Raw genomic sequence first — 125,958 nt, 5'->3', positions numbered from 1 at the left:
TGCCAGCTTTATCTTCAAAGAGTTTTGTTGTGTGGTTTATTAACTCCAGGCCGTCTGTGGGGGTGCGTTTGTGGTACGGGGACAGAACACTTAGAGAAGGTTATAAAGCACTGTGAAGTGGTATATATGTCTAAGTGCTATTGCTACTTAGCACAATTCTAGAAATGTTCCTTGTAATTCCAGTCAATGACACCCACATTCTTCCTGTTTCATGAATTAAATCACATGTAACATGTCATTAGGATTGTTACTGAGACAACTAATTGATTTCCAGTATACCTACTTTTCAACTACACCATTGCAATCAAAACTGAACCAGAATTCAGGGCACGCTGATCATTTAGTAGTAAGGAATTCTTCAAACAATGTTATATGTGTTCATTAAAAAAAAGCTGAGATACAAGCATTTTATTTATTTCATTTTATTTTAAAGGTTTTGTTTACCATATTACTGTGTTCCGGATGATTAATTAAAGCCATCTTTAATATTAAATCTTAAAAACAACAGTAATTTTAATGACGACAATAAAACAGAATTATTGTAACTTGAGTCCACCCACTCTGCTACTATCGGTAGTCATCCTCATCTTCTCTTTCCTATTTCCCCAGCATTTTAGACTTTTCAGGACCGCTGGGTTTGCACATGATGTATCCAAAATACGATAATTTGAACCTGGTCATTGGTACAACAAGTAGGAATTTGGGTTGATTTGATCCGTGATTTGCCATTGGTTTGCTTTCTTGCCTCTCCGTGGCATTTTTCAAGAGTTTTTTCCAACACCAAAATTCAGAAGCATCCATATTGTTTCTGTTCAGTCTCTTCGGAGTCCAGCTTTCACTTCCACACTGAGAACATTGTTGTCTACTACTCTATTCTGGTCTTTGTAGGTATCGATGTTACTGGCAATGTGTGAAAAGCTGGCTGTCAGAGTTCCAAGTAACACATCTCATTTAATGAGAACTCAGAGGCAGGCAAATTCCTCAAAGAACATTTTATTGGGACATATCCAATTGGCATGTTCCTGGTGAAAAACTGGCTGTAAGTGCTCCCCGGTTTTTCACCCAATTAAAGGTAAAACTTTGTCACTTCCCACCCAGAGTCTCCAGTCACATGGTCCAATCAGCATACAGTCCAGTTGCCAGATGACCTCAGTCTCCACCATCTGAACATCTGTAGCCACAGTTCACCCAACTTCTGTTCTGCCCCAGCTACGGACCCCAAAGAACGCAGGACACACAAAGTCCGTACAAACCTTCGTTTACTAATTAAGGACTATGAATGAGTTTGTCTTGGTAGTTTTTCGAACACATGTACAGTTTAAATCAGTCTTTTCTGAACAAGGGCTCTTAATTGAACTTCATTAACAGCTGACAAGAATCCAAAGAATAATAACTCAATTCTGAAGCACAGTATTTCAGATAACCATAAGGTTACTGTGGTTGGCAGAATGCCCAGAAGCAATTTGCAGAAAAACTGACAAGAATGAGCAAGAGCCGATCAGACGTTTCTGGAATCAACAGGCAAAGGAATATGAATGAAGTTGTTTCCTGCAAATTGCCTCAGTCATCGTCCATCCTTAAATAGGCTAGGGGAGTGGCCAAATAAGCCCCAAGCCTTACTCTCAAGGAGACCTCCTCCTGAGGAGCCACTCCTGCATTTTAACAGCTCTGCGCGCTCGTGCATCGAGAAGAAGCTCCTCCTCTTCTTTCTCTTCACTTATGGGAGCTTCTGGAGGTTCTGAAGGCCCTGGCTGAATCCCCGCCTCTGGCACCACATCTTCTCCAGTCTCCTCATTGTCTGACTTGAGCGCCAGCTGCACAGGCTGCTGGCGCAGCACCACACCAGCCTCCTCGCTGTCTGAATCAGCTACTAACTGCACAGGCCGCTGACGGGCCACAACAACTTCAGGGCTAACACTGGCATTGTACAGAATGCCTAGAAAATCTATAGAATGTGTGACATTTTTGGGCAAAGAGTGAAATGGCTGTGTTATTTTAATATGCTATATCAATGGCTCTCAACTTGTGGTCCATGGACCCCTGAGGAGTCCACAAAAGCTTGAAGAAATGTTATGATTTAAATTTTGAGTTATGTCTTGGGAGTCCGTGGCCCTGGTCCATGGCCACAAAAGGTATTTAAAGGTGAAGAAAAAATTGAGAACCACTATGCTATATTCTTCCCTAGGAATTGTATACAATATCTAGACACTATGGAGAATGACAAGAACTACTCTGTTTCCCCCCAAAATAAGACATCCCCTGATAATAAGCCCAATCGGGCTTTTGAGCGCATGCGCTAAAATAAGCCCCCCTGAAAATAAGCCCTCCCCAAAAATATTTAAACGCATGCACAGCCAGTACCCGCCATTTCCTCTGGTTAGTGTTAGGGAGACAGAGCTGGAAATCAGGTAAGACAGCAAGAGGAACCCCATCTTGCTCCACATGCCCCAAAGTAATAAGACTCAGGGCCGAAAATAAGGCCAAGCCCAAGGGGTTCAAAAAATATAAGACAGGGTCTTATTTTCGGGGAAACAGAATTTAGGCAAAGTATGAAAAAGTAATGAAAAGGGTTAGGGTTAGGTTGAGGGTTAACCTTAATAATGCTGTACTTTAATGTACTGTAATGCTCTACTTTATTTTGCATTTTTCTTTTGTTTTCATATAAGTCTTTTCAATAGCAATAGCACTTAGATTTATATACCGCTTTACAGTGCTTTACAGCCCTCTCTAAGTGGTTTACAGAGTCAGCTTGTTGCCCCCAACAATCTGGGTCCTCATTTTACCCACCTCGGAAGGATGGAAGGCTGAGTCAACCTTGAGCTTGGTGAGATTTGGAACTGCCAAATTGCAGGCAGCTGGCAGTCAGCAGAAGTAGCCTGCAGTACTGCATTCTAACCACTGCGCCACCATGGTTCATATACAGGGTTAGGGTTAGAGTTAATCGTAACCCTAATCTTAATCCTAACCCTAATCCTTTATTGGAAAGACCGATGTGATAATGAAAGAAGAAATGCAAAATAAAGTACAGGACTTTCTTACTGGAAAAAAAAAGAGAGAAAACACCAAGTATTGACCTACCTGTTGCAACAAGGAAGGCTACAATGGCATTTTAGTGGGAATGTTGAATACTTTGCCGGTTTGCCTTTTGGCCTAGGCATAAAACGCCTAGATAATGTATGAAATATTAAGGGTTTAATACTTTGATGTCCTATTTTTGGCGTTCTGTATATTTCCTAGGCCAGTCATGGCTAACCTTTTTGCCATCACGTGCCAAAAGCGGGGGGAGAGCAGGGGTGTCGCATGTGCATGTGCCAACATATATAATTCAGTGCACCCCGCCCCACTGTGCATGTGTATGCGACCTCCCGCACTCTCTCTGCTATTGGCACGCGATGGCACAGTGGGACCGGAAGGTCAGTTTTTCACCCTCCTCAGGCTCCAGAGCCTTTCTAGGAGCCTGGGGAGGGCAAAAACAGCCTTCCCCAACCCCCCGGAGGCCCTCCAGAGGCCGGAAACGGCCCATTTCCCGACTTCAGGTGGGCCCGGAAGGCCCGAAAATCAGTTGGGCTGCATGCACATGTGCGCTGAAGCTGAGCTAGGGCAACACTTGCGTGCCCACAGATATGGCTCTGTGTGCCACCTGTAGCACGCGTGCCATATGTTTGCCATCACGGTCCTAGGCATTCTATACAATGCCTAATTTTACACATTTATGGTAACATTGACATATCAATTTAATCAGAGTAGAGCTGGAAGGGACTGTGGAGGTCTTCCAACTCAAGCAGAAGACCCTATACCATGTCAGAGAAGTGACTTTCCAGTCTCTTCTTAAAAACCTCCAATGATGAAGTACCCACAACTTCTGAAGGCAACTTCTGTTCCACTGGTTAATTGTCCTCACTGTTAGGAAGCTTCTTAATTCCAGGTTGTTTCTCTCCTTGATTAATTTCCATTCATTGCTTCTCGTCCTGCCTTCAGGTGCTTTGGAGAATAAATTGACCCTCTCCTCTTTGTGGCAGCCTCTCAAATACTGGAATATTGCTATCATATCACCCCTTTCTTTTCTTTAGACTAGCCATACCCAATTCCTGCAACTGTTGTTCGTATGTTTTAGTCTCCAGGCCCTTAATCAACTTAGTTGCTCTTTGCACTTTTTCCAAAGACTCAACATTTTTTTTTGTAATGTGGTAACCAAAGCTGGATGCAGTATATCACAGTATCTGAATATCCTTTCCATGGCCTTGGTTGCTACCCTATTAAAATACTTCCTTGCAGCAGTTTCCTTTACTGATGACAGTGGATTTAAATCATCTACCTTTTTAATATCAACACTTTCCTAATCTTTATTACAGGCTTAGAGTCAGAGAACATAATGTGCATCAATTATGTTTATCAGATAAATAAATTCATATGCCTATAATCTATGGATATAATTAAAAGTAAACATAGAATACAATAACACAGCAGTAGTAATCCAAACATTAGTGGTGATAACCAAGATAATTATAACTGAGATGAACAGAATAATAAAACTCAGCAACCTAAAAAGATACACCAGACTCCAGGCCAGAAAGAAGAAACAACAAATAAGTTTCCAAATATATATTTAAATTCATTTTTTAAAAAGAAAGATAAAAACTCACAATCCAAAAAGATCTTGACAGATTTGAACAATGTTTCCTATGCAACAACATGAAATTTAATGTGGAGAAAAACAAGGTTTTACACCTGGGCAGGAAAAACCAAAGTTACAAATACAGATGAGGTGAAACCTGGCTCAAAAAGAGTATGAGAGAGACCTTGGACTCCTAGTAGACGATCGCTTAAACATGAGCCAGCCAAAAAAGCTAATACACTCCTTGGTTGTATAAACAGAGGCATAGAATCAAAATCACGTGAAGTATTACCACTGCTTTATAAAGCCTTAGTAAGGCCACACTTGGAATACTGCATGGCCACGAATATCGCAACTAGGGATGGCATGATATGCCATGCGCTTAAAAATAAATATGTTCCATTATAAATTTAAGTTTTAATCTAAGGTTAAAAGCAGTGGTGAAATTCAATTTTTTTTACTACTGGTTCTGTGGGCATGGCTTGGTGGGCATGGTGTGACTTGGTGGGCATGGCTTGATGGGCGTGGCAGGGGAAGGATACTGCAAAATCTCCATTCCCACCCCACTCCAGGAGAAGGATATTGCAAAATCCCTATTCCCTCCAGTGGTGGGTTTCAAAAATTTTTACTACCGGTTCTGTGGGTGTGGCTTGGTGGGCGTGGCATGGCTTGGTGGGCGTGGCTTGGTGGGCATGGCAGGGGAAGGATACTGTAAAATCTCCATTCCCACCCCACTCCAGGGGAAGGTTACTGCAAAATCCCCATTTCCTCCCGATCAGCTGGGACTTGGTAGACAGAGAATAAATGGGGGCAGGGCCAGTCAGAATTTTTACTACCGGTTCTCCAAACTACTCAAACTTTCTGCTACCGGTTCTCCAGAACTAGTTAGAACCTGCTGAAACCCACCTCTGATTCCCTCCCCACTCTGGGGCCAGCCAGAGGTGGCATTTGCTGGTTCTCTGAACTACTCAAAATTTCCGCTATCGGTTCTTCGAACTACTCAAAATTTCCGCTACCGGTTCTTCGAACTACTCAAAATTTCCGCTACCAGTTCTCCAGAACCTATCAGAACCTGCTGGATTTCACCCCTGGTTAAAAGCTAACTCTCTTCTTTTTGTAATCTCTTCTATAATCATCAAAACCATGAATCATAAAGTCATTAGAAAAAAAATGCAAAAAAAGTCTATAGGAGATTTCAGGCAACGCACTGATAATGTGTGTGTTCTTTGATCGGAGGTTTAGACACCTTGACAATTTCCATCACCAACCATTCCTCCATTGTGCGTAGTGCTGAATGTTTCAATCTTTCTGCACACAGTAATGTTGTTACTAGTTGTCATGTACAAAAACTGCGATGAAAACCTTAGAAAAAGCTATCTGGGTTGGTGGGAATGATGATAGATGATCTAATGAACAGAGGCACTGGATTACCTAATTCAACGAGGTTGAGAAACCAGCTTAGTTTTAATGATGTATTGTAAAGAATTATGCTGCTTGCTGATTATATCAGCTGATTATATCAGTAGCGGAAGTTCTCTATGTAAACAAAGATCCTTTATCACGCTATGAATGTCAATCACTCATTGATGTAATAATAGAGGTGTCATCCTCACTATGAATAGTTACTGGCATTGACAGAATGTCACACTGAAATGAAAGCCTCATATTTTTTGGTTTCTGAACATAAAATAAGTCTTAGCTGAATTGAGCCACTCTGGATAGAACTTTAGGTATATCCGTAATTTCTATTTCTACATGCTTTGTTATGGAATTGTAGTGTCACTTGGACCACAGGTCGAATACAAAATGTTATAGGCCAGTGATGGCGAACCTTTTTGGTGTCGAGTGCCCCAAAATACAATGCGAACACCCCCGGTGCATGCTCCCCACCCCACTCGCCCATTTTTGGCTTCCAGGTTGGTGCAGAAGGCCTTCCAGGCCCAAAACAGGGAGAGGGGAGCGCGTGCACCACCGGATCGCAAATGCGAGCGGGTGCACCTCTTCTGTGCATGCGCAGGGTCAAAAACAGGACGTCATGACATCTGGGCAGGTGGGTGGAGCCTCCCGCCACTGGCCTTGCCGGATCGCGCGAGCCGGATAGATCCAGCTGGATTTCACAGCTGGCACGCACACGTTCAAACCCCCAAATGCAATGCAAGCACCCACCATGAATGCACTCCCCACACAGATGCGCGTGCGTGTCCCCTGCATGCACCCTGCCCCCCATGCATGTGCGGCAGAGACTCGAAGACCAGCTGGCCGACGGGAGGCATGCGCATGTGCATGGTGGAGCTTGGCTGCGGCGACGGCTGGCGTGCCCGCAGAGAAGGCTGTGTGTGCCACCGGTGACACTTGTGCCATAGGTCTGCCATCATGGGTATAGGCTCTCCTGCTTGAGCAGGAAGCTAGAAGACCTTCTAGGTCCCTTCCATCTCTACTCTGATTGATTGATTGAGATCCTATGAAAATTGGAGCAAAAGCAGATGAATGAAAAATAATGTTGGAATGCTGATGAGATGATTTTAATGGCATTCTTGGGAACAATGGTTGGGAATGAAAAATCAGGTTGATCATTCCATTGAACCAGGAGTTAAAGCCAGGAACATAGTTGGCATCCCGGAAGATCCAACCAAGTTAGTTTTGGTGAAGATATTGGTTCAGGAATGCATTAGGATGGGGACAAAGTGTCTCTGGGGGCGACGGGTGTGCTTATCTGCAGTGAGCCATTAAAGGAAGAGGTTGAGATGTTTCTCAGGGGTTTGGAATGTTTATGGGTCAGGGAATTGTGCAGCAGGTGTCCAAATGAAGTCAGAGACACCAACACAAACTTGTAGTTTTATATAAACATATTTAAGATCTACGTTTACAGCAGACAATGTGGTCAGGAACATCATGAGGTAAATCTTAATAGCACACAGAGCACACCAAAGAAAAAGGCAGAGAAAAAAGGGAACCTCCCTCTTTACAGTCACAGTAACCAATCATTGCGTAGCTTGCCTCACGCAGGAGCCAGCCCTCTCCAATCAATCAAGGACAACTGTGTGTCCTGGCCCATTGGCCACTTTACTGTTCCAGCTACTAAATTTAATATCCTAACACAGGGGTGAAATGCTCCCGGTTCGGACCAGATCGCCCGATCCGGTAGCGATGGCGGCGGGTGGTTCGGAGAACCGGTAGCAAAACTCCCTGGAACCCTCTCTTATGCCCAGCTGAGCCACGTGATCATCAAAAGCTTGTTTTTTTTACTTTTAAAAGCATTTTTTCTACAACCTAGAAAAAATGCTTTTAAAAGTTAAAAATAAAAGCCTCTGATGATCACGCGGATCAGCTGGGATCGTCAGAGCCTTTTAAAAGCATTTTTTAAATAACTTCTTTGGCCGAAGAGGTTGTAGAAAAAATGCTTTTAAAAGTAAAATAAAAAATAAAAAATTTGGCCATCCCCACCCAGTCACATTACCCCCCCCACCAAGCCACGCCCACAGAACCGGTAGTAACAAATTTTACATTTTACCACTGTCATAACATTATGGAATTATGGAATATAGGGTGATGATATATATATATATATATAGCAAAAGAAAGACCATAGGTTAAGCTAAAAAAATAAAATAAATAAAGATGGGATTTAGACAGAAAAGTGAAGAGGAGCTGAGGGGGTAAAAGCTGAATGAGGAACAGAAATGAAAAAACAAGAGAGTGAAAGTATAGAAAAAGTCTGTAGAATCACGTAACATGTTTTAGCAGCTCAGATTAAAAAAAAATCCCAGAAGCGGCGTTTGTGTTAACGGTTACCTGTCAACTTAAATTGTATCAATCTTAGCTTTCTTCTGCTAAGTGTGCTGTGCAAAACGGTCATTTTGCTTGAGGTATAAGGAATTAGCCCAGTCTTGGGAGAAAAAAAAAAGATTAATTCAGTAATCTAGTTAAGTGTGGTATGTGAATGGAGCAATGCTAATGAATTCTCCAGCCACAGCAGCCTGAAAAACATTTGGAGATTTAATTGGTATGGTTTAAGGTGAAGACAGCTTATCTTTATTTGCTTGTGGTTGGTATTTGTTAGTCAATGGAAATCATGTAGACAATTTCTGAAATGGATGTCAATAAGTCCAGTGGTGGATTGTTCCCGGTTCTGTCCGGTTCTATAGAACTGGTAGTAAAACTGGCGGGAGGCTCCGCCCACCTGCCATGACATCATCATGGGTCATGTGTACAGAAGCGCGTGTGCGCCCACTGCGAACCGGTAGTAAAGGTAAGTAGAACCCACCGGTGGGTTCTACTTAACTTTACTACCGGTTCGCAGAAGGGCTGTGCGCTTCTGCACAGATGACCCATGGTTACGTCGTGGCAGGTGAGAGGAGCCTCCCACCGGTTTTACTACCGGTTCTATAGAACCGGAGAGAACCAGGGCAACCTACCCCTGAATAAATCTCATCTTATTCCACTCCCCACCCTCCAAAATTCTAAAACAGTGTTTCTCAACCTTGGCAACTTTAAGATATGTGGACTTCAACTCCCAGAATTCTCCAGCCAGCTTGCTGGCTGGGGAATTGTGGGAGTTGAAGAACACACACGTTATTCAAACTCATGGGTTGAGAAACACTGTTCTAAGATATTAATCAGCATCCAATCTTCTTAAGGTTGTGAGGAGGTGTGAAAAGGGAACAGTTTTACCGCTCTAATTTAAAATCTGTGCTCCTGATTTTTTACATAATTATTTACTTCCTACATGTCTAAGTAACTATTAAAAATTTGTCCCCTAGAGAAAAGAGAGGAGAGGAGAAGAAGAATTATTGTAAAACAAGGGAGATGAAATGGTAGAAAGGCAACCCCGAGCATGTTCAGATTTATTAGGATGAAGAACGAATTAATATGAAAGTTAAGAGGGAATATATTTGATTAACAATGGTTAAGATAAGATAATTAATTGAAATAATGCTAAGAAACTAGGATTTGAGGGTGGATGGTGATGCTGTTTATATAATAAGCATAGAAGTATTAAGATAAGATAAAAAAGTGTGAAAAAAGAATATTTTGGCAAAAATGGTAACTATGTAAAATGAAATTGGATATGACAAGTTATATAAGATATGATATGGTCATATACTCAATACTCTGTTCATAAAAAATGTGTGTTGTGTGAAAGAAAAAAGAATCAATAAAACTTGATTTAAAAAAAAAAATCTGTCCCCTGGTATCAGATCTTTTCCAAGGCTCTAAGGTTGCCTATCCCTTTCATAAGGTAATAAAACACAATTCTGATCTACCTTGCTGGCTGACATAAGGTCTCTGGTCCAAACGTATACACACATGCATTCACAAACACACACACTTACACAGACATATTTTTAGCAGGTGGTAACAGGGAATACATATAGTCAAAGCTATGGTTTTTTTTCCAGTAGTGAGGTGTGGCTATGAAATAGAATAGAATAGAATTCTTTATTGGCCAATGTGATTGGACACACAAGGAATTTCTTTTTGGTGCATAAGCTCCCAGTGTACACATTTGCGAACTGGTAGGGAAGGTAAGTGAATTCCACCTCTGGTCTGGATGATTGAGTTTTCATTGACATGCTGCAATGCATTCTGGGGAGAAGAAACCCCTGCAGTTGGTGCGGCAAGACTCTCTGCCTAACTAATTTTGTTTTATTTTGACTGATGAAGTTAGTTGGATGAGTAACACAACGTCTCAGGTTAACACACTTTGGTCCAGTTGCCATGACTATTTGCGCATTACTATTACTATTAGTCTTCTCATCATTCCTATCACCCATCTCCTCCCACGTATCACTGCATGACTGTAACTTTGTTGCTTATATCCTTACGATTTATATTTATTGTTTCCTAGTATGATTTGATTGCTTATTTGTACCCTATGACTATCATTAAGTGTTGTACCTTATGATTCGTGATGAATGTATCTTGTCTTTTTATGCACACTGAGAGCTTATGCACCAAAGACAAATTCCTTGTGTGTCCAATCACACTTGGCCAATAAAGAATTCTATTCTATTCTATTCTATTCTATTCTATTCTATTCTATTCTATTCTATTCTATTCTATTCTATTCTATTCTATTCTATTCTATTCTATTCTATTCTATTCTATTCTATTCTATGATTTAAACTTTTTTAGATTTATTTTTGAAAAACTTTTCCCCCATTTTTGTGTAGATTTTTTGTTTTAAACATTAAAAAATATTTCTTATCAGGGCAATTTAAATAGGTGCCCTATTATTATATAATTATTTCTATGATGCTGTGAAAACATCAAGTGCATCAAATTAACATAGAAGTAGCTCTTATCAGGTTGGATGTCATAAAAGGCACTGAGTCATCTTTTTAATGCTATACTTTGTTGAAATAAACCTCGCTCAGAAATAACAAAGGAAGTACACAACTTAATGAAAGAATTTCTCACAGGTATACTCTATACAAACACACCTCCAGAGACAAACCACAGGTATCTGCTATCTAAAATATGCTAACCAGCAAATCTGGATACTTTAGATAGTTTCTCACAATGCGAGGAATTAGATTTAGGGAACAGATGCAAACTTCACAAGGGAAAAAGATGGCTTCCACGCCTGACACCAGCAAGCTTTTAGATTGATGTGCATTTTAAAAAGTGGAAGGAGTTTCGACCTTTGCTAGACAGCTCATTTATAATTTCCTTTTTTTGAAATTGGGTACTTGCTGAATTCTGTCATAATAGCAATAGCTATTAGACTTATATACCGCTTCACAGTGCTTTACAGCCCTCTCTATGCGGTTTACAGAGTCAACATATGACCCCTAACAATTTGTGTCCTCATTTTACCCACCTCGGAAGGATGGAAGGCTGAGTCAACCTTGAGCCTGGTGAGATTTGAACTGCCAAATTGCAGGTAGCCAGCAGTCAGTAGAATTAGCCTGCAGTACTGCATTCTAACCACTGCACCACCATGGCTCATATAATGCTGATCTTCCTTCTTTATCAGCCGGAAGATAGATAGATGATAGATAGATAGATAGATAGATAGATAGATAGATAGATAGATAGATAGATAGATATAGATAGGAAAGAGAGACACACACACACAGAGAGAGGCAGAGACAGAGAGACAGAGAGAGAGACTGTCCATGTATGATATGCCATATGCTAAATAAATACATCTATTATAATTTAAGCTTTCCTTCCATTGAATACTAAAAACCAGATCTCTGAGATTCTTGTTCCTTACGTTAACTGTTTTGAGCCCAAAATACAAGGAAGAAAGATTGATGACTAGAACAGTTGGTCAGTCTGCTTATTTGGATGCCTCAGACCAGTGTTTTTCAACCTTGAAAATGTGTGGATTTCAAGATGGTGTTTCTAGTACCATCTTTTCTAGAAGTGGACAATTGTTCATCAGGAATCTCATCATAATAAGGCAACAGCTCTGCTATTTTGTAAACAAAATCTATGGGCTTAGGCACTTTATAGACAAACTGTACACCCATGTCCTGTTATGTCATCCTTCTTTCCACATACAGGTATTCCTCGATTTACGACCACAGCTGAAATGTTGGTCTCCATTGTGGTCATAAGTTGAGTACCTGTATAAGATCTGCAAAACTAAGGACAAATTCCCTATAGAAACCAGCAAAGCCCAGATAAGTTAGTTTTAAGGTTGTCTGCCTCTATAGCTAGAATGTGTTTAAAAGATGTTATGGAAGAGGAACAGGTTTTACCAGAGAAAACTGACACTGATTGGAAAGTAGATTAAAAAAGTGACAGGTTTTAAGAATGACATGGAAAAAGATATTTACTCACTTACTTTACTTTATTTGATTTATATACCGCCCTACTCCCGAAGGACTCAGGGCGGTGAACAGCCAAACAGTAAAAATACATAGATACAAAATTTAAAAACAAAGTAAAATCGAATTAAACAATTTGGCCCAGACAGATTAAAATGCCCCAATCATTTAAAAACCAATTAAAATTTGCATAATTAAAAAGAGGGAAAAGATTAGGCCAGGCCCGCCTGCTGGAATAAAAAGGTTTTAAGAGTGCGGCGGAAGGTGCGCAGATCCAGGATACTCCGTATCTCTGGAGGGAGCTCGTTCCAGATAGTAGGTGCCCCCACAGAGAAGGCTCTCCCCCTGGGGGCCGCCAGTTGACATTGTTTGGCCGATGGCACCCGGAGGAGCCCCTCTCTATGAGAGCGTACTGGCCAGTGGGAGGCTATTGGTGGTAGTAGGCGGTCCCGTAGATAACCAGGTCTTAAGCCATGGAGCGCTCTAAAGGTGGTAACCAAAACCTTGAAGCGCACCTGGAAGACCACCGGGAGCCAGTGCAGCTCGCGCAGGAGAGGTGTTACATGGGAATGCCATGTCGCTCCCATTACCACCTGCGCGGCCGCACTCTGTGCCAGTTGGAGGCTCCGGGTGCTCCTCAAGGGGAGCCCTATGTAGAGAGCGTTACAATAGTCCAGGCGGGAAGTGACAAGGGCATGAGTGACCATGCGTAGGGAGTCCTGATCCAGAAAGGGACGCAAAGATACAACACTGAACATTCAAAAAGAAGCTGGCTGATGTCTTAAAAATTAAATGGGACATACGAATAAAAACAACAACAGACTGACCCAGCTAATCTTATACTGGATAGAGAAAAGATGTTTGTTAAAGCTTTGAAGAATTTTGTGAGGAAGGACAAGCCAAGGGACAAAAAGAAAAAGTGAAAAGAAACCAAGTTTTAGGACATTATTTGAACAAATAAAGATTGTTTTGTTTGGAGAGAAGAAATTGGCGAGTACAACTGATGGCTAACTTTGCAAAATGGGTCTGTACAATGTGATTATGTGCTATCAGGGTTTCCTTCTGAAGGGATATTACCCAACCCAATAATTTTCATAGATGGATATGTTCTTTTAAATGGTTAAGAAATTAATAATTGGACAAAGGAGATGGGTATGCAAGTTTTTATATCTCAAAACAATTTGATCCTACCAGCTTGGAATGAGATGCATCTTTACGCAATTTAACGCTTTAAAGAGCTCGCCTGGTTTTTCTGTTTGAACAAAAGATCCACCTCCAAGGGTTATATTTAGAGGATTATTTAGTAATTTGGATTGCATCCATACTAGTTTAAAGTGCCTCCTCCTCCTTTTCCTACTCTTACATTGGATAATAATATATGCAGTGCTAGCTCTTTACATATACAGGTAATCCTTGACTTACAACCATCCTTTTAGTGACAGTTCAGATTTATTATTGCTTCTTTCACTTATGGAAAAAATCTTGAGTGTTCAGTTTCTTTCTTTTCTATACCTTGGAAGGGGTCTAGATGCAACATTAACAATAACAGCCATATTTCCTAGCCATTTAAATGGAGAAATGAGGTTATCTTTTCACTTTGCTTTCATTTATTATTGTTGTAGAACCTCTAACTTGTATGATAAAATCGAATCCCTTAAAAGATTGTGAAATTCACAGTGTTAGTCACGTCATCAGGGTCTTTCCTGACAATACTTTTTAAAAATTCCAATCTGGAAGATGTAATTCCTACTCAAACTCCTTCTATGAGAAAGATGGGCGGTTAAGAAGTTTGATATATAAATCAGTTTGACATATATCAAGAGAACTGTTTATTTATTTACATACATACACATACATATACACATACACACATACAGACCTTATATGTACATGTAAGGTGTGTGTATATATATACACACACACATCTTACATGTATATATAACACATCTTACATGTTCTGGGTACCTACGAGACCGTGTTTTGCCACCAATAGCCTCTCACCGACCAGTTCGTTCTCACAGGGAGGGACTACTCAGGTACCGTCAGTCAAATTATGCCAACTGGAGACTCCCAGGGGGAGGGCCTTCTCCGTGGGGGCTCCAACCCTTTGGAATGAACTGCCCCCTGAGATACGAAATATCCCTGATGTCCATGCTTTCCGCCATGCCCTCAAGACCCTGATGTTCCAACAGGCGGGGCTAAACATATGAACATGTGAATGATTTTTTAAAATGTTATCTAATTCTGCGTTTTATTTAATTGGCCAAACTAAGTAATAATTTTAATTAACAATTTTATGATGTTTGTGTGTCTATATTTTTCTTGGCTGTACACTGCCTTGAGTCCTACGGGAGAAAGGCGGTATAGAAATATAATTAATAATAATAATAATAATAATAATAATAATAATAAGTACAAATACATACCTTATAAGTACCTTACTTGTATAAATCAGTGGTAAAATCCAATTTTTTTTACTACCGGTTCTGTGGGCGTGGCTTGGTGGCCATGGTGTGGCTTGGGCATGGCTTGGTGGGCATGGCAGGGGAAGGATATTGCAAAATCTCCATTCCCACCCCACTCCAGTGGAAGAATACTGCAAAATCCCCATTCTCTCCCCACTCCTGGGGGAAGGATATTGCAAAATCTTCCCACCCGACTCTGGGGCCAGTCAGAAGTGGTATTTGCCGGTTCTCCAAACTACTCAAAATTTCCGCTACCAGTTCTCCAGAACCTGTCAGAAATTTGCAAAAAGGAATTTGATTATTACCTATGGGGGATAGTTCAGTAAATTTAGGAGCAGGAGGTTGGACAAGAAGTCTTCAAAGGTCTTTTCCAAATTATAACCACCTACAATTCTTGAATTTCTTCTCATGATGTTTTCACCTGGGAGCATTTGTGTGTCATGTCGCATGTGTGACTGTTTCAGTTGGGTGTTGGAACACTCAACCGAACCCAACACCCAACCGAATGGATGATATAGATTGATGAGGTAACACAATGCTTCACACAGATCTATTATTGCCACAGCTCTTTTGGCAACCTACTTTTCTCTTTATTTTACATCTAATTAATGAAGCATCTCCTTCCTACATCATCAGTGTGAGACTATCAGGAAAAAGGATAAAAAGAATGAAAATAACAGACAACCACAACACCTGCTTACAAAAGTATTTTTGGCCTGGATTTTGAACTCACAATGGAGAGAATTTTATCTGGGAGAGATAATTGTGCTTGTGCTCAGAACGTTTTTGCATCAGGGCTCTCCGTCATCTCAAGCAACAGGTAACACTTTCCATCAAACCTATAAAAGGTAACCAACACCTGCATAACCAAACCATCATTCCTCTCCCTTCCCACATTTTCCCGCTCCACCTCAATTTAAATCCTGCTCTAGCTACTCAAGATATCTGATAAAGTCAGTGACAGCCTTGAAAGTCTGTACTTTTTAATTGCATTTGTTGGTCAGAAAAAGTGCTATCTGATGCCTGATTCTTTTACAGACAAGAAAGTATGACCAAGTCTTTAAATGCCACTTAATATTTGAGATAACCTTGATTGTGGAAAATGAGGCTGTGGATCTATTTATGGCATATTTTCAGGTTTATGTGACTTAGCAAATCTACACTCTGAAGAATGTAGGCAGCTTCTTCAGCTAAAGAGTCGTGGTGGCGCAGTGGTTAGAGTGCAGTACTGCAGGCTACTTCTGCTGTCTGCTGGCTACCTGCAATTTGGCAGTTCAAATCCCACCAGGCTCAAGGTTGACTCAGCCTTCCATCCTTCCGAGGTGGGTAAAATGAGGACCCAGATTGTTGGGGGCAAATATGCTGACTCTAAACCGCTTAGAGAGGTCTGAAAAGTCTAAGTGTTATTGCTATTGCTAAATCTGGAGATATATTTCATCAGGATCTCATCAACATTCTGGATCCTATTCAAGCACAGGACATATCTGAAAAACATGGTTGGTTAGATGAAAAACTAATCCTCTTTGCACAAGTAGAAACTGTCCATACACTTAGAAATACTACATTTTGGTTTTGGTTATCACCTTTAAAGCACTCCATGGCTTAGGACCTGGTTATCTACGGGACCGCCTGCTACCACCAATAGCCTCCCACCGGCCAGTACGCTCCCATAGAGAGGGGCTCCTCCGGGTGCCGTCGGCCAAACAATGTCGACTGGCAGCCCCTAGGGGGAGAGCCTTCTCTGTGGGGGCACCTACGATCTGGAACGAGCTCCCCCCGGAGATACGGAGGATCCCGGATCTACGCACCTTCCGTCGCGAACTCAAGACTTTCTTATTTCATCAAGCTGGCCTGGCCTAAATCTTTTCCCCTTTTAAATGTAATTTTTAATTTGTTTTTAAATTATTGGGTATTTTAAATTTGTCTCAGCCAAATTATTTAATTCGTTTTTATTCTATTTTAAATTTTTGTATTTCTGTGTTTTATTCTGTGGCTGTTCACCGCCCTGAGTCCTTTGGGAGTAGGGCGGTATATAAATCCAATAAAAACAAAAAACAAAACAAACAAAACATGCAGAATATCCTGAACATGCCCACAGAAAGAAAACAAGTAAAAAGGAGAAATCAAGCAGAGACAATAAACAGAAGTAAAAAAAAGAAGAAGAAGAAATGAAGAAGAAACAAATAAAGAAAAAAAAAACAGCAGGGTTAGCAGGAATCAACACTAGGATTAATATCAGATTGACAATTAAGCAGTAAATAATACCCCAATCAAGGAACTATAAACTCAGGCAACTAAATAGTAAACAACAAGGAAGTACCAAGAAGAAAAAAATATTCCCACCAACACTGAGAGGGCAACCCATTTAAATAAATAGAATACAAACCCCTTCTCCCTTCTAGCATTGATGATGTTACCTACTTGGATAATGAAACATCTGCAAGAAAACCATCACGCGCAGAGAGCACTAAGAACCCTACAAAAAAAAAGAAAAGAAATTGTCCTACTAGTAGCACTGCCAGTTCCCATGGTTCAAAGAAACCAGATCAAGTATATTTCACTTAAATATAGTTTTCTTTTATTGAATCAAATTTCCTTTGATCTTATAATCACATGCTTCCTGTGGCATGGGAACTTATAATGCTGAAGCTGTTTTGTGTATCATTATGTGATGCGATATGAAATTGCTTGATACCAAAGGAATTGTAGGAAGTAATGAAGATGACCTTGAAGGAGACATGCGGGAATCTTTACCCAGGCAAAAAGCTAAAACACTTTTCAAGCTCAGAAGGAGATAACATTCAAAAGTGGCCTTGGTAGACCCATCTCTAATTCTCCAAACTATGAGAAAGAGGAGGAGGTTAAGTATCAATTAATCAACAAAATCCATGGAGAAATGAACAGTATTACATTTAGTCTTAGAGATTTGAGCACTATTATCCTTAATGTCTTAAAATTAAATTTAGCTTTAAGAAACAATATCAAATAAAAGACAAGTAAAAATGCATGTAGAGATATATATGTATATATTTGCACCAATGAACCGAAAATGTATTGAATGTATCACTATATGTTATAATAAAAATCAAATTAAAAAAAAATAAAATAAAAGAGAAGACCATCTCCAGGATGGACAGTCAAAAAAAAAAAAAAAAAGAGAAAGAGGAGGAGGTACTTGCAAGATTCTCTAATGATAAAAAAGGTCAAGATTTCCCTTGTCCAGTTGTATCTGACACTCATCTTGGTTTCCTAGCTGAGGGAGCCATAGTTGTCTGAAGATACTTCAATAGACATGCGGCCAGCATGACTATACACCTGAGGTGCACAGAATGCTCAACTTTCCCATTAAAGTGGTACCTATTTATCTACTTGCATGCTTTCGAACTGCTAGGTTGCCAGGAGCTGGGACAAGAATGGGAGCTCACCTGGTGATGTGGTGCTTGGGTCTCAAACTGTCAATCTTTGTGTTGACAAACCCATCATCTAAGCTGCTAGGCCACTATGCCCCACTCGGTTATAATAGCCAGTCTCAATAAAAGTAGTTTCAGCCATCTTCTGGAGTTGATTTCCTGGTCTGGTCTGATGTAGGAGATGGCTAGGCTGAGCCTTGAGCATCATCAGTCATGAGTCCCTGTGTGCCCACAAGAGATCTAAGATTAGCCCACCATGAATTCCTTTCTTAATTCCTGCTTCCTTTGACCATTAGTAGGTCAGATTCTTATAGAAAACTTTAGCTTGCAAACTCATTTGAATTGCCTGAATCTCCTGATTTCCCTGATGCATGACATCTCCCTAGTGAGGTTGATGGTTCTCAACTCATCCCATTCTTTCATACTTGAAGACCACAAATCCACTGCTCACACAGTGGTCTTTAGCCAAGAGGGATTGCCCACCTAGCTGCCATTTTGGTCCATTTGCTGATCAGATGGCGTGACTGTTCTGGGCTGGATAAATGTAGCATGTAGATACAAACTGTATCTGGCATGTAGAATCATGTTGCCAAAGTCTCTTCCCTTCAATTATGCAAATAAAGGACATCAATCATGCTCGTCGATAATCATATTCTATTATAATAGGTTTGGAGGCAAGCCATTCCTATCATAATTGAATATGGTGTAAGAAGGGTTGTTTACATTTTTAAGGTAGAGAGTATAAAAGGCTGAAAAACAGAGTCCTCCTCTCTCAGGAAGACAAAATCTACTGGGGAAAAGAGATCCAGCTTAGCCAGCTTGAGGTAGACCAAGAGTGATTAAAAAAAAAAGGCAAAAAAAAAAATATGGAGGAAGTTGGAAAATGGTTGCTTGCTTTGTTCCTGACTGCAGTAATGTTGTATTTCCTGAAACAACTGTGGTCCCGCAGAAATTATCCTCCTGGGCCCTTTCCACTTCCTTTCATTGGAGTCGCATGGCAGACGGGAATCCGAGTAACTCCGACACTCTTAATCAAGGTACTATCTCCAAACCTGTGATTTAAATCATGATGTTATTGAGCAAAGAGAATATTATTTTCCTGCCAGGTCACTAACATTTTCTGGAAGGTAGTGAGGGAAATTGGCTTAGCAGAAATGTCTCCTATTTCATTCTTTAGATACTGAGCCAATATGATCAAAATTGCTCTGTATCTTTTCAAAATGATTTAATCATGATTATCTTCCCACTGGTATATAATGACTCTTCTGCTCCTCTACCTGTCTAGTAATAATCACTAATTTTTTTTTAATAGAACAACAAAACGACTGGCAGTATATTTTGCTATGATTAACATGTATATTCAAATGGAAGTAAGTTGTGTGTAAACATGTGTAAACTTATCTTGTTCAATTTTATCCTGCCATTTTGATTTTATAGTTGAATAATTTCACATGTTGGTTTTCTGTTTTTCTGTTGGTTAGATAGGCAGAGTTATTTGATTGAGATTGGTGTCCATATAAGTCCGGAAGAATAATAGTAAGATTAATAATCTATCATCTCTCAATAAATGAATGAATGAATGAATGAATGAATGAATGAATGAATGAATGAATGAAATACTATTAAAGTATTAAAGGAAAGATTGCACTATATAAGGTTGTGCTTTTTACACGATTTACTAATCCTTTAACCATAATTAGAACATAATTAGAACTGGATGTGCGGGCAGCAAACTGGTGGCAATCTACAGAATATTTCACCACTGCCTTAAGTTGTGGACCAAAGCAAAGATTCTTTCTGAAGGAACTGATTTTTTAGTTTTCTTTAGTTCTTTATTATGTACAAGAAATAAGTAGATAAAAATCAAATAGAGAATACAAAATACAAGTCGATAAATAGCAAGTCTGAAATTTCATGATACTAATATATCCAGATTCCTTATCAGAAGTGTATAGCATTTTTACACCCTTTTGCTAGTGAAAAGGCAGTATCCCTGTTGGATTTTAAACAAAAATATATTTGGTTAACATTATTCAAATGTTTAAAACCAGAAATAGTAAACAATTCTACCAATTCTATTCATTATACAGTGTTAAAATATAAGATTTAAAAGCAAATTTGGGGTATGACACAATTCCATGCTTAATATTATGAAGGTTTTCATCCAAACTTAAATTCTGAGTAGGATTTACTTTTTAAATTCAAAGTTAGAATTAATAGAATAACAGAGTTGGAAGGGACCTTGGAGGTCTTCTAGTCCAACCCTCTGCTCAGGTACGAAAGCCTATACCATTTCAGACAAATGGTTGTCCAATCTCACCTTAAAAACTTCCATTGTTGGAGCATTTACAACTTCTGGAGGCAAGTCGTTCCACTGATTAATTGCTCTGTCAGGATAGTTCTCATTAATTGTGTAGGTTGCTTGTCTCCTTCGTTAGTTTCCATCAAGTTATGTCGACATTGGGGCACATACCTTCAATTTGGTTAGCTCTTTTTCTAAAAAGGGAATCCGAGGTCTTTTCCAATAAAAGGAATGTAAAATTCTTGCTTACTTTAACATATGCAGTGATAAGTCAACCTATTGGCAAAATTTAATAAAAAACATTTCAGATTGCAATCGGATGACATCATCAGGCTAGGAACATCAACAGTGCAGGGAAGGTGTAATTTGCTGGTTGTTTATCAGGGCATTGTTTCTTCCCTGATGGTTTATCTGGTGCTATTTACTGCAAGTAAACATTCAGGCATAAGGAAACAATAGGGTGCCATTATAGATAGTCTCGATTACATTCATTTAGTGGCTGTTCAATAGCTGATTGGCTGACGGCTATTTGTCCCATGCAGCCAAAGGCCCAGTCAAACAGTGTTTGGGCGAATGGGCAAGTCAGTAGTGAAATGTAAAATTGGTTACTACCGGTTTTGTGGGTGTGGCTTGGTGGTGGTGGGAGTAATGTGACTGGGTGGGCATGGCCAACTTTTTTTTTTTTAAAGCATTTTTTCTACAATCTTCTCGGCCGAAGAGGTTGTAGAAAAAAAAATGCTTTTAAAAGCCTCTGACGATCAGGCAACTCAGCTGAGATCGTCAGAGGCTTTTAAAAGAATTTTTTTTCTACAAACTCCTCAGCTGAAGAGATTGTAGGAAAAAATGCTTTTAAAAGTAAAAAAAAAAAAGCCTCTGATGATCGCGCTGCTCAGCTGGGCATGGGAGGGGGGCACACAGGGATTTTTGCTATCGGTTCTCCGAACCACCCGCCACCATCGCTACCAGATCAGGCGATCTGGTCTGAACCGGGAGCATTTCATCCCTGGCAGGGATGAAGGGTGAGAGGCCTTCAGGGTCCATTGGCTGTGGAGAATGGCCGGGGAGGGCCAGCGGAGGAGGAAAGCTGGCTGTAAATAGGCTGAGGTGGATGCCTGGGAGCGAAGGGTCCGTGCCTAAGCATCCTAGACAGGAGTGAAATGCTGTGAAGTCTGCTACCGGTTCGCTTTGCTACTGGTTCGCTTTGCGTATGCATGTGTGGTGCGCACCAAACGGCGCTCTGCATTCATGCACACCACAGGTGCTACTGCACAGCACTTAAAAAGGAGGATTAAGAAGCCTTTTCTGAGACTTCAAAGGTAAGTAGAACAGTGAGGGGGGGGGAACAGCTGTGCTGCACGATTTAGATTCGCTAGAAAGCAGAATTTCCTGCTTTCTAGCAAATATAAACCACACAGCACAGCTGATCCTCAGAAATACCGGTTCAGCTGAACCAGTAGCATTTTTTTTACTACCGGTTCACCCGAACCGGTAGCATTTCACCCCTGGTCCTAGACCAACTTCCTGGACTCGCCAGTCAGAATTCTTTAACTAACAGGGTCCATAACCTACCATCCTTGATCAGTTAGGACAGGCCGATGTAATAGAGAAAACACAGTTCCGTGGGTAACCTGGCCCCCTGCTATGAAGGCATTTTGCCCACGTCTGATCAGATTCTGCAGTTCTGGAAAAGACTTCATTTGTACCGTAATTTGTAATCGGCAACCAAGACTGAATGTAATATGTTCATTTTCTGTTTGGATTCAAACGGCAGCTGGCTAAGCGATATGGAAACATCTACACAATATGGTCGGGGCACATGGCGATAGTGGTCTTCTCTGGATTTCAGGCAGTCAAAGAAGCCCTCATTCAAACGGAAGACTTTGCTGAGCGACAGATGACTCCTTTTTTTAAAGAGGCCTTTAAAAACAAGGGTAGGTTTTCATTTATTTTTATTTATTTATAATTTAATTTATATACCGCCCTTCTCCCGAAGGACTCGGGGCGGTGTACAGCCAATTAAAAACACAAGATACAAACAACAGTTTAAAATAGTTAAAAGTATTAAACAATTTCAGCCCAAATTTAAAACCCAAAATTAAAAACACCCAATTTAAAATCATTTCCATAGATAGCCCTGCCTGACGGAACAGCAAGGTCTAACCTCATGAAGGTTAAGGGGTAATTTTTTTCTGGAAAAATTCAGAATTCTACTCTCTCCTCTGTTTTTCTCTGCCTCTGTTCAATATAACGCATGAGATTCAAATAGAATGCATGAGATTTTAGAACAGATCCAGTCTTGTACCATTGGAATAGGCAGAAGCTGATTTGGCATCATTGGTCCTTTTTTTTTTTTTGTGCTGGAAAAAAAGGGGATCTCCAAGATGGCCAAGTAGAATTTGCATGAGAACACACTTCATCTAAAGCCAAGGGAATTCTGGGAGTTGAACTTCACAAGTCTTGAAGTTGCCAAGGTTGCAGACCCCAGATCTAAGCTGCCTAACGATATTTTGGTGATAGTTTTTATGAGCATAGTTCCTCACTGATTTCTGATGGCTTCAGGTATTATATTTTCAAACGGTCCAAACTGGAAGCAACAAAGACGGTTTGGATTAATTACGATGCGAAAACTTGGACTCGGGAAGAAAGGCATGGAGAATCGAATAGAAGAGGAGGCTCATCGCTTGGTTAAAATCTTTGCGCGTGCAAAAGGTATGTTGTCTACAATCTCTATATGTCTCGGAATGATATGTCTAGTGTTTCATTAATACAGAATAACAGAGTTGGAAGGGACCTTAGAGGTGTTCTAGTCCAACCCCCTGCTCAAGCAGGAGAACCTATGCCACTCCAGACAAGTGGCTGTCCAGTGTCTTCTTAAAAGCCTTATGTTGTGGCTCCGTTACCTGAGCCTGTATTATCGGCAGGAGAGGACTCCGAGAGTGAAGGAGAGGAGTTGGCAAGGCCTCCCTCTCCAGGACCCTCCTCTCTGGCAATGCCTTCGGTGTCCGCTGAAGGTCAAGAGATAGGCCCGGGGCCAAGCATGTCCACGCAGCCACAGGTGGACAGTAATGAGGAAGATGAGTCTTGGCTGGATCCTCAGCAGCGTCGCAGAGATAAGTGCGCACAACAGAAGAAGAGGCGTGCCAGGGATTAGGCCACCACACCCCACAGGTTATAAAAGAGGGTGTGGTGGCCAGTTCAGCTCTGTGACAAGCAAAAAACGGATATCGGATGACCTTCTTTGTATTTACTGGACTTTGTTGATTATTATGTATTGGCTTTGTTCCTGGACGAAGGGAGAAACTCCTCCCTCGTGAGTAAAGAATACCTGGCAGCCAGCCACTGGGTTGCTGCCAATTCTGATACCAGATAAAACTGTTGTCAGCTGAATTCTTTAGCTGTTGCCTGTCTGTGGGGGTGCGTGTGTGAGACGGGGACAGAACACCTTAAAGTTTTGGAGCACCCACAACTTTTGAAGGGAAGCTGTTCCACAGATTAATTGTTCTCACTGTCAGGAAATTTCTCCTTAGTTATAGGTTAGTTTCCATCCATTGCCACGGTGGCACAGTGGTTAGAGTGCCGTACTGCAGGCTACCTCTGTTGACTGCCGGCTGCCTGCAATTTGGCAGTTCAAATCTCACCAGGCTCAAGGTTGACTCAGCCTTCCATCCTCCCAAGGTGGGTAAAATGAGGACCCAGATTATTGGGGGCAATAAGTTGACTCTGTAAAACCGCTTAGAGAGGTCTGTAAAACACTGTAAAGCCGTATGTAAGTCTAAGTACTATTGCTATTGCTATTCTTGTCCTGTCTTCAGGTGCCTTGCAGAGTAAGTTGATCCCCTACAATGAAAAGAAAGCTCTGGAAAGAATGCAGAGAAGAGCAACCAGGATGATTAAGGGACTGGAGGCTAAAACATATGAAGAACGGTTACAGGAACTGGGCCTGGCTAGTCTAGTGAAGAGAAGGACCAGGGGAGACATGATAGCAACCTTTCAATATTTGAGGGGCTGCCACAGAGAGGAGGGGGTCAAGCTATTTTCCAAAGCACTCGAAGGCCAGACAAGGAATAATGGATGGAAACGGATCAAGGAGAGATTCCAGCTAGAAATAAGGAGAATTTTTTCTGACAGTGAGAACAATCAACCCATGGAACAGAAGTTGCCTTCAGAAGTTGTGGGAGCTTCATCACTGGAAGCTTTCAAGAAGAAACTGGACTGCCTTCTGTCAGAAATGGTGTAGGGTCTCCTGCTTGGGGTGGGGTTGGTGACCTACAAAGGTCCCTTCCAACTCTTGTTTGTTTGTTTGTTTGTTTGTTTGTTTGTTTGTTTATTTATTTATTTATTTATTTATTTATTTAATTCAATTTGTATACCGCCCTTCTCCTGGTGGATTTGTTAATTTGTTAATGTTAGGCCCTCTTCTTTGTGGCATCCCCTTAGATATTGAAACACTGCTATCATGTCACCCCTTGTCCTTCTTTTCATTAGGCTGGACATAACCAATCCTCGCAACTATTCTTCATATATTTTAACCTCCAGTCCCTTAATCATCTTTGTTACTCTTCTTTGCATTCTTTCTAGAGTCTCAACATCTTTTTTTTTATATGGAGATTTTATATCAAGGCTTTTATATCAGGGTTAATCGTTTTCATGTTCCCACTGACCACATGAACTGTGTCCCAGCTGAATGCAAGGCCTATAACAGGGAATCTCTTATATTCTATCAGAGCAAGACAGAGTCAACAAATTCACTGTAACAGTCCCTATTTTGATAGCCTAACTGCCCAAGAGTTTCTGTCCCATGGCCCATTTCTTCTACCCTTTTGGTGAGAGAGGCTTTTGCAGGGCCCACTACTACTAGCCAAATGTATAAAAATAAATGTTGGTTGATGGATTCTCAACTACAGGTAGTCCTTGACTTACCACTGGCAAATATTCAGTTATAATAGCACTGAAAAAGTGACATACAGATGCCCTAATTAAATCATGAGTCTTGAATCAACCTTCAGAAGAAATCCATTATTTATTAGGAGCTTCATGTCAGCACGTCCCCAAGTGAAGCCAGCTCTGACCCTATGTAATTTACGTTCCAATTATGACTGTTTCCCCCCGTCCCCCAGGGTGTGTCACCAATCACATTTGCCAACGGAGCAATTTTGCAGGTTGTAGAGGTCACTCCCCTCTGGGTTGCTGTAGGTAACCCTGGGATACAGCCTTGAGGGAGATAAGTGTGAAATGTGCATCTGACTTTGTCTGCTGTGCCATTTCGCTGGCTTCCTATCCCCCCTGGCCTATGACAACTTGAGAGCAGGCCAGGGATGCTTTGCGAGTTGACATTTTCACACTTAAAACTGTCACAACCTCTCCGTGGTCACATGATCGAAATTTGGGTGTTTGGCAACCGGCACACATTTATGGTGGTTGCAGTGTCCCAGGGTCATGTGATCTTCCTTTGCGACCTTCCCAGCCTGGCTTCTGACAAGCAAAGTCAATGGTGAAGGCTGGATTCACTTAATGAATGCATGGTTCAACTTCACAACTGCAGTGATTGCCTTAGCAACTGTGGCAAAACCGGGCGTGAGTCACTTAACAACTGCCTTGCTTAGCAACGAGAATTCTGATCACCACTGTGTACAATTGTGTGCATGTACTATCTGTACCTCCTGCCTTTTGTCCTGAAATTCCACTAACGATATAAATAGTTAAAAGTATAATAGCATCAGTCTGATGGTGATTTTTTTTTAAATTATTATTTCCAGAACAGCCACTGGATCCTTCGTTGCCTGTCACTACTGCAATCTCCAATTTGATATGCATTATGGTTTTTGGGTATAGATTTTCTGCCAAAGATGAAAAATTCCAGAAAATGTTAAGAAACTTGAATTACTATATGAAATTTGGAGGCAGCTTTGTTTACCTGGTGAGTTGTCTTCTTTCAGTTTACTGAGTCAGACAAGTCTTCTAGAGACCCTGACTCCATCTTCCATCATCTTGCTGATCATTTTGAGATTCATTTATCAATGTAAGCAAACGAGACAAGAATTTAAAACAGAGTTTTAGCAGCAGAGGGAAACTCATAATCATGTTATTATGAGTTATAGAATAACTCATAACAACTCTGTTTTCTATTCTATTCTATTCTATTCTATTCTATTCTATTCTATTCTATTCTATTCTATTCTATTCTATTCTATTCTATTCTATTCTATTCTATTCTATTCAGTCTCCATTGGCTGACCTGTTACCATGTCTATTCCAGTTCATGAACCCTTATACACTGACATCACTGTCAGGAAATTTCTCTTTAGTTCTAGGTTGGTTCTCTCATTGATTCGTTTCCACCCGTTGCTTCTTGTCCTGCCTTCTGGTGCTTTAGAGAATAGCTTGACTCTTTTTCTTTGTGGCAGCCCTTTAGATCTTGGAGCACAGAAGTGCATCATTCGATTCTGCCTGCTGGCATCCAGAAGCAGTTTACCAAATATATACAAACTACATTGCCTGGAGAATTATGAATCATTCAGATAATATTATCAAAGTGCTAAACTCAAATAATTGGCTGATGACATCATTGTGATAGGATTTTTTTTGTGTGTGTGCAATTTTTCCGTTAGCTGTATGAGTTGTTTCCACGAGTGATGAAATACCTTCCAGGATATCATCAGAGAGTGTTCCGTGCTTTAAATGAGGTCACCTTGTTTGCCAAAGAAGAGGTAGAGAAGCACAGGGAACTCCAATCACTGCACGACCCACAAGACTTCATTGATTACTACCTTCTTCAGATGGAGAAAGTAAGTGTCTTCCTGGAAAGAAATTTTTGTGGGTCTCCAGAACTCAAAATGGCACCCTACTTTGCTAAGGCTAACATACTGAGCCATCTTGCTGTATTGTTCGCATGTGCAGCTACTCTCTGGCTTATAACAGTTTGCTTAGTGACCATTCGAAGTTACAGTAACACTGGAAAAAAAGTGATTTATGATCATTTTTCACCCTTCAACTGTTGCAACATTCCCATGGTCACATGATTAAAATTCAGATGCTTGGCAACTGACTCGTATTTATGACGGTTGAAGTGTCCTGGGGCCATGCGACTTTCTGATAAGCAAAATAAATGGGGAAAGTAGTTCATGTCACTAACTTAACAACTGCTAGTGATTCACTTAACAGCTGTGGCAAGAAGGTCATACAACAGGGCAAAACTCACTTAACCACTGTCTCACTTAGAAACATAAATTTGGGGCTCAACCGTGGTCGTAAGTCGAGGCAGGAAAAAAAAAAAGCAAGGCACAGAGCTCACAACCAACAACCCTGTTGCTAAAATTTACCTCTGGGAACAGCTGACTGGGGGTATTCCAGGAGGCCGATCCACCTGCCAATCAGCTTTTTTCTTATTTTCCTCCCCAAAAACGAAGGTGCATCTTATACTCCGAAAAATACTGTAGTTACAACAATTTGTTTAGTGACCACTGGAAATTACGACGGCACTGAAAAAAATGTCTTATGATCTTTTTTTCACATATACAACCATTGCAGCATTCCCTTGGTCACATGATCAAAATTCAAACAACTGATTCATATTTATGACGGTTGCAATGCAGTGTCCTGGGGTCACGTGATCAACTTTTGGGAACCTCTCACAAGCGAAGCCAATGGGGAAGTCGGATTCGCTTTACAACCGTGTTACTCATTTAACAACAGCAAAGTCAATGAAGGGGAGCCGAATTCGCTCAATGAGTGCGGGATCCCCTTAACAAGTACAGCGGTTTGATTAGCGACTGTGACAAAAAACAACAACAGGGTTTTTAAAGTCGGGTTTTGACTTAATTTACAACCTGTCTTGCTTATCGACAGAAATGCTGGTCCCAATTGTGGTTGTAAGTTGAGGACTGGCTGTGAAAAGAGGTCTTATACACAAGGAGGACCTTCCTCCAACACAGCGGTAAATGATGAATTGGGATTGTTAAGTTGATTTCATATTTTCTATTATCTACAACAGACCAAAGGAGACCCTGAGTCTGCTTATGATGAAGAGAACCTAGCTCAGTGCATTGTTGATTTTTTTATCGCAGGCACAGAAACCACGGCCACCACCTTACAATGGGCACTGCTACTCATGGTGGCTTACCCGGAGATCCAAGGTGAGACTCCTATGTTACACGGGCACGAAACGCCTCTCTTGATCCTGATTTTATTTTATTTTATTTTATTTTATTTTATTTTATTTTATTTTATTTTATTTTATTTTATTTTATTTTATTTTATTTTATTTTATTTTATTTTATTTTATTTTATTTTATTTTATTTTATTTTTGATTTATATGCTGCCCTTCTCCGGAGACTCAGGGCAGCTTACAATGCGTTTGATCTGTCCCCGTCTACACACACACACAAACACAGCCAGCCGAGGGTTAAGAAAGTACTTGGCACGCACACAGGTCGTTATCTCAAACTTGGCAACAATATAAGCACCGTCTGCCAAGAGCTTTACTGCAACAGATAACATAAAATTACATACGCATTGCAAATAGTCCAGCAAAACAATATCCCTTCGGCAGCTTCAGACGTTGTTCAAGTGACTAGCCAGAGTTAGTTTTTGTTCGTCACAGAGTTTTACCAGCCACCACCCTCTCTTATATAGTCTCTGGGGTGTGGTCCAGTGATTCAGTTCTAATCCCTAGCACGCCTCCTTAACTGCTGCAACCGTTTATCACGCCTTCGTTGGCGTGCATCCAGGAACGACGGCTCTCCTTCCTCGCTTTCATCAGAGACACCTGGCTCCTGACTAATCTCCTCTCCCTTGGCCGGCACCTGAGACAGTGCCAGAGGGGAGGGGCCTGGAGAGGGAGGCCTGGCTGACTCCTCTCCCTCATGTTCGGAGCCTTCTTCCTCCGATGAGATAGGCTCAGAGGGCGGGGCCACAACAGCGTTAAGCAGTAGCCTTCATACTTTTGTATATTTTATACAAAGTCAGTTTATTGCCCCCACAAACCGGGTCTTCATTTTACCTACCTTAGAAAGGATGGAAAGGCTGAGTCAACCTTGAGCCTGGTGAGAACTGAACTCGCAGTAATTGCAGGCAGCTGGAAACTATATACTACCTTTAACAGTAGCATTAGTCTGCTGCGCCACTCAGGCTCATTTTAGCGATGGATCCCAAGATTTCCTGCTTGAACGCATGAGGAATAATGGCTCATCTCTAAGAAGCAATAGGAAATTCAACCCCCCACAAACAATGCTATTTAATGGAACTGAAGGCAAAGTGTCTCAAAATAGTAAACTTAATTCAATGGCTTTGATATACGTTTGACGTGAATATATGTATTTCCTCCTGGTTTTGTGACCCTCCTCAGTCAAATTTTTCTCTTGTTCTCATAACAATTGGGCCACCCCATCTGAGCTGTCCAACTCCAACTCCTTTTTTTTTTTTCAAATAAAGTTTTTTTATTTTTTAAGACAGACAAACATTTAATACATCAATCCTCTCTTCCCTGTGACATCTCAGTGTTATCTTCTAGGCTTCTTTTCCATCTTCCATAAGTTTCTTCTATCTTCATCTTTAGTTCATTTCTAAATTCAATATTACAATCATCCTTTGTACATAATTATAGTATCAATCATTTGTATCTCTTTTCCAACCAACTATAAAAATAGTTCCATGTTTTAAAATATTCTGATTCCTCCTTGTCTTTAATCATCAAAGTTAATCTATTCATTTCTGCACAGTCTAAATTTTTTTTTATTACTTCTTCTTCCAAAGGTACTTTCTCTGATTTCCAATTTTGAGCATACACAATTCTTGCAGCTGTTATTACATGTATAATCAAATATGCATTTTCCTTACTATTTTTTTCTGGAAAGATACTCCAAATCCTTATAGGATGGTCTTCGCTGTACTCTTTGCTGCCATCTATTGGTTGTCTGGATTTTGCTTACCAAATATGGTAGCCAGCAGGGATGAGTTCTACTTACCTTTACTACCGGTTCGCAACGGGGCCGCGCACGCGTGCTCGCTTCACTCATGCGCACGCTCTTCTGCACAAGCGCAGAAGCGTTTTGATGATGTCAGGGTCAGTGGGCGGAGCCTCCTGCCAGTTTTACTACCGGTTCTATAAAACCAGTGCGAACCGGGGGCAACCAGCTACCAGTGGTGAAATCCAAATTTTTTTACTACCTGTTCTGTGGGCGTGGCTTGGTGGGCATGGTGTGGCTTGGTGGGCATGGCAGGGGAAGGATACTGCAAAATCTCCATTCCGACCCCTCTCCAGGGGAAGGATACTGCAAAATCCCCATTCCCTCCCCACTCCTGGGGGAAGGATATTGCAAACTCTCCATTCCCACCCCACTCTGGGGCCAGCCAGAGGTGACATTTGCCGGTTCTCTGAACTACTCAAAATTTCCACTACCAGTTCTCCAGAACCTGCTGGATTTCACCCCTGATGGCAGCCCTTCATAAGAGTAAACAGACAAAACATGATCCTAGAACTTCAGGTTCATCCAGCTCATGTGTCATGTGACTATGCTTTGTGATTATTATTTTTTTTTGCTGGTTTCCAATGCTTTTTGCAAAAAAACATCCATTTGGGGGAAAGGGATTTGGGAATTGAAGTCCATCTGTCTACAAACTCCCCAGGGATAGTCTCAAAGATGCTTTTTCAAAAGGCATCTAGACTTTCTTTGTTCTTTCTTGAAGATGTTTCGCTTCTCATCCAAGAAGCTTCTTCATCCAAGAAGAAGCCTCTTGGATGAGAAATGAAACATCTTCAAGGAAAAACTAAGACAGTTCAATTGCCTTTTGAAAAAAAACACCTTTGGATCAAGAGCCTTGGTAGTACAGTGGTCTAAGGCACCCTGTTATTAAGCTGGTTATTAAGACCAGCTGCCTGCAATTACTGCAGGTTCGAATCTCGCCAAGGCTCAAGGTTGACTCAGCCTTCCATCCTTTCTAAGGTAGGTAAATTGAGGACCCAGTTTGTGGGGGCAATAAGCTGACTTTGTATAAATATACCAAAGGATGAAGGCTATTGCTGAGCACATTGTAAGCCGCCCTGAGTCTCCGGAGAAGGGCGGCATATAAATCAAATTAAAAAACAACAACAACTATGACCTGGATGATTGAGAATCTCCATAGACATTCCCCAGGGGGAGATCCATCACTTTACGCTTTGTCATCACAACTCAGTTCTTACTCAGGTTCTTTGTGAATTATGTCCCATGTTCTTCACTGGCTGCGTCAATTGTAATGGAGTATCTGAGATAATTTAAGAAGAGATTGGACAACTAATTTGTCTGAAATGGTATAGAGCCTCCTGCTTGAGTAGTGGGTTGGACTAGAAGACCTCCAAGGCCCCTTTCAATAAGGTCCCTTATAACTCTGTTATAATTTTCCTTTTCTATTATGGTCTTCAGAGAAAGTCCGCAAGGAAATAGAAGATACGTTGGATCCCACCCATTCAATCTGCTATCAAGATCGGGTGAAACTCCCATATACCTATGCTGTGATTCATGAGGTTATGCGTTTGAAATATGTGTTAATTGCTGGTGTCCCCAGGCAAAGTGCCAAAGACGTGAATCTCTATGGATATCACATTCCAAAGGTAAGGACGTTGATACAAGAACAATTAACATACCAGAAGACGCTTCCTTTAGTAAGGAATTTAGTGCAATGGACATGTTGAAATCCTTATTCTTTTTTTTAAAACTGAAAGTCAAGAAATTCATGCATTCAATGCAAGTAATAATTCCATTTCTGGGAAACGTAAGACAAAAATTGGGCCTCTTTTTTTCAGTAACTTGAAAAAAAGTTTATTGCAGTTTAAGCAGCACAATTTTTCAATGATATACTCTGACATTTTAGTGATCAAGATGAACCAAAACCTGCTTCTATATTTGGTGAAAGCAGCATTAGATTCATTTCACTTGGTTATTGACTTTTTTTTTAAAATTTGATTTATATGCCGCCCTTCTCCGGAGACTCAGGGCGGCTTACAATGCGCTAAGCAATAGCCTTCATCCTTTTGTATATTTATAATCAACCTTAGGTTTGAATGCTGCCTGGATTTCTTTGGACAAATCACCAGGAGACTGAGAATTCTAGTCCCACCTTAAGCATAGAAGCTGCCTGAGTGGCTTTGGGCAAATCACCAGGAGACTGAGAATTCTAGTCCCACCTTAAGCATAGAAGCTGCCTGAGTGGCTTTGGGCAAATCACCAGGAGACTGAGAATTCTAGTCCCACCTTAAGCATAGAAGCTGCTTGAGTGGCTTTGGGCCAATCAGCAGGAGACTGTGAATTTTAGTCCCAACCTTAGGTTTGAATGCTGCCTGGGTTTCTTTGGACAAATCACCAGGAGACTGTGAATTCTAGTCCCACCTTAGGCATGAAAGCTGCCTAGACGACTTTGGGCCAATCACCAGGAGACTGCGAATTCTAGTCCCACTTTAGGCACGAAAGCTGGATGATGACTTTGGGCCAATCACCAGGTGACTGGGAGTTCTAGTCTCACCTTAGGCATCAAGGTCAGCTAGGTAACTTTGAGACAGTTTCTCAAGTCAACCCACCTCACAGGAAAAATAGGAGAAAGAAGGAGTATTATATATGTTGACACCCTTGAGTTATATATATATATATATATATATATATACATATATATATATATATATATATATATATATATATATATATGTATATGTATATGTATATGTATATGTATATGTATATGTATATGTATATGTATATGTATATGTATATATGTATATAAAAATAAAGATGGGATGAAAACAAACAAACAGACAAACAAACAAACAAACAAACAGCCTCTAGAAACTTCATCAACAGAATATTGAAATGCATTTCTTCCTCCTTCAGGGTACTTTGGTTGTTACAGATCTGAATTCAGTCCTTTATGATCCCAAGAGATGGGAGACTCCTGAAAAATTCAACCCACACCATTTTTTGGACAAGGATGGGCATTTTATATCAAGGGAAGATTTTTTGGCATTTGGAGCAGGTAAATCTGAAACACATCTTTCCTGAATTATTTAAAATACATTCCTCTGGGAATTTATGGGTGAATGGCCATTTTCTTATGATTCATCCACCAAGTGTTGTGCTGAGATAACAGTGATTAGGAGAGGCTGCATAAGACCTTAACCATGGCTGGTGACACTCCTTCACCCAAGTCCCTATGGAAATGCTTTCCTCCTGATCTTCAGACCAACCTGTTTGATTTCTCCAGTTTTGCCCATAATTTTAAATATTGTACAGGTAGTCCTAGACTTGTGGACACATAAGAGCTCCAGTTTTCCATTGCAAAGCAAGACAATTGTTAGGCAAGTTATGCCCCATTTTATGATCTGATTCTGTAATTGGAAACACGACGTTGAAACTCTATTGGTGGACATTCTGAGGTTGCCCATCAGTGGTGGGTTTCAATTTTTTTTACTACCGGTTCTGTGGGTGTGGCTTGATGGGCATGGCATGGCATGGTGGGCGTGGCAGGGGAAGGATACTGTAAAATCTCCATTCCCTCCCCAATCCAGGGGAAGGTTACTGCAAAATCCCCATTTCCTCCCGATCAGCTGGGACTCAGGTGGTATTTACTGATTCTCCAAACTACTCAAAATTTCTGCTACCGGTTCTCTAGAACTGGTCAGAACCTGCTGAAACCCACCTCTGTTGCCCATCACTGATACGTCTTGTCTTCTGTGCTTGTCAGATGATGATAGATATCAAGGTAAACCACAGGAGTGATATGCTTTACTTGTCTAGTTTAAACATCTGGTTTAATGAAAAGAAGGACTAGGGATGACATGATAGCAGCATTCCAATACTTGAGGGGCTGCCACAAAGAGGAGGGCGAATAGCTGTCAATCACTTCTAACCCCTTCTCCTTTCCTTATCTTTGCACTGCAGGGCCTCGAGTGTGCCTGGGTGAGCAAATGGCCAGGATGGAGCTCTTCCTTTTCGTGACCATCCTGCTGAGGTCCTTTAAGTTTCAGCTGCCGGAAGGAGTCAAAGAACTCAGTCTAGAGCCCGTTGTGGGATTATCGCTGCACCCTCATCCTTACAAACTTTGTGCTGTTCCTCACTGTCGGACTCCGTAAAATCGAGATGACTGCTGTAAAACTTGCTTGTTGGTTTTTACCTTTAGACCGAAATTCTACCCTGAGCACATTGCTTGGATTTTTGCTCGTCCTAGAGGTTTCTTAGAAGGTTAAGAAATATTGCTATTTCTTACCATTTCTTTTTATTTCCATGCTGTTCTTTCTCTTGAAAGCGATGAGAGTGGCATACAAACCACGGTAGTACAATCTGCTGTAAAAACCATTACAGTTAAACTGTAACTATATTAGTGCAAAACTGTACAGGACAAACAAAACAAGGAATAGAACAATGGAATTTCTGTGATTTAGTAAAAGGGCCATTGGTCCTACTACTGGGCCATTGTTGCTCTGCTAGTGCACAGGTGAAAACAATGTTTTGAGTAATGTTTAAAACAAGATACCGGTAGACATTTGTGAGTTTTGCCTCATTTTTTCGACCGTTCTTGCCACGGTTGTTAAGTGAAATTCTGCAGTTGTTAAGTGAGTACGATGGTTGTGGAGCGAATCTGGCTTCCCCGTTGACTTTGCTTGTCAGAAGGTTGCAAAAGGGGATCACATGACCCAGAGACCAGTGGTGGTATTCAGCCGGTTCTATCCTGTTTTGGCGAACTGGTAGCGGCGGCTGCGGGTGGCTCCGCCCAGCTATCCGGATGTAATCACGTCCCATTTATCCATGTTTTTGATGCTCTGCGCATGCACATTTGCGAACCGGTAGCGAAGGTAAGTGAATATCACCCCTGCTGGAGACACCGCAAACGTCATAAATTATTTGTCAAGCGTCCAAATTTTGATCATGTGACCATGAGGATGCTGCAATGGTTGTAAGCGTGAAAAACGGACATCCATCACTTTTTTTCAGCGCCATTGCAACTTCAAATGGTCATTAAATGAACGGTTGTAAGTCGAAGATTAGTTGTATTCCTGGAGAACACTTGCCTTCATCCAGAAGAGAAATCCATAACCGTGGCTTGGTGATTAATTAAGACCTTCTCTTGACCCTCTGCTGCAAAGGATACCTACTGATGGACCATGAACATGGCTTCCTTGGTTGTTCTTAGTACACGAGTTGGTGGAACTGGAGAGGCAGATATTTAACACACAATTGGTGCCTGATACAGTAATGAAGTCTCGTATTCTGATAAAGGTGGAAGATTAAAATCAGGGAGCTGTGATCTTCCAAACATGGGTGAGGCATTAAGCAGAAAAGCTCATTCAGCAACATTCCTCTCTCTCTCTCTCTCATAAAGTTGGAGGAAAACTTAGAGGACATTTGATACAAGCCTCTTCTCAAGGCAGGTTTGACTAAAACATCTCTGGTAGATGATATTCAGCCTCTCTTTGAAGAACACCTACTGAAGGAGAATTTGGCACTTCATGCGGCAGCCTCTCCCACTGGCTGGCATCTCAAACCATCCGTAAATTTATCACCGGTGTATTTATTTAATGTACGTATATGGCTGCCCAGCTCAACAAGTGACTCTGGGCAGTGAACACAATATTAATAAATAAAACAATAACTAAAATGAAAGCTTGAGGAAAAAGCTGAGAAATACAACTGCCATTAATGAAGTTGGACGTTTGTTCTCCAAACTTGTGGGTTGGTTTCCAAGCTAGGTAACATCTTCAGCGGAGTTTAGGGGATGTCAGTTTGTGTGTTTTTCTGCTTACGGAGGCTTTATATGGTCAGTAGGTCTATCATTAAGCAATACAACCAGGAGATGGGCACCCAGCGCACACTTGGGACCCCAGATCTGGCCACAGAAATGAATCTTTGGGGCCTTGGGAAAAGGAACAGAGTCTGGGTCAACCTAATCTATGGTGGGAGTGTTCTGTTCCCCAGGCATCTGGCTCCACTGGGAACTGGCAGATAAACTCTAGCAAACAGGTTTTCACCCAGATTATATTTATTTCGGGAATCCTTAAACACATAGATTTACAATCATGGTGAGTCAAGGTGAGGTTCATCCAAATATTTCATAATCTATTTTTTAGTATATTCTAGTATATAGTATATTCATAATCCATTTCGTAGTATAGTAGTTCTGTCCCCCTGTTCAGAAAGCATGTTTCTCTCTTCTGAGGTAATTCAAAAAATGGCCAAGTCTTTGTTCTAAACCCACAGAATGCCTCAGTGGCCAATCAGACACACAGATATGGTCATATGTCATGGACTACATTTCCCATAATGCAATCTCTCTCTACATCTCCCACAATGCAATCTCTTTTTAAATTTTGTATATATGTATTTTATTGTTGGCTGTTCACCGCCCTGAGTCCTTCGGGAGTAGGGCGGTATATAAATCAAATAAAAGTAAAGTAAAGTAAAGTAACTCACCACAACTCACTATCTGTAACAGCACAGGGAGAATTTTCCAGAAGGCAGGTGCTACAACAGAAAAGTTCTTCCTGATGTCCAGCTTACATCTTCTTCCTTATGTTATTAGTTCTGGTCCTGCCCAGGAGAGAAGGGGAGATGTTAAGTGAGTTTTGCCCCATTTTACAACCTTTCTTCCCACAGTTGTTAAGTAAATCACTGCAATTGTTCAGTTAGTAACATGGCCATTACGCGAGTCTGGCTTCCTCTTGACTTTGTCAGAAGGTCACAAAAGGTGATCACATGACCCCTTGACACTGCAACCGTCATAGATGTGAGTCAGTTGCCAGGGGTCCGAATTTTGATCACATGACCATGGGGATTTCCCCCCCCTCCCCAGTGCCGTTGTAACTTTGAACAGTCACTCAACAACTGGTTGTAAATTGAGGACTACCCGTTTTGAAGACTGCAATACTTTTAAAACAACTCCAGCATTTATATTCATAATCTCTCTTTTTTTTTTTTTAAATGATTTATATGCCGCCCTTCTCCGGAGACTCAGGGCGGCTTACAATGTGTTAAGCAATAGCCTTCATACTTTTGTATATTTATACAAAGTCATCTTATTGCCCCCATAATCTGGGTCCTCATTTTACCTACTTTAGAAAGGATGGAAGGCTGAGTCAACCTTGAGCCTGGTGAGATTTGAACTTGCAATAATTGCAGGCAGCAGATGTAAGTGGATGTTATTTAGTCTGCTGAGCCACCAGAGCTCCTGATTTCTTTGGTTAGCCTTCAGGTTTTAATTCTGAAACTTTCATGGTGCTTAACATCTTTACAATTCAACATACAACAATTAACATTTCTAAACTGTTTATGTTTTGCAACACAACACTTAGACTTTTTCTATGTTTACCATGTCTCATATAAATGTATCAAATATATATGTATTTGAATGATAATTGCATTAGACAATGGGCTGATTCTGATTCCGGGGTTTTTACTATTTAATTATTTTAGATTTCTAATAGGTTTTAATTAGGATTTTATTCTGTTGTTGTTTGTTTTTTAATCTTCTGTTCGCCGCCCTGAGTCCTTCGGGGGAAGGGCGGCATATAAATATATGTAAATAAATAAATAAATTACATAGAACTGTAACTATTTACTGTTAAAATATATTGTACTTTCTCCCCCTTTGTTGTTTTTGACTTCACTTAAAAAAAGAGATGTACTTTTCAGGTTTTTTTCTTTTCTTTGAAAAATTTATGGATTTGTACTTTTGGGGATTTTTTTTTCATTTCTTTTTCAATGCTATGTTGCTGAGTTGTCAAATTCCAAATGCTAAGTATATATTTCAAAAGGATGTTATCGTCTGAAAATGTTAATTTTTGAATGCAAAGTCACATTTAATAGTCTACTAACTTTCTCCTAAAGTAAGTAAAGGGCATTGTTAAGACATGTGTTTTAAAGTAGTATTATCCTTATTTAATCTCCAACAAAATGCTGTTTAAGCAGTCCTGTTCTGTACAGGCCTAATGGAGTCCAATAAATTCTAAATATTATTTTTTGTGGTATAACCCCTACTTTATGGTCCATTGGTACTGCTGGGTACAGAAATAAAAACAGTCCCAGATTTTCTAGGTGCCTCTAATTCTTTTCCCCCACTCATTTCATAGCATCTGTATATCAAACTGATTTATTAATAACAAGTATCTATAGAAGCTATAAGAAAGGGTTAACCTATCCTCTAAAGCTCCTGAAGGCAGAACAAGAAATAATGGATGGAAACTAATCAAGGAGAAAAGCAACTTAGAACTAAGGAGAAATTTCCTAACAGTTAGAATAATTTATCAGTGGAACTGCTTTCCTTCAGATGCTGTGGATACTCCAACACTGGAGATTTTTAAGAAGAGCCTGGACAACCATTTGTCTGAAATAGTACAGGGTCTCCTGTCTAAGCAGGGGGTTGGACTAGAAGACCTCCAAGGTCCCTCCCAACTTTGACATTCTGTTAACAGAAGCGTCATCCTCATTATCTGTCCTATGAATTGACAGAAGAACACCCTGAAGTGAAAGTCCTCAGATCTTGGAATGTCTGAACATAAAATCAATCTTAGCTGTGAGTAGCATACAGCTTTGATCACACGTCTGGGCTTAAAAGGTAAGCAGAACTAGATCCAGTGGTAAAATTCAATTTTTTTTTACTACCGGTTCTGTGGGCGTGGCTTGGTGGGCACGGCAGGGGAAGGATACTGCAAAATCTCCATTCCCACCCTATTCCAGGGGAAGGATACTGCAAAATCCCCATTTCCTCCTGATCAGCTGGGACTTGGGAGGCAGAGAATAGATGGGGGTGGGGCCAGTCAGAATTTTTACTACTGGTTTTCCAGAACTGGTCAGAACCTGCTGAAACCCACCTCTGTCCCAAAGGTGCTTTTTCAGCCAAGTTCAGAGAGCACCAAGGCCCCTTCATTTCAATCCTGAACAACCAATATCCCCCTTTATTTAATAATATTAAATATGTACTTATATGTTAGGGTGTGGCAGTGGTGAAATCCAATTTTTTTACTACCAGTTCTGTGGGCGTGGCTTGGTGGGCGTGGCAGGGGAAGGATACTGCAAAATCTCCATTCCCACCCCACTCCAGGGGAAGGATACTGCAAAATCCTCATTCCCTCCCCACTCTGGGGCCAGCCAGAGATTGCATTTGCCAGTTCTCCAAACTACTCAAAATTTCCGCTACCGGTTCTCCAGAACCTGTCAGAACCTGCTGGATTTCACCCCTGACTAGATCCATCATCATTTGGATGAGATCATGTGTAAAAGTGGAAAGTTTAAAACCTATTGCAGCTGACCATTTTTTGTTTTTTTTAAGGAAAACTAGAATGATGTCTCTGTGGATGAAACCTTTTTGCTATTTTTGATCCCAAGATTAGAGGTGATATTCAGCCGGTTTGGACCAGTTCACCCGAACCGGTAGTGGAAAGCGCGGGTGGCTCCGCCCACCTGCCCCGGCTCTATGCCATCCTATTTAGGCACGTGTTTGAGGCTGGGCACATGCACGGAAGGCCGGGTGTATGCGTGGATGTGCGCGCTCACATTTGCGAACCGGTAGGGAAAGTAAGTGAATACCATCCCTGCCCAAGACATTTTGAGGCTTAACTCTGGTAAGGACCATATCTACTTCATGGATAACTGCATTCCAGGAGTTAAATACCATTTTTCTCAACCTTGGAAACTTTAAAAAGTGTGGACTTCAACTTCCAGAATTACCCAACCTCTGGGAATTGAAGTCTATGCATCTTAAACAGGGGTGAAACGCTCCCGGTTCGGACCGGATCGCCAGATCCGGTAGCGATGGCGGGTGGTGGTTCGGAGAACCGGTAGCAAAAATCCCTGCCCCCCCATGCCCTGCTGAGCCGCGCGATCATCAGAGGCTTTTTTTTTAACTTTTAAAAGCATTTTTCTACAACCTTTTCGGTGGAAAAAATGCTTTTAAAAGTAAAAAAAAAAGCATCTGATGATCGTGCGGCTCAGCTGGGATCGTCAGAGGCTTTTAAAAGCATTTTTTTCCTGCAACCTCTTAAGGTTGTAGAAAAAAATGCTTTTAAATGTTAAAAAAAGAAAAGTTGGCCACGCTCACCCAGCCATATTACCAACCCCCCCGCCCCCACCAAGCCATGCCCACAGAAACGGTAGTAATAAATTTTAGATTTCACCCCTGGTAAGTACCACTTCTGACTGGCCCCGCCCTCTCTATTCTCTGCCTCCCGAGTCCCAGCTGATCGGGAGGGAATGGGGATTTTGCAATATACTTCCCCTGCCACACCCACCAAGCCATGCCACACCCACCAAGCCACACCCACAGAACCGGTAGTAAAAAAATTTAAAACCCACCACTGAGAGGGAGAGATAGAAGAGAGGGAAAAGGAGAGGAAGAAAAGGGAGGGGAAAGAGGAGTAGGAGAGAGGGTTAGAAAGGGAGGAAGAAGAGAGGAGTGGGGGAAGGGAAGGGGAAGTAGGAAAGAGAAGAAGAGGAAGAACAAAGAAAGTAGAAAGAGATGGAGGAAGGAAGAGAAGGGGAGGAGAAGAGGAAAAGTTGTGGTAAAATAAAGGAGGGTAAATGGTAAAAGAGCAGCCCCGAACAACTAAAAATGAAAGTTAAAAGATAAGATGAATGGAAAATGATGGATAAAAAGATTGTACACTCAAATATGTTTATGAGAAATAAAAATAAAAACTTTTTTTGGGAAAAAAAAGTTGCCAAACTTGAGGAAAACGGTATTAATCCAATGGAACAATTGTAAAACACGGGGAGCCAGTTTTTCTTTTCACTGATTGTGTCTTGGAAATCCTTCTCTCATTGATGGGAAACCTTAAGCCAAAGCTAGCACCTGGCTTCAGGTTCAGAACAAATCCCTTCTATATATCAAAAAATATTTGTTGAGGGCAGCCAAGTGTTGCTGGCGAATGTTTTAAGAAGATGATTACTTTCCCTGTAGATGCCATTGTACATTCCCCTTGAGGTGGCTCAGTGGCTAAGACTCTGAGCTTGTCGATCAGAAAGGTTGAATCCCTAGTATAGGTCTCCTGCGTGAGCAGGGGGTTGGACTAGATGACCTCCAAGGTCCCTTCCAACTCTGTTACTGTTACTTTCTCTTCTTGGATCCCTGCATAAATGGTATGTGCTGCTAGAGGGCAGTGTTACTCCACACATTTATTTAAAGAAGCAGCTATTTTTCCAGACAATCCATTATTATGACATACAGTAATCCCGAGCAACTAGCTGAACTAGTCCCAGTGCAAAGGAAAAAGGAGAAGCTGACACCAACAAAAATTGCTATTTTTTTTTATATCTAAGAAGAAATAATACAGTGGGCCCTGATTGGGTTAACGAAATAACGCTTTTCACAGTGTTATGAGTAAAGATTGTCTACCCATGGGCTGCAGAAGTGACAAGGACAATGTTCTGAGGACCAGCAAAAAAAAAAAAAAAAAAAAAAAAAAGTTAGCAAGACGCATTTGTGTCATTGTAAGGTACAAATGGGGAAAATCCTTTAGGTGGAATGAGAATGAACCTTAAAATCAATCAATCAGATTAGAGCTGGAAGGGACTTTGGAGGTCTTCCAGTCCAACCCCCTATACCGTTTCAGACAGATGGCTGTCCAGTCTCTTCTTAAAGACCTCCAGTGATGAAACACCCACAATGTCTGAATGCAAGCTGTTCCACTGGTTAATTGTTAGGAAATTTCTCTCCAATTCTAGGTTGCTTCTCTCCTTGGTTAGTTTCCATCCATTGTTCCTTGTCCTGCCTTCCTGTGCTTTGGAAAATAAATTGACCCCCTCCTCTTTGTGGCAGCCTCTCAAATACTGGAATACTGCTATCATGTCCTCCCTAGACCTTCTTTTCTCTAGACTAAAGTAAAGGTAAAGGTTCCCCTTGCACACATGTGCTAGTTGTTCCCGACTCTAGGGGGCGGTGCTCATCTCCGTTTCAAAGCCGAAGAGCCAGCGCTGTTTGAAAACGTCTCCGTGGTCATGTGGCCAGCACGACTCAATACCAAAGGTGCACGGAACGCTGTTACCTTCCCACCAAAGGTGGTCCCTATTTTTCTACTTGCATTTTTTACGTACTTTCGAACTGTTCGGTTGGCAGAAGCTGGGACGAGTCATGGGAGCTCACCCTGTTACGCGGCACTAGGGATTCGAACTGCTGAACTGCCGACCTTTCGATCGACAAGCTCAGCATCTTAGCCACTGAGCCACGGCGTCCCTTTCTCTAGACTAGCCAAACCCAAATCCGCCAACCATTCTTCATATATTTTAGTCTCCAGGCCTTTAATCCTCTTAGTTGCTCTTCTCTGCACTTTTTCCAAAGTCTCAACATCTGTTTTGTAATGTGGTGACCAAAACTGGATGCAGTATTCCAGGTGTGGTCTTACTTAAGGATTTTTAAAGCGGTACTAATACCTATGTGATTTTGATTCTATGCCTCTGTTTATACAACCAAGGATTGTATCAGCTTTTTTGTATTAGCTTTTTTTGGCTGTTGCTGCATGTTGTTGCTGCATCCTTCTGGCTAATGTTTAAGTGATTTAAATATACAAGTTGTATCTCAAGAGGTAAAACTGATTGCTTATCCACGCTCATGATCCACAAGCTTTACTCCTCCTTCAGGTCAGTCAAATCTAGCTGCAAGTCCAGTAGATGGCAATGAAGAGATAGCAGAAAATTCTGTTTTTTCCAATTTCATCTGGTGGCTGACTGGTCCCTGCCGAGAATGGGGTTTGTCCACTAGAAGGTGATAATACTTTCCAAATTCTAGAGGTGAAGCATATTCTAAAGCATGAATAGGCACGTCTAGTCATAGGAGTCATTTGAACAATAATGATTTTAGGAGCATTCCTAATTCTTCTTGGAGGATTTTAATCTGTTTTAAAAGGGCTAAATTCTCCAATTCCTCAAGATCTTCATCTTGTCAGAGTTCAGTCTTTCAATTCTTCATCTTGTCAGGAATCAAACACGCAATCGAACTTTATCCCAAAGGTGCTTTTTCAAAAGGCAGCTGGGCTTTTCTTTGTTTTTCCTTGAAGCCGTTTCGCTTCTCATCCAAGAAGCTTCTTCAGTTTTGACTGAAGAAACTCCTTGGATGAATCAGAACTGAAGAAGCTTCTTGGATGAGAAGCAAAACGGCTTTTCAAGGAAGAAAGTCCAGTTGTCTTTTGAAAAAGCATCTTTGGGACTATCATGACATGGATGATTGAGAATCTCCACAGACCCGTGATGGCGGACCTATGGCACAAGGAGCCGTATCGGTGGTCACGTGAGCGTTGCCCTAACTCAGCTGCAGCACACATGTGTGCGCTGGCCAGCTGATTTTTGGGCCTTCTGGGCCCACCAGAAGTCAGCAAACAGACCATTTCCGGCCTCTGGAGGGGGGGGGGAGATGGATGTCAGCGTCTCAGTGCTGACATAGAAAAGGGAGGATGAAGCCTGAACTTTTGCCTGCTAAATCCTTTTGAAGTTTCGGTCTCCTTGGAGATGAAGAGGGGAGGGAACTGACAGGAAAAGGAATCAGGAGAGTGACTTGGAAGATAGCCAATGAGAAGCAGAGAATTGGGGATCGGAAAGGGAGGGATTGGGGGGCAAAGGTCAGTACTGACCGCACAGAGTCATAATCCGGTTGCTGTACTCGAATAAAGAGAAAATTTCCTTAAAGATTGGCAGTTTGGAAGTTCGTTTATTCTGAGATAGCATCGAAGCTTGACAACGGACACTGTTTTTGCCCTTCCCAGGCTCCAAGAAAGCCTCTGGAGCCTGGGGAGGGCAAAAAATGGGCCTACCATGCTCACCATTCCGTCGTGTGCCAAAAGTGGGGGGAGTGCAGGGGGGTCACGTGGACATGCACGGGGTGCATTGAATTATGGATGTGGGCACATGTGCATGCGACTCCTCCCCCGCCCCCCCGCTTTTGGCACGTGACGGCAAAAAGGTTGCCATAGACAATCAAAGTTTATGGATTATCAACCATTTTTTTTTAAAAAAAATTTTTTTGATTTATATACCGCCCTTCTCTGGAGACTCAGGGCAGTTTACAATGCATTAAGCAATAGCCTTCATACTTTTGTATATTTTATACAAAGTCATTTTATTGCCCCCATAATCTGGGTTCTCATTTTACCTACCTTAGAAAGGATGGAAGGCTGAGTCAACCTTGAGCCTGGTGAGATTTGAACTGTGATGTGAAAGAATGTTGTAGGAAATTGGGGAGTATGGACACGAACAGGAACCAGAGATTCCAAACCGAGCCATCTACCTGTCTTTGCTGTCCCTGGAAAGGAATTTACAGTGGTACCTGAGGCACTGGGTTAACAGATTTAACAGATTAACAGAGTTGGAAGGGACCTTGTAGGTCATCTAGACCAACCTCCCACCCAAGCAGGAGACCTTACACCATTTCTGACAGATGGCAGTCCAGCCTCTTCTGGAAAGCTTCCAGTAATGAAGCTCCCACAACTTCTGAAGACAAGCTGTTCCATTGGTTGATTGTTCTCATTGTCTGAAAATTTCTCCTTATTTCCAGGTTGAGTCTCTCCTTGGTCAGTTTCCATCCATTATTCCTTATCTGTCCTTCAGGTGCTTTGGAAAATAGCTTGATCCACTCCTCTCTGTGGCAGCCCCTCAAATACTGGAATACTGCTATCATGTCTCCCCTGGTCCTTCTCTTCTCTTCACTAGATTAGCCAGGCCCAGTTCCTGCAACCATTCTTTGTATGTTCAGAACCTGATTAGACTACTGTCATGGGGTGGGAGGGGGAGGGTTTTGAACATTGGGGATTGCTTTCCATATATGCTTTTCGTGCGGTTTTTCTTGCCTTGGTTATGCTGCACTCAGCACCTCTAGTAAAAGTACCTTTTCTCTAACACCTATGGAGTCAAGAGTCGTTCCTTCCTAGGGAGCAGGCTGTGGCCAGTCTGACAGTCTCCAAACATAAATTCAGACCATGATGTGATGGAATGGGTGAGGGATGCATGAACAGTTAAATGGGAGAAAAGGTTCAGAAAATGTTGTAGGAAGTTAGCACCCACCCCTTTCCTAGAAGAATGAAATATTTTAGGAAATATTAAAAAGGCAGAATATTATGTTTCCCTGGATGAGAAATGGAGAAGCATGTTTTAAAAGACGAAGCAGCTCCCATCTTCCTGCCCCCACCCTTTGTCAATGGGCCAGAGGCAGAAACTCAATCTTTGTCAATGGACCATCATCTGCAACGCAATAGGACCCATCTAGCAACAGAAACTAACACAATAGGACCCATCTAGCAACAGAAACTCACCACATGGCACCTGGGAAGATTACATCAGCCAGCAAGGCTAGCTAAGACCCCCACCCCCTGGGAGTCTGACAACCAATCAGGATACTCTTTCTGGGCCCCAGGAAGTTCAAAGCCAGAGAGAGCATAAAAACCCGAGGATTTACTGTATCTGCCCCCTTTCTGTTCAGGAACTCAAGCCATGTGATCCTGTCCACCATTAAACCATCTTTCCAAGCAGTCTCTATGTTTCCAGTGTCTTTTTCCCCACTTGGAGTTGAACCCAGAAGGATATTTCTTCCTATAAAGTAACTCAATTTGGAGAAATAAGGACACTTAAAATAATCCCACCTTGATTCCGTTTGGTACGAGCTGTAGTGGAGAAGATTTCAAGGTTCAGCTATTATACCCAACCACAATAACGAGCATTCCTGAAACACCTGTTGATTTTGTTTCCTGGCCTTGCCTACGTTGAAGACCTGACACATCACAGCTTTTCCCAATTCAAATGTTATGGAAGGAAAGCCTTTGAGGAGCACCCCTCACACAGATCTTCCAAAAATATAGCCAACTGTTTAGTAAAGATAGATGAACTGATCCATAGATCTAATGTCCTCTGCTTTAACCATGGAAATTTTGGCAATAGGATAGGATCTGAGTTGTTTATAATTAAGCAGAAGGTCTTGGGTCATCAGCTCAGTGGAGAGGTTGACTCACTGAGCAGCTGCTCAACAGGTCCATGTTAGGGATTTTTAAGATGTGGATGTAACATGCTCCCCTTGAGGAGCACCCGGAGGCTCCAACTGGTGCAGAATGCGGCCACGCGGGGGATTATGGGAGCGAGGGGGCGCTCCCATGTGATGCCTCTCCTGTGTGAGCTGCATTGGCTTCCGGTGGTCTTCCGGGTGCGCTTCAAGGTATTGGTCACCACCTTTAAAGCACTCCATGGCATAGGACCTGGATATTTGCAGGACTGCCTTCTGCCGCCGATAGCCTCCCACCGACCAGTATGCTCCCACAGAGAGGGACTCCTCAGGGTGCCGTCAGCCAGGCAGTGTCGACTGGCGACCCCCAGGGGGAGGGCCATCTCTGTGGCAGCACCTGCCCTCTGGAACAACCTGCCCCCGGAGATCCGTATGACACCAGATCTCCGGGCTTTTCGCCGTGCCCTAAAAACCTTTCTTTTTCACCAAGCAGGGCTGGCGTAAACCCATCCCCCCCACTTTTTGAGATGTTAGATTTTTAATTGTCTATGGGTTTTAGTCGGGGTTTTAAAGTTAGGCCAAAGTTGTGTAATTCTTTTAACAAATTTTAAATTTTGTATTGGGATGTTTTTATTTTGGCTGTGCACCACCCTGAGTCCAGTAGGAGAAGAGCGGTATACAAATTTAATAAAATAAATAAAATTAAAAAAAATGCTAGCGCTTGAATGTCATAGAATGTCACATAGGAGCAGTTTCTTGATTGGGGTATTGTTTATTTGATTGTTGGTCTGAAGTTGACCTTGGAGTTAATCTATGTTGATGTGAGTGTTGATTGCTGGTGAAGAGGTGCTGGAGTCTTTTTCTCTTTCTCTTTCTACTTCTTCTTCCTCTTCCTCTTCCTCTTCCTCTTCCTCTTCCTCTTCCTCTCCTTCTCCTTCTCCTTCTCCTTCTCCTCCTCCTCCTCCTCCTCCTCCTCCTCCTCCTCCTCCTCCTCCTTCTGCCATATCCGTCATTGGATGTTGGCGATCATGTTGGCAATCCTATTTTCATCACATGAAAAAGTGCTGCTGAGTTTTGTCCCTTAGGTTTTGAAGCCATGATGTTCTTCTTCTGCCTGGACCTCCTTTGCCTTCAATCTTTCCCTGGAGGATTAAGGGAAGGAGGCTGTATTTTTCTGGATGTCACATCACATGTCCAAAATATTCTAACTTTCGCTTTTTAACGGCTTTGATGATTTCCCTTTGCTTTCCCAGGCGGCTTATCACCTCCTCATTTCTGATTTTGTCAACCCAGCTTATACGTAACAGCCGTCTGTAAATCCACATTTCAAATGCTTCTAGTTTCTTCAAGTGGTTTTCTGTCAGAGACCAACCCTCCACTCCGTAGAGCAGGATAGAAAAGATGTAACATCTGACAAGCCTGATTTCCAGTCTTAAGCTTATGTCGTGACTGCAGACGACTTTTTTCATTTTGAAAATTTCATTTTCATTTTTCTCTTTTGGGCTGCTTGATAGTCTCTTTTGCATCGTCTATAGAGATTGTCAATGACTACGTGTCTATTGATGGCTGATTTGTCAGAGGGCCAGGCTTCTAGAAATTCCCTGGCATTTTTTTGACTTGGCCTGGTCTAGGAGAAAAAGTGCAACATCAGATGATGTGGAGAGACCTGGCTCAAATAATCTCCAAGAGTTGGATACGACTGAATGGATAGCATCATCACATCTTCATTAATAAGCTTTTCCATGGCTAGAGATTGGGCAGGATTTCAAGAAGTTTTGCAAGGGTTCTTCTAGAGCTATTCTGTCAGTGCCCTATTGAACTCTTTAGTGAAGTAAATATAATCCTTCCTTAGTATCTCCTCCAGCCAAAATTAGCTCCATGAAATATAGGACAATAGCAGCTTAAATGACAAGAGAGGCAATTAGAAGGCAAATAGAGGAGAATTGTTGTGAAATGGATGACTTGCCCCAAGCTATTTTAAGACTTAGGCTGTGGCAATACATGCGGCCTCTTGATGTCCTTGGTGCTCTCTGAGTTTGGTTGTTTTCTTGCAGATGTTGTCATTACCCAACTAGGCAACATCAACAGTGTCAATGCTCCCTGTTTATATAATTAGGCTTGCCCTGTAAGTTTGGTAGTTCTTTGATTAGGGAATTGTTTTCTTCTGTGATTGTTTGTCTGGTGGTAATACCTGCTTATCTGGGTATTGGTTGCTGTCTTTTTGTTTCCTTATTAGCTTTTTAATTGTTTCTTTTGAATAGTATATAAATGTAGTTTATATGTATGTGCCTGTCGATGGCTAATTTGTCTGAGTTCCAAGGGTTCAGGAATTCCCTAGCATTTTTGGTTTTAGCTTGGTCTATGATCCTCATAGTTTCCCAGTTGAAACTGTGGTTGAGCCTGTCCAATTGTTGTGAGATTAAGGATGTTTCAACCTATCTTCTGCCTCTAGTTGGTGTTCATAGAGACGCTCTGCCAGTCTTCTTCCCCACATAGTGGTTGTTATAATACTTACACTTTATGTTGAAGATGACTCCTGTTTTTCCTCACTTGGGCTATTGGGACTTTTGGTCAGGGGTGAAATGCTCCCAGTTCGGACTGGATCGCCTGATCTGGTAGCGATGGCAGCGGATGGTTCGGAGAACCGATAGCAAAAATCCCTGCTCCCCCCCATGCCCAGCTGAGTTGTGCAATTATCAGAGGCTGTTTTTTATTTTTAAAAGCATTTTTTCTACAACCTCTTCGGCTGAAAAAATGCTTTTAAAAGTAAAACAAAAAGCCTCTGATGATCGTGCGGCTCAGCTGGGATCGTCAGAGGCTTTTAAAATCATTTTTTTCTGCAACCTCTTCGGCCGAAGAGATTGTAGAAAAAATGCTTTTAAAAGTAAAAAAAAAAAAAAGTTGGCCATGCCCACCCATGAGTCTTTGGCCATGAGTCTTTTTCAAATAAAGGCTGTTAATTAACTTTCTTAACAGCCTACAAGAATCCAAAGGATAAATAATCGTAATCTTACTATGGTTGGCAGAAAGCCCAGAAGCAATTTGCAGGAAACTGATAAGAGAACTAAGATCAGGACGCGAAGGAGAGTGAACGAAGTTGTTCCCTGCAAATTGCCTCAGTCATTGTCCTTCCTTAAATAGGCTAGGGGAGTGGCCAATTAGCCCCAAGCCTTACTCTCGAGAAGACCTCCTCCTGAGGAGCCACTCCTGCCCTTTGGCAGCTCTGCACGCCCGTGCATCGAGAAGAGGCTCCTCCTCTTCTTCCTCTCCACTTATGGGAGCTTCTGGAGGTTCTGAAGGCCCTGGCTGAATCCCCGCCTCTGGCACCACACCTTCTCCAGCCTCCTCATTGCCTGATTTGAGTGCCAGCTGCACAGGCTGCTGGTGCAGCACCACACCAGCCTCCTCGCTGTCAGAATCAGCTACTAGCTGCACAGGCCACTGACGGGCCACAACACTTAGCCACCGTGTTACTAACTGAACACCTGTGGCAATTCACCTAACAACTATAGTAAGCCAGGTTGTAAGATGAAACAAAACTCAGTTAACAACTGTCTTACTTAAGAATACAAATGTTGGGCTCAATTGTGGTCATAAGTCGAGGACTCCCTGTAATTTGGAACCAAGCTTCTTAGATATTGCTTCAGAATTGCCTGCTGCAGTTGAAAGAATCTTGAATACATAAAATTGCGGTGGCCCTTTGGCAGCCAGCAGAGATAGCTGAAGTCAGATGAGGAGGAGGTGGAGGGAGATCCTAGGCCAGCTTTGGAGCCTTTGGAAGGTTCTGATAAGGAAACAGCATCAGAGACCGAGGCTGAGCTGGGGCCTTCCATTTTCTCTCAGGTGGAGAGGCAGCTGTCTTCAGGACTTCAGGGAGGAACAGATGAGGCCCATCCTAGATGCATGTATGCGTAGAGAGGAAAAGAGAGGAGAGCACAGGAAAGCAATAAGCCGGCTCTCAGGGAGAGGCAGATGCAGACGATAGACAGCCCCTCCCTGGCTGGGAAATAATATATAGGAAATAATAATAATAGGAGGGGTTTAGGGAGTGGCCAGTTGTCACAGACAACCATTCGTTTCTAGCAGTGGTGAAATTTGTTACTAACGGTTCTGTGGGCGTGGCCTGGTGGTGGTGGGTAATGTGACTGGGTGGGTATGGCCAACTTTTTTTTTTTACTTTTTTAAAGCATTTTTTTTACAACCTATTCGGGCGAATAGGTTGTAAAAAAATGCTTTTAAAAGGTTAAAAAAGGCTCTGACGATTGCGCGGCACAGCTGTGATCGTCAGATAAATCTTTTTTATCTTTTAAAAGCAGGAAGTAATGACACCTGGGCGAGTGGGCGGAGCCTCATACCGCCATTGCTACCGGTTCTCCGAACCACCTGTCACAATCACTACCGGATCGCTTGATCCGGTCCGAACCGGGAGCATTTCACCCCTGGTTTCTAGTATACAGCAAGATTTCTTGGATAAACCCAGGTTTGTTGGGACTAATTACATTTGATTTTTTGGTTTATCCCTGTGAATAAAAGACTGTTACTGCCCTGTTATAAAAAGGGGTTGTTTTACTTGCGAGTAAATTATCTTTATCTTTTATCTTTATCTTTTATTTGATTTGTATACCGCCCTACTCCCGAAGGACTCAGGGCGGTGAACAGCCAACAATAAAATACATACATACAAAATTTAAAAACAGAAATAAAATCGAATTAAATAGTTTGGCCCAGACAGATTAAAACCCCAATCAATTTAAAACAGATTTAAACATTGAGGATTAAAAGATATTAAAAATATTAAAATATTAAAATTGTTTAAAAAGAGGGAGAAAGTTAGGCCAGGCGTGGCGGAAGGTGCGCAGATCCGGGATTCTCCGTATCTCCGGGGGGAGCTCGTTCCAGGTAGTAGGTGCCCCCACAGAGAAGGCTCTCCCCCTGAGGGCCGCCAGTCGACATTGTTTGGCCGATAGCACCCGGAGGAGCCCCTCTCTATGAGAGCGTACCGGCCGGTGGGAGGCTATTGGTGGTAGTAGGCGGTCCTGCAAGTACCCAGGTCCTGAGCCATGGAGCGCTTTAAAAGTGGTAACCAAAACCTTGAAGCGCACCCAGTAGACCACTGGGAGCCAGTGCAGCTCGCGCAGGAGGGGTGTTACATGGGAGCGCCATGTCGCTCCCATTACCACCCGCGCAGCTGCACTCTGCGCCAGTTGGAGCCTCCAGATGCTCCTCACTACTTGCGAAGGCTGGGTCAGAATAAAAATGGTACTTTATGTGTTCTGTAAGAGAACACTTCAGAATGTGGAGGTGCAGATGATTCGGCATAGTTTTGTGGTTGGAGAGAACGATGACACGGTGGGTTTCACATTTTATTACTACCGGTTTGCTGCGCGCGTGCACTCTCACTTCAGTCATGCACCTGCCTTTCACGCATGTGCCCAGTCTTCTGTGCATGCGCTTTGTTCATGCCTGGCCTTTCGTGCATGCGCTTTGCTCACGCATGGGCCTTCCGCACATGCGGCCGGCCTCAAAAATGTGCCTAAATAGGACTGCATAGAGCTGGGCCGGGTGGGCGGGTGAGTGGCCACCCACTGTTTCTGCTACCGGTTCACCTGAACCGGTCCGAACCGGCTGATTATCCTCTCTGAACAGTGACTTGCCCTTCCTGATGTGAAATGGGATGCAGAGCAAGCTAGAGCTTCGGATAAATGCTCACACCTTTTGTGAGGGGGGGGGATTCCAAACAATGACATGTGCTTGGGACTTGATTTAGACCTATAGGTAGTCCTTGACTTATGACCACAATAGAGCCCCAAATCTCTGTTGTTAAGTGAGACATTTGTTCAGCGAGTTTTTCCCCATTTTACGACCTTTCTTACCACAGTTGTTAAGTGAATCACTGCATTGGATAAATTAGTAACCTGGATTCCCTGTTGGCTTGTGAGAAGATGGCCAAAGGAGATCAGACATGACCTTGGGACACAGCAACGGTCATAAGTATGAACCAGTTGCCAAGCATCTGAATTCTGATCATGTGACCATGGGGGGGGGGGATGTTGCAAAGATTGTAAGTGTGAAAAAAAGCCATAAATCACATTTTTTAGTGCTGTTGTAACTTTGAACGGACACTAAATGAACTGTTGTAAGTTGAGGTCTACCTGTATCTCAACATGGAGCTTAACTATGACCTCCCAAGGGACAACTTAAGATTGTCCAAAGGTATAATTATCTTTACAGGAAAGGAGGTGCAGGTTATGCTACTTGTGTTTAACTATAAATGATTTCCTCGCTATCAAGCCTAATCTAGGTGTTCAGGTGATCATCACTACACACAAGATAATACTTTGAGGAGTCAGCAGGGCAATTACCACCCACTCTTTTCCATTGCATCATCAAGATAAACTTATTGGCGATCCATATGAATGATCACTAAGGCCCAAATGACCCTCTCTGCTGTTGAGTCAGAATGACTAGTCAAGATATTGTTCAGCAAAATACTTCCGGTCACACTGGACCTCAAGGTAAGGCCAAAGGGTGGCATGGAGAGGTGAAAAACCACATTGAACAAGTGCCAGGAGAAGGAATCTCCTTTGGCAATCTGACTGGCATTTGCCCGCAGCACTTCATCCAGAGACGATCAGAAGAGGCGAGCGCAATAACCTGGACTTTTGTGTCTTCTACTCCCCTGTTCTCCAGTTTGTGGGAGGGACTATATACATTCCAAATTGCTTATCTTGGTACATCAGGATTATATTGTCCAACAGGGAGGCAACCTGCTCCTCCATTCCCAAACAGAATTGAGACAAACATCTACCTGCTCCTCTCATAATTAGGCCTACTTCTAAGGCAGTGGCCCCCAACCTTTTTGGGCATCGGGGACCGGTTCCATGGAGAGAGTTTTTTCTGGGGACCAGAGGGGGCGTGATGGTTTTGCCTGCTGCCTGCGTCCCACGGATGGGACTTTGCTTGTTTTCATGGCCCACTTTCTGGCATGCTGCAGACCGGTGCCAGTCCATGGACCAAGGGTTGGGGACACCTGTTCTAAGGGGTCTCAGAATTGTGCAAGCACCATTCTTTGAAGGATGTCTGTCTGTCTGTCTGTCTGTCTGTCTGTCTGTCTGTCCGCCTGGCCTGGCCTGGCTGGCTGGCTGGCTGGCTGACAGCAGGCTGGCTGGCTGGCTGGCTGGCTGGCTGGCTGGCAGGAAGGAAGGAAGGAAGGAAGGAAGGAAGGAAGGAAGGAAGGAAGGAAGGAAGGAATGTTTTGCTGTCCGGTTTTATTTTTCAAGGGAACAGAGCATGAGGTGTGTGCCTGGAAGGTCTTGGATATGCAAATCTGTTTAATCTGGCCACAAGAGAACTTGAAACTGAGTTTTCTTTCCCAGTAACATCCTAATTAGGATATCTATTGCAGATGCAGTTCAGTCTTTGAGATGCTTTTGTGTGCATCCCCTTTAACATTTTCGGCCAGCAGAGTGCTGCAGGAGGTTGGGGAGGCTGAAAATGGGCCACGGGTGGGGGCCACACAAGCCCCCCCCACAGCCCATTTTCAGCCAGCAGGGTGCTACAGGAGGTGTCTCTCTCCCCCGCCCCCGCCAGCCCGCAAAGGAGAACTACAATGCTGACCTGTCCCCCAAAGAAATCCAGTTTGACACCTGTTTTAGATCATAAATACGATCTGGAACGAGCTCCCTCCGGAGATACGGAGGATCCCGGATCTGCGCACCTTCCGTCGCGCGCTTAAGACTTTTTTATTTCATCAAGCTGGCCTGGCCTAAATCTTCTCCCCTTTTTAAATGCAAATTTTAATTTGTTTTTAAATTATGGGGTATTTTAAATTTGTTCAGCCAAATTATTTAATTTGTTTTTATTCTATTTTAAATTTTTGTATTTATGTGTTTTATCTTGTGGCTGTTCACTGCCCTGAGTCCTTCGGGAGTAGGGCGGTATAGAAATTTAAATAAATAAATAAATAAATAAATAAATAAATAAATAAATAATAAATACCAAATTCGACCTGCGGATTTTACTTGCCTTCCATATTAGACCTGACCTTCCAGCTCCTTCAATTAGGTGAGCAATGCATGCTTGCATCAACCACATCTCTCTAGGCGCACGTGAGTGGTGTGGGTAAAAATTAAATTGTTTGAACCTTAATGGTTTTAATACCTGGCAGCTGACCTTGCAAGTTTGCTTATTAGTCTAATGATGCGAGTGATTTTGCACTTTCATTTAAAAGGGAGTCCGTGGGCTGACTGAAAGAACTGGAAAAGTTTGTGAGGCCGGAGAGAGAGAAGGTTCAGCGCGTCTCCATGTAAAGTTGACAAGTCCGGACAAAGAAAAAGAGGAAAAAGGAGAATGTCTATAACAGAGCTCTTGTCGGTCGCCATTCTCCTGAGCCTTTTGATGCTCTACCTCCTGAGGCAATTCTGGTTTCGCAGTCATTATCCTTCGGGATGGCTTCCATTGCCTGCCACCGGAAGCTTATGGCAAGCTGGCGTCAGGCTTTATCAAGAGACGCTGTCTAAGGTAACCCATCTGAATTCATTGCTAAATTAAATCTGTTGCGTTCGCTGAGGATTTGGGGGCGAGAACCGTGAATCGTTTTCCATCGAAAGGTAATGTTGGTTAAAGTGATCTGGGTCATCCTCGGGCATCTTGATGTAAACCCCGGGAAGGAATTCCATAAAGACGTCTTGAAGCTCAATCTTCAGAGAAGGAAGAGAGACGGACAGAGATGCCATCAAACCTGATCTCAGAATTGTTCTTTCAGTTGTACTGGAAAAGCCAGATGTAGACGTAGGTGTCTATTTCATTGAGGGCCGCATCAGGGTTGTGTCTGACCTCGGGGGGGGGGGAGTGGGTGTGGCCACGGTGGGCGTGGCCAGCTGAACGTCACTCGTGTCGAGGGCACCTGTGGTGGCCAGAGCAAAAATGGCCTCCCAAGTTCCATTTTTGCTTGAAGAGGCACTGTGGGCCTCTGCTGTTTCCAGGGCAGCCCTGCAGGCCAGATCTAAGGACCCCACAGCCCGGATCCAGCTCCCAGGCCTTGAGTTTGACACCCCTGGCTTAGAACCTCTTAGAAGAATGTCTCAAAATTCAGATCCCCCTATTTCTTACAGGTTTATTCTAATTTCATATACGGAAATCTTCAGAAATGAAGGCCTCCTGTATCAAATCGTTTGACCCTCCTTAATTACAATATCCATTTACACCTCCTGTTTAAGAAGGGGTTTTCTCCATCCAGTCACAGAGTTCTTAGGCCTTTTGATGGCCTTCTTGTCAAGATCCGTTCTCACCCAGGTTTATTCTCTGTTAGCATCTGGCAAAAAAAAAAGAGAGAAAAAGCCTCTACAGCTTCTTAGAGCTTAGAAACTCACCATGTCTAAATTTGGCATTGTCAATGGGAATCTTTGAGCAGATATTTTCTGATCCTGCTTCTCTACTGTTAAGGAGCAGAGGTGGGTTTCAGCAGGTTCTGACCAGTTCGGAGAAATACCACCTCTGACTGGCCTTGCCCTCATCTATTCTCTGCCTCCTGAGTCCCAGCTGATTGGGAGGAAATGGGGATTTTGCAGTAACTTTCCCCTGGATTGGGGAGGGAATGGGAGATTTTACAGTATCCTTCCCCTGCCATGCCCACCAAGCCATACCCACAGAACCGGTAGTAAATTTTTTTGAAATCCGCCATTGTTAAGGAGGCAGGGAGAATGGTGCTGGGGCAGGGATAACGAGGAGAAGATATGGATCTGACATACAGTACATTAACTTCTTCCTACTGAGAATTTCCACCCCTAAACGATGGAGTTGGAAAGCTTGATGCCATTTGGCCGCATTGCTTAGTGACAACAATCCTGACAGTCCCCATTGCTATTGTTAAGCAAAGATCATTGGGTCGTTAAGTGAGGACCTCACATTGCTTTTGTTAAGCCAAGATTATGGCTCATTAAGTGAGGATGTCACATGACCGTAATTTATGACTTCCTGACAGCTTCCCACAAGCAAAGTCAATGAGGAAGCCAGCAGGAAGTTGTAAGTCCTAGGTCCATGATGGCGAACCTATGGCACGCGTGCCACAGGTGGCACGTGGAGCCATATTAGTGGTCACACCAGCTCAGCTCTGGGGCGCATGTGCGCACCGGCCAGCTGATTTTTGGGCCTTCTGGGCCCACCAAAAGTAGGGAAACAGGCTGTTTCCTGCCTCTGGAGGGCCTGGGGGCGGGGTGGGGAGACTCCTAGAGAGGCTCCTAGAGACTCCTAGAGAGGCTCCTAGAGACTCCTAGAGAAGTTCTGGAGGCTGGGGACAGCAAAAAATGTCACTTCCTGTCCCACCGAGAGTTGGGAAATGGGCTCTTTCAGTCTCCGTAGGGCCTCCAAGGGAGTGGGAAAGGCTGTTTTCACTCTTCCCAGATACACAGAGAGGATCTGGAACCAGGTAAGAAAGAAAAACAGGCCTACCAGGCCATCATGTGCCAGGAGTGGGGGGGAGGGGGAGGGGGTTGCGCACGCATGCGCGTGGGCACATGCGCGTGTGACCCTCCCCCCCTCTCCTGGCACGCGATGGCAAAAAAGTTAGCTATCACTGTCCTAGGTGATTCCCAAGCAGGCCAAGAGGATGCACGAGTGCTATGGAGTAAGAATGGAGGAGGAGGAGATACTGCAGCAAATGCACCTGGGCAGGGGAAGAGGTGATAATGTAAGGTATAATTATCTTTACAGGAAGTTCCCTGGGAACACATACTCCATAGCAAGGCTCCTCAGGAGAAAAACTGGTGGGAGCGACGGGAAAATCAGGAGATTCAGGCAGCTCAAATGTGTATAAAGATGGATTGCAAGCTTAAGCTCTCTACAAGAATCTGACCAACTGGCCATTAAGGGAAATGAGTGGGAGATAATAGCAATAGCAATATCACTTAGACTTATATACCACTTCACAGTGCTTTACAGCCCTCTCTAAGTAGTTTACAGAGTCAGCCTCTTGCACCCAGCAATCTGGGTCTTCATTTTACCAACCTCAGAAGGATTGGAAGGCTGAGTCAACCTCGAGCCTGGTGAGATTCAAACTGCCAAATTGCTGGCAGTCGGCAATCAGCAGAAGTTGCCAAATCCAAGTTGCAAAAACAAGGACAACATGTATTGCACATTTATAATTACATTTACGCAGCCATTACGTTTTTAATTGCTATTGTTATCTTGGACAAACACAGCCTTATTTTCACACCGACGTTGTAACAGAGGCTTAGTTGCAAAAGATGGGCACAGCCAGGGTTAGCCTTTGAGTTTCAAGGAAGAACCGAAATTTGAGTCTCCTCCGCTCCTAATCTAGTCTGAGATTCTAGTGCTAGCTCATTTCCAGGTGGGATACTCCAGATTCCCACTAGATGGCAGCCAAGAGATACATAAAACTCTTTTGGTCCTCCAGATGTTTGTGGCTCAGATGTTATTAGGTGTTAAACGAAAACATTTTATGTCATCTGGGATAGAGAAGGTTTTTTGATTGCAAGACATTTGGAACTGGATAGAGTCTGGGAAGGAGACGACTTTGGGACAAATATTTTATCAGGTATACTTCAAGTAGGGTCCAACTCAATTATTTCTTCATAGAACATAAATTCGGGAACAATCATGGCTTATATTCTACTATCTGAAGAGACTGTAGACCCATGATGGCGAATTTATGGCACGCATGCCACAGGTGGCATGTGCAGCCATATCTCTGGGCACGTGAGCATTGCCCTAGCTCAGCTCCAGTGCACATATGCACCTGACCAGCTGATTTTTGGGCCTTCCGGGCCCACCGGACATTGGGAAAGAAGCCATTTCTGGCCTCCAGAGGGCCTCCAGGGGGGGAAGGCTGTTTTCACTCTCCCCAGGCTCCTAGAAAGCCTCTGGAGCCTGAGGAGGGTGAAAAACGGGCCTACTGGGCCCACCGGTAATGTTTTTGCCATCCCGTGCCAAAAGTGGGGGGAGCACAGGGGGGGTGCATGCGTGTGTGTGCATACGTGTGGGGGTATTGAAGTATGCATGTGACCCCCATGCTCCCCTGGCTTTTGGCACGTGACGGCAAAAAGGTTAGCCATCACTGCTGTAGACTAACACATAACAAGAGGTGGTATTCAGCCGGTTCGGATCGGTTCACCCAAACCAGTAGCGGAAATTGCAGGTGGGCCCATCCTGGCTCTACGCCATTTTATTTAGGCACGTTTTTCTGGCTGGGTGCATGCGTGAAAGGCGCGCATGCCAGCAAAGTGCATGCACGGAAGGCCGGGCGCATGTGTGGCGGGGCGCGTGCACTCACATTTGCAAACCAATAGGGAAAGTAAGTGAATACCACTCTTGCACATAACTGACCAGGTAAAAGAGAAAACATACTCAGCCTAAAACAATTTGAAATCAGTGGTGGGTTGCCCCCAGTTCAAACCGGTTTGCAAGAGCTGGTACTAAAACCGGTGGGAGGCTCCACCCACCGCCCAGATGTCGTCATCAGTGATCTGTGTATGCGATCCCGTTACGAACCGGTAGTAAAGATAAGTAGAACCCACCCCTGTTTGAAATGTATTCTAAAAAGGAAGGTGCTGAGCTGTGAACCATCAAGAGTCAATTAAAATTTCTGAATAAATAAATACATTTTTTAAATTTGATTTATATACCGCCCTTCTCCGGAGACTCAGGGAGGCTTACAATGCGTTAAGCAATAGCCTTCATCCTTTTGTATATTTATACAAAGTCAGCTTATTGCCCCCACAAACTGGGTTCTCATTTTACCTACCTTAGAAAGGATGGAAGGCTGAGTCAACCTTGAGCCTGGTGAGATTTGAACTTGCCTGATCATCAGAGGCTTTTAAAAGATTATTTTTTACAACCTCTTTGGCCGAAGAGGTTGTTGAAAAAATGTTTTTAAAAGAAAAAACAGCCTCTACTGATCAGGCAACTCAGCTGGGATCATCAGAGGCTTTTAAAAGAAAAAAGAAATCCTCTGCCGATCAGGCAATTCAGCTGGGATCGTCAGAGGCTTTTAAAAGCATTTTTTAAAACAGCCTCTTTGGCCGAAGAGGTTGTAGAAAAAATGGTTTTAAAAGTAAATAAATAAATAAATTTAGCCACGCCCACCAAGTCACATTAACTCCCCCCCACCAAGCCACGCCCACAGAACCGGTAGTAACAAATTTTAGATTTCACCACTGTCCCAAAGATGCTTTTTTTCAAGAGGCAACGGGACTGTCTAGTTTTTCTTTGAAGACGTTTCACTGCGCATCCAAGAAGCTTTTTGTCATATAGCTTAAGATAAGAGCCCAGAAGCTGTTGCATCACAAGACAACTTACTGGTTGTCATTTCAGGGAACTGATTTCACATTCTTAGCCCACCCCCCTAAAAAGGTTTTCAACATCTCGTTGTGCAATATGCCTTAGAGAATAACGATGCATCATAATATTAAATCTGTCCATGTCTTCCCCAAGGTGAAGCAACTTGACTTTTTTTTGGTTTTTCTTTGAAGATGTTTTGCTTCTCATTCAAGAAGCTTCTTCAGCTTCTTCAGTGCTAAGATTGATGGTGTTACCTAATTTTGGTAATGAAAGATCTGCAAACAAACAAACAAACAAAACAAAACAAAAAAACAAACAAACAAAAAAAAAAACCAACCAAGCTCAGAGAGCACCAAGGACTCCTCATTTCAACTCTGAGCTACAAATATTCTCCTTTGCTGGTATTGGGAATACTTTAATTTGATTCCTTCCAAAGTCAGGGGATGCTAAATCATACTGTTGGCTAAATGTTACGCTGCTGTGAATAGGAACTCAAGACCGAGCTGAGTTGAGTTGTTCCAAGCATGAAGTTTGTCAAGTGGAGAAATAAAAGCAGCTTGTTGAAAGGTAGTGTGGGAAGAAATATCCATCGGGTTCAGTTCCAAGCCGAGAGAAAGGCACTGGAGAGAAAATGGAGGCTGGAGGCTGATTGGAAAGAAGGTCCATTTATTGATGAACAGAACCATATGTTTGTGGTTCTGGTGCAGATGAGAAAATGGGATTGAGAGTGGTGTGGTATTTATTCCTTCTCTCGGCCTTTGCACTTGAGCTTCCTGTTCCTGTGCAAGAACATGTATTCTATTGGCTCTTGTCAAACTCCCATGGGGCCATGTAGGGGTATGTAGGGGTCATAGCTGGCTCTATAGGCAAAGTACAAAATCCTAGGTATTTGTCTGCACTAAGTTTGGTTGAAGTTTCTCAGGGTGATGGGCAATTCCTATTGTGGCTTAATGGCTTTTTCCTGTGTTGGACCTTGAGTGAGAGCTAATCCTATCACTCTGCTTTTGTTCAGACTTTGCTGCAGGGAGTTTCAAAATATCCTGTCTTGAATGGATTTCTGCCTACAGTATTTGCTTCGCCTCTGAATAGAGCTATCTAGTTTTCAATAAGCTGTTTATCCCTTAAGTGCTGACATCTGCTGTGGACTATTAAGGAAAGTGGAGGTTGCTTTCTGCCTCCAAGAGCACGTTTCTCCATTTCTCCTTTAGGGAAATATAATATTCTGCCTTTTTAAATATTCCTCAAAAGATTTCATTCTTTTAGGAGGGGGTGGTGTGGCTTCCCATATAGGAAAACAATGCCATATTTTGCTATGGGACTCAAGCCAATCAATGCTTCTCTTGCACTAGATGATAGCTTTCTATGATCAATACTGTTGGGCCTATTTAGCTTAAACAAGGGAATATTAAAAGGAGATTGGAGTGCAATTTTTACATACTCGAAGGGCCATCATAGGGTTGAAGGTGTGGATTTATAACCCATAGCTCCTAGGGTTGGAGAAGAGGAAGCCACATGACTCTTTCATGTTCCAGCTTGGTCCTTCTTCTCTTCACCATCTGAAAGTTACATAAACCTGAATGTTGGAACTGGAGATGTTCTGTTTGTGCACCTGAGCATTTGTGAGAGTCGTCCGAGCAACAATCGATGAACTTGTCACAGTCACTCATGCCCTAGTCCCTTCCCGTCTTGAATATTGCAACACGCTCTACATGGGGCTGCCCTTGAAGAACATCTGGAAGCTCCAGTGGGTGCAAAATGCAGCAGCCCGCATGGATTTGTGCAGACTTCGGGGTGCACATGTACTACCTCTCCTGCAGGAGCTTCATTGGCTGCCAATTTGCTTCTGGGTGCAATTCAAGGTGCTGGTTGTCACCCTTAAAGCCCTTCATGGCTTGGGATTAGGTTATCTGAGGTACCGTCTCTTGCCGGTCACATCTACCCGACCCATGAGAGCGGGGAGGCAGGGAATGCTGCGGGCCCCATCCCTGAGGGAGATACAGCTGGTGGGACCCAGAAGAAGGGCCTTCTCCATGGTGGCTCCCTCTCTCTGGAACATCATTCCCCCAGGGATTAGAACGGCCCCCACTCTAATTCTCTTCCGGAAGGCGCTGAAGACCTGGTTCTGCCAGTGGGCCTGGGGAATCCAGACCGCAATGGAGCCCATTAAATGGCTCGTGTGATCTGCTGTTGCCGAGGCGGGGGGGTGGAGGGGTGGGGGGTGTGAGGGGTGATTTTTATTATATTATACTATATTAATTTATTTTATTCTTTTTATTAGTTTTATTGTTTTAAATGTGGTTTTATATTCTGTAAGCCACCTTGAGTTGCCACGGGCAAATAGGCGGCAATATAAATTCAATAAATAAATAAACAAACAAACTTCTGAAGGTTTATGCAGATCTGTGGACTTCAACTCCCTGAATTCCCTAGCCAACGATGGCTGGCTGAAGAATTCTGGGAGTTGAAGCCCACACATCTTAAATCTGCTGAGGTTGTGAAATACTGGTATAGAGATAGGCACCTAGCTACCCACATCTTCCCTGCAGCAGAGTGAAAGTGTGGATGGATTCCAGGGATGAAAGGCGTAAAATTAATGTTGTTTATCTCTTTGTCTAAGAGAGAATGCAAAATAAAACCTTTCATGTGATCTACAATTCTGTTGCCTCCTTGTGAGTAATAGGTCATAAGATGCCTTTGAGTTTGCACTCCTATTAGTGAAACAGGGGTAAGAACAAAATATTCGGTAGGAGAAGGAAGATTAATCATGTGTGTTCTTGAAACTGCCTTCAAGAACCTGTCGCAGCAATTAAAATATTTGGTGCTCATATGATATCTATCGGTAGGTTGAAAAAGAGTCAACTAAGTAAATTAACTTGCTGAATTTGCTATATGGAAGGAACATGGGAAAACCTTTCTTGCCTTTTTGACATTCTGGAAAGAGTGCAGAGAAGAGCAACAAAGATGATTAGGGGACTGAAGGCTAAAACATATGAAGAACAGTTGCAAGAATTGGGTATGTCTAGTTTAATGAAAAGAAGGACTAGTGGTGACATGATAGCAGTCTTCCAATATCTAAGGAGTCAATGTTGTATATGCAAGTAGGAGCGAGTCTTACATCAGCCTTCATTCATTGGTTCATTTTCCCGCCGGTGGGAAAATGAAAAAGCATCAGTGGCTGACAGGCTGGACAGCTCCCGGTAAAAGGAGCTGCAGCCTTGGGCAGTTCAGTTCGTAGTTAGTTTGTTATTGTTCCCTGTTGCCTGCAATAAATGGTTGTTTTACATCACTATGATTGTCCTGCCTCTCTTTACGTGTCCGGACTTAACAGTCAACCTCTTCTCCAAACTCCTGAAGGCAGGACAAGAAGCAATGGATGGAAACTAATCAAAGAGAGAAGCAACCTTGAACTAAGGAGAAATTTTCTGACAGTTAGAAAAATTAATCAGTGGAATGACTTCCTTGAGAAGTTGTGGGTGCTCTAACACTGCAGGATTTTAAAGAAGAGACTGGACAGCTATCTGTCTGAAATGGCACAAGGTTTCCTGCTTGAGCCGGGGGCTGGACTAGAAGATCTCCAAGGTCCCTTCCAACTCTGTTATTCTGTTATATCCTGCAATCGTGTTTATTTGTTTTCTAAAAGTAAAACTAGGAAAGAATATTCTCATTCCTTTATAACTTTTTTTTTTTTGCCATGGACATAGAGGTAGGGGTAAGCAGGACTGAATGTTTCCCAGCAGGAGAAGCTGAAAATTCAATTTTTACTTGGAAAATCCCCCCCCCACACCCAAGAATAAAACTTTCTTTTTATCTTGATCCAAACAGCAGTTGAAAGAACAAAATGGCACCTCTAACACCTCCATGACTCCTTACGGTAGCATATTCAATGACAATGGTAAGTGTTTATAAAATATAGAAGTATTTATGCTGGACTTCTCTTTGGAAACTTTAGATCACTGTTTCCCAACCTTGGCATCTGGATGTGAGGACTTCAACTCCCAGAATTCCACAGCCAGTATTTTTATTTATTTATTTTATTAAAATTTATATGCCGCCCTTCTCCCGAAGGACTCGGGGCGGCTCACAACAGTAAAATCACAATAAAACAGCAATAATAAATAAGACTAAAAGATTCAATTAAAATCCCACAATTAATTAAAACTCCCAAAACAGAATCAGACAATTTGCTTAAAAAGCCATGTCTTCAGGTCTTTGCAGAAGGAACGGAGATCAGGGGCCATCCGGAGCCCGGTGGGTAACTCCTTCCAGAGGATCGGTGCAGCCACAGAGAACATCCTCATCCTGGGCGCCGTCAGCTGACATTGTCTGGCCTACGGCACCCGGAGGAGGGCAGTATGATGCTGCCTCGGACATTCTAGGAGTTGAAGTCCACCCATCTCTGAGTGGCCAAGGCTGAGAAACGCTGCTGGTTGGGGAATTCTGGGAGTTGAAGTCTACCCATCTGCAAGTTACCATGGTTGAGAAATGCTGCTGGTTGAGGAATTCTGGGAGTTGAAGTCTACCCATCTGCAAGTTACCATGGTTGAGAAATGCTGCTGGTTGAGGAATTCTGGGAGTTGAAGTCCACCCATCTCGTAGTGGCCAAGGCTGAGAAATGTTGCTGGTTGAGGAATTCTGGGAGTTGAAGTCTACCAGTGGTGGGTTGCTACCGGTTCACCCCGGATCGGGAGAACCGATGGTGGTGGTGAGAGGCTCCGCCCACCCACCCGGATGTCTCTGAGCATGAAACCCACTACTGAAGTCCACCCATCTTCAAGTTGCTAAGGCTAAGAAATACACTGAACTAGAGCCAACAGAATGAGCTAACTGAATATAGGATTCACTTCTATGGGATACAAATAAACCTATGAATTAGACCTCCCCACAGACATCAGTTCTTTCTATTTGTAACATTCAGGTGCTTCAAATCAATAAGGAAAAGGGAGACATATTGGACGTAATTTGTGTGTTGTCAGCCAGTCTGTACTAGGGATTCTACCACTGAATCTTATTTTTCAGACACTCTATATTTCCATCTCTTTTCCTTGGAGTACTGACTGGTCTGAACAGCTCCACTGCATACTGGAGATGGGTCTCACACTGCTAATTTCTTTTGCTAATGCAAAACACAAAGAAAAAAAAATGAATTTAAGATGGAACATTTGTGAGAAAATTTAATTTCCACACTATTTTGTCCTGGATATGAACTACCTTTTGTTGACAAAATATATTGCATTATTTTATTGATCAATTGATTTTCGCTATCAGTCATGTCTCTTTTCTTTTACCCCCCACTCCCCTTTCTCCTTATACCCATCATCTGGGTATCTATTTTTCTAATTGTTTTCTCCCATCTGTTTTCTATCTATTTTATCTCTATACCCTTATTCATATTTCCTTTCTAACCAATCATAAAATTTATCCCATATCTTGAAATACATCGACTCCTCTTTATCTCTTATTCTCAATGTTAATCTATTCATTTCTACACATTCTAAAATTTTCTTTATAATTTCTCCTTCCAACGGGATTTTATCTGCTTTCCAATTTTGTGCAAATACAATTCTAGCCATAGTTATTATATGAATAATCAAATATGTATCTTATTTACTGTAATTCTCTGGTAAAATTCCCAGTAAGAATATCTCTGACTTTAATTCTATATGTTGTTGCAACGTTCCCTCTAACCATGTTTGCATTTTCACCCAATAATGTTTTGCTTCTTTACACAACCACCACATATGATAGTATGATCCCGACAACTGGTGACATTTCCAACACTTAGCTGATTTATCTTTAAACATCTTAGCTAATCTTTCTGGTGGCATATGCCATCTATAAAACATCTTATACAAATTTTCTTTATAAGCTATCAGTCATGTCTTTATTTCTTTCAATCTGGTATTTTTAGGTGGAGAACTATTGAAGCAGCAAAAAGAAATTGGGCAGCTTATTTTGTCAAAGCACGAGAGAGAAAAGAAAGGAGTGGAGAGCCTGGTGGAACAGGAGGCCCCTCGGCTGGTGGAGACTTTCGCGCGTGTAAATGGTAGGCATCAGTAGGAGATTACATTGGCTCTTACATTTGCTCTACTCAAGTGTTCATGGATTCTCTGCATGCTTTGAAATACAATTTGGCACTTTTCAGTTATATTCTAATATCTATCTATCTATACCTCTACCTCTACCTCTACCTCTACCTCTACCTCTACCTCTACCTCTACCTCTACCTCTATCTCCCTCTCTCCCCCTCCCCCTCTATTTCTATTTCTATCTGTGTGTGTGTCTCTCTCTCTATCATATCTATACCTACCTACTTACCTACCCCTATCTATTTCTATCTATCTATCTATCTATCTATCTATCTATCTATCTATCTATCTATCTATCTTCTATCTATCTATCTATCTATCTATCTATCTATCTATCTATCTATCCCATCATAAATTCCAAACAGATACAAGTAGTCCTCAACCTAAGACCACAATCAAGCCCCAAATTTCCATTGCTAAACAAGACAGTTGTTAAGTGAGTTTTGTCCCATTTGATGACCTTTCTTGCCACAGTTGTTAAGTGAGTCATTAGAGTTGTTAAGTTACTAATATGGTGGTTAAGTAAATCTGGTTTCCCCATTGACTTTGCTTATCAGGAGATCACAAAAGGTGATCACACGACCTCAGGACATTGCGACTGTCATAAATATGAATCAGTTGCAAAGCGTCCCAGTTTTGATCAACTTTCCATGGGGATGCTGCAACGGTCTTAAGTGGGAAAAACAGTCAGAAATAACTTTTTTCAGTGCTGTTGTAACTTTGAATGGTCACCAAACAAATAGCTGTAATTTAAGGACTACCTATACATGTAGTCCTCGATTTACAACAGTTCACTTAGTGACCATTTGAAGTTACAACTGTACTGAAAAGGGTGACATGACTATTTTTCACAGTTATGACCTTTCTAGCATCCCCATGATCACATGATCAAAATTCGGATGCTTGGTAACTGGTTGTTATGGCCCGTCAGCAACCTGTGCAGGTAGTAGCTGATTCTGACAGCAAGGAGGCTGGTGTGGTGCTGCGCCAGCAGCCTGTGCAGCTGGCACTAAAGTCAGGCAATGAGGAGGCTGGAGAAGATGTGGTGCCAGAGGCGGGGATTTAGCCAGGGCCTTCAGAACCTCCAGAAGCTCCCTTAAGTGAAGAGGACAAAGAGGAGGAGCCTCTTCTCTATGCACAAGCGCGCAGAGCTGCCAAAAGGCAGGAGTGGCTCCTCAGGAGGAGGTCTCCTCGAGAGTAAGGCTTGGGGCTAATTGGCCACCCCCTTAGCCCATTTAAGGAGGAATGCCGACTGAAGCAATTTGCAGGGAACAACTTCGTTCACATACCTTCATGTCTTGTCTTGCTTATCTTATCAGCTTCCTGCAAATTGCTTCTGGGCATTCTGCCAACCACAGTAAGCTTTCAGTTATTATTCTTTGAATTCTTGGTGGCTGTTAATGCAATTAATTAACAGCCGTTGTTGTAAAAATTTGGTTTATTTAGTAAACTAAGGTTTGAACGGACTTTGTGTGTGCTGCGTTCTTTGGGGTCCGTAGCTGGGGCAGAACACTGGTCCATAATTATGACCATTGCTGTGTCCCGGGGTCATGTGATCCCCTTTTGCAACCTTCTGACAAGCAGAATCAACGGGGAAGCCAGATTCACTTCACTATCGGGTTACTAACTTATCAAATGCAATGATTCACTTAACAACAGAGGCAAGAAAGGTCGTAAAATGGGGCAAAACTCCCTTCACGGATGTCTCAGTTAACAACAGAAACTTTGGGCTCAATTGCGGTCGTAACTGGCGTACTACCTGTATTAAGAAGAAAGTGGAAAATATTTATCAATCGTTTCATTTGCAGGGCAGCCATTTGACCCTTTGAATGCCATCATTGCTTCCCTTTCCAAAATGGTCTGGACTGTGAGCTTTGGCGACCGCTCCCCTCTTGAAGACAAGGACAGCCAACAATTGACGGACGCCATTGAATCTTCCGTAAAATCTGGAGGGAGCTTTGTTTACGCTGTAAGCTATTCTTTACTTTATTACTATAACAGACATTTCTCCCCAAAGCTTTCGGAGAGCCATCACAATGATCTTAGGTGAACGTGAAAAGAATTGTGATCCCAAATAGAGTTTGTGATTGGAGTGGATCGATCACATGACCACAGGACACTGCAACCGTCAAATATATGAGTTGTAAGAATAGAATAGAATAGAATAGATACAGTAGAGTAGAGTAGAGTAAAGTAGAGTAGAATAGAACAGAATAGAATAGAATAGAGACAGTAGAGTAGAGTGGAATAGAATAGAATAGAATAGAATAGAGACAGTAGAGTAGAGTAGAATAGAATAGATACAGTAGAGTAGAGTAGAGTAGAGTAGAATAGAATAGAATAGAATAGAATAGAATAGAATAGAATAGAATAGAATAGAGACAGTAGAGTAGAGTGGAGTGGAATAGAATAGAATAGAATAGAATAGAGACAGTAGAGTAGAATAGAATAGAATAGAATAGAATAGAATAGAATAGAATAGAATAGATAGAGTAGAGTAGAGTAGAATAGAATAGATACAGTAGAGTAGAGTAGAGTAGAGTAGAGTAGAATAGAATAGAATAGAATAGAATAGAATAGAGACAGTAGAGTAGAGTAGAGTAGAGTAGAGTGGAATAGAATAGAATAGAATAGAATAGAATAGAATAGAATAGAATAGAATAGAATAGAATAGAATTTTTTATTGGCCAAGTGTGATTGGACACACAAGGAATTTGTCTTTGGTGCATATGCTCTCAGTGTACATAAAAGAAAAGATACATTCATCAAGAATCATAAGGTACAACACTTAATGATAGCCATAGGGTACAAATAAGCAATCAAATCATACTAGGAAACAATAAATATAAATCGTAAGGATACAAGCAACAAAGTTACAGTCATGCAGTCATACGTGGGAGGAGATGGGTGATAGGAATGATGAGAAGAGTAATAGTAGTGCGGACTTAGTAAATAGTTTGACAGTGTTGAGGGAATTATTTGTTTAGCAGAGTGATGGCGTTCGGGAAAAAACTGTTCTTGTGTCTAGTTGTTCTGGTGTGCAGTGCCCTATAGCATTGTTTTGAGATTAAGAGTTGAAACAGTTTATGTCCAGGATGCGAGGGGTCTGTAAATATTTTCACAGCCCTCTTTTTGACTCGTGCAGTATACAGGTCCTCCATGGAAGGCAAATTGGTAGCCATTGTTTTTTCTGCAGTTCTAATTATCTTCTGAAGTCTGTGTCTTGCAGAACCAAACCAGACAGTTATAGAAGTGCAGATGACAGACTCAATAGTTCCTTTAATTAAATAATTATTAAATAATTCCAATAATTGACTCAATAAGTCAAGGACTACCTGTATGGTAGGCAGATAAAAGACATGGAGTGACCAAGCTCAGTCTAGACATGGGTCCAGATGTAAGGGTAAATTTAGATCAATGGATAGAAATGTGTATAAGAGAGAATAAAAGGGAGAAAAAGAGAGAAGGAGGAAGTAAGACAGGAGAAGGACAGAGAGGAAGAGAAAAGGAGTTTTCCCAGTTCATGATTATCATTGGTCTCCTTCATTTAATCTTCATCAAAGAATCCCAAAGGTGCTTTTTCAAAAGACAACTGGACTTCCTTTGTTTTTGCTTGAAGATGTTTCACTTCTCATCCAAGAAGCTTCTTCAGTTCAGAACTGGAGAAGCTTCTTAGATGACAAGCAAAATAATCTTCAAGCAAAACCAAGAAAATCCTTTTGCCTTTTGAAAAAGCACCTTTGGGATTCTTTGATGAAGATTAAATGAAGGAGACCAACGATAAGTTGCCTTTTGAAAAAGTATCTTTGGGACAACCATGACCTGGATCAGGGGGTCTCCAACTTTGGCAACTTTACGACTTGTTGTAAAGTCGGCTGAGGAATTCTGGGAGTTGAAGTCCACAAGTTGTAAAGTTGCCAAGGTTGGAGACCCCTGACCTGGATGACTGAGAATCTCCATGGACATTCCCCAGAGCAGTGGTCACCAACCGGTAGTCCATGGACCACTGGTGGTCCATGAGAAAATTTTGGTGGTCCGCAGAAAAATTATTTGTATTTTTTATATTGCATTAAGTCAGGGGTCCTCAAACTATGGGCCAGATACATGCAATGAATATTTGTGTTGCTGCAGAGAGTCTCCCCCTTTGGAGTCTTTTTGTGCAGGTCGGAGGAGGGCAGAAATTCTGACTTGGGTTCTGCTTCAGCCTCCTGGTGCAGGGCTTTGGGTGAAGGCTGGAAGGAAGTGCCACTGGTGGTGGAGAGCCAGAGGGCCTGGTTCCAGTGGGATGGCATCATGGCCTGGAACTGACTGACCATCTCAGCCTGCTGAGCCTGGTCACTCCTGAAGGTCTTCCCTCCACTTGGAAAACCTAGGCTCATAGTCCTCAGTGAGGTGCTTCTGGTGAGGTCAGATCCAATTTGAACTGAGCCAACTGTTTTGCCAACTCTTTTTCATGGTGGCTACTTAGCTCCAACAACTGCTTCTTGTTGGGGCCCTAAGGAGCCTGGGCTGGCAGGCAAGCAGTGGCTGATAGGGAGGGGTGAGTAGAGACCGTTGAGACCCCCCTCAATGTGAGTGACATTGAGTTGACCATGCCCACCCAGTCCCATGCCCACCTAGCGACGCCCACCCAGTCGGTCATTAGGCAGATCATATTAGGACCTGGTTATTTACAGGACCGCCTGCTACCACCAATAGCCTCCCACCGTCCAGTACGCTCCTCCGGGTGCCGTCGGCCAAACAATGTCGACTGGCAGCCCCCAGGGGGAGAGCCTTCTCTGTGGGGGCACCTACTATCTGGAACGAGCTCCCCCCGGAGATACGGAGGATCCCGGATCTGCGTACCTTCCGTCGCGCGCTCAAGACTTTCCTATTTCATCAAGCCAGCCTGACCTAAGTCTTTCCCCTTTTTAAATGGAAATTTTAAATTTGGTTTTAAATTATTGGGGTTTTAAATTTGTTCAGCCAAATTATTTAATTCGTTTTAGTCTATTTTAAATTTTGTATTTATATGTTTTATTCTATGGCTGTTCGCCGCCCTGAGTCCTTCGGGAGTAGGGCGGTATACAAATTCAATAAAATAAATAAATAATAAATAAATAAATATTAGTGGTCCACAGGATTTAAAATTATGAATTCAGTGGTCTCTGAGGTCCGAAAGGTTGGTGACCCCTGCCCCAGAGAATGCACCTGCAACTTCAGGAAATAAAGCTGCTCTTATTAAGAAATTCATGGCCTAGGGTGGGTTGGTCTCAGGCATGGGACTCTTGATAGTGACATTACATTGGTTATGTTTTTTCTGTAGTTACATAAACAGTTCTCATGGCTCATGAAATATTTCCCAGGGCCACAGAAAAATGCCCTGTCTAGCAAGGAGCTGGTGCTTTCCTTTACAAAGAAGGCGATGCAGAAACATAAAGAAGCAAAGCCGGTGAAGGAGCCACAAGATTTCATTGATTTCTACTTGTCACATATGGAGAAAGTAAGTACCAGTTACTTATATATGACATGATGGCAGTGTTCCAGTATCTGAGGGGTTGCCACAAAGAAGAGGGGGTCAACCTATTTTCTGTTGTGACCTAGGCCCAGGTAGTTATTACCAGACACAATCAGTCCTAAACAAACATATTTTCTTAGCTGAGAATTACTTCATTCTCAGCTTAGTACAAATTAAGTCCAAAACAAATCCTTTATAAACAGTCCTTCGGCCTTTGTCTTCTTTGGCACCCTGCCAAAGCCTTTTCTTGGCAAAACCCCACGAAGCTCAGAAGCAAGAGATGCCAACAAGAAACAAATGTAGCAACGTTGCTTTCCTACAAAGATCCCAAGAGCCATTGTTGCTCTTTTAAGCCTTTTGGGAGGGGCCAATCATCTCCTGGCCTTACTCCCGAGTCGTCCTTTTTGCTTTAGCTGCTCTTGCCTTCTGGCAACTCTTCACATGCATGTACTAGGAACAGTTCCTCCTGTTCCTCTGCCTCTCTGCTATCTGCCTCTGGAGGCTCCAGAGTCTGTGCATCGCTCCCAGATGGCCCTGGCCCCATCTCTGCCTCCAATGCAGAGCCCCCGTCCAGGCCTTCCCCTAACTCTAGGACTGGCCCATTGTCCTCCCCAGCCTACTCACTGTCCGACTCTGCTACCAGCTCCACAGGCTGCTGGCGGACCACAACATTTTCCAAAGTCCGAGAAAGCAATACAAGAAGCAATGGATGGAAACTAATCAAGGAGAAAAACAACCTAGAACTAAGGAGAAATTTCCTGACGGTGAGAACAATTAGTCAGTGGAATGGCTTGCCTTCAGAAGTTGCGGGTTCTCCATCATTGGAGGCCTTTAAATAGAGATTGGACAGCTGTTTGTCTGAAATGGTATAGGGTTTCCTGCTTGAGCAGGGGATTGGATTAGAAGACTCCAAGGTCCCTTAGGACGAGGATGAAATGATAGTGGTTCCAATCTCTAAGGTGTTGCCAAAAAGAAGAGAGTGTCAAGCTATTCTCCAAAGCACCAGAAGGCAGGACAAGCATTTCTTCTCTGGGCTCAGCTGCCTCTTATCTGATTGTTCCCTGATTGTGACTCTTTCCCCTGTCTCCTAAGGCAGGGGTGAAATTCAGCCGGTTCTATCCTGCTCTGGCGAACCGGTAGTAGCGGCTGTGGGAGGCTCTGCTCTCCTGCGCAGAGATCATGATGTTGCTTTTTTGCGATGATTTTTAAGCCTCTGTGCATGTGCAGAAGGCTTTGTGCATGTGCGATGCGGATGCATGCGAGTGAAGCGAGCGTACACATGGCGCCCGCACATTTGTGAACTGGTAGGAAAGGTAAGTGAATTTCACCCCTGTCCCAAGGTCATTCTCACATATCATTGCAGTGCTCTCTGTCAAATTCAGGGGAGCTGTAATCATAGGATATCTAGATTATAGGTGCTTCATCCAAAGTTTCTGCCACTAATTGGCTCCTGGGCTATGTCGTAACTATGACACGATAGATAAGGATTTAATGTTACAGCCCAGGATCCATTTTGTAAGATATGAAGAAGCACTTGGAGGAGGAGAAGAAAGCTGGTCAACAGAAAAAGGAAGAATGGAAGAATCTGGATATAATGCTCCTGTCCTCCTCTATGAAATAACCTAGGAACTGAGGGGTCCCTAGCCAAAGATAGTTAAATCACATTGGGCAAGTATGAATAACTACATCCACACTGCCCTGATGTCAGCGTTGCAACGCTGGCATAGAGAGAGCAGAGGAGAGCGAAAGATAAACTCTGAAACTTTTGCCTGCAAAATCCCTTTGAAGCTTGATTGTCGTGGAAATCAGGGGAGGGGGCACATTCCTGAGAAATGACAAGGAAAAGAAGTCTGAAGAATGACTTGGAAGACAGCCAATGAGAAGCAGAGAGTTGGGGATCGGAAAGGGAGGGATTGGGAGGCAAAAGGTCAGTCTTGTCCGCACGGAGTCATGATCCGGTGGCTGAGCTCAATTAAAGAAAGATTTCCTTAAAGATTGGCAGTTTGGAAATTCATTTAATTTTGAGATAGCACCGCAGTCTGACACCTAGATTTGAAAAGAAGAGAGTCAAGAAAAAACTGTTAATCAACAAACGACAAGAACCATGCTCTTCTATCAGACCAGTTAACCCTTAGGCAGGCTGACACATCTGATCTGAGATCTGAGAAATATTTTTCTAAACTCATAAAATGTTTGCAAAGATCATAGTTCCAACAGAAGAGCAAATCTCTATAGCTCAGGGTTGAACAACTTAGATGAGGGAATAGAAGGGGAACTTACAAATTTTCAGATGATACTAAGCTGGCAGGAATAGCCAACACCCTAGATCTGTGATGGCGAACCTATGGCACGCATGCCACAGGTGGCACGCGGAGCCATATTAGTGGGCACGCCAGCTCAGCTCTGGGGTGCATGAGCGTGCTGGCCAGCTGATTTTCGGGCCTTCTGGGCCCACCAGAAGTAGGGAAACAGGCTGTTTCCTGCCTCTGGAGGGCCTGGGGGCGGGGTGGGGAAGGCCCGTTTTTCTTTCTTACCTGGCTCCAGATCCTCTCTGTGTATTTGGGAAGGGCGAAAACAGCCTTTCCCACTCCCTTGGAGGCCCTACGGAGGCTGAAAGGGCCCATTTCCCGACTCCCGGTGGGACAGGAGGTGATGTTTTTTCCTGTCCCCAGCCTCCAGAGACTCCTAGAGAGACTCCTAGAGACTCCTAGAGAGGTTCTGGAGGCTGGGGACAGCAAAAAATGTCACTTCCTTCAGACTCCTAGAGAGGCTCCTAGAGACTCCTAGAGAGGTTCTGGAGGCTGGGGACAGCAAAAAATGTCACTTCCTGTCCCACCGGGAGTCGGGAAATGGGCCCTTTCAGCCTCCGTAGGGCCTCCAAGGGAGTGGGAAAGGCTGTTTTTGCCCTTCCCAGATACACAGAGAGGATCTGGAACCAGGTAAGAAAGAAAAACGGGCCTACCAGGCCATCATATGCCAGGAGCGGGGGGGGGGGAGGCGGGAGGGAGTTGCGCACGCATGCACGTGGGCACATGACCGCGCGACCCTTCCCCCCCTTTCCTGGCATGCGATGGCAAAAAGGTTAGCCATCACTGCCCTAGATGACAGGCTCAAGATCCAGATGGATCTTGACAGACTTGAATACTGGGACCTATTTAACAAAATGAAATTCAATGTAGAGAAAAGTAAAGTCTTACACTTAGGCAACAAAAATCAAAAGTACACATATAGACTGGGTGAAACCAGGCTTAATAGCAATAACTGTGAGAGGGATCGTGGAGTCTTAGTGGACAACCAGTTAGATATGAGCCAGCAGTGGGCAGCGGCAGTCAAAAAAGCCAACACAATCTTAAATTGCATTAACAGAGGGATACAACCAAGATCAAGTGGGGTACTAATACCACTTTATAAAGCCTTAGTAAGACCACACATAGAATACTGCATCCAGTTTTGGTCACCACACTATAAAAAAAATGTTGAAACTCTAGAAAAACTGCAGAGAAGAGCAACCAGGATGATTAGGGGACTGGAGATTAAAACATATGAAGAACGGTTGCAGGAACTGGGCATGGCTAGTCTAGTGAAGAGAAGGACCAGGGGAGACATGATAGCAGTCTTCCAATATTTGAGGTGCTGCTACAGAGAGGATGGGGTCAAGCTATTTTCCAAGGCACCTGAAGGCCAGACAAGGAGTAATGGATGAAAACTGACCAAGGAGAGATTCAATCAAGCAATAAAGAGAAATTTTGTGACTGTGAGAACAATCAACCAATGGAACAGAAGTTGCCTTCGGAAGTTATGGGAGCTTCATTACTCAAGGCTTTCAAGAACAGATTGGACTGCCATCTGTCAGAAATGGTGTAGGATCTCCTGCTTGGGTCGGGAGTTGTACTAGATGACCTACAAGGTCCCTTCCAACTCTGTTAATTTGTAATCTGAATTGTGGAATCCTTGGCGATGATCTGTCCCCGTACCCACACACACACACACACAGCCAGTCGAGGGTTAAGGAAACACTTTGGAACGCACCCAGTTCTTATCTCCCACTTGGCAGCGATAGACACACCGTCTGCCAAGTGACTTTATTTTCAAAGTAAACCAGAAAGACAAAATACTCAAGAGTCCAAATGTCCGACACTTTAAATCTTTCTCTCAGCAGCTCCGGACGAGGCTTTAGTGACTATCCAAGGTTTGCTTTGTTCGTCACAAGGATCCTTTGACCACTACCCTCTATTATATAGTCTCTGGGGTGTGGTCCAGTAACTCAGTTCTAATCCCTAGCACGCCTCCTAAACTGCTGCAAACGTTTATCACGCCTTCGGAGGCGTGCGTCCAGGAATGATGTTTCCTCATCACTCTGATTTGAATCAGCTGTCTCTTCTCCCTCGGCCGGCACTTGAGACAATGCCAGAGGGGAGGGGCCTGGAGAGGGAGGCCTGGCTGACTCCTCTTCCTCATGCTCGGAGCTTTCTTCCTCCGATGGGACAGGCTCAGAGGGCGGGGCCACAACAGGTGCTCTTTGAGTTTGGTTATTGGCTTGCTGATGTTTTATGACGTTACCTAGTTGGGTAACTAGGTTACCCAACTAGGTAACTTTTAAATGACATTTTCTTTTCTTTTGCCCCAAACAGAATAAAGGTGGCCAGAATTCTACCTACAATGAAGAGAACCTGGCTGAATGTATTTTCAACTTCCTTCTCTCGGCTGCAGAATCAACTGCAATCACTCTCCAGTGGGCACTGCTGCTGATGGCGTCTCATCCAGATGTTCAAGGTGAGAAAGGGGTAGGCCACAGGAAGAAGATTGTTACTGATCCCAGGTAGATCAGAGGGGAGGGATTTCATTTTAACACAGCACCAGTGGTGAAATGTAAAATTTGTTACTACCGGTTCTGTGGGTGTGGTGGTGGGGTAATATGACTGAGTGGGCGTGGCCAACTTTTTCTTTTTTTTAACTTTTAAAACCATTTTTTTCTACAACCTCTTCGGCTGAAGTGGTTGTAAAAAAAATGCTTTGAAAAGCCTCTGACGATCCCAGCTGAGTTGCCTGATCGGCAGAGGCTTTCTTTCTTTTTTTTAAAAAGCCTCTGAGACTTGCCTGATCGGCAGAGGCTTTTTCTCCTTTTAAAAACATTTTTTCTATAACCTCTTCGGCTGAAGAGGTTGTAGAAAAAATGCTTTTAAAAGCCTCTGATGACCCCAGCTGAGCCGCGCGATCATCAGAGGCTTTTTTTTTTATTTTTAAAAGCATTTTTTCGGCCAAAGAGGTTGTAGAAAAAATGCTTTTAAAAATATATTAAAAAAGCCTCTGATGATTGCGCGGCTCAGCTGGGCAATGGTGGTGGTGGGGCAGGCATTTTTGCTACCGGTTCTCTGAACCACCCGCCTCCATCGCTACTGGATCAGGTGATCTGGTCCGAACCGGGAGCATTTCACCCCTGCACAGCACCCAATGCTGACGAAATCTCTCCCTCTTAAAAAGAAAATAATAATGAAAGAAGGAAACCATTGTTTTAAATAGTGCTTGAGCTGGGCTTGGCAGCTTAAAACTTCTCAGGAAGTTGAGAAGTTGAGAAGTGAGTGAAAATTTATAATTTGCTCCCAGCAGCATTCTTGGAGGGAGGAGTGGCATTTGATGAGAACATAATTGCTCTGGTACAGTGGTGAAATCCATTTTTTTTTTACTACCGGTTGTCAGGTTTCAGTGTCGTCTCAAAATAAATTGCATTTCCAAACAAATAGTCTTTGATGAAATCTTTCATTTATTAAGCACGACAATCTGTCCCCAATTATATCGTAGCCAACACTGACTTCCTGACCCCAAACATTCCCTTTCCGTTCCCCAAATCTCTGCGTCTCATTGGCCATCTTCCAAATCACTCTCCCCATATCTACTACTTCAGTTCCCAGGAATGTCCCTCCTCCCATCTCATCTCCTAGGGGATATTATCTTCAGGGAAAATAAGTAGGTGAAAAGTCAAGCGTCCTCTTGCCAGCTGCCCCCCTCTTCTCCTCCTTATGTCAGCACTGGAACGAATGTAGTTTGGAGTGCTGACACCGGTTCTGTGGGCGTGGCTTGGCTTGGTGGGCATGGCAGGGGAAGGATACTGCAAAATCTCTATTCCCACCCCACTCCAGGGGAAGGTTACTGCAAAATCCACATTTCCTTCCCACTCCTCGAGGAAAGATATTGCAAAATCTCCATTCCCACCCCACTTTGGGGCCAGCCAGAGGTGGTATTTGCCAGTTCTCCAAACTGCTCAAAATTTCTGCTACTGGTTCTCCAGAACCTGTCAGAACCTGCTGGATTTCACCCCTGCTCTGGTAGCTTCTGAAGAGTCGTTCCTGGAACGATTTTACAAAATAAACCTGAGTAAAATGAGTATTAGGCATAGACAAGCTGCAACTTGGAGGAATTATTTAGCTTTTTTTTTTTTTGTCACCTTCACTGACATTGCTCTGTGAGGTTTTTTGTCATGTTCACTGACGTTGTTCTGTGAGGTTCTTTCAGTCCAACCTTCACAGGGTTGTTGTTATGGGGAGAAGCATGCCTTACTTTGCAAATGTGACATAAGAACAAGCATTTCTCCAAGTGAAAAGTTCTCCTCCCTTTCATTTTTTTCAGATAAAGTCCATAAGGAGATAGAAAAGGTTTTGGGTTCTTCAAATGCTGTTGGCCATCAAGATTGGAAGAAACTACCTTATACCAGTGCTGTGATTCACGAGATCCAGCGAACCAAACATGCATTCTTATTCAGAATCATCAAACAATGTGCAAAGGATGTGAATATCTTTGGTTTTCTTGCTCCCAAGGTATAGAAGAATGGTGATATATCAACGAGTGAATGAATGACTGAATAGATGAATGAATACATGGGTCCTATATATTCTGCCGGTGACTCTGTAGTGGTCCCTGCCCTGTGAAACATTCCTTCCCCAAGATCCAGTAGGCCCCTATCCTTCTAGCCTTCCTGAAGGCCTTAAAAAGTTGGCTGTTTCTACAATCATTGAGGTAGGGCAAGCAAAAATGAACGTCGAAGGATGGAGGAGTGTTTGCCTTTGGGATGTTGGAAGTTTTTGTTGTAATTTTATGGGTTTTGATCTTAATTTGCAAGATTATGGCATGTAAAATGGGTGACAATCAAGGTATTTTAAGTAAATAACTATTCATAGCTGCTATTGCATCAGTAATGAGATTCATGTCAAGAAGAAACAGCGATACTTTTCAAAGCTTTCTAAAATAGTTCACGAACAGCTGCTGATTTCTTCTTTTCATAGAATCCTAGAGTTGTAAAGTACCATAGGTTAACTACAGACATCTAATCGAAGCCCTTCTCAGTGCAACATTCATAGAAGCATCTCAGATAGATGATCCTCAAACTTCGTTTGAAGACTTCCAGTGAAGCTATACTGAAATTTCCATGTAGCTTCTTTTTTTTCTTTTCAACAGTGGCTACCTATAGCTTGTGGGTTTCGTGAGGATTAAAAACAAAACAAAACAGGAAGAGTATATCATTACTTTATACTGTGTTTCCCCGAAAATAAGACATCCCCTGATAATAAGCTGAATCGGGCTTTTGAGCGCATGCGCTAAAACAAGCCCCCCCTGAAAATAAACCCTCCCTAAAATTATTTAAATGCATGTGCAGCCAGTCCCCACCATTCTCTCTGGTTAGGGTTAGGGAGACAGAGCTGGAAATCAGGTAAGATGGCAAGAGGAGTCCCGTTTTGCTCCACGTGCCCCAAAATAATAAGACCTCCCCAAAAATAAGGCCAAGTATTAGAGTTAGGGTTAGGGTTAGATTCAAAAAAATATAAGAGAAACACGGTACATGATTCTAGCCCTGATGATCTTACCTAGTTAGGGTAATGAGACGTCTGCAAGAAAACAAGCAAACTCAGAGAGCATCAAAAACCCCCTACATCAGTGTTTCTCAATCTTGGAAGCTTGAAGATGGGTGGACTTCAATTCCCAGAATCCCCCAGCCAGCAGCACTGGCTGGGGGATTCTGGGAGTTGAAGTCCACCCATCTTCAAGCTACCAAGGTTGAGAAACACTGTCCTACATTATACAGTACATGTTCAGAATGAGTTTTTGCTAGCTCTGTTTTATAAGAGACACCACATATTGATCTAAATCCAGATGTGCTGCAGAAATACACTATGATTAGTTTCAAATTGATGAAGTTTGCACACATTGTGTGAAAAGTGCTCAAAAACTGGTCCTGGTGAGGCAGTAATTTGAAACGGGATAATTTGGATGCTTTGAGTCAACTTTTTTTTAAAATTACTTCCAGGGAACTTTCATTAACCCGGATCTGAATTCAGTATTACTTGATCCCAAACTATGGGAGACACCTGAAAAATTCAACCCAAGTCATTTTTTGGACAAGGATGGAGAATTTGTTGCCAAAAAAGAATTTCAACTCCTTGCTGGTGGTAAATATAAAAGTGATTTATTGTCATATAGACAATGTGATTTTTATTTTAAACTAGCTGATAACCCGGCGTTGCCCAGGAATTTATTTATCCCAATCCTGTATTAGGATTTTTCCCCTTACCAGAGGGAGCCCCCTTGTGGGGTACTGTGAAACTGTTACCATGGCAACCCCACTGTGCTGCACAGTAGAAGCCATTTTAAGGCAGTAAGTAGAAGTCATTTTAAAGCACAACAGGCTGTATCTTAACAGAACACCCCCCCCCCAAGGATGTTAGGGGTATCTTAACCCCACAGTATTTCTTTCCAGAGAGTAAGTCATCTGTATACCAAGTTTGGTTGAAATTGCTCAAGGCATTCCAGAGTTATGCTTTATACATTATACATTATACAATAGATCAATTCAAGAATAAACTTAAGCATGTTGAGAGAATGAAAATGGTCTTCATATACTAAGAACAAATGACTTATGACATGTCACAGCCAGTTCCTGGAGCAATGCCAGATGATACGATAAAAGATTCTCAATATTATCATGAATTGTTGTTTCATGATTATTTTGTAATTATTCTTCCCATTTCCTCCACAGAGTCAGAAGGGTCTTTAGAGGATAAATTAGCAAGAGTGGAGTCCTTTACCTTCTTTATAAATCTGCTCAAGACATTCGTCTTCAAGTTACCAGAAGGAGAGAACAAAACCAGCGAACAACCTAGAATTGGGTTGACAACGTGTCCTCATTCTTATAAAATCTGTGCTGTTCCTCACCACAAGAAATCCTAAATTCTAATTATCAATAGCACACTTCGATTTTACAATAGCATTTTTCCCACTGTGAGGTTCAATCTCAACTTGCTCAATTCAATCTTGAGTAGAAATTCACATAACGAGTTGCCTCTTTGACGGATTGGATTGCTGAGTCTGTGATGATTGCCTGACACATTCTTCCTTGTTTGACATTACTAGATTAATGTACAATATTTGGTTCTTTGCAGTGCATAGCACTTTTGGATTACTGTATTTTTTGGAGTATAAGATGAACCGGAGTATAAGACGCACCTACCTTTTTTGGTGAGGAAAAGAAGAAAAAAAAATCTCCCTCTGCCTCTGAGCAATTTTGCCTCATTGCAACAAACAGCAAACAGCCTGCTTTAGTTTCAGTTTCGTTTTCAGCATAGCTTGATTAGCACAAGGGAAAAAAAATCTGCTCCAGCAATTTACCTCTTTGCAGCAAGCAGCAGAGCCCTGCGCAAAACAGCTGAGAGCAAATCAGCTGAGAGTCGGAAGGCCGATCCAATCAACTTGTGCTAATTAGGCTGTGCTGAAGCTGAAAGGAGCTGTTTTTTCTTGCTGTTTGCTTGCAAGGAGGTAACTGCTGCGAGGCAGAGGCCAAAGGGTGGGGGCCAGTGGGTGGGCGGGGATACATTCGGTGTATAAGACGCACCTAAATTTTCACCCCCTTTTAGGGGGGAAAAAGGTGCGTCTTATTCTCTGAAAAATATGGTATGTGCCATGAAGTCATTTTTAACTCGAGTGACCATCATAAATATAGATTTTCTCCATGATAATGTATCCCTAGTCTGTTCTTTCAGGTATCCATTGGTGCACTCATTGTATTGTAATACATAACAATAAATTCTCTTTGTGTCTTTGAAAAAAATCTTGAGGGTGTTTATTAAATAAAGTAGCATTCAAGATATGTTACGTTCTCTTTTACGAGTTGATTAGTAGATCACATTAAGCGTTACATGTTAAGAGCAATCTATTATTCAGAAAATGTCTATGCCACGCACACCAGAGGTAGTATTAAGCAGGTTCTGACCAGTTCTAGAGAACCGGTAGCGGAAATTTTGAGTAGTTCGGAGAACTGGTAAATACCACCTCTGATTGGCCTCACCCCAATCTATTCTCTGCCTCCCGAGTCCCAGCTGATCGGGAGGAAATGGGGATTTTGCAGTAACCTTCCCCTGGAGTGGGGAGGGAATAGAGATTTTACAGTATCCTTTCCCTGGAATGGGGTGGGAATGGAGATTTTACAGTAATCCCACCATTGATGCACACCCTCAATTGCGGTGCGCATCTTACAAAAATACAATAAAAATACAGTAATAACAATAATACCAACTAGAGTTGCAGTACTTTGGAAATAATTAGAAAAGGCATCTCCAAGGATGAGGAAAGGGGAAAAACACTGTTTTGTTTTTAACACAGTGCATAATTAAGCCTCGGGATTCATCACAATTCACTTTACTATGTGTTGACAGCTGTAAATGTTCTGGAAAAAAATATATTAAGTATGGAGAAAGAGGACAGAGACTGAAATACAAACAAGCAAAGAATCATTGCAATGCTTCTGAGGAAACAGGCATAAAACAAGATATCTAATACAACACAGCTAGTTTGGAATAGTGGTTAAGGTGCAGGCTAAGAAACCAGATGATTGTGAGTTCTAGCCCTGCCTTAGGCATGAAAACTGGCTGAGTGACTTTTGGCTTAAAGAGCCTTGGTAGTACAGTGGTCTAAAGTACCCTGTTATTAAGACCAGCTGCCTGCAATTACTGCAGGTTCGAATCTTACCAGGTTCAAGGTTGACTCAGCCTTCCATCCTTTCTAAGGTAGGTAAATTGAGGACCCAGTTTGTGGGGGCAATAAGCTGACTTTGTATAAATATACAAAAGGATGAAGGCTATTGCTTAGCGCATTGTAAGCCACCCTGAGTCTCCAGAGAAGGGCGGCATATAAATCAAATTAAAATAAATTAAAATAAATAAAAAATAAAATAGAAGGAGGATGGAGTATTTAGGTATCTTCGTCACCTTGAATTATTTATAAAAACAATAAAGCCAGGATTTTTTTAAAAAAATCTAAAAGTGAAAGTAGAAGAACACAACAATATAAGTATAAAATATAAAAATAGGAGAACACAACAATATAAAGAAAGAGGAAAATGTAAACATGCATTATATTTTGGTCATGAGGAAAAGAGCTGAATAGCTTTTGTCAGTTTAATACAATCTCAGAAATAAGGTCTAAATCAGAGGTGGGTTTCAGCAGGTTCTGACCAGTTCTAGAGAACCGGTAGCGGAAATTCTGAGTAGTTCGGAGAACCGGTAGTAAAAATTATGACTGGCCCCATCCCCATCTATTCTCTGCCTCCCAAGTCCCAGCTGATTGGGAGGAAATGGGGATTTGCAGTATCCTTCCCCTGGAGTGGGGTGGGAATGGAGATTTTACAGTATCCTTCCCCTGCCATGCCCATCGAGCCACGCCCACCAAGCCACGCCCACTGAACCGGTAGTAAAAAAATTTGAAACCCTCCACTGGTCTAAATATAGGCCTCTAAAATGAAAAGAGAAGCATCCAACTTCATTTCTAATTTGGTGTAATAAAATGGAGAGAGACTTGTGAGGTCTCATTGGGTCTGGGGTCCATCCAGTCTTTTTTGACTCAAGAAACCCACCGCAGTGATGATGAACATAGCAGTTGGCCCCCCTCCCCACTTTTCGCAAGGCAGCCATATTTGTTTTTGTTTTCTATGAAAGACCTGAGGAAGAAGAAGACACACAGGTTTTTGACAAGCCAGCATGCTTTCTTAAAACACGAAAGATATAAATATAAAATACAAGGCAGAGGAAAACAAGAAGAAAACATTTAAAATTCAGAATTGAAAAGGCAGGGGAGCTCTTTCCAGGCTTTAACCAAACCCCATGGCTGCAATGTACCTCAGCAAGCCCAAAATGATTCAGCAGAGCCAAGTCGTCAAACGTTTTCTAAAAGCCAGGAGAGTGGAGTCCTGCCTCATCTCTGGGGGAGGAAAAATGTTTATTAATTTTTATTTAGTTTACCAATCAAATTTCGGAACTGATCATGGGTGGCGGGCAGTTTATTAAATTAATTTTATTAAATTTAATCATTTAATTATTAAATTAATTTTATTAAATTTAATCATTTAATTAATTAAATAAATATATTAAATTAATATTTTAATCAAATATTGAAACAAAAACAATATATGAACGTTAAAATTTAAAAAGAGGCTAGGATGATTAAAAACAAAGTTCAGAATTAAGGCAAAAGGAGGGCTTTGAGGACGGACATATTTAAGTTTTTAGCTGTAGTCCTGGCTTTATTTTTATCTAACCTTTTTACCTTAATACTTTATTATTTGTTTGTTTGTTTTGATTTTGTTTCTTTTCTTTTATTTGTTTGCCACTCCTCTTGCCTCAAGGCGACTCTGGGTATTCGCAACATTTAAAGCCATAAAATTATATATATACATATGCATATGCATATGCATATGCATATGTATATGTATATATCATAATATAATATAATATAATATGATATGATATGATATGATATGATATAATAATATAATATAATATAATATAATATAATATAATATAATATAATATAATATAATATAATATAATATAATATAATATAATATAATATAATATAATATAATATAATATATTTTGGTGCTCTCTCACTATATGTTGAATAGTTTGTTTTTTGGCCCTGCAGTCACAATATGCTGGTAGTATTTTGCCTCTCTTATAGAGGGCATCAGCACATCTACCGTAGCAAATTCCATTCCGTGTTGTCCGTATCACGCAGGGGTTACAACAATACATTTATCCCAAAGGTGCTTTTTCAGGAGGTAACTGGACTTTGTTTTTTTTCTTTGAAGACATTTCGCTTCTCATCCAAGAAGCTTCTTCATCTCTGATAGGATAGTGGGGAATGGAAGGATTTATATTCCTTGCAGACAGCTGGTCATTTGCATCCTTTTAGAGCAGGGGTCTGCAACCTTAAATACTCAAAGAGCCATTTGGACCCGTTTCCACAGAAAAGAAAACACCGGGAGCCACAAAACCTGGGTGGGCGTGGCCAACCCGCCCTGCCTACCTAGCTGATCATTAGGGCAGAGAACCAATTGTTAAAAACACCAGGAACCACAAAATCCTTTTGACATCTCTCTCTCTCCTCCTCCCTCCCTCTCCCCCCTCCTCTCTCTCTGTATCTCTTTATGTCTCTCTCTCTCTCTCCCCCTCTCTGCGCATCTCTCTGTCTCTGCCTTGGCTGCTTCTCCATCCCCCGCTGTCGCCCTTACCTTCTCAGGCCAGGCGAGGAGTGACTGGGAGGGGAGGCCCAGCCTGTGGTGGGATCACCTGACAAGGAGCCACAGTAGAGGGTCCAAAGAGCCGCATGTGGCTCCAGAGCCACAGGTTGCTAACCCCTGTTTTAGAGGGTTGTTGAAACACAAACATATAGGTTTATCTGTATCCTCAGGGTCATCTGAGTAGTGCTCCTGGTTTATTTATAAATCCCCAACTATCCTGTCAGAGCTGAAAAAGCTCCTTGGATGAGAAGCAAAACGTTGTCAAAGAAAAAAACCAAGAAAGTCCAGTTGCCTCCAGAAAAAGCACTTTTGGGACAACCATGACCTGGATGACTGAGAATCTCTACAGACTTTTAACAATAAATTTACTCACTCACTCTACTGAGAGTCTGTCCAGAAAACAGGCACTGCAAGTAAGGAACAGTCCATCCTTATTTCAATATCTTTTAATTTCTGGAAAGTGAGATACTACAAGACATTTTCTTCTGCTGACCCTAATAAATTGAAATAATCCTGGTTGTAGCAGGCAATTCTACGAGCATAAGACATTCAAGTCAGTGGTGGAATTCGAAGTTTTTTTACTACTGGTTCTGGTGAGCGTGGCTTGGTGAGCGTGGCAGGGGAAGGATACTGTAAAATCCCCATTCCTTCCCCACTCCCGGGGCCAGCCAGAGGTGGTATTTGCCGGTTCTCTGAACTACACAAAATTTCCACTACCAGTTCTTCAGAACCTATCAGAACCTGCTGAATAGCACCCCTGATTCAAGTACAAAGGGTTTTAGAGGTCAAAACCATCTCTTCAGATTACATCCAGAAAATAAGTGGCAGTCAGTTCAGGGCCTGTTGCAGTGGTGGGTTTCAAAATTTTTTACTACCGGTTCTGTGGGTGTGGCTTGGTGGGCGTGGCATGGCTTGGTGGGTGTGGCTTGTTGGGCATGGCAGGGGAAGGATACTGTAAGATCTCCATTCCCACCCAACTCCAGGGGAAGGATACTGTAAAATCCCCATTTCCTCCTGATCAGCTGGGATTTGGGAGGCAGAGAATAGATGGGGGTGGGGCCAGTCAGAATTTTTACTACTGGTTCTCCAGAACTGGTCAGAAACTGCTGAATCCCAACTCTGGCAGGTACAGTTAGCATATGGGCCAGTGTTTTAGACTAACTGCTATTTAAGTGGTTGTAAAGGCAGCCAATGTATTTGTATTTTGATGTATTTTGACTCATAATCCCAAAATTTAAGAAAGACTCTCGGTTGGATGCTTTATAAATTAGCACACATACTTTACCAAGATGATTTGCAAAGAAAATGCTTCTCTTTTCTCTTTGAAAGGCAAATGATTAAAAAGTGTAATTTTAAGAAATGTTACCTTTTGTTCTGGCTGAGGCCAAGAGAAGAAATGTATTACAAATTGAAAAAAAGATACTAAGGGTAAATTGAAATGAATATGCTTTATTGGCATCCGAAAGAAAACAAAGGCAAAACTAAACAAGCTTATTTAGCACATTGTTCAGCCACAACTTCCAGATCTTTTGTTGATCTGGTTAAGTATGTTATGTGAACCTAGCAATAGGTTGAAGATGTGTAGAGTAAATGGAGGCAGAAGCTCAAATTAAGAGAATAGACATATAGGAAGCATTTACCCAATGAATGTGTACTGTAATTACCATATTTTTTGGAGTATAAGACGCTCCAAAGTATAAGATGCACCTAGCTTTTGGGGAGGAAAACAAGAAAAAAATTTTGCCTCTGCCTCTGCCTCTGCCTCCCAGCAATTTGTCTCTTTGCAGCAAACAGCAAACAGCATGGTCAGCTTCAGCACCGCCTGATTTAGCATGAGCAGCTGATTGGCGGTTGGATCTGCCTCCCGGAATACCTCCTATCAGCTATTGCAGGCTGTGGGGATTGCCGCTGTCCATGGGCTCCATCACAGCCCATTGCTGCTGCCACTTATTGCCACCTCCGCACGCCCCATTTTTGGCCTCCGTGCACCCCATTTTTGGTCCATTCCAGACGGCAGAGATAGGCGGTGGTGATAGCCTGGAATGGACCAAAAATGGGATGTGCAGAGGCCGAAAATGGGGCACGTAGAGATGGCATTAGGTGGCAGTGCTGATGGATGGTGCCAGTACCGATGGGCAGCGGTGATCCCTGCAGCCTGGAACAGCTGATAGGAGGTATTCCAGGAGGCAGATCTAACCACCAATCAGCTGCTCATGCTAAATCAGACTATGCTGAAGCTGGCCACACTATTTGCTGTTTGTTGCTTGCTGCAAGGAGGCAAATTGCTGGGAGGCAGAGGCCAAAGAATGGGGGACAGCAGGTGGCCAGGGCTTCGGCAACATTCGCTATATAAGACGAAGATGTGGGGGGGGGGAAGTGTGTCTTATACAGTAATTTAATATTTTGTGTGATGTTTTTATAAATTTAAGATTTGTGGGGAATAGCACATATCTTGTAAGGCTGTGGAGGCATTGTCACATTTACAACAGGTGTGTCATTGAATTCTTTTACTCCTTCAGGCAACTGGAAGCTGAAGGCCCTCAACAGGCTGGTCAGAAGGATGAAGATCTCAATTCTTGCTAGCTGCTCTCCCATACATACCCGTAGACCTGTAAATGAAACAAAGCATGCATAAAGGGGATAATAATTTGCCCTCCAGAGTATAGCCCATAATCAAGGAAATCCCCCCAGGGAGATTTAACTCAAGATGTACTAGATGGTACATTATTTCAAAGCAGGGTTGGTATTCCTTTACCTTCGCTACCGGTTCGCAAATGTGAACACGTGTGTGAGGGCCTTCCGTGCATGTGCAGAGCATCAAAAACGTGGATAAATTTCACGTGATTACATCCGGGTGGGTGGACGGAGCCTCCCACAGCCGCCGCTACCGATTCGCCCGAACCCGATATAACTGGCTGAATACTGTTTCAAAGGCAAAGCTAGCTACACACCCATGAAAAAAAAAAAAAAGACCTGGCATCTTTTTTGCAGAGATGGCCCTACAAGAGAGAAGTCACTTTATCACCTCTCTGTCCACCAATTTATTCTCTCGGGTTATAGCTGGAGTACTTGCTGGTGGAATGGACATAATCTATAACAATTCCCTATCACTGACCAAACAGCTATTCTTGGTGTTTGCTTGGTACACCTGGCTGTTGGATGAATGTGGAAATAACAGTTTTCAAAACAGCCTTTCTTCTGATTACTCCTCAGAGTAATTGCTACTGTGGCATTGGGCTACCTTTGATTTCTTTTCCTCAAGGATTTAAATATTCAGGCATAAATTGTCAGTTTTGGAATGTCTAGGATGGCAGATTTGATTGCCATGGATCTGTCCCAAGTACTACTGCTACTGCTGGCTTTGGTGCTATATTTTGTTTTTATCACAACTGGAACCAGCTTTGCATAAATCTTACTAGGATGGACCGATGTGGATGCCATTATGCAGGGATGGAAATCAACTTCCATCAGAAAGAATTGGAGATGATCTTCTGCAGATCGCCTTCTGCAGGGATAAAGGGCTATTAAAATAATCTGCACCAGGTACAGTAGCTGATCGGTCTGGATGGAATACACCAAGGGAATCTGATGGCTTGTTTATTGTGTGGTCTTGGCTGATTTGTGAAATATGGAGATATCCTAGGCCCGTGATGGCGAACCTATGGCACATGTACCACCTGTGGGCACACGAGCATTGCCCTAGCTCAGCTCTAGCATGCGTGTGTGCGCGCGTGCATTGGCCAGCTGATTTTCGGGCCTTCCGGGCCCACCGGATGTCAGGAGATGGGCCATTTCCAGCCTCCGGAGGGCCTCCAGGGTATGTGTGTGTTAGTGGAGGCCGTTTTTACCCTCCCTGGGCTCAAAGAAAACCTCTGGAGCCTGGGGAGGACGAAAAACGGGCCTTCTAGGCCCACCGGATGTCAGAAAATGGGCTGTTTCTGGTCTCCAGAGGCTCTCGGGGGGGGGGGGGGTAGGGGAGGCTATTTTCACCCTCCCCAGGCTCCAAAAAAGCCTCTGAAGCCTGGGGAGGATGAAAAATGGGCCTATCGGGCCAACCGCCAACCTTTTTGCCATCGCGTGCCAAAAGTACGTGCATGGGACACGGGGCACGGGGGCATTGAATTATGGGTATGGGCATGCACATGCGCGACCCCCCCCCACGTTCCCCCGCTTTTGGCACGCGACGGCAAAAAGGTTAGCCATCCCTGTCCTAGGCAGTTACATCATTATTCATAAATGCCTCTTTCTACTAGTAGGAGCCCTGACTTTTTGTAAGACCTGGCTCTGACAGATGGCTTGGGGTACCAATGGGGGAACTTTACACTGGAGGAGATTGATCTCCCCCCCCTTTCCCCATATATTCAGCTCCTTCCCTCGCCATCTTGTGTTAAGATCTTATTTTATCTGCTTTGTTATTTTATATCTGATGATTTAAATTTTTGTTCAATGTTTTTATGCTGTAAACTGCCCAGAGTTGGCTCTCCTGCTCTAGCAGAGGTTGGATTAGAAGACCTCCAAGGTCCCTTCCAACTCTATGTCCTATATTCTATATAAATGCTGGAGGTGTAGAACAAGTGAGAGGGGAAAAGCAATCAGGAAAACATGGCGCAAATAGGATGGCTAAAAGTATATTTGAGATATTTGCCCGTGTGTTTGTGTGTGTTTGCCCATAGTCCCTAGTAGATCCATCAGAACCAGTGGTGGGATTCAGATGGTTTATTTTATTTATTTTATTTTGATTTATATGCCGCCCTTCTCCGGAGACTCAGGGCGGCTTACAATGCGTTAAGCAATAGCCTTCATACTTTTGTATATTTTATACAAAGTCAGTTTATTTCCCCCACAAACCGGGTCCTCATTTTACCTACCTTAGAAAGGATGGAAGGCTGAGTCAAGCCTGGTGAGAATTGAACTCACAGTAATTGCAGGCAGCTGGAAGCTAAATACTACCTTTTTAATGGTAGCATTAGTCTGCTGTGCCACTCAGGCTCAGCCGGTTTGAGCCAACCGGCTGTTAAAATACTGGCTGGCATTTCTGTGTGTTGCTGCTCTTGTTAGCTCCACAGACAATGCTAGCGGCTGCCACTGCCCCCATCTCCTTCTCTCTCCTGGCTGCTGGGCGATCCCGTGTGAAGAGGGAGAATGGCAACTTTAGCAAAGGAATAAAAACTGATTTTACTGCTTCCCCTTGGCTAATGCCCAGTGAGGGAGAACTTGCTCTGCCATGATCGGACGGAGACAGGCGGTGAGGGGCATGCCCGAGCAATGCTCCTGAGCCGATAAAATCTTCTCTTCCTCTGTGGAAAGATCAGGCTCTGCCAGTTGGCCTTGAGGTCCCCGGGGAAGAATATGGAGCAACTTCTCCCTTGCTGGGCATTAGCCAAGCGGAAGCAGTAAAGTCAGTTTTTATTCCTTTGCTAAAGCTGCTGTTCCCTCCTTCACATGGGATCAACCAGCAGCGGAGAGGGAGAGTGCCACACAGATACAGGAGCACACAGGAATGCCACCGCCTTCTCCCTTTCCCTTCCGGTTCCTTGGCTAATGCCCAGAGAGGGAGAAGTTGCTCTGCCACAAACAAGCAGAGATGGGTGGTGAGGGGTGTGCCTGAGCAATGTTCTTGCACCATTAAAACCTTCCCTTCCCCTGTGGAAAAATTGCACACACACACACACACACACACACACACACACACATTGGATCTTTCTTTCCTCCCGCACCCCCCTCCACCGAGATTCCCTCCCCAACCCTGCCGATCCCATACAGGCACTACCCACACGAGTGATGTAGAGTTGGCTATGCCCACTCAGTCACATGACACCCACCCAGCAGCCACACCCACCCAGTCACATGACCTCCTAGTCATGCCCACCTAGCCGCGCCCACAGAACCTCTTGTTAAATTATTTGAATCCCATCACTGATCAGATGGAATCAGTGGGTGTGGCCAGTGCGTGATGCAGTGGTGGGATTCAAACGATTTAACAACTGGTTCTCTGCCCTAATGATTTCTTCCAACAGCCAGTTCTGCTCAGAAAGTTAACAACCGGTTCTCCCGAAGTGGTGCGAACTGGCTGAATCCCACCACTGGCATGATGCATCTGGTCTGCAGGCTGTGAGTTTGACACCCCTGGTCTAAGGAGAATTTCAGATTCTTAGTTTTGAAACTAGAAGGAATTAGGAATGCTAGGTTTTTTTATTCAGATCATGATGACCTCAGAGCAACTCAGGGATGACGGTGTTGGGAATTTGTTATCAGCTGTTTTGGACTCTTGGATTTACCTGTTCCGAATGCTAGGAACTCTTCTCGATCAACGAACTTCCCATCCTTGTCTAAAAAATGATTTGGGTTGAATTCTTTAGGTTTCTCCCATTGTTCAGGATCTTGAAGAACAGAACGCAGGTCTGGCGCAATAAAGGTCCCCTGTAAAAAAAAAAGAAAAAAGAAGAAAAAAAGAGATGACTAGACAGAGCAGTTTCATAAGGGAAACAGGCAGAAAAGTTCAAAGAATATTTTCATTTTCATTTTTCATTTTATTAAATTTGTATATTGCCCTACTCCCGAAGGACTCAGGGCGGTGAACAGGCACAAAATAAAACACATAAATAGTGTTTAAAAGTTAAATAGTGTTTAACTTTTAACATAAATAGTGTTTAAAAGTTAAAACATGATTAAAATCCAATTAAATAATTTTTGCCCGAGACAATTTAAAACTCCCAATAATTTAAAACGAATTAAAATTTCAGTTAAAAAATTTAAAAGAAGGGGAGAAAATTAGGCCAGGCCGGCCTGCTGGAATAGGAGTGTCTTCAAAGTACGGCGGAAAGTGCGCAGATCCGGAATCCTCTGTATCTCCGGGGGGAGCTCGTTCCAGATAGTAGGTGCCCCCACAGAGAAGGCCCTCCCCCTGGGGGCCGCCAGTCGACATTGTTTGGCTGACGGCACCTGGAGGAGCCCCTCTCTATGAGAGCGTACCGGCCGGTGGGAGGCTGTTTGTGGTAGTAGGCGGTATTGTTTCATCATATTGATGAAACATTTGCTCATAGTTTGCCTTTATGGATCCATATTTGTCTAAAATGGTTACGAAAAGAGAAGCTTGCTCTCTTTCTTAGCATGATCTGTGGAGCTTCTAGAAGGAGGTGTATGGTAAAAAGTAAGTGAGTGATCAATGATGAAGGTGGGGAAGAGTATGTGGAATCCAGTCGGGTAGCAAAACAGGCCCAGTGTTTGTCGGTACTGGCAGGGCAGGATGGCGGGGAGCAGTAGTGGGTTCACCTACCTTTGCTACCAGTTTGCTTGTGCATGCGCGCTCGCTTCGCTTGCACACGCTCCACTTCTGCACATGTGCACCACTTCTGCACATGCGCAGAGCGTATTTGATGACATCCGGGCAGGTAGGCAAAGCCTCCCACCACCACTGCTACTGTTCGCCCGAACTGGGGCGAACCGATAGCAACTCACCACTGGCGGGGAGCTAGACAAGGGGTGCATTTTAGTGTCTCTGACGTTGGTCATAAGGGCAAATGCCTGTGGGGGTGCTGTAGTGTCTGTAACTTTGAAACTGGGTCATAAGTAGCTTTGGGAGTGTGTGTGTGGGGGGTTCTGTTGTAACTTTGAACAGTTGTTAAGTGACCATAAACTGAGGACTGCCTGTTTTCTGCTTTTCCTTTTAATGTTGGAATACTGGAATGCATTGTGACCATGTTTCTCACCTTTGGAATGTGGTATCCCCTAACCTTTACGTCCTTTTTACTTTGCCTGGGGACCCCAAATAGCAAGGCATACTTTACACGTTGCATTTCATGAATCACAGCATTGGTGTAGGGCAGCTTCTTCCGATCCTGATAGGAAATTGAGCGTGAGAAGCCAAAAACATCTTCAATCTCCTTCCGGACTTTCTCTAGGGAAAAAAATGATGGAAATAGAAGCTTCATTTTCAGTATTGTGGTTCATTTATTTATTTCCTAATATTAATCCTCAGTAGTACTGTAGAATAGCCTTTTAGGGCATTAAATATAATCCCATTCTCCTTTTGAGTGTCATGAAGGAGTACAGATTAAAAATGCATTTTCTCAGCAATGATTAGATCTGGTCCAAATTGATGCAAATTGTTGCTTTACTTCAAAGATTCTGTTGAATCTCCCTCAGTCAAGTCAGTTGTCAAAATTCAGTCCCAACCAGTTTGGAAATCTGACTCAGTTAAAAAAAAAATTAATAACGGTCTTGAAAATATTCGCAACCAAATTTTTGCACCAGCCCTCTTTTGTCGATTGTCATGCTCTAATTTGGTCTTCTACACACAATCTAGGCTGAGAACAAGGACTAAGCCTGAAAATCTTGGTGGATTTTTACATTTAAAGTGGGTTAAATATTTTAGCTCTGTATTGATTTATACTTTTTGGTTCACCACTCAGAATTTTATTGAGGATATCAAAGAAGGCTCTATACTTGTCCATTCTTGATTTTTACTAATCCTGCTACGCTCATGTTTGTGATTATAGGTTCAAAAATCCAGCTATGAAATTATTATGAAGAATAGATTCAGTTTATCATTCAATAACCATTGATATTTCAAATAATTTTAAATGATTCCTGTGTGTTTTAGATTCTGAGAGTGGCCCTGGTTCCTACTGTCCAGATTTCTCTCACCTTGGATATCAGGATGGCTTGCCAATAGGATCAGTGCCCACTTCATAGAAACAAATGATGTGTCTGTTCCAGCAGCAAAAAAATCATAAATACAGTGAGACAGGTTTTCTTCATTGTAGGTAGAGTCGGGGTCATTCTTACTCTGAAGTTTAAAATGCGAAAGTGAAATTTACAATGAATTCTATGCAGCTTTTCTGTGGTTATTTTTGCTTCTGTGTTGCAAATCATGAGAATAAATATGTTCTTGGTAGTTATATAGGAAAATCAATGCAGGAGAGTAATAATTATAGCGGTAGATTTATACTTAGTAAGACTCTGTGTTAAAGTAGGCCAGATAAAAGAGACTTTGGAAGAACTTTAATGAATATTGTTTAATTTATAGTTGGTTACTTCAGTAAATGTTTGCATGCATCACTAGTATGTACTATTACAGTGAATCACAAAAATTGACACCAATGTTACCTGCATGCATTCTCATTTAGAGATATGTCCCTCTGTAGCAGGAATGTCAAACTCATGTCATCACGTCGTCGTCACGTGACGTATTGCGACTTTTTCCCCCTTCACTAAACTGAGCATGGGTGTGGCCAGCATGTGATGTATCTGGCCCACAGGTCATGAGTTTGACACCCTTGCTCTGGAGGAAAATGAAAATTGAAGTCAAACAGGGTCCGCCCCCCTCCATTATTTTTCCCTGAGTCATTTTGTAGTTGTGCTTTCTGTTTTTTCTGGAAGAATGAGAGCTTTTTATAATCATAATCATAAGTTTATTTTGTCAAACTATATAAGATAACAGGTAAAAGTATAAACATAATTTGAATACATGAAAAGAGTAAGTAAAAAGGAATATTAGGACAGGGACAGTAGGCAGGCTGGTGCACTTATGCACGCCCCTTACAGACCTCTTAGGAATGGGGTGAATGAATGAATGAATGAATGAATAAATACATGGATTATAAACACACTGAATAAAATGTTTTAAGTTTTTCTTGTTATTCCAACTTTTATTATCACAGAATCATTTCGAAAAGCTATGTAGAAAAGCTTTCCTAACAAGAGCAGAACTGCAATATGAGTTTTATTAAGAGCAGCTCTTAATAAACTAAATTCAAAATGGGAGTTGGATAAAAAAAGATGAAGGAAGATAATATAGATGGGATAGATAAGGTAAGGTAAGGTAAGATATAAGATGATATAAGATAACCTTTATTGTAATTTTATTGTAATTTTTTTATGTGAGCACACTGGCACACATTAAAAATGAAATCCTGTTGCCTGCTCTCAAAAGAAAGTATATATCTACCCATACCCATACATAATACACATATACACATGCTATATACGTATACTAGGGATTTGAACCGCTGAACTGCCGACCTTTCGATCGACAGGCTCAGTGTCTTAGCCACTGAGCCACCACGTCCCTTTCCTTGCCCATGTATTGAACTATAATAAACTCATACCTTCTCCATCTCAAGAAGATAGTAATCAATGAAATCTTGTGGCTCATGGAAAGAACTGGATTCCTTGTGTTTCTGTATTTCTTGCTTTGCAAAGGAAAGGATCCAGTCTGAAGAAGCCAGGGCTTTCTTGTGAGGGCCTGGGAGGTAGTTCATCAATGGGGGGAACAAATCATACACCTAACAGAAAAAGAAGAGGAAAAGTTACTTATTTCCCACCACAGTTAGAGAAGACTCTCAGCAGCTGGCAGTGACAGACAGCACTTACTAATCAAACACAAAAAAATTATTATAAACAGATTAAAACATGGTAAACAATACATGGTACTGTCAGACCTTAAAAACCCTCAAGACTTACTTGAGGGCATATACACATACTGGGGAGAAGAGTATATTAGATGATTTGCAAGGCTTCTTCCATGCCTTATATGACTCCATGAAAATACTGGTGGAAATATAGGTTTGGGGAGGAGTTTTGTCTCTCTTGTAGAGAAAATGACTCACCATATGGAAAAAGCTACTAGTGACTTTTACAATAATTTCAAGGGATTGAATTAACTTCTGGAAGCTTTCATCTTCAGGAGCAAACTGACGTCCAAAACTCAAAGCACATATGACATTAGAAACTGCATTTAGCACTGAATTTGAAGGGTCAAATGGCTGTCCTGCAAATGAAGATATTTTATAATGAATGTTTAGGGAACAGAACTTCTAAGGGGAAGAAGGAGAAGAATTTGAATAGAATAGAATAACAGAGTTGTAAGGGACCTTGGAGGTCTTCTAGTCCAAGCCCCTGCCCAGGCAGGAAACCCTACACCACTTCAGACAAATGGTTATCCAACATCTTCTTAAAAATTTCCAGTGTTGGGGCATTCACAACTTCTGGAGGCAAGTTGTTCCACTTATTAATTGTTCTGACTGTCAGGAAATTTCTCCTTAGTTCTAAATTGCTTCTCTTCTTGATTAGTTTTCACCAGTTGCTTCTTGTTCTACTCTCAGGTGCTTTGAAGAATCATTTGACTCCCTCTTCTTTGTGGCAACCCCTGAGATATTGGAAGACTGCTATCATGTCCCCCCTAGTCCTTCTCTTCATTAAACTAGACATACCCAGTTCCTGCAACCATTGTTCATATGTTTTAGCCTCCAGTCCCTTAATCATCTTTGTTGCTCTTCTCTGCACTTTCTAGAGACTCAACATCTTTTTTACATCATGGTGACCAAAATTGAAAGCAATATTCCAAGTGTGGCCTTAGCAAAGCCTTATAAAGTGTTATTAACACTTCACATGATCTTGATTCTATCCCTCTGTTTATGCAGCCTAGAACTGTGTTGGCTTTTTTGGCAGCTGCTGCACACTGCTGGCTCATATCTAAATGTTGTCCACTAGGACTCCAAGATCTGTCTCACAGTTACTACTATTGAGCAAGGTACCACATATACAGTATATATAATTTGGAACTAATTGTTTGAGAAATAGAAAAACCAAATCAAATACACAGGTTTTTATTCAAAATGCTCAGAATGGAAAAGATTTCTGCAGATAGGGGACTCAAGCTATTGTCATTACCCCAAATTACATACCTTTTGTTTGTCTAAAGACGTCTACCAACATCTGAGCCACATCTTCTATCTGATGCTCAATGCTTTTCTTCCCCAGGCCCAGCTTCCGCAGAGAAGTGATGCCAATGTGTCTCTGCTGTTTCCAGATGTGGCCATTGGAAAGAATAATTCCTGTGGGCATCAGCAGACAATACATTATTCTTGATAATATTCCATGTTAAAATCTGCTTAGATCTAGTTCTTGCCAAATATCTCTTTGGATTTCAGATGGGAATATCAAATCACAAGCAATGGTTATTTTAGTTAGTCAACAATAACTTTATTTATGGATTTACTTTTCATAAACCAAAAGAAATAAGAGTTCAGGGTTGTTTTCTTATAATATTTTGTTGAAGGTATTAGTTATGTGGGATTATTTCAAGGCATACATATGAATGAATTTGTAAAACAAATAGAGGTAGTTTCCAGAATGGATAGGTGATTGGTGAAGGTAGATTGATCATAAATGAAGGAAGAGGGGAGACATCAAAAGGAAGTGAAAGATGGAGAAACTTGTATTGGAAGAAGTTGATGAGATCAGCAGAAAGTGGATTAAGCAATATTTATTTTGCTTATATCATGCCTTTAAATCATTTTGTTTATTATGTCTTACCGCTCCCCCTCATGTTATGAATAATACTACCACAAATTATAATAGTGTGATGGTTATTGAGATACAATTCCTTACAATTTGCACCTACCCCTTCCTTTTCCTAAAGCAGTCAAGAAAGGATCATCTGGTCGATCAGAGAATTCTTCTGAGAACCTGGTCATTTCTTCTTTCACAGCTTTGAATCCAGACAGTACTACCACATGGTAAGGTCCAATCCACATGGAGTATATATTTCCATATCGTTTTACATGCTGCCAAGTGAATCAAATATGAGAAATATTACAATCAAATAAAACAGGGTATGTGCAGCTAATATGCTACCAACAGTTATCCTAAATCCTGAATTATGCAATTCTTTGCCCTTTAGAATTCTGTTCTCTCTCTTTAAGATTCCTACCAAGACCTTCTCTATATACTTTTTAAAATTCTCCTGGGATGTTCCCTTCTCTATGTTTCTGCTTGAAATCCACCATCTCCTATCTATTGGCTCCATTCCCCCTTGCAATCCGGCGAGATCCGGCCATGAATGGTGTGAATGAATTTTAATGTTTTTAATGTTTAAATGTTTTTATAATGATTTTAAATGCATTGTGAGCTGCCCTGAGTCTTCGGAGAGGGGCGGCATACAAATTGAATTAATAAATAAATTGAATTGATAAATAAAACTATTTAACACCACCGACAATGCTGCTACCCTTCAAAAAGACCTTTGAGTTTGTGTCGGAATAGTCAAACAATTGGCAACTCCAAATCTCAACCAATAATTGCTCTGTCTTACACATTGGCAAAAGGAATCAGAACACAAAATACAACCTGAGTGGACGCGACCTCGTAGATGACCCTCACTCTGTCAAGGACCTTGGAGTACTCATCTCTAATGATCTAAGTGCCAGAGCCCACTGTAACAACATTGCCAAAAAGGCATTAAGAGTTGTAAACCTAATCTTGCATAGCTTCTTCTCTGGTAAATTATACTATTAACCAGAGCATACAAAACATTTGCTAGACCAATTCTTGAATACAGCTCATCTGTCTGGAACCTGTACTGCATATTGGACATTAATACAATTCAGCGTGTCTAGAAATATTTCACAAGAAGAGTCCTCCACTCCTCTGCTTGTAATAAAATACCTTATGCCACCAGACTTGAAATTCTGGGTTTAGAAAACTTAGAACTACACCGCCTTCAGTATGACCTAAAGATAGCTCATAAAATTATCTGCTACAATGTCCTACCTGTCAATGACTACTTCAGCTTCAACCACAACAATACATGAGCACACAATAGATAAAAACTTAAAGTGAACCGCTCCAAACTCGATTGCAGAAAATATGATTTCAGCAACAGCGTGGTCAATGCCTGGAATGCACTACCTGACTACAGGGAGCCTTAAGACACTGTTGGGGACAGATGTCATCTTCAATAGAGGAGAATAGTGCCTAAATAGAACCTAAATTGTTCTCAGTGATACCATTTGCTCAGTAGGAGCTGGAGAATGGCTCCAGAGAAAGACAGAAAAGCTGAGATAAATGGCTGCAAGTATACCAATTTTTAATGTCCCAAAGGTGCTTTTTCAAAAGACAATTGCACTGCCCTCCCCGAAGACATTTTGCTTCTCATCCAAAAAGCTTCTTCAGCTTCTTCAGTACTAGGACTGATTGGGAATACTTTAATTTGGTTCCTTCCAAAGTCAGGGAATGACTGAGAATCTCCATAGACATTTACCAGATTTTAACTTGGTTTTATTCTTGTTTTTAATTTGTTTTTAATTTATGGCATTTATCTGGCTGTATGGCTTTTATTTGTAAACCGCACAGTCACCTAGATAAAAAGGGCAATCTTTACATTTGATAAATGAATAAAATAAAAACATTAAATTATAAGAATAGAATTTATAACACTAGACCTAATGTTAGCATGACCAGGTAGACCAGACGGGGAACATGACCAGATAATCTAATTCTATTTTATTGTGAAGCTACGTTAATAGAATCTTGCAAGTCTCAAAAAATAGTTCTTCCTCCTGGCTCTTTTACAGTCTGAGAAACTAGGAAGGGTATGTTCTGAGCCTCTTGTCCTGCCACTGTCTAGATCTGGGTTATACTCTCTCTTAACTGTCTGTTCCCTAGGCAGCATTTCTTTACCCCATCTTCCAAAGACTTTCACACATACCATTGCACTTATGGCTCATATAATTGGTTGTATTTGCTGAATTACAATCATTATATGTTCCTTCCTTCCTTCCTTCCTTCCTTCCTTCCTTCCTTCCTTCCTTCCTTCCTTCCTTCCTTCCTTCCTTCTGTCAGTGTTCCAGAAAACCCCAATTCTGAGTAAAGACACAGAAGCAAGCATTTTCCAAAGTTCTATTTACTAGAATAGGTAAACTGGCACATCTGGGAAAACCCGAATTTGAGAGGTCCAGGTTTTCCCTCAGTAAATCAAAACCCCCAAAACCATCTCCTCACTCCCCAGTCGATCACATGCTCCAATCAACTTCTGTCCCATCTCGACTCAGCCCCCTGACCACTCCTTCTCCAGATGCTGGATCGCCCTGACCTTGACCGACAGGAAGAATGCTATTATATTTACAGACAACCCCTCTACTAAATCCCCCCTCCTACTTTCCAACACATGAGAAGGTGGCAGCATGGAAGCTTCTGGTCTAATATGGCTTCCAAAGCTGACACCTTCCTTCCTTCCTTCCTTCCTTCCTTCCTTCCTTCCTTCCTTCCTTCCTTCCTTCCGAGCCATGAAGGGCTAACAGGTGTAGAAACACCTTGAATTTTACCTGGAAACCATACTGGCAACATGCCAGTACCTCTAGTAATTTTAGTTCTATTAATGTTCTTCTCAGATAAAGCCCCTGCATCTATTTCTTCAGGTTAATGCTAGTCTTTCCATTTTACTGGATATTGTAACTAGTGATTGTATAATCTCAAAAGCAATATATAAACATTACCATTTTATCATTATAGAATTGCAGAATTAAGAAGGGCCATTTCGGCTATCACATTCGACCTCTTGTCCAGTGCAGGAATACAAAATAAAACATCTTCATTGGGGGATGTCCAGCCTCCAGTTGAGCAGAGTGAAAAGGAAACCACGCTCTCTCTGGAGAAATTGGTTCCATTATCAGTGTTTTATTGGTAAGACTGAACCAGAATCTGCCATCCAAAAATTTACATCCTACCCTATTATTTCACATCCTGCCGTGTGAAACGATGGAAAGCAGGTCTCAGCTTGAATATTCTGGCATGATGAGGAAAATAATCAAGTATCATCACTATCACTTGATTAAATTCCTCATCATGCAAGAATCTTGCCCTAGGTTAATACATTTATCCATAATTATGGTACAAAGAAAATAATTAAAATTATCGTATTTCTGACAGATTGATTTAGAATTAAATACCTTAAGCAAAACATCTCCCTGAAGCCCAAATCCATTAGCCAATAAGGTCCCAATGAAAGGTAGAGCCAAAGGACCGGGAGGCAAATGTCTTCGGGTCCAAAGTTGTCTCAGGAAGAAGAGAATCAGCAGAGCAAGCAGCAAAACGAACAGAATTATCCCTATTGCTATCATTGTCCTTCTGGAACTTTCCCTTTGATGCTTCTAAGTTGATCTTGAGGCGATTGTTTCCTTTTATCTAACACTTTTTGCTTTTCTTCCTGGTTTCTGTACTTAATTGATTGGAAACTAATAGCAATGTGTCTTTCGATGATGTGTGTAATTAGCGCTGGAATTTGGTCAACAAGAGATTGCCACATTCATTCTCATACTTCTGACCATGTGCACCTTAAGTAGCAGAGGAAGATTTTTTTTTTTTTAAATCAAGGACATGGAGTGGGGTGAGAACAAAAGCAGTTAGAGAAAGAAAGTCATGCATCATCTCTAGAGCCACTTTGGTGAATGAAGCAATTTATACATGAAGTAAATAATTAAATCAATAACAAGCAAGAAGGTGATTGAAGGAGAGAAGAGGGGGATTCTTATCCTTCAGGCATGGACCTGGCACCTAATGAGACATAGCAAGGAAACCAGTATTTTGGTGGTAAGGAATAAAAAGAATAATAAAAATATTGGGCCATAAGGCAAAGCACAAAGAATAGCTAGGTGCTACTCAAGCGACCTGATCTTTATTGGGGTTAATGATGCTTCAGAGTTGGGCAATTGTTCCTGGTAGAGCTTTAGCATGGATTATTTCCAGATGTGGTCATGGATTAGGCAGCTGGATTATTGACATCATTTTTAAGGAGGTATTTCTAAACATCCATAGCTCTCTATCTATAATTTGCTGCTTGAATTTAGGGCACCTTTCTATCAAGAACATCTGCTGCAGAATCCATTACAACAGCCCTTCCTGATTAGCATAGTGGTTACACTTGTTTTAGTGGCAAATGGCTGCACAGCACCAGAGATGGGTCTCAACAGTAGGAGGCCTTCATGAAGACGTTCCCTTATTTGTAAGCAAAGTTGAATGAGGTTTTTTTTTTTATCATGATAATGTTGTGATACTGGCCTTGCAAGGCTAAGTATGAGACATAACCCTGGACTAGATAATATCTTTGTGGCAGAACAAGTTTTTTCTGTATGTTTCATGGATGTATGAAACACCATGATTTTCATCATGATTTCCAAATAATGCTGGCATAGTATCATTTTAGGAACCTATTGGATTATACAGTCCTAGTTCTTTTTTTTAAGAAGACATCTCTTTATTATTTGAGTGACGCAGGGTTAGAGGGAACCTCATTCATATGGATTAATATAACTTGTTGACAAAATGGCAATCAAACATAATCAAAAGATGACTTGCTATTCATTTCCATCAATGAATACATAAAACAGGAGGAAGAGGAAAAAGCATCAGACAAAAGGATACAACTGCCTCCAGATCTACGGTAGTAGTGAGCATCAAAGAAAAACAACTGGCAGAATAATGATGGTGATAGGTATAATTTTGTTGTTTTTGCTGCTTGTTCTGTTGATTCTCTTCTTCCTGAAACAACGCTGGACTCGAAGACATTTGCCTCCTGGTCCTTTGGCTCTGCCACTCCTTGGGACCTTATTGGCAACTGGGCTTTGGCTCCGTGAAGATTACTTCTTTAAGGTATTTAATTCTAACTAGTAGTATGCAAGATAATTGTTCGATTTCTCAATTGTTTTCTTTATACCAAAATTATTGTATAAGTTATCATGCCACAATATACAGATAAGACTTGTTTATAACTGCTTCACTGAGAACAATGTGAAACAATGGGACTGAATTTTTAGAAGGCAGTTTTTACTTCCATCTTACCCATAAATATTTGATAATGGAACCAATTTTTGAGAGAGAGGGTGGGTTCCCCTTCATTTTGTTCAAATGAAGCTAGACATGCTTCTGTTGAAGTATGCTTTGTTCTTTGTTCCTATGGTGGGCAATAAGTAAAACCTTATAACCTAAATGGCCCCACTAATTCTGCAAATTATAATTTAAAATCATAATTTTAAAAAATGTTCTGGGTTTGAGTTCTGAAGAGTAATTTCTATTTTAGATACATTAGATAAGGACTCGTGTAGCTGGTTGGAGAAGACAGGAATAGAACAGTTTTCTCCTAACAGACACTTATATATCTGCTTTGTATGTGGTATACTATGACCTAGATCTGTGATGGTGAACCTATGGCACACGTGCCAGAGGTGGCAAGCAGCGCCCGCTCTGTGGGCACGCGAGCTGTCACCCCAGGTCAGCTCCGCCGTGAATGCGCGTGTGCCTCCCACTAGTCAGCTGGTCTTTAGGTCTCTGCTGTGCATACGTGGGGCAGGGTATGTGTGTAAGGGCCCCATGTGTGCATGCGTGGGACAGGGCATGTGTGTAAGGGCTCCATGTGTGCATGCATGGGGGTTGTTCGCACATGCATGGGGGCTATGCACGCATTGCATTTTGGGTGTTCGGACATGTGTGTGTGCATTTGTGCGTATGCGTGCGAGCTTTGGACACTCAGTCTGGAAAAGGTTAGCCATTACTGACCTAGATATTGGTACTTCTAAAGTCTAATTTAATTGCATCTCCACTTCCAGCATGTTCTCCAGCTCCATGTTCTCTTAGCACTGTAACATACTTTTGCCTAGGAAAGAAAATTGTATCCTTTACCTGGATTCCACTATAGCAGTGTTTCTCAACCTTGGTAGCTTGAAGATGGGTGGACTTCAACTCCCAGAATCCCCCAGCCAGCACTGCAGAATCCTGGGGGATTCTGGGAGTTGAAGTCAACCCATCTTTAAGCTACCAAGGATGAGAAACACTGCACTATAGTGTTGGAGCATTCACAACCTCTGGAGGTAAATTGTTCCACTGGTTGATTGTTCTCATTGTTAGGAAATTTGTCTTTAGTTCTAGTTGTTTTTTTCCTTGGTTAGTTATAAACAAAATAAATAGAAGGATGTGTTTTCTTAGAAAAATAATTCAGAAAATCAGAAAGAAATTCTCAGCAGGAATCTTAGATAGAGAAAAAAGAATTCTAAAGAGAGAATTGCATATGGTGAACATCTTAGAATTCAGGATTTAAGAACACCCGTAGATGGCATCTAGCATTAAATGGGAATAATCCTATATTTGGTTATAACACGTCTCATCTTTGATTGACTCGACAGCCTGTTAAACGATATGGAAATATTTACTCCTTGTGGTACGGGCGACAACTTATGATAATTCTCTCTGGATTCAAAGCTGTGAAAGAAGGAATGACCACCTTCCTAGAAGAATTCTCAGTTCGAGTAGAGACTGCTTTCTTGGATGAATTTGGGAAAGGAAGGGGTAAGTCCAAATAATTGTTATTGTAATAATAATAATAATAATAATAATAATAATAATAATAATAATAATTTACCATTATTTATTATTATTAACCATCAAACTCTTCCCATTTGTCGTAATATTATGCATAGCATAAGAAGAAAAAGACATAGTAAACAAAATGATTTACTGGCATGAGACAAGCAAAAGAAACCAGTTCTCTGCCCTAAGACTGGCTGTGTGGTTGTGGCTGGGTGGTCATGTGACTGGGTGGGTGTGGCCAATTTGATATCACTCATGTGGGTAGTGCCTGTATGGGCCAGGGGAGGTTGGGGAGGGAATCCAGGGGTCTCCGGTGGATGTGGGGGGTGGGAGCGGGAGGAAAGAAAGAAAGAGGAAAAGATCCCTGCCGGCAAGGCATTGAAACTGATGTTCCCAAACACCTCGCCCCATTGCAAATATGGCATGCCGTTTGGGTGGGAAATGCCTGGAATTGGTTGGCTAATGGCGTGAGAGGAGAGGCGGAGAAGCAGGAGGGGTGCTGAGCCGAGCGGATAGTAGCCCACTGAAAGAAGGGGGCTGAGGGAAAGTGCATGGGCTACGGCATGCTGTGGAGGGCTGTCGCTCATCCCTTTGCTTGGCTCTACCTGCCGTCTCCTCAGCGCTCCCTCCCTCGCTCATGCTCTACCTCTCCAGTCTAGCTTGATGCAGGCGGCAGCTCACAAATTGCCCTTTGCAAGCCCACTGTTGGTGAAGCTGGGCGCCGGTGAGGACTGTGTCAGCTTTGGAAGCCATATTAGGCTGGAAGCATGTGATCGACTGAGGTCTGAGGAGATGGTTTTGAGGGTATTGATTTACTGAGGGAAAACCCGGACCTCTCAGATTCGGGTTTTCCCAGATTACCTATTCTAGTAAACAGAACTTTGAAAATGCTTGTTTCAGAGTCTTTGCTTGGAGTTGGGGAGTTTTCTGGAATGCTGACAGACTGGCTTCTTGCATATGTTTGTCAAGCTGTGGGGTGGAAAATGATGATTAGAGCTGGCCAGGACAGAATAACTTACCAGCAGTTGGTGCAGTTCCCCATTACCTGATAAGTATTTCATGGGTCATAGAGGTTGGATTTCTAGTAGCCTTGGTCTCAGGCTGTTAGCAACAATAATTGGTGGCAGATATTAGAGATGTCCTCCAGACATGATATCATGGAAGATGAATAAACTATTTGAGCACATTTTACTGGGCAATGTAAGGGTTAGGTTTTGTAGTTTCATGTACAAAAAGCTGTAGATGGGTCCAATGTTACTTAGGAATTATAATCCCTATGGCAACCATGAGCTTCCCCCTGGTTATCTCACCCAATTGGCAGTTACATAATAGACTTAATGTTTACCTCAGAAGAAATGGCGCATGATCTGGAAATGGAGGACATTGTCATCAGCGGTTACTTTTTTTTTGAAAATAAATTTTAATTGGAGTATAAATATTAAAAAAAACATAGCATGACATATACACAACAAACATTTATACAACATATAAACAAAAAGAAATTATGTTTCCTTCTTAAGCATTGTTTCAAAGTGACATTCTACTTGTTATATATTTCTTCACCTCTCCTTAGTGTAATGACATTTTCTATACCGGCAATATTTCCCCTCTAGGTTACTCTAGCGGTTACTTTTTTTTTTTTGGTTGGGTTACCGGACTACTGAAACTAAAGCCCATAAAAGCAAGTTAAAATATTTTAGTCAATCTTTGGCATATAAATGTAATAGGAACTTGATTAAACTAGGCGAATAAAAAAGCCATTTGCCTATTTTGGTGGTTGATTTCAACGTGTTTTTTTTTTTTTTAATTTGATTTATATGCCGCCCTTCTCTGGAGACTCAGGGCGGCTTACAATGCGTTAAGCAATAGCCTTCATACTTTTGTATATTTATACATAGTCAGCTTATTGCCCCCACAAACTGTGTCCTCATTTCACCTACCTTAGAAAGGATGGAAGGCTGAGTCAACCTTGAGCCTTGGAGAGATTCAAACCAGCAGTAATTGCAGGCAGCTGTGTTAATAACAGGGTGCTTAGACCACTATACTATCAAGGCTTCCCACGTTGTGGGAAGAAGGTGCAGATTCTCCCTGAGAAGATCCTGTCTCTGGTGCCTATAACAGAAGTTCTTGTACATGAATAATTACACATCTTAGAAGGTTTTGATGTCCATCATATATGACAGAGGTTGGCAAGCACTGTATCTGTGGTCACCACAGCACTTATGTCTCCTAGTGTCCATGTGAATCCCAAAATAAATAAATATTTTGTAAAGAAAAAATAACATGTCCAGAATTTTACAAAAATGTCAACATGTCACGAGGTTTTGGTATTCCCACCTGAAATTCAGAAAGATGTTTGGCAAGAACTGGACATCACTGTTTTTTTTAACACAAAGGTAATCAGGAATCATTTAACACTGTCTGCTGATGCCCTCAGGAATTATTCTTTCCAATGGCCACACCTGGAAACAGCAGCGACGTATTGGCATCACTTCTCTGCGGAAGCTGGGCCTGGGAAAGAAAAGCATTGAGCATCAAATAGAAGACGTGGCTCAGACATTGGTGGAGATCTTTAGACAAACAAAAGGTATGTCATTTAGGGTAACAACTCAAATCCCCATCTGCCAAAATCTTTTCCTTTCTGAGTATTTTAAATAAAAATAGATGCATTCAATTGGTGTGTGTTTTTTTTTTAAAAAAACCAGACAGTTCCCATTTCTCTTCCTTCACCCCCTGCCAGTCTCCCAAATTGATTAGACAGGGGAAATGACAAGATGAATTAATTCTATTTTATTGTAAGGCTACATTAACAGAGTCTTGCAAGTTTGAAAATACAAATCTCCTGAAGTTTGTTTTTACTGCCTGATAGGTTTAGATGGGATCCTTTTGAAGTTTCCTTTTCTTCTCATTTTTTTTTAATTTGATTTATATGCCGCCCTTCTCCGGAGACTCAGGGCGGCTTACAATGTGTTAAGCAATAGCCTTCATACTTTTGTATATTTTATACAAAGTCAGCTTATTGCTGATTACTCAGTTTGGGCTCCTCCCCACTTTATCTAATTCATTATGAAATATCTTTCATTGCAGGGCAGCCATTTGACCCTTCGTTTTCAGTACTAAATGCAATTTCTAATGTCATATGCGCTTTGAGCTTTGGACGTCCATTTGATCTTGAAGATGAAAATTTCCAGAAGCTGGTTCAAGCCCTTACAATTATTTTGGATTTTATTGGTGACTCTTTTCATGTGGTGAGTCATGTTTTCTACTAAGGAAACAAACTATGGTACCGCCAGTATTTTCATAGAACCCTAGAATGGACAGCATAGAGGAAGTTTCTTTTTTCATGTGTGTGTATGTCTGTGTGTGTGTCCTTCAATGAGTCTTGACTCTTGGTGAGAGCCTGGAGAAGTTTCCACAGATTTCTTGTCAAGATTTTGGAAGTGGTTTAGCATTGGTCACTACCTAAATTTTGACTCAAGGTCACCATGTCGACTTAATGCCTGCTTAGCACTAGAATTTACTACCTCCCAGTTTCTAGGCTGGTGTCTTTACCACTACACCAAAGTCATTCTCCCCATGGAGGAATACATCATTTCAGTATCAGGAGCAGATGGCCATCCACCCCAGGTCTAAACACCTCTAGCAAAGGATAGTCTACCACTTCATGGGTCAGTCCATCATTGAACGGTTCTTCATATTTTTTTCTTCATACACGACCAACATCTACTTTCCTATTATTTAAGCCTTTTGTTTCTGCCAAGTCTTCTGGAATAATTCTGAACTATCCTGCCTCTCTTCTGCATATGGCAAGTATTTGTCCCCTGATGGTCTTCTTTTTCTCCTGGCTGAACATACCTACTGCTTCAACCTTTGTTACTGGTTTGCAATTGTGAGAGTGTGCTTTCCGTGCACACGCAGAGCGTCAAAAACGGGATGTGATTACATCCGGGTGGGTGGGCGGAGCCTCCTGCAGCCACCGCTACCAGTTTGCCCAAACTGGATAGAACCAGCTGAATACCACCATTCTACTGCTTCCAATTCTTCCTTTTTTTTTTTTTAATTTGATTTATATGCCGCCCTTCTCCGAAGACTCAGGGCGGCTTACAATGTGCTCAGCAATAGCCTTCATCCTTTTGTATATTTATACAAAGTCAGCTTATTGCCCCCACAAACTGGGTCCTCATTTCACCTACCTTAGAAAGGATGGAAGGCTGAGTCAACCTTGAGCCTTGGCGAGATGCGAACCCTGCAGTAATTGCAGGCAGCTGGTCTTAATAAGCTTAATAACAGGGTGCCTTAAACCCCTGTACTACCAAGGCTCTTTTAAGTTTTTCCTCCCAGGACCCTTATCATGTCAGCTCTTCTCTCCCAAAATGCACTTCAATTTGTAAAGCTGTTTCTAAAGCACAAGGTAGAGATCTAGAAGCAATATTCTAGTGGTGTCTAAATAATGAGAAATAAAGAGGAAGAATGATTTCTCTGGATCTGGATACTAGATTTCTGCTGATCTACTCTAAAATCTATACAGATAGCCTGTCGACTCTGAAGCTAGCCTGACTGAGGCCATCTTGGAGGCTTCAGTGCTGCCACAATGGTATAAAGCTTTTATATCCCTTGGATTTTTCCTACTCGTGTGTAAGATTTTGGATGGGTCCTTTCAAAATTCTCCCATTCTCTAAGACATTTTCTTATCCTTGAGGCCACCCATATTTTTTTTGTCATTTCAGAAAGAGAGAGAGAATAATGTAAGGCCCAGAATGCAACCTTATGATAAACCTCACAACACCTCATTATAGCCTGAAGCAGAGCAAGTCATACAGTAGGTCTTCATTGGGTACTATTGTTTAGTCACCTCTGTCCCAATGTGCAACCAATATTTCACCATGTTTTCTATTATTATCTCATGTGAAAAATGGTTAAATATTTGGCTGAATTCAGCATACACTAAGGAGAGAGAGGGAGGGAGGGAGGGAGGGAGGGAGAGAGAGAGAGAGAGAGAGAGGAGGGGGAGGGAGGGATGGATGGAGGGTGAGTGGGTGGGTGGATGGGTGGTACTACTGGTTCTGTGGGCATGGCTTGGTGGGTGTGGCTTAGTGGGCATGGCAGGGGAAGGATACTGTAAAATCTCCATTCCCACTCCATTACTGCAAAATCCCCATTTCCTCCCGATCAGCTGGGACTCAGAAGGCAAACAATAGATGCAGGTGGGGCCAGTCAGAGGTGGTATTTATTGGTTCTCAGAACTACTCAAAATTTCCGCTACCGGTTCTCCAGAACTGGTCAGAACCTGCTGAATACCACCTCTGGTGAAAGGGCTTTCTTTTCTATTCACACAAACAAGCAGACAAGCAGTGGGTTGGACTAGAAGACCACCAAGGTCCCTTCCAGCTCTATTCTATTCTAAATTCTAAAAGCAACTCTGTGTGGGTCTGCATTGGGACAATTGTCCAATACAGTATCTTGGAATAGCATTCAACATTCCCTTTTCCCATGAATCTATAGCTTGACTATTTCAGTCTAATAGCTTGGAATATCCCTCTCAAGCTTCCAACAGCTTGAGTCCATAGTCATTGCTATCCTACTATCAAGAGCCAAGGAAATCAGGACATCCAAATGTTCAAATGAGTATACATTTTTATTGCAAGCTTAAACTCTCTACGAGAATCTGAGCTACTAACGGCCTAGGGAAATTTGCAGGCGTTGAGAAAGGCATTCAAAGCATTATCTTGTGGGCATGCAGGGACTCATGATTTATGATGTGTTTGACCCTTCCCTGCTTTAGTTATGGCAGGGAATAAATAACTTTTCTCTTTTTCTGTTAGATGTATGATTTGTTTCCACAATTAATGAAGTACCTCCCAGGCCCTCACAAGAAAACCCTGGCTTCTGTGGATATTATCCATGCATTTGCAAAGCAGGAAATAGAGAAACACAAGGAATCCCACTGTCTGCATGAGCCACAAGATTTCATTGATTACTATCTTCTTCAGATGGAGAAGGTATGGATTTATTGTGATTCAATACACAGGCAAGGAATTATTATATTCCTTGCTGTAAATAAACAGGCAGAGCTACTGATAACGTATTCCTTCATCTTGGATTTTTCTTTCTTTCTTATTCAGCTCCAATTGTGAATATATCCCAGTGGTGGGTTGCTACTGGTTCTACCAGGATCGGTGAACTGGTAGCAGCAACAGCATGAGGCTCTGCCCACCCACGCTGTACGCTTCTGCACATGTGCAGAAGCATCATGTGCGTGAGTGTGCATGCATGCACGAGCGAATCAGTAGTGACGGGTTTTGCAACCCACTACTGATATATCATCCCATGCTTTGAAATGAGAACTATATTGTTTGTCTCCTTCTGTTAGGCATGGAAGGTGTGGGGAAAAGAGAAATCAATGGCTTCTGTTTGTTAGTCTCCCTTATTCCTCTGCCACTCTTTTTTCTAAAGAAGTTCCATTACGAAGGAAAAAGTATTAATAGGGTATGGATTTTGATAAATTCATACTTAATCCCTGCAAAGATTGGGAAAGGACAGATACTTTCATAGCCTTGACCATAAGTAAAAATGTAAATTATTTTAAAACAAGGAAAAAAAGGTCATCCTTTCCAATGTTTTGCGGGAAAAGACCCAGAATGATTTTTTAGAAGTAATTTATCAACTTGTGTTCAGTTTAGCATTGTACACGAAAATATTCCATAGGGCAGGGACCACAGCAGGAAAGGATCTTCTCCCGGAACTTTTTTGGCAGATGAGATCTGAAGTGGGCTTCTTCTGCTGGATTGAGTGGGATAGGATGATTAGATCATCTCTAATGATGTAAGTGCCAGAGTTCACTGTAACAGCATTGCCAAAAAAGCATGAAGAGTTGTTAACCTAATCTTGCAAAGCTTCTTCTCCGGTAATATTGTATTGCAAACTAGGGAATATAAAACCTTTGCTAGACCAATCCTTGAATACAGCTCATCTGTCTGGAACCTCTGCTCACAACAGAATACCTTATGCCACCGGACTTGAAATTTTGGGCTTAGACAACTTAGAACTACGTTGCCTTTGGTCCGACTTAAGTGTAGTACACAAAATTATCTGCTACAATGTCCTACCTGTCAATGACTACTTCAGCTTCAACCACAAAAATACACCAGCACACAATAGATACAAACTTAATGTAAACTGCTCCAAACTCAAAACTGAATGCAATATTCCAAATGTGGCCTTACCAAGGCCTTATAAAGTGGTATTAACACTTCACGTGATCTTGATTCTATCCCTCTGTTTATGCAGCCTACAACTGTGTTGGCTTTTAACACAGTTCTTAACAACTGCATGATTCACTGTCTTCTGGTGCTTTGACCCCCCTCTTCTCTGTGGCAACCCCTCAAATATCGGAAGACTGCTATCATGTCCCCCCTGGTCCAAATTGGATTGCAGAAAATACAACTTCAGCAACAGAGTAGTCAATGCCTAGAATGCACTACCTGACTCTGTGGTTTCTTCCCCAAATCCCCAAAACTTTAACCTTAGACTATCTACTGTTGACCTCACCCCGTTCTTAAGAGGTCTGTAGGGAGCATGCATAAGTACATCAATGTACCTACCATCCCTGTCCTACTGTCCTCATTTATTCATACCCATTTGCTATGTTCATAATCATGTTTATACTTATATCTGCTATCTTATACATGCTTGACAAATAAAATTAAATAAATAAATAAATAAATAAATAAATAAATAAATAAATAAATAAATAGGGAAATCTCATCAGGGTGAGTTGTCTCCTTAGATACCCTGGATGCAACACCTTGAATTGGACCTGGAAGCAAACTGGCAATCAGTGCAACTTATACAACAGTGGTGTTACATGGGCCACCTGAGTGGCCTCAGGGACTGTCCATACCGCTGCATTCTATACCGTTATCTCATCCAAATACTCTTCAAGGGTAGCCCCACGTAGAACATGTTCCAGTAATCCAACCAAGAGATGTCCAGGGCATGAGTGACTGCATGGGCCTCACGATCCAGGAAAAGGCACCACGTGAAGTTGCACAAAGATTCTCCTAGCTATGGCTGCCACCTCTTGTTTGAGCAGGAGTTGTAAATCTAGGAGAACCCCCAGAAACAAAAATAACCACAGGAAAACTACTTAGAATTCCTTGTAATTTTCATTTCCCATTTGAAATATCAGAGCAGGAATGACCCCGACTCTACCTACAGTGAAGAGAACCTGGCTCAGTGTATTTTTGATTTCTTTACTGCTGGAACAGACACAACCTATACTACTATGATGTGGGTACTGCTCCTCCTGACAAATCGTCCCGACACCCAAGGTGAGCGAAATCTGGGCTGTGGGAACAAGGGCCAGTTTCAGGTTCTAGAACACAGAAGTTTTATTTGAAGGTATTTGAAATATTAAGGGCCGTTGAATGATGAACAGAATCTATTCTTCATGGTAATTTTCCTATTTGAATTCCTGAACCTAAAAGTGGGAATATGAGCTTAGTAAGATTAAAGGAAAGTATATGTTGTACATACAGAGAGCCTTCTCTGATATCAATAAAATATTGTGCGAGGAACTAAAAACTAGAAATCAGTACAATGTAAAACAATTGAGCACATTTTAACTGCAGAAATCTACCAAAGTTTTTAGATTTGTTTTTCATTTGCAGTTTAAATTGCATGTAGAAAACCAAATTAGAGTATGATAATGAACATATAAATTTTGAAAAAAATTGATTGAGATTATTTTCAAAACATTTATTTATTTCTTTTTAAAATTTAACCAGATTTCCAAACTGGTTGGAATTCAAATCAGGAGATTGACTTGTCTGAGGAGAGTCATTGGAATCTTTGAATTAAATCACCAATTTACCTCAATATTCTCAATCAGCTTGGATTGGATCTAGTCCTGTTCCAGACACCTTAATATGGCACTCCACCATGACCCTCAAAAGGAGGATGGGGTTAATTGGAAGGTTAGCCTAAATCCCAATGTACGAATGAATAAATAAATAAGTGAAAAACAATACTGAAAGCTAAATTTGTAGCAGGATCCAATCTGGGTGGGTCACCAGAACCAGAGGTTTACTCTTCTGAGCATTTGGACTCATGCTGAGCCCATCCACAGGGAATTTCTCTCTAGCAAGTGTGTTGTCTCCATTCCGGTAGAGAAAAGGCTCCTGCACCACGGCGGGAGGGGGGCATTTTTGCCGTCCTCGGGCTCCGGAGGCTTTCCTCAAGCCTCTGGGAGGGCGAAAATGGCCTCCCCAGGCTCAGGAGGCTCTATGGAGGCTGGAAATGGGCCTGCTTCCAGCCTTCCTGAACATCCAGCCCATTTTTCACCCTCCTTGAGCCTGCACTTACCTGCATCCAAAACGGGCTGCATGGGGACTCCTGGTAGGGGCGAGGTGGGTGAGGCCAGCCAGGAGTAGGATTTGGGGGTTCTCCGAACTACACAGAATCTTAGCTAGAGGTTCTCCCAAACCCCTGTGAACCCCCAGCAGCCCAGCCCTGCTCTGTGACTAACCCAGATTGGATTCTGCAACATTAACCTGGGACACGTACATTTGTCTTCATTCACTAAGTTTGCATTTCCTTAATTTTTTCCTAGAGAGAGTGCAGAGGGAGATTAAAGATGTTTTTGGATTGTCATCTAATGCTCTAAAGACTATTCTACATCCTAAAAGTATTACTGAGGACACTATTAATAGACGGTTATTACTGCTAATGCATAATTTTTATAAGAACGCAAGATCCAAAGTTCACGATACAAGGCCACCATGCCAACAGGATCCCAACTCGGAGAGGAGTGAGGCAGGGGTGTGTTTTAGTCCTCTGTTGTTTAATGTATATATTAATCCACTTGAGGCTAAATTGAATTGATTAGATCACCCTCCAAAGTCAGTAAAAAGGCATATTACAAATTTATTGTATACAGATGACATTGTACTTTCCCACAAACATTATTCGGATTCATATGAGCCTTGAATGCCCTGACCAGCTATATTGCTGAATTAACTATTCTTTCCCACAACTTTGAGCTTTTTTCTTACAGAGGATAACTATAAACCAATAAAGATTAGAACTATTTCATAAAAACTCCAGGTTCGAGACCCGAGCACTGTATGACAGGGTGAGCTCCCATTACTTGCTCCAGCTCCTGCCCACCTAGCAGTTTGAGAGCAAGCAAAGGAGAGTAGATAAATAGATACCACTTTGGTGGGTAGGTAACAGCATTCTGTGAGCCTCGGTCAGTGGTAGGAGTCAGCCAGTTCGCACCACTTTGGGAGAACTGGTTGTTAACTTTCTGAACAGTTTGGCAAACTGGTTGTTGGAAAAAATCATTAGGGCAGAGAACCGGTTGTTAAATTACTTGAATCCCACCACTGGCCTCAGTGTATAGTCATGCTGGCCACATGACCATGGAAATGTTTTCAGACAATGCTGGCTCCCTCGACTAAGAAACAGAGATGAGCACTGCCCCCTAGAGTCAGACATGACTGGATAGGAGAAACCTTGATCATTACACTTTATGAGCTGCCATTGTGCCCCCGTGGACAAGGGGCCACTGAAACTACAGTTCAGGCCCTGTTATATTATTCCCTCTAGTCTATAAGGATTCTACATTCTTTTTTAAACTCCTTACCTGGTAATACATTCTGGGAAATTCTCATCTCTGTTATGTACAGGTGTTACTAGTGGATCAGTATGACACCGTTTCTTTGAATGTAGATAAACTCTTGTGTAAAAAGGTAAAATGAGGCCACCTTGATGATCTCACCATAAATTGAAATGTACTATTGTGTCATGTTCTGTTTAATTGTTTTAAAAGTTTTAATTTTTAACTCTGGTCTGTGCCCATAATAAAGGATTGATTGATACTTCTGAGGATTAAAATTGGGAAATGAATGAATAAACAAACAAAGGAATAAAAAAACACAATACTGAACATGAAGTTTCTGTTTTCATTATTGTTTTCTAGAGAAAGTCCAGAAAGAGATTGAAGATGTATTTGGTTCCTCGGGGTCAATTTCTTACCAGGATCGGAAGAAAGTGCCCTACACCAATGCCGTGATTCATGAAATGCAGCGTTTAAAATATGTCTTGCTATACGGAGTTCCCAGGCAAAGCACAAAGGATGTGATGCTGAGGGGATATCACATTCCAAAGGTGGGAAATATGTTCAGGATGCATTGCAGTAGCCCAACGTGGAAGGAAAAAGAGAATAGGGCACTTCGAAGGTCTCTGTTCAGGAAGTGCCAATTAGTCGTGCAAAACTGAATAAGCAAGAATAGCAAAAACTTTTCCCCCCAAGTTTTTTATCTTTTATTTTTTATAAATGTATCAAATCAATACGTGAACAGTGTGGCACCTTGGTGTCATACATTCTAATACAAATAAAACTAATAAAGTTAATCATAATTATTACATTCAATCAACTTATATATTTCTAGTAAATAATATGGATTTCTCTTAGGTTGCAATCTTTCATTGTTCAATTGTTCCACTTTTTCTCTTGTTATTGCTTTCATTTTATTATATAAAAATGTATACATTGATATTCCCCCTTCTCTTATTTCTATCACCTATTCTAGCTTTATTAAAACACTTTTCCTCTCTTTCCTTTCTGACTTCTAATCATGTCACCTACCTAAAAAAAAAAAAGAGAGAGAGAGAGAGAGAGAGAAGTAAACAATATCAGAGGTTATCAAAAGCCTCTTTGCGTCCCCTTTACAGATTCAATCTTCTAGTATAACATTCAAATATCTCCTTAATTAAATAGCTTCCTCATTTTCATATTTAGGTCTCCAGAAGTCATGGGGTAATTAAAGGTAATCCAATGTTTACACTTTCTTTCGCATAGGTATTTCCAAATTTGTAATTTTTCCTTTCGTCAGCAGGTGGCACTCTGCACTTAAATTTCAATTTACTAGTCAATCTACATTTGATTGTAAAACAGTTTTAAAAATAGAATAGGCTTTGTAGGTAAATAATTCCAGCATTTTCAAATTCAAGTGAAAAAGCAATGCTGATTTTTTAAACCCATAGTTCCAGCATTTTAGAATGCCTGTATTTTTAAAGAATAAATTGTTTCCTCTCTCTTTAAATCTCCTCCTTCCAATTGCTAATCACTTTCCAAATGCTTGTTCACCATTTATCAGATAGATCTAAATTAATAGTTCCTCCCCATTTCTTTGGGGTTAAAATTTGAATAGAAAGAATTATTCTCACCCAGTTCACACACTGTTCCCCAATGTCCATTCCTGCACTTTGCTTAGATGGGCATCTGCTATCCCAGCTTTGTGGCAGCCATCTTAGGCTGTCTCTTCTTCCCATCGTGGCATAGAGGGAGAAAAGAAAAGCCCTGGATTTTGGCAGAAGAGTTGCATTCTCTCCTGCAACCTCACAGGGTGCCCCTCCTTAGCTTTGCTGCCCCCACAAGGCAGCTTTGGTTCAGAGCCCACTAACAGGGAGAAGCCAGCACAGGAATGGAGAGCTTGTGACTGGTATCGTGGGAAGCTCCACTCCTCTCAAGAATAGCAAAAACTTTTGAAGGATGAATTATGGATTTAAATCCAAACACCTCTCTGATTTTAAAATTACAACCGTAAACATTTTATTTTCATCCTAGGAAGACAATAAGAATTTAGGGGTTGAATTTGAGAGCAGAACTGTAGTCATGTATAGCCATGTTTCTTTGTCCCCTTCTTCAAGAGACAAGGTGACATTAGTTAAGAGAAAGGAAGCTAAGCTGTTGAGCAGCCCCTGCTCTCAGAAACTGCTCTGAGAAACGAACAAACATGGATCCGTAAAGGCAAGCTATGAGCAAGGGTTTCATCAATATTGTTTAAACTTCTTTGCCTCTTTCCTTTATGAAACTGTTCTTTTTAATTGTCTTTTTTTTAAAAAACAGGGGACCGTTATTGTCCCAGACTTGCGCTCTGTTCTTCTTGATCCTGAGCAATGGGAGACACCTGAAGAATTCAATCCAAATCATTTTTTAGATAAGGATGGGAAGTTCATTGAACGGGAAGAGTTTCTGCCCTTCGGAATAGGTAAATCCTTGAGCCCAAAGCAGCTCACTTCTTATTTCATGTAGTTTTATATTAAATTTATATTCCACGCATCTCCTTAGCAAGGGATTCTGGGCAGTTTACAACTTACGGATTCCCACCACCACATTACCTGAGTTGTTCTGTTGATGCTCTAAGTAGGAAATCAAGGAATCCTTATTTCTTCTAGTAGTTGGGGCAGATCCTGAACTAATCCGGAACTGACAAGATTAGCATGAATATTTAAGTCCCTAGCCAAAAAATGGTCAAATGCAGTCTAATTACTCTGAGGAGGGCAGGAGGAAAGGATGTTTTGCCAAGTATTATTCTCACTTTCGTCCAGACAGCCAGATGGAGCAAGCAAAGAATAAGAAGAATAGGTGTGTGATCAGTGAAAATGGAATTCTTATAGATTATGTCCATACCTCCTTCCTCTACTCCAGCTGTAGCCTGATGCACTGTAAAAGAAGTTGCTGGACAGAAGGTGAGAAAGTGACTTCCCTCTTGTAGGCCAATCTTTGGAAAAATATGCCAGATCATGGATGCATAGCTTTGCCTTTGAAATGGTACACCATCTACCATGTTTCCCTGAAAATAAGACCCTGCCTTATATTTTTTTGAACCCTGAAATAAGTGCTTGGCCTTATTGCCATGCGCTCAAAAGCCTGATTGGACTTATTATCAGGAGATGTCTTATTTTGGGGGAAACAGGGTAGTTCGACCTGAGTTAAAGTCACCCCTCTGATAGGTATCAACAGAGTTAAATGGGAGAAAACATCACTAAGAATGGAATCTGCTGGAAGATACTAGGATTCAGCATGGAAATTTATTTTGGCTGTTATCAAATGTTTCAGATTTCCTTGCTGATGGGGTACACCAGTGGTGGGTTCCTCCTGGTTCCGCCCGGTTCCGCCAAGCTGGTAGCAGTGACGATATGATGTCACCGAACCGGTTCTGCCCCCCCACTGCCCCCCGCCCCCACGTTATTCTTACCTTTTATTTGGCCCCACCCCCAATCTATTGCTGCCTCCTGAGTCCCAGCTGATGGCTAGAGGAAAAAAAACTGTTTAAACTCTTGCCGCGGGGCTTCAAAGGGCCGCCCTACAGCTGATCAGTGTTATAAGAAGACAAATGAATAGACCGGTGCTTGCAAAAATAAATGGGTAGACCAGTGCCTGAAAAAATACATGAGTAGATCAGTGCCTGCAAAAATAAATTGGTAGATCGGTACAGCTCTGCAAGCAGTTAAAAGCCTGGTAGACCAGTACCTCTGCTAAATCCTAAATAATTGTCACATGACCATCAAGCCACACCCACAAAATAAGCCATGCCCACAGAATCGGTAGTAAAAAAATTTAGAACCCACTCCTGGGGTACACTCTGGATTATTATCTGCTCCATCCATGCTTTGTCTCCTCTATAGGTCTACGTGCCTGTGCGGGACAGCAGCTGGCAAGAATTGAGATCTTCATCCTTCTGACCAGCCTGTTGAGGGCCTTCAACTTCCAGTTGCCTGAAGGAGTGAAAGAACTCAATGAAGAACCTGTTGCAAAGATATCAATGCACCCATACCCTTACAAACTGTGTGCTATTCCCACAAAGGCTTAAACTTTAAAAACACCATAAAAAGTTTAAACTGTTTCCTATATGCCTCTTGGCTTAATTTATTCTTTTTCTTTCATTTATTGTACTTTAAAACTTTTTCAGCTTATTGCTGGGTTCACAAACTTACCTAACCATGTCAACCAGGAGGTCACGTCTGAATGATATGCTAAGTAAGTTTGTTACATTTTAGCTTAGTTTTCTTTTGGGTGCCAATAAATGTCAGCTTTGGAAGCCATATTAGGCCAGAAGCTTCCATGCTGCCACATTCTCATGTGTGGGAAAGTAGGAGGGGGGATTTAGTAAAGGGGTTGTCTGTAGACATAATAGCATTCTTCCTGTCGATCAAGGTCAGGGCGATCCTGCATCTGGAGAAGGAGTGGTCGGAGTGATGTTTCGAGATGGGACGGTGGTTGATTGGAGCATGTGATCGACTGAGGAGTGAGGGGATGGTTTTGGGGGTTTTGATTTACTGAGGGAAAACCTGGACCTCTCAGATTCGGGTTTTTCCAGATGTGCCAGTTTACCTATTCTAGTAAATAGAACTTTGAAAAATGCTTCCTTCAGAGTCTTTACTTGGAGGTGGGTTTTTTTTCTGGAATGCTGACAATAAACTCATTACTTTCCATTTAGTCCTTGAATCTTCCTTTTCACGCAGCCTCGTTCAGGCTGATCTGGCATTTAAAAACAGCAATCTAAACCCATGCCAGGTCTACTTATCAGGTAAATGAGGTGAATGAAATGAAGGGGCAAAATATGAGACCAGTACTAAATACTGAGCTCACATTCCCCATGAGCGGTCACCATATTTCCAATTATCAGACACTCCAGATATACTCCAGATATACACTGCCCTGCCCTGATTTCCCTGCCAGCCATTCCACCTCTACTATTTATTGATCTAAAAGCAAGTGTTGCGCAGGTCACATAGGCAGATGCAGGCACCAATAAAATCTTTTTATTGCCCTACTATACCACAACAGATGAGCCTAAAATGTCTGGCAAAGCTCCAGCCCCAATTTTCCCAAAGACATCCACCCTCAGTCAATGCAACCTTCCCCACAGACTAGATCCAATAGTCACCAGAGCCGATTCACAAGGCAAGGAGGAAGTCTGTAGTCCTTATACAAGGTTCAAAGCCCACAAGGCAAGGTCCATAGTCCACAAACAAGGTATAAAATACAAGAAGAGATATTTTCTAACCATAGTGGACGACTTCAGCAGGTATGGGTTCGTGTACACACTCAGCCACAAGAATGAAGCGTTCCAGAAATTCAGGGAATTTTACAAAAGGGTGGAAACACAACATAACACAAAAATAAAACAGATAATGACAGACAGAGGATCTGAATTCCTATCCAGAGAATTCTCGAATTGGCTGAAAGAGCGCGGGATACTGCACTTTAAATCAACACCGTTTTCCGCATTCCAGAACGGGGTAGTAGAACGAAAAAATGGTTTATTGCAGACCATGACCAGGTGCGTGCTAGAAGACGCAGGACTAGGACAATCCTTCTGGGCTGAGGCACTCACATATTCCAACTATACCTTAAACAGGCTTTGGTCCAGTGTAGTAGACAAGACCCCATATGAGATAATGTACAGCAGAAAGCCCCAAATAGGACATTTACACATATTTGGTGTAACCGCAGATGTACACATCCCGAAACAGCTTAGACGCAAGGGAGATAAAGTCTCGAGAAGATTAAGGTTCATGGGCTATGAAACCGGGACTAACGGGTATAGGTTTATTGACAAAGACAACAGGTTCATTATATCTAGGACAGCGGTATTTCACGAAAATACGAACTGGTCCAAAATACACTTCTATGAAATACTACACAGGCAGGAAGATACAGACAGGGCAAGAGATGAGGGCAGTCAGGTCAAAACAGACACACATATACACAAAAGGTGCAAACCTAGGCACCATGAAATAACTACCAAGGAATGGAAGGAAGGCCACCCTACAATAAAGATAGAAACTCTCACGAAAAAGAAGCCAGGTACATGCATGACACCGAGACACCACCCAACAGGCCCGTCAGATCTAACAGAAACAAGACCCCAAAAAGACTCGAAGATTACATCCTATCCATACATGCTAACAGAATAACACCCAACTCATATGAAGAGGTGCTCAGGCTGCCACCGGAGGAAAGGGATAGGTGGGAGCAAGCCATGGACAAAGAGATGGCCAGCCTGAAGGAATTAAATGTATATACCCCTTCTAAGGCACCCACCAACAAGACACCTATTGGGACTAAATGGGTTTTCAAGATCAAAGGGCTCGAGAACAACCAGGCGTTATATAAGGCTAGGCTGGTAGCACAAGGATTCGCCCAAAAATACCCCGAGGACTATACAGACATGTACTCACCAACAGTCAGGTCTGAAAGTGTTAAGAGTGCTTTGGTAGTAGGATCCCTCCTAGGACTCGAAGTGTATCAGTTTGACATGCAAACAGCTTACCTCCACGCGGAACTAGACAAAAAAATCTTTGTCAAGGCACCCCCCGGGAGGAACAAAATACAAGGGGACACTTAGTTATTAAACAAAAGCTTGTATGGTTTGAAACAGTCTGGAAAAAGGTGGTATGATTGCTTCGCAGCGATACTCAAAGACATGGGCTTCACACCCACCTCTGCTGATCTTTGTTTTTTCCTCAAGAAAGAGGACGCATTAATAGAGTACGTATTGGTTTACGTGGACGATATTTTATACTTTGGCCGTCACAAACAGAAATGCAATACATTTGCAGAGAGGCTAGGCAGCCATTTCACACTCAAGACATTGGGGAAAGTAAATAAGTACCTAGGGGTACAGATAACCAAAACACAGAATGGGTTCAAGCTCTCTCAGAGAGAAAAGATACTGGAACTCTTACATAAATGTAATATGGAGGAAGCCAAGCCCTGCGAGACACCCATGCAGGCCGACTTCCTAAAACACATGTATGAACAGAGCGAACCCTTCAAAGACAACACACTGTATAGGTTTGTTATCGGGTCCCTGTTATATATAGCCAACTGGACCAGACCAGACATCATCCTGGCAGTCAACCTCCTGTCCAGGCATGTCACCAACATGAACCAACAACATACCACTGGGAAGGAGCAAAAAGAATTATCCGGTACCTGAAATATAGCGTAGATGTCTGCCTACACTTAGAACCATCCAACTCTAAAGAACCCATCTTGACCTGCTAGGCAGATGCCGACTGGGCTGGAGACATGAACAGCAGAAAAAGCACATCCAGCTATGTGTTCTTCATCAACGACTGCCCAGTGCACTGGTACACCGGAAAACAAAACCTGGTAGCCACCTCCACAGCAGAAGCGGAATACATCTGCCTGTCCAAGGCAGCGAACAACCTAACATGGTTCGATGACCTGCTTTCCAACATATGGACCGAGCCAGCCTACCCAATTGTCATACACGAAGATAACAAAGCAGCCATAGACATCTCCATGGCAGACGCAGTAGGGCAGAGGTCAAGGCATATTGACATCAAGCATAAACACGTTAGGCAGTTATCAAGCATTGGATTCATCAAGGCCGTACATTGCAAGACTGTTGAGCAGACTGCAGACATACTGACCAAACCACTGCAGAACAAGCAGCATGCCTACCTCACCACAAAATTAGGCATACATCTACAACCTACACACACACATCAGCATGTTAGACATTTAGAGGGGGATTTGTTAGATATAAATGCCTAACACGCCCTGACCATGGCATGGCAGGGGTTAACATCCATCCACCGGACCCTTCCCTTGACCCCTCCTTACCTTAGCTCCGCCTCCCAGGTATAAAAGGTACAGTCCAGGGGTCCCAGATTCATTCCAGACAATTACCTGTAATAGAAACAAGATATAAATAAAGATACTTTGAATCAAGCTTACCTCGTGTTGGAATTATTGGGTTAGATCCTTGGAAACCTGTAACAGTGTGTGCCAAAACAAACAATTGTTCCTGATCAATCCTTCAGAATAGAGCTGGAAGGGACCTTGGAGGTCTTCTAGTCCAGCCTCCTATACCATTTCAGAGAAGTGACTGTCCAGTCTCTTCTTAAAAACCTCCAGTGATGAAACACCCACAACGTCTGAAGGCAAGCTGTTCCATTGGTTAATGGTTAGGAAATTTCTCTCCAATTCTAGGTTGCTTCTCTCCTTGGTTAGTTTCCATCCATTGTTTCTTGTCCTGCCCTTTGGTGCTTTGGAAAATAAATTGACCCCCTCCTCTTTGTGGCAACCACTCAAATACTGGAAGATTGCTATCATGTCCCCAGCAGTCCTTCTTCTCTCTAGACTAGCCAAACCCAAATCCTCCAACCATTCTTCGTATGTTTTATTCTCCAGGCCCCTAATCATTTTAGTTGCTCTTCTTTGCACTTTTTCCAAAATCTCAACAACTTTTTTGTAATGTGGTGAACTGGATGTGGCATTCCAGATATGGCCTTACAAAGGGTTTATAAAGCTGTCCTAATACTTTGTTGTGGCCTGCCAGCGGCCTGCGCGGATTGTGGCTGATCCCGACGACGAGGAGGTAGAGGCAGATATTTCTCTCTGGGTACAATTTATTTATTTATTTATTTATTTATTTATTTATTTATTTTTTATTTATTGGTCAACAAGTACAAGGAAACAAATATCAGTATAGTCGTAGACATGGACACATGAAAAAATGGCAGAAATAAATGGATATAAATAAGCAAAATATAGCCATAAACACATACAATGAGTACATATCAATGGGGACAGTAGGACAGGGACAGTAGACACATTGGTGTGCTTATGCACGCCCCCTTAGGGACCTCTTAAGAAACGTGTAAGGTCCACGGTAGACAGTTTAAGGTTAAAGGTTTGTGGGTTACAGAAACTAACAACAGGATCAGGTAGAGTGTTCCAGACAATTACTACTCTATTGCTGAAGTTGTATTTTCTGCAGTCAAGATTAGAGTGGATTACATTTAGTTTGTATCTATTGATGGCCCTTGGGTTATTGTGGTTGAAGTTAAAAGAAGTCATTAACAGGTAGGATGTTATGGTAGATAATCTTGTATACTAAGCTTAGGTCAGAATGTAGACGGCATAGTTCAAGGTTATCCAGGCCTAAAATTTCAAGCCTGGTGGTATAAGGAATTTTATTGTGAGCAGAGGAGTTCAGTACTCTTCTTGTAAAATACCTCTGGACCAGGAGTGGGTTCTACTTACCTTTACTACTGGTTCGCATTGGGAGTTTCGCTTGCGCGCACTTCTGTGCATGTGCAGATCACCTACGATGACGTCTGGGTCGGTGGGTGGAGCCTCCCGCCGGTTTTACTACCAGTTCTTGTGAACTGGTCTGAACAACCCACTACTTCTCTGGACCCTCTCTAATGTATTAATGTCCAAAATACAGTGTGGGTTCTACAATGAGAATATATCTGCTGAACAAAGTTCCCCATTTATTTTTTTTTTGCTTTAATTTATATGCCGCCTTTCTCCGGAGACTCAGGGCGGCTTACAAGGCGTTAAGCAATAGCCTTCATACTTTTTGTATATTTATACAAAGTCAGCTTATTGCCCCCACAAACTGGGTCCTCATTTTACCTACCTTTGAAAGGATGGAAGGCTGAGTCAACCTTGAGCCTGGTGAGATTTGAACTTGCAGTAATTGCAAGCAGCAGATGTTAATAACAGTGCTTTAGTCCACTGTACTACAGGCTCTTTTTGGCGCCAGGAAGGACATCCGGCCATTAAACACTCTGCTAGCTCTATTTAATTGCCCAGACTCTACCCAGTCATGAGAGCCCAGTCATTCACTGCCATTTTATGGGCTCCATACCACTCTCTACCATCCCAGGTCAGATCGCAAATGTAGGTCTTCAGACCTTCTGGAAGACCAAGAAAGTCAGGGCCGTCCTGACTCTGGCTGGGGAGAGTGATGTTCCATGCTGGGAGGGGGGGAGGGGAGGGGAGGGTGGGAAACAGCAGAAAAGGTCCTTTTCCTAGGTTGTGTTGGGGGACCGAACCTGCAACGGGCCTCTTCTGCCAACCTGATGGGATTTGTGGATGACACTGGAGAGAAGTGGTCCTTCAAATAAACCCAGACACATGCCATGTAAATTTTATAGATCATCACCAGTAACTTGAATCACACCCAGAAGCAAACTGATAATCAATGAAGCTCACGGAGCGGAGGTATAATGGGTGCACATATAGGTGCAGAACAGTGGTGAAATCTGAACTGATTTGCTACCGGTTCGGTGGCTGTGCATGTGCGCTGTGCCAAATGCGCACTGTGTGTGCATGCATAGTACTCACCAAAAGGAGGCTTGGGAAGGTAAGTAGAAGCGAGGGCAGGGGATCAGCTATGCAGCAGTTTAGCTTCACTAGAAAGCAGAATTTCCTGTTTTCTAGCAAAGCTAAACCCCGCTGAACAGCTGATCATCGGAAATACTGAATTGGAGGAACCCGTAGGTTTTTTAAACTACTGGTTTAACCGAACCGGTAGCTAACTACCAGTTCGCCTGAACTGGTAGCTTTTTAAACTACTGGTTTAACCGAACCGGTAGCTAACTACTGGTTCTCCTGACTCAGTAGCTTTCATTTACTATCGGTTTGCCCGAACCAGTAGTTTTTATTACTATTGGTTCGCCCGAACTGGAGTGAACCGGTAGCATTTCACCCCTGGTGCAGACATAAATGCTGATGTTGCTCCATTTTATTTATATTTATTTTATTTATATTTTGTATTTCTAGACCAGGGGTGTCAAACTTTCATTTGAGGGCCGCATCAGAGAGACTCTACTATACCAATTGAAGTTTCCAAACACTTGCAAGGGCTTCTGGTTGATCGTGGTGTGGCAATGACATTTGCATGGGATGGGTCTTATGCTTAATGTTTGTTGACTTCCGGTGGCACCGCCGACGTTGCTGGACGCTCTCTTTCAGAGCGCCAGCCCTGTGATCTTGTAAAGCTGCCCTGACAGCGCAAATCAGCTGTCCGGCGGCTGGAAAACCTTTCCCCCGAGAGAAGAGGGAAAGGAGAGTAATCGGATGGGGATAGAGCTCCCCGAAAGTCCCTGAAATAGTTTTGGGGGCTTGGAGGGTGAGACCTCCCCAGGAAGTCCAGTGAAACTCTGAGATCCAGGGTGCTTCTTTGAGATCTAAGTTGATTATCTATGCAGGCGGAGTGAATACAGGAGAGCAGACAATCGCAAGTAACAAACCCTTAATT

At 42.2% G+C, this 125,958-nt stretch overlaps 4 protein-coding genes across 4 annotated transcripts; 3 read left to right on the top strand and 1 right to left on the bottom strand.

Moving 5' to 3' along the window:
• Positions 1 to 19,031: 19,031 nt before the first annotated feature.
• On the top strand, positions 19,032 to 35,079 carry LOC117679768 (cytochrome P450 2J4-like). The gene is made up of 9 exons (XM_034441980.2): positions 19,032 to 19,308; positions 22,345 to 22,504; positions 23,133 to 23,282; positions 26,330 to 26,490; positions 27,182 to 27,358; positions 28,564 to 28,705; positions 31,974 to 32,161; positions 33,432 to 33,573; positions 34,479 to 35,079. The coding sequence occupies exons 1-9, from the start codon at positions 19,138 to 19,140 to the stop codon at positions 34,667 to 34,669; spliced, it is 1,482 nt and encodes a 493-aa protein (XP_034297871.2). The 5' UTR covers positions 19,032 to 19,137; the 3' UTR covers positions 34,670 to 35,079.
• A 19,587-nt stretch (positions 35,080 to 54,666) lies between these two features.
• LOC117679759 (cytochrome P450 2J2-like) lies at positions 54,667 to 81,511 on the top strand. Its single transcript, XM_034441963.3, has 9 exons — positions 54,667 to 55,020; positions 63,619 to 63,688; positions 65,705 to 65,839; positions 67,691 to 67,851; positions 71,188 to 71,364; positions 76,011 to 76,152; positions 78,004 to 78,191; positions 79,676 to 79,817; positions 80,405 to 81,511. Exons 1-9 carry the CDS (start codon positions 54,850 to 54,852, stop codon positions 80,593 to 80,595), a joined length of 1,377 nt encoding a protein of 458 aa, XP_034297854.2. The 5' UTR covers positions 54,667 to 54,849; the 3' UTR covers positions 80,596 to 81,511.
• Positions 81,512 to 86,366: 4,855 nt separating this feature from the next.
• On the bottom strand, positions 86,367 to 97,502 carry LOC117679763 (cytochrome P450 2J2-like). The gene is made up of 8 exons (XM_034441976.3): positions 97,344 to 97,502; positions 96,625 to 96,774; positions 95,548 to 95,708; positions 95,047 to 95,223; positions 93,584 to 93,725; positions 92,647 to 92,834; positions 91,216 to 91,357; positions 86,367 to 87,546 (listed from the first exon to the last, which is right to left on the bottom strand). The coding sequence occupies exons 1-8, from the start codon at positions 97,474 to 97,476 to the stop codon at positions 87,362 to 87,364; spliced, it is 1,278 nt and encodes a 425-aa protein (XP_034297867.2). The 5' UTR covers positions 97,477 to 97,502; the 3' UTR covers positions 86,367 to 87,361.
• A 4,414-nt stretch (positions 97,503 to 101,916) lies between these two features.
• Positions 101,917 to 119,363, top strand: LOC117679767 (cytochrome P450 2J2-like). The gene is made up of 9 exons (XM_034441979.3): positions 101,917 to 102,367; positions 103,894 to 104,056; positions 106,515 to 106,664; positions 107,165 to 107,325; positions 109,900 to 110,076; positions 112,266 to 112,407; positions 115,059 to 115,246; positions 116,991 to 117,132; positions 118,553 to 119,363. The coding sequence occupies exons 1-9, from the start codon at positions 102,197 to 102,199 to the stop codon at positions 118,735 to 118,737; spliced, it is 1,479 nt and encodes a 492-aa protein (XP_034297870.2). The 5' UTR covers positions 101,917 to 102,196; the 3' UTR covers positions 118,738 to 119,363.
• Positions 119,364 to 125,958: the final 6,595 nt, after the last annotated feature.

This window comes from Pantherophis guttatus, chromosome 6, assembly GCF_059756535.1.
Source record: "Pantherophis guttatus breed Tessera chromosome 6, ASM5975653v1, whole genome shotgun sequence".
NCBI classification, from domain to species: Eukaryota; Metazoa; Chordata; class Lepidosauria; order Squamata; family Colubridae; genus Pantherophis; species Pantherophis guttatus.
The sequence above is the reverse complement of the archived record's forward strand: the minus strand, read 5'-3'. Positions and strand labels throughout refer to the sequence as shown.

Bases quoted from the DNA above. Each gene is read 5' to 3' on its own strand.
- LOC117679763 (XM_034441976.3), bottom strand. From the start codon at position 97,476: ATGTGGATTGGACCTTACCATGTGGTAGTACTGTCTGGATTCAAAGCT. The intron at 91,358-92,646 runs GTGAGAAACATG...TTTTTTTTACAG, and splicing joins GGGGATACCACATTCCAAAG to GGGACCTTTATTGCGCCAGA. The intron at 87,547-91,215 runs GTAAATCCAAGA...TTTCATTTACAG, and splicing joins GTTCCTAGCATTCGGAACAG to GTCTACGGGTATGTATGGGA.
- LOC117679767 (XM_034441979.3), top strand. From the start codon at position 102,197: ATGATGGTGATAGGTATAATTTTGTTGTTTTTGCTGCTTGTTCTGTTG. The intron at 102,368-103,893 runs GTATTTAATTCT...TTGACTCGACAG, and splicing joins GTGAAGATTACTTCTTTAAG to CCTGTTAAACGATATGGAAA. The intron at 117,133-118,552 runs GTAAATCCTTGA...TCTCCTCTATAG, and splicing joins GTTTCTGCCCTTCGGAATAG to GTCTACGTGCCTGTGCGGGA.
- LOC117679768 (XM_034441980.2), top strand. From the start codon at position 19,138: ATGGAGGAAGTTGGAAAATGGTTGCTTGCTTTGTTCCTGACTGCAGTA. The intron at 19,309-22,344 runs GTACTATCTCCA...TTCAAACGGCAG, and splicing joins CTCCGACACTCTTAATCAAG to CTGGCTAAGCGATATGGAAA. The intron at 32,162-33,431 runs GTAAGGACGTTG...TTCCTCCTTCAG, and splicing joins ATGGATATCACATTCCAAAG to GGTACTTTGGTTGTTACAGA.
- LOC117679759 (XM_034441963.3), top strand. From the start codon at position 54,850: ATGTCTATAACAGAGCTCTTGTCGGTCGCCATTCTCCTGAGCCTTTTG. The intron at 55,021-63,618 runs GTAACCCATCTG...TGATCCAAACAG, and splicing joins ATCAAGAGACGCTGTCTAAG to CAGTTGAAAGAACAAAATGG. The intron at 79,818-80,404 runs GTAAATATAAAA...TTTCCTCCACAG, and splicing joins ATTTCAACTCCTTGCTGGTG to AGTCAGAAGGGTCTTTAGAG.